Here is a 144,179-nt window from a genome sequence, read left to right as displayed (position 1 = left end):
AGACAAACATTATTCTAAAAGAGGTTCAGCTCAGTATTTAAAAGGTGGTGTTACTATTTTGTACACTGTGTACACAGTTTTGTGTTTGTCTTCGCTGTGGTCAGGGCTGCATGTGTACGTCAAGGAGGAAGAATAAAGCAGCAGAGTAAACAGGGAGGTGCATGAGGCTGGATACGGCTTTTGACAGGGGGATGGGAAATACCGCGGCTGGTGCCGTGAATTAGATGAATTCCTGACTGCTGGCATTTATGGCGCAGACAGGAGTGGGCAGGGCAGCAAGGGAGGGGAAGTAAAGCTGACGTTGACATGGCAAACAAAAGCAAAGAATGCACGAACACGCGCATGAACATTCTTAGTGATGTGATTATTGCTTGTGTGTTTTTGAGTGTCCTCTCACTTGGCAAAGAGCCAACAGCAGCTTCAGAATTGTTCGGCTGCTTTCAGAGCGGCTGAATGACAGAAGTGTTTCCGACCCCGTCTCTCCCTGAACTCTCTGCAGACCGAGTGGCAGACGAACAGTGCCTAAAAATGTGAACAATGCCAGTGAGCTCAGCACTGGTCGAGGTAGTTCAAATTAAAGGCCTGAGTCTTATTCACAGTTTGATACGACACAATAGGACAACAGTGATTAGGGTTTTGTTACCAGTTGAAATTATGTTTGAAATACCTGCTAAACTGCAGGGAATACAGTTTAATTTTGGGTTGTGTCTCTCTGAGAAAGCTCTGAAAACTTCACTTTAATATCACGGATTCATTTGGGCGGATGTGTCTATTGTGAGGACGAGAGAAGGTATGTTGTTTGACGAAAACAGTAATGAGCATTTACTGGGCCTGTAAAAACACACGCCGGTGTGGCTGGTGGGAGGACAAAAAGAGTGCTGTTTACAGTGACAATGAGATGACTAATAAACAGGGTTACAGAGCTACACACACTCACACACACACACACACACACTACACCCCCGTTGCTGTCCCAGAAGATTCAGGCCTGTGCGGAGGCCCGCCTGGCATCGATGCTGGTGATGGATGGTGCAAGTTTGGCAAGGCTGGCAGAGGCTCGTCAGAGTGGAGCGATATGCCAGCCGACCCGCTGCCAACAGAGGCAGCGTTACAAATACCTCACATTAGGGGAATTATGTCTTCATCCACCATCCAAACGGACGCAGGGGCGAAACAATGGTGTGAGGGAGATGGTGTTTCTGTTACAATTAGCTGCATTTTAATCAGTTTCCCCCCCATATCCTTCTTCTCTCTTTCTTTGTGGCTTATGGGCCTCAGTGCACAAAAACAAGAACAGTACGGGACAGTGCAACTGCAAAAAAACAAGACCAAGGCAATGATCTGAAAAACAAAAAGGCTCTGTAAAATAACATAAATCTGTGTTACAGAATGACTTCGGGGGAGAGATGAGCAGATACTGAACTGTGTGTCTGTGCACAGAGTATCTGTAACATCCCCTCGGTATTACAAATGTCTGGCGATGTTATCTTTTTTCAAATGTCTCAAACTCGCTCTTTCATAAGCTTTAAAAAAAAAGAAAAAACTAGGATGTGCTGTAACAACATACATGTATACTGACACACAGGATATTCCCAAACAAACAAGTGAAGGTTTTTCGCCCCTCACTTGAGTGCAAGAAAGACCTGCTGCCCTTTAAAATGCAATTTCCTGAAACAAGACACATGGACCAAATTGGGCCGTGTTTTTTCCCTCCTCTGCTCGCCTATTAATGCTCGTAGAGCTCTGTGAAAGCCCCGGCCAGGCTATCCGCAGGCACTTTGGCAAGCATGAGCATCCAGTCTATTTTTCTCGGATAAGAGGGGGGAGTGGGGTGGAGATGAGGTGGTGGCGGGGAGTTTGTGTCTGCCCATGTGAGAGGGAACGAGGAGGAGGAGAGAAAGGAGAGGAGGGGTGGATAGAGAAAAAGAGGGAGGTGTGTTTGGTGGGGGGGGGGAGAAGATGATGCAGCAATGTTGGAGTGTGTGTGTGTGGGGGGGGGGGGATTGTAGGAGAAAGAGGCGTAAACAGCTAATCAATCAGCATATAAAAGAGACGGAGACACAGACAGCGGAGCAGAGATGGAAACGCAGACATACTGACAGATGGGGACAGGGGGGCGGCGGGCCTCTTCTTCCTCCCTCTGCACAGCTGGCTGTGGCTGGCAGGACGCCTGCTATCCGTGAGCACCGCTGTCCTCTCCCTCTGGGCATCTTATCCGCCTATCTGCCTGCCTGGGCCTTGGCGGGGGATCTAGGTGGTGCTGGAACATGAGCTCAAACATACTCTGTGTGGTCGGACTGCCAACCCCCCCCCTCTTATCCTGCAATTTGAACTCCCTCTGGAGTCTAGATGTGGTTATGTTTTGTTTTTTAGGCTAGGGGTCTCGGAGAAGAGAAGGTCAAGGGAGAAGAAATTAACTCAGGTGCTCCACACTGGCAGAAAAACACTCCTACATTTCTCTTTCTTTTTATTACCAGTGACTTGACACTGTCTTCATGATTTGGAAATTTTTCTAAATAAAATATCATATATAAGACCTCTTCCAAATAAATCCTGATCCATGACCTTTAACACGTCTGCATCCTTTCCTGCTGCTCTCAGAGAGCACAGACTGAAAGCCCAGTGGACTTTTATAGCCTGAAGAGTTTCTATTTTTGCAAGGTCACTAGCTTAGGGCCCCACCTCGGCGATTTGGCCGGCTGGAGAGTTTTAGGGATGGTTGGTGGAGGGTAGCCTGAGCGAAGCGGTTTGGGGAAAGGCTAGTTTGAGGGTCCACTGTGGCTCCCGGGCCTTGCAGACCCCCCCCCCCCCCCCCCCCCGGTCCATGTGGGACAGTAGTGGCTGTGGAGGCAGGTGGCCTTCCAGGAGTGGTTTTAAAGAGGGGCGGGAGGGTGGGGTGCGAAAGGCGTAGCAGGCTGAGCTATGGTGGCCGTGGGTATTTGTAGGGTGTGGCCGGAAGTGGCCCCGTGGAGGTGTGGCCCTGCTCCTGAAATTCAGCTAAGGTTTATCTCCAATTTACTAGCTTAGGGCCCCACCTCGGCGATTTGGCCGGCTGGAGAGTTTTAGGGATGGTTGGTGGAGGGTAGCCTGAGCGAAGCGGTTTGGGGAAAGGCTAGTTTGAGGGTCCACTGCGGCTCCCGGGCCTTGCAGACCCCCAAAAGCCTGCCTACGGGAGCAGTGCCGCCTGCCCGTTGCGCATGTCGGTGGCGCTGTTTGGCGAGTGTAGAGTTGGTAGGCGTGGGAGGGCCAGCGGCCCAGGCTTTGATGGTGGTCTGGGACTCCTCTGCTCGCTGCGGTGGTGGTGGCTCCTACGCGGGAGGAGTGGCCAGAGAAGGAGCCGGGATTGATCCCGGAGATGGTTAGGATTCCCCTGAAGTGCAAGAGGAACCAGGATCGGTCGGCGATGCGGCCAGTCTCTGTGGTGAACAGTGGTTCGTGGGGGGCGGTTTGCTGTGTTTTCCTGGTTTGTAGTTAGCGCATGAGGGGTTCGTAGGGGCTCAGGTGTGAGTTGAATTTGAAATATAGTACGGGGACCGGCTCTTCTCTTCTCTTTCTTCGAGGCTGGTCTCCGGCAATGTCGTCTGTCGTGAAAACCCCCCAAAAGACGGCAGAGGGAGCGGCATCGTTGTTGGCCAATTGTGTGAGTTCATCGCTGGAAGTGGGCGGGGTGGGGGCACTGGCATCCCGGTGCCAGATGTCCCGGTTATGGTCACTTGCTGTGTTTTCTGAAGTAGGCGGCGGGGGCACTGGCATCCTGCGTTCCGTTGTTGCTATGCGTTCCGTGCTTGCTGCGTCTCGTTGCCTGCTGCGTTGCGTGGCTGCGTCATGCGTCGTTCCGTTGCTGCGTTCCGTTGTTGCTTGATGTGATCCGTTGTTGCTTGCTGCATTGCTGCGTCGTTACTTGCTGCGTTGTTACGTTGCTGCGGTCCGTTGCACTGTGTTGCTGCATCCCGTTGTTGCTTGCTGCGTCGTTGCGTTGCTGCGTTACGTTGCTGGGGTACGTTGTTGCGCTGCATTTCTGTGTTCCGTCGTTGCAATGCGTGGCTGCTGCGTTCTGCCGTTGCTGCATTCCGTTCCGGCGTTGCTGCGTTCCATTCCGGCGTTGCTGCGTTACGTGGCATGGCTGAGTCATTCCGTGGCTGCATCATTGCACTCCGTGGCTGCGTTGCTGCGGTCCGTTGCGGTCCGTTGCTGCGTTGTTGCGTTGCTGCGATTCGTTGCTGCGTTCTGGTCCTAATAATAATAATAATAATGTATTTTATTTGTAACGCACTTTTCATTTTTTTTTTAAATCTCAGAGTGCCACAGAGCCAGTACATAGTAAAACATGGTAAAAAGCATAGTTAAAACATAAAAAAAACTATAATAAAATAAAAACCAGTGAATGAACGGAAACACAAAAGAAATATCTGACAGTGACTTAGGTTAGAAAGGCTTTCCTGAATAAAAAGGTTTTTAGGCCAGTCTTAAAAGAGACCAGTGTCTGTGTTGCCCTTAGGTGGTCAGGGAGACTGTTCCATAGGCGTGGAGCTGCCGAGCCAAAGGCCCGGTCGCCCATGGTGCGGAGCTTGGTGCTGGGGACCCGGAGAAGCGAGCTGCTTGATGATCTGAGGGTGCGGGTGGAGATTTGGGGAGTGATGAGATCTTGTAGGTAGGGAGGTGCATGTCCATTTATGCATTTATGTGTGAGTAGTAGGACTTTGTAATCAATCCGGAATGAGACAGGGAGCCAGTGTAGGGAGTGCAGGATGGGTGTTATGTGCTCATACTTCCGGACTCTCATCAGGATCCTGGCAGCGCTGTTTTGGATGTATTGCAGCTTCTGGATGTTCTTGGCAGTGATCCCAGTGAATAGTGCGTTGCAGTAGTCCAGTCTTGAGGATATAAAGGCGTGGACGAGCTTCTCTGCATCTGACAGGGTTAAAGTGGGGCGGAGTTTGGAGATGTTTTTGAGATGATAAAACAAGGTTTTGCACAGGTGGTCATTAAAGGACAGGTGTGGGTCAAACTTAACTCCCAGATTAGTGACTGTGGAGGCGAGGGGGATGACCTGACCGTCGAAGGTGAGATGAGTTATGGAGGATGACTGAACCTGGTGTGGAGTGCCAACAAGGAGGGCTTCGGTTTTGCTGCTGTTTAACTGGAGAAAGTTGTTGCTCATCCACGCCTTTATCTCCCCAAGACAGGAGGTGAGACATGACATGGCTGCAGAGGGGCTTGGGGCAGTTTTGATGTAGAGCTGTGTATCATCAGCATAACAGTGGAAAGACATCCTATGTCTGCTGATGACACGACCGAGGGGGAGCATGTAAATAATGAAGAGGATGGGGCCGAGGACCGACCCTTGCGGAACACCACAGGAGACAGGGAGCAGTCTGGACTTGTATCTTCCCAGTGACACATATTCAGTTCTGCCTGAAAGGTAGGACTGAAACCACTTGAGTGCAGAGTCTGATAGTCCAATGGTGGTATGTCCTGTTGCTGCGTCCCGTTGCCTGCTGCGTTCGGTTGCTGCATTGTTGTGTGGCTGCGGTCAGTGGCTGCGATGCGTGGCTGCTGCGTTCTAGCGTTGCGTAGCATGGCTGAGTCGTTGAGTGGCTGCGTCATTGCACTCCGTGGCTGCGTTGCTGCGTTTCGTTGTTGCTTGGTATCTGCATGGTGGAAAAGCGGAATGGGGGAGGGGGACACAGGAGAGGGAACCTGGCAACCCGGTGCCAGGACTTAGGGGGGGACAGAGGCAAGAAGACCTGGCAACCCGGTGCCAGGAATCCGCCCGGTGGGAAGAGTATGCGAAGTAGGAAAGCGGCATTAGGGGACAGAGGAAAGGGAACCTGGCAACCCGGTGCCAGGACTTAAAGAGGGGGACGGGGCCAGAAGACCTGGCAGCCCGGTGCCAGGAATCGCCTGGTGGGCAGAGTATGCGTAGTAGGAAAGCGGCATTAGGGGACAGAGGAAAGGGAACCTGGCAACCCGGTGCCCGGACTTAAAGAGGGGGACGGAGGAGAGGGAACCTGGCAACCCGGTGCCAGGACTTACCTGGTGCCTGACGTGATAGTGGGAAGGTTTGGAGGAGTTGGCACGGTGTGCTTTGTTGCGTAGACTCTCTTTTCCCTTTCTTCTCTCTTTCCTTGTGGTGGTGGAGGGGGACGCTGTGAACCTGGAACGTCGAGGCCGGCGGGGCGGGGCTTGGTGGTGCGTGATTGCGTCACTGACGGCGCGCCCGTGTGTTGTTGCTGGAAAGTCCGTCGCTGCGTGGCGAGGTGTCATGGCGGCTGCGAGGAGTTGGCGCAGTGTCGCTTTCTTGTCCTCTCCTGCAGCTCCGTTAACAGGCGCGCTACGGTCCAGGCGGCGATCCTGGGCGGGTCGGTTCCGCTGGGAGATGCGGTCAGGGCGCGAGCGCCGTGGCGGTGGCTTCGAACGCGGCGTACTGGGAGGCTGGAGTCGCCGGAAGCCGGGCTGTCGGAGGTTTGTCCCCGAGCGCTGCGTCCGGAGCGAGCGGAGGAGGAAGGGGGAGACTTCCGCGTCCGTTGCCCGCGTTCGGGGGCAGCGGAACACCGTCTGCTACGGAGGCGTGCCGGGGTGGGACTTGGTTCGCTGGAAGATGACGGTCAGTCTGGGTCCCCGTACTGGCGGATTGCCCGGAGGGAGGGATTCCGGTCGATGGATGTGGCTGGTCGGCGGGTTCGGCTGCGTTGGGCCGCCGGGGCGCTCTCGGAGGCGATCGGTGGCGTCTGGAAACCCTGCCTCGGTGGAGTGAGGCCCCGGGCTGTGCGGGTGGCGGCTGGGGAGGCGAACGGTTCGTCGTCATCGGGAGGCCCGGTTAGTAGCAGGTCCATGCTGGCGAGGTAAGGGGTTTATTTTCCTTTTCTGTTCGTTGTTTTGCGGTGCTGCGGGGCGTTCTTGCGGTTTGGTGCGAAAGGCGTAGCAGGCTGAGCTATGGTGGCCGTGGGTATTTGTAGGGTGTGGCCGGAAGTGGCCCCGTGGAGGTGTGGCCCTGCTCCTGAAATTCAGCTAAGGTTTATCTCCAATTAAATTAGGAAGCCCAAAATGGCACGAGGGGCTGTATTATTGTCCCATTTTTCCTATGATGATGTTTCTTCTTTGGCCTTTCCAATTGTCCTTTATCCATTCATTAATCTCTAAGTGCACGAAACATGAGTCAGAATGTACCTGACATTTCACAACAGGACAATTACTTCACTTGACAAGAGAAACAATTCTGACCCGGAAGAGGACAAACGCTGCTCTTTGAGACTGTGAGATAATTCTGTACACGGTACATAGTGTACAAAGTGTACAAATGTACAAAGTGTACAAGTGTAAGTGATACCTCAGACGGTGCCACAACCAGTGACTCAACAGGTATTATTGTTGTGGTCCAAGTTTGGAAATACGCTAAACCCTGTGAGAGAACACGCCTGTGAAAATACAGTCTGCCACAAGCTGCTGCAGACATATACAAGATATGATAATGAAAGGTATTTGCTGAGATTCCTCATGCCAACAACTTAACACAGTTCAATTTCTTACATCCTTTGTTCCTGTAATTGGACCTTTAGGACAAATAAGCAAAGAATTGCATTAAAATACTTAACTAAATGTAAAAGGTGTGCTAACATGCAGATATTTTTGGTTTAACTTGTAACTGACAAGATAAATTCTCATTCAAGGATATTTGATACGGTTTCTCCAAATACTTTCATTAAATGCAAATCATTTAAAATCATCTATAGTTGTATTACAACTGCAATACACATTATTTAAAAGAGGCAAATAACATTGGCAGGTTCAATTCTACTTAAATACAGCATGAAAGCAACCTGTACAAAAATAGGTGAGCCATGCTTTGGTCCTCTTAATAAGTAGTCAGAGGAAATTGTAAGGTTTAGATGGAAATTGTAATATAACTGGAAAGGCCACATGGGTGATCTAATTTAATAAGCTTTCTATCTCCTTTAAAGCCTTGAGTGGACTTCAATCTAAAATCAACCTGAACTCCATAAAGCTGGAGGGGCATTAATCCCTTCTGGAAATGTCCATTGAGAAAAGCTTGAATCGACGTTAAGTCATGGACGGGAACCTTTTTCCTTGTGTGTGCACCAAATGAAGTCCGAGGTTATGAGGAAATGAATAGAAAAAAGCTTCAAGTGCCTGACTCTGTCAGGAGGAACTATTCTTCTGAATATCAAAATGACAAAGATACTGGAAATTAATTCAGTTAATCCATATTGAAGGGTAAAACCACCTTAACCCAGTTTACCCACAGAGATAATCTATTCTCTGGCTGACGTTTGGGGAATGCCTTTGTCATTTAGTGGTTCATAATGTGGGCGCTCTGAAGCCTTTTGAGACTGTAACTGTGAATACAAGCTATTGAAATACAACATGACTTCATTCCAAGTCTCAAGGACTCTGATATACAGAAGCACAAGTCTAAATGTAACTGTTCAGTCTGCCAAGCTTCCATACTGGAGGTCAGGGTTCATCCACCTCTTTATCTGCTACTGCATTGCTGCACAAGAAGCAGATTTACAACAGGTGGAGCGGCTCGTCTCGACGCCTGATCAGGTTGACGGCACATGTGACAAAGCGGAGTGCGGCTGCCTCTCGGTCAAGTTTCCTACACCACGTTTCAGTTTGCACCGATAGACAAAACAAACTTCTTCTCCCCGATAATGTGCCTCTACATAAAAATGAGCCATCATGCTGCCCTGTAGCTGCTACAGCCTTTTTCTAAATCAGTCATTTACTTATATGCTGGTGCAGAGGCCACGCTTATTTCTGTTTATTTTTCACATTTCCACTCCAGGAGAGATTTAATGTGTCTCATCTCCTAAAAGGGAAAAATAGGATGTGATTGCCGGCACCATTTTAGGAGCAGCTCTCATCTGTCATGCAGTGAAAGGACAAAGGGAAGCCCTTCACTATCTGTCCCATTGTGCTTTACACTGCTGCTATGATGGCATTTACATGTCAGCCAAATAAACAGGCTATTTACATGTGAGCGCTGGTGACATAATGTCCTGTGGCAGATGCCTTTATAGGCACAGAGATTTATTGACTATGCCTTGAGAGGCAGCACATTCAAATCTTTATTTCATGTCGGATAACTTAAACAGTCTTATTTTTTAACAGCTTCAACATCCAAACAAATGCAGCTGAATTGTTCCATCACCAAAATGCATCTTTTATAAAAGCATGCAGCCTTTTATGAAGATTGGAGACTTAACCTCCCATCACTGCTATTCTGTCAGATAACTTTAATACGGTCACTGTTATTATAAATAAGATATTTAAAAGCTGGAATATTCTGAAAGAACTGCCCAATAGTCATATTATCAGCTAGCATCAATTTAGTCAGAAATCAACGGGACAGCCACCAACCTATACTGCTCAACCTATACTGCTCCATGAATAAAGAGCCAATATTACTGCCTGCTAATACATTAAACCCAGATTATTGGAGGTTTTTCACAAATAACTCTAAAATCATAAATGTTTTTTTGTGTTTCCGATTTAGAGATTTCAAATGTGTATTTGTATATTTTTCCAGTAGTGGAAACATGGCCACATAACAAACAGCACAGCCACAACAACAACAACAAAAAAGATGTGAAATATTCAGAGTAATGATATGCTACGAAAGAGCGGGCACACTTTCAAATGGATTAGCTGACAGCTTCAAAGATGACCCACGCAGTAGACACAGACACAGTTTTTCTGTGAGTCCCTTGCGAGTGTGTTTGCATGTGTGTATTGAGAACGTCATGTCGATAGACGTTCTTGTTTGAAGGCGTGGGATGCAAAGTGAGCAGGAAAATACATCAGAGATAAAAAAAGAAAAAAAAGATGATGAGGAGATCAGATGGGATGGAGAAAAGGGAAGAGAGAAAGGGAAAGGGAGGGATGGTGGCTTTTCTTTTGTCTTGAGCTGCAGCCTGTTTCATTAGCACAGCAGCCAGCTCTCCTCCTCCTCCTCCTCCTCCTCCTCCTCCTCCTCCTCCTCCTCGCTGGATCCCCAGCCCCAGACGGAGAGCCCGGTTACTGTCCTAATGGCACCTCTGTATTCATTATCACCTCCGCATACGCCTCCACCCCCCCACTCTGCCGGGGTAGGGGGGCCGCTGTAATTGATAATTAAAGAGCAATAACACAGCGGTCAATGCAATCTCACCGCAGGAGCGCCTGAGACCCCCACCTCACACACAGACACCACACACACACACACACACACACACACACACACACACACACACACACACACACACACACACACACACACACACACACACACACACACACACACACACACACACACACACACGTGGAACACAAGAAAGACGTTGCACTGATCCTTACAGCTTATGACCTGTATACACTCAAAGAAACACAGACACAGAACTATGTCTATTTCAAAATATGTGTTTGCATGTAAATGCAAATAAGCACACGCCCACCCACACCCCTCATAGCCATATCCAAACCCATGATCACACACACACACGCGCACGCTGAGGAGCAGAGCCTTAGGAGAAACAAAACGAAACAAAACAAAGAGACACACATGTTAAATTAGCAGTGCAGACAGATCAATACATAGACATGGAAGCGAGGCCAGAGCCCCATTGATTATGAATGGGAACTATTCTCCTCCACTGGCGGTGCCAGTGCCTGTGAGGAGCTAATTAACATCTCGTTAGTCAGCATATTTCATGAGCCCAGAAATACCTCAAACTAATCAAAGCGTTGCTCACTTTCATTCAGGAGGCAACAAAACATTGAAACTGGATTTTCGTCAAAGGTAATAGAAACACACAAGCGACAATGTTGTGATCAAACACACTCTGTGTATATGGGGTGTCTGGGTGTGAGTGTATGTTTCAGTGCGTGTGTGTTTGTTTGATCAAGCCATCATATATGAACCCCATTCTGTCACACACAGTGACAGAGAGAAGTCGGGGATGAGAGACAGACAGAATTCATTAAAGAGGATGAGGTCCCTCTCTCAATGTCTCACTCTCAATCTCTCCTCTTGAAACTCGTTTGGAGCAGCGATGAGGATTCAATCTGCCGCTTGATGCGATATGTGGGATGTAATTACAGAAAGAAAGAACGAGGCAGAGCTTCTACTGATTAGAGAGAGAGAGAACTAATGATTATGTATGTGCTGTATGTGTCTGTGTGGGAGAGAAACAGGTGACACTTCCTCCGTCTCTGTATGTCTGCTAAATAAAACATATTTCTCACCACCTTATGTTTTTGATGATGTGCTCAATCTCATTTGATTTTGGATATTTCTGTTAAGAAACAATAATCATATCAACCTCTTTTCAGGAAAATCTCCACCCATCAGTCAATTGGGAGCTTTTAGCTGGCGCCACAACAGAAAGAAAAAATAGATTTTGAGCAAACGGTTACGATTCAAGCTTTTAGATTAAGGTGCAGGAAAATGAACTGTTTCGACAAAAAGCACCTCATCATCAGAGTAAGAAGAGGATAGACATGTGAATACACAGTATGATATAAAAAATAAACCAATATTAGAGAAAACAAGATGAATTGATATTTAGTATGCGATTGCTTTCCCTGCCGAAGACTTCATGAAGAATATTGCAAAGGGACAAAGGTACACTTAAATACCCCAGAATATGAGGACAGAGAAAGATCCATGATTTGCATTAATATAATGACGGGCCTTTGTATTTTCTAGTTTCCTGGTGTGAAAAGCTGTCTAAGAAGTGAGGGGCTAAGTGGTTTATATTGTACACTGTATTCTTATCACACCTCCAGCTGTTAATTCTGAATAATTTCTTTCCATTAGCATTCCTTGTATTACACCGGCACTATACATTTTTTACTTATACATGTACTACCTAGTGTAATTGCTGCACATGCTTCATACTGTTCATACTGTATTTTAATGTATTCATATCTTCCCTTTGCTGTTTATTCTATATATTACTGTTCATTCTGGTTAAAGTGTACTTTATTTTGCACTTTTGGTTACATGCTAACCTGCAATTATTTGTCTCAGTTGCTGCACTCTGTGCAACGACAACGTTGAATCTAATCTAATAAAGAATATATATGCTGTACCGATTGAACTGTAAATTGTCGTTCGTTTAAAGGTACATGCGATTTCTTCCCTTTGCATGGGTGCAAGAATTCCTTAGCTTTAATAAAGATAAGCTGTTTGTCCAAACATTACAGTACTTACTGCACCGTATTACATTCTTTATTTATAACTGTGAGCTCCAGATATCATCCCTCCAGGTCTCATTTTATTAATCCTTTTTTTTTCTGGATTAAAACATTAATAATCCTATTCTGTGGAGAAAAAGACCACAATTATCCTTTGCCTACACTTTTAACCTTAATTTACTCAGTAATGACTGACGCCTGAAACATGCAGTCAGTATGGGTTGACTGCAGGCACAACGTTTAACTGTCTCTGTGATGTGGATTACACATGTTTCAAATCATAAAATATGCACATCAGCTGCTTGGTGAGCAAACATACAAGCAACCCAGGTGCGCGAGTTGCTAGATGTTACAACAATGTAGAACAGAGAACCTAAGCATAAACATTTAACATTATTATTATTACATATACTATGTACAATATAAATATATATCGAAGAATATATATGAGCATAAAGAACAACAACAACAATGGAAAATGGATTCAAGATAGTAGTGCAGAAGGTGGTAATAGTGCAAATAGTACAAATGAAGATGCAATATGTCTGATTAATTGTTCAGCAAAGTGACGGCCAGTGGAAAGAAGCTGTTCCTGTGTCTGGTGGTTTTGGCGTACAGTGCTCTGTAGCGCCTACCAGCGGGGAGGAGTTGGAACAGGTCGTGTCCAGGGTGTAATGGGTCTGCAGTGATCTTTCCAGCCCGTTTCCTGACTCTGGAGGTGTACAAGTCCAGGATGGGGGGGCAGGCTGGAACCAATGATTCTCTCTGCAAACCTGACAATCCGTTGTAGTCTGTTTCTGTCCTGTTTGGTGGCCGATCCAAACCACACAGTTATAGAGGAACAGAGCACAGACTGGATGATGGTGGAGTAGAAAAGAATCAGCAGCTCCTGAGGCAGGTTCAACTTCCTGAGCTGGCGCAGGAAGTACAACCTCTGCTGGGCCTTTTTCCTGATGGTGTCGATGTTGGGGGCCCACTTTAGGTCCTGGGAGATTGTGGATCCCAGAAACCTGAAGGTCTCCATAGACACAGTGTTGTTGAGTATGGTGTTGGGGGACTCCTCCTGAAGTCCACTATCATCTCCACAGTTTTGAACTTGTGTAGCTACAGGTTGTTCTGATCACACCAGAGGACCAGCTGTTCAACCTCCCGTCTTTACGCAGACTCATCACCGTCCCTGATGGCGCTGATGACCGTTGTGTCGTCTGTGAACTTCAGGAATTTAACAGATGGGTCCTCTGAGGTGCAGTCATTTGTGTAGAGGGAGAAGAGCAGTGGGGAGAGCACACATCCCTGGGGGGCGCCAGTGCTGATAGTCCGGGTGCTGGATGTGATTTTTCCCAGCCTCATCTGCTGCGTCCTGTCTGTCAGGAAGTCTGTGATCCACTGACAGGTGGATGCTGAGACAGTGAGCTGGGAGAGTTTGGGATGAAGTATTTCCGGGATGATGGTGTTGAACGCTGAGGTGAAGTCCACAAACAGAACCCTTGCATATGTCCCTGGGGAGTCGAGGTGTTGCAGCATGTGGTGCAGTCCCATGTTGACTGCATCATCCACCGACCTGTTTGCACGGTTGGCAAACTGTAGGGGGTCCAGCAGGGGCCCTGTGATGTTCCTCAGATGGGTCAACACCAGTCTCTCAAAGGATTTCATGACCACAGACGTCATGGCAACGGGCCAGTAGTCATTTAATCCTGTGATGGAGGATTTCTTGGGGACCGGGATGATCGTGGAGCATTTGAAGCAGGAGGGGACTTCACATAGCTCCAGTGATCGGTTGAAGATCTCCGTGAAGATAGGGGCCAGCTGGTCAGCACAGACTTTCAGGCAGGAGGGGGACACACCGTATGGGCCCGGAGCCTTCCTGATCTTCTCTCTGTGAAAGAGCCGACCCACATCCTCTTCACAGATCCTCAGTGCCGGTGGGGGGTCGTTTGGGAGAGGTGAGGAGGCAGGGAGTGTAGATGGTTGTTTGATGATGGGGCAGGTGGGGGGTGTGAGAGTAGGCTTATCAAACCTGCAGTAGAACACATTCAGGTCGTCAGCCAGTTGGTGATTGGTGATTGTCCTCAGTGTGGGGGGGGGGGGGGGTGGTCTCCTGTAGTTCGTGAGTACTTACAGGCCTCTCCACACTGACGAGGGGTCGTTGACTGAAAACATTTTTTACAGATTTTCATGCCATGTCCTCACTACTCCGTGTCTAGTTGGATGCAGAGTTGTCAAATAGAAACGCTCTCCGTCCACACGGGAGTTTCAGCATTATTCTCTAGTTCAGCGGTTCCCAAACTTTTTAGGCCGCGCACCCCCTTCTACATCCCGACCGGGTTCGCGCACCCCACCCCCCCCCCCCCCCCCCTTAATAAAAAAAAAAAAAAAAGAAGCAACAGAGCCTTTTAAGCCTTCATAGCCGCATAAGAATCGGACCAATGAGAGAACAGTTTGCTCGCGCGTGGCATTTGTTTACAAGATTTAGTCCACTGTTAAATGTTGCAGTGTGAACACAAACCGAACAAAGGAGCAACTGCAACATTGTATCATATTAATCCCTGAATCAGAACAAAGCAAACAAACTGAAGGTGTGAAAACGCCCTGAAACACTGCAACAAAGTTTCAATAACTTTCAGTGACACAAGGCGTCACTTTTAAAGAGCAATACGGATGGCGAGCACACACGCACAGGCTCAGAGGCAGATTATCACATTTAATTTACAATTAATGACCGACTAATGTAGCCAGGATGTCTTCGGACAAAGCATCGATGCGGCGCGACACAGTGTTGTTGGACACCGGGATCATGTCCAACTTTTTTGCTTCTTTCCCCCCAATCATACATTCCACCATCTCTCTGGCAGCTGGAAAGCTCACGTCTTCGGCGATTGTGTGCGGTAGCCCCTTTCTCGCTATTCTGTAACCAGATATGAAGCCCGTAGTGCGTCATTTATAGACCCAACACATGAATGAGACTCCAGTTGTTTTTGGCTGTTTTGTAACTCCTCCAATTTCTATATAAACAATGTAAGGGGCTTTTGACTTGCACTGGCATGCTTGGTGTTCAGGTGGCGACGTAAATAAGAGCTTCAGACTGTTAGCCAGAACCTCACTGCACACCACGCACTGTGGCTTTGGGGAATCTGCGTTGCCAATCCAAGTGAAGCCCAGACACAGATACTTTTCATCATATTTCCTCTTTTTTTCCCAGTCTGATGCTCACTCTCGTTTCCTCTTTTTTCACCTTGACTCGATGGGCCGATGTGCTCCCGATTTGTCTGTGCTATCCCTTCCTCCTTTTCGGTCTCCTCCGTCTCATCTTCCTCTGACTCTGGCTCGATTTCTTCTCCCGGTCTCTCCCCAACGCACCTCTCCGTTCCCCTCGCCTCCGATTCCTCTCTCTCTCTCTGTCCCTCTCCTCTTTTACGACTGATAGCTTCAGATGTCCCACCTGACAGTTTTTAAATTAAAATTACATTTTTTTTTTATATTTAATATTATTACACCATCAGACCGCCATTACACTTTTCCTCTCGCGCACCCCCTAGAGGCAGCTCGCGCACCCCCAGAGAATCCCTGCTCTAGTTGATCTGCATCCACACGGCAGCCTTCGAAGGCGGGCAGCACGTGACCATTAACGTACACTGGGCATGCGCGTGATGGTGTAAACAGGAAGTGGATTACTCGCTTAGTTAAAAAAAATACCAAAGTAGTCTTTAATAATGAAAGGTTGTATTTGATCTTCCTCTAAAATCTTCCTCTTTAAACTCAAACAGACATAGTTCGTGGAAAGTTTTAGAAGTTTTATTTTTCAGATGTAGTTACAGCGCTGCGGGTCTCTCTCTCTAGCTCTCTCTCTCTCTCTCTCTCTCTCTCACATCAACTTTACTTGAAAATCAACACTTACACGTAAACGTTTACTAGATTATGGTCCATAAATGTGGTCAACACACGTCGATCACTCGCTTCCTTTGTGTTGTTGTCTGTTTGTAGCTCTGAATAGCAGTTATTGCTAACTGTAGCTTCAGACAGCCGCTCCGTGGGGGCTGATCGCCGATGGTCAAGCAGCTCGCTAATCGCTAGAATAACAGCTGCTTCCTCCACATAAATGCAGACTTTTTACTGCACAACAGCTGCTAGTACGCAACAGGTAATACAGCATGCACAAAACCGGCGCTCCATGTACGGCTGATAGCGTCTCTGGACTCGGGAATTGTCGCTCATCGCTCGACGAATAGCTCGCCTCGCCTCCTCCGCCTGTAGGCAATAGCAGCATTGTAAAATGACGAATTTAACTCCACAATAGCTGCTAGTACAGACAACAAAGCAAGCACGGCTTGCCATTCGTTATCCATGTTGAAATGAATCGCTGCTGGTTGCCCGGCTGTTTTGTTTTCTTCCGGGTACGGGTCACGTGATAGTGAGTGTGACGAATCAGGGACGGAGACGTCATGGCTGGTAATAACCAATCCACTAGCGAGCACGGGTGTGGGCTCATTTTTTCGAACACACATCCGTGTCCGATCGTCTACACTCAACCAAAACCCCGGAGTTTTCAAATACCTCCAACCTCGGCGGAGTTTTCAGGCTCCTCCGTTTAGGGTGCTCCAAAACTCCGGCGTAGTGTGGCTGCTCAGTGTAAACGTAGTAAAGATGGAGTAGTGTGGACTAGGCCTCAGTGTAGCTTCTCTTTGCTACCCTGATCTCCCTCGTCAGTGTGTTTCTGGCCTGGTTTTACAGGATCCTGTCCCCACTTCTGTAGGCCTCCTCCTTAGCTCGACGAAGCTGCCTGAGTCTTGCAGTAAACCAGGGTTTATTGTTGTTGTATGTGCATACACACAGGTGTAGTTATGGATTCAGACCTCAACCTGAACAGCCATATCAAGACAATTACAAAATCAGCCTACTATCACCTGAAGAATATATCAAGGATTAGAGGACTTATGTCTCACTCAACAGGATTTGGAAAAACATGCATTTATCTTCAGTAGACTCGACTACTGTAACGGTGTGTTTACAGGTCTCTGTAAAAAGTCAATCAGAACGCTGCAGCTCGAGTCCTCACTAAGACCAAGAGGGTGGATCACATCACTCTAGTTCTGAGGTCTTTGCACTGGCTTCCTGTCCAACAAAGAATTGACTTTAAAATCCTGCTGTTGGTTTATAAAGCACTGAATGGTTAAGGGCCAAAATACATCTCTGATCTGCTGCTACCTTATGAACCATCCCGACCCCTTAGGTCGTCTGGGACCGGTCTACTTTCTGTTCCCAGAGTCAGAACTAAACATGGAGAAGCAGCGTTCATATTTTTCTTCTCCACATATCTGGAACAAAGTCCAGAAAGCTGCAGGTCTGCCACACATGGCATGACACACAGGGAAGGAATATGAGCAAATAAACAGGAGAAGAGAGGTGCATGTGAGGGTGTATGAGCAAACGCATATGGCAGCGAATGTGTGAGCACTTGTGTGAGAGAGCAATATGCTGCAAAATGGCAGCCCAGAGGGGGTGAGAGTCTGATAAAGATAGAGTGAGAACTGGAAAGAGAGGCAAGGACAGCGAGACAGAAGAGTGTGTTCATGAAAAGAGAAAGAGAGGACAACGAGGGGAGAGAAAAAGTGTGTGTGAGCAGGGGAGAGATAGTTTTGAGACTAGATTGAGTGTAGCAGAGCTGTCAGAGCGCTGTGTGTCACACGGGGCAGATGAAACCTGACATACTCCGGCTATCGCCCACTCCTCCCTCCCATCAGTCCATCAGCTCTGCGGCGGTGAGCATCCCTCTCGGCCCTTTTCTGGAGAATGGTATTGACTGTGTCGATTCAATGTTGGCTATTACCATTTTCTCTTGCGGGGAAAGAGGAGACAAAGCAACAGCAAGGCAAGGCAAGGCAAGGCAAGTTTATTTGTATAGCACATTTCAACAACAAGGTAATTCAAAGTGCTTCACATAAAACCATTAAAAGCATCAAAACATAAGGTAAAAGAAAAGGAGATTTAAAAACAATTAAGAACATTCATTGCATTAAAACATTAAAAACATTTTTAAAAAAACAGTGTCAGAAATTGATTAATATATTAATTGAATGTGGTTCAATTAAAGGCAGCAGCAAACAGAAGTCTTCAATCTTGATTTAAATGAGCTGAGGGTCTCAGCAGACCTGCAGCTTTCTGCGACTTTGTTCCAGATATGTGGAGCAGAAAAACTGAACGCTGCTTCTCCATGTTTAGTTCTGACTCTGGGAACAGAAAGTAGACCGGTCCCAGACGACCTAAGGGGTCGGGATGATTCATAAGGTAGCAGCAGATCAGAGATGTATTTTGGCCCTAAACCATTCAGTGCTTTGTAAACCAACAGCAGGATTTTAAAGTAAATTATTTGTTGGACAGGAAGCCAGTGCAAAGACATCAGAACTGGAGTGATGTGATCCACCCTCCTGGTCTTAGTGAGGACTCGAGCTGCAGCATTGTGAATCAGCTGCAGCTTTCTCACGGACTTTTTACAGAGACCTGTAAACACACCGTTACAGTAGTCCAGTCTGCTGAAGATAAATGCGTGGACAAGTTTTTCCAAATCCTGTTGAGACATAAGTCCTCTAATCCTTGATATATTCTTCAGGTGATAGTAGGCTGATTTTGTAATTGTCTTGATATGGCTGTTCAGGTTGAGGTCTGAATCCATAACTACACATAGAGTTCTGGCTTGGTTTGTGGGTTTTAACATCAGTGATTGAAGATGAGCGGTGATTTTCAATTGTTCGTCCTTGGTACCAAAAACAATTACTTCTGTTTTATCTTTGTTTAATTGAAGAAAATTCTGGCACATCCAGTTGTTGATTTGTTCAATGCAGTTACCCAGCCCTTGTATGGGATTATAGTCCCCTGGTGACATAGTTATGTAGATTTGTGTGTCGTCTGCATAATTATGATAACACACTTTGTTGTTTTCCATAATCTGAGCTCGTGGAAGCATGTAGATGTTGAACAGAAGAGGCCCCAGTATTGAACCTTGGGGAACACCACATGTCATTTTAGTCAGCTCTGATGTGTAATCAGCTACAGACACAAAGTATTCTCGGTCCTTCAAGTAGGATTCAAACCAGTTAAGTGCTGTGCCAGAGAGTCCCACCCAGATTTTTAGTCTTTCTAGGAGTATGGCATGGTCGACCGTGTCGAATGCAGCACTGAGATCCAGTAACACTAAGACTGAACTTCTGCCATTGTCTATGTTTAAGTGGATGTCGTTGAAGACCTTAACAAGAGCAGTTTCAGTACTGTGGTGCTGTCGAAAGCCTGACTGGAAAACATCAAAGCAGTTATTTATGGCCAAGAAGTTGGCCTATAATTTTTCATCGTTGCGGAGTCTAAACTAGCCTTCTTTCGGAGTGGTTTAATAACTGCAGTTTTTAGGGCTTGTGGGAAGACACCTGAGAGAAGGGATGTGTTTACAATTTGTAAAAGATCAGTGGTCATGCAGTTTGAAATATCTTTGAAAAAGTGTGTTGGTAGAATATCCAAGCAGCAAGAGGATGACTTCAGATGTTGCATAATGTCTTCTAGGCTTCTACGGTCAATTGAATGAAATTGTGTCATGATATTTGAATGGATGTTATTCAGAGATCGGGACAACACATATCCTGTGGTTGGTGTGGAGGCACTGACTGGTTGTCTAATTTTCTGAATTTTGTCAGTAAAAAAGGAGGCAAATTGATTGCATGGCCAGGTGGATTGGAGCTCAGCAGCTACCGACACTGGAGGGTTTGTTAGCCTGTCGACGGTAGCAAATGGATTTCACTTTCACTGTGGCCGAGGCTGAAACCAAAAACTAAATCAGTCACTGTGACACCTTCTGTCTTTTCACTTTCACCATGCTCTTATAGAGACAGAGCCTTTTTTTAATACACACTTGAAACAGCTTCCAACACACACAAACACATACACACACCTCAAAAAGAGGCACAAAGCACTGCAGTGCTCTCTGTAGTTCATTCCCAGGAGGAGCTGAGATTGGAAGAGCGCATAAACAAAACCAGGTACAGCATCCATCTTTACCGACACACACACACACACACACACCTACACACACACACACACACACATATATGCACACACTCACACATGCACTGTATGCACACATTCACAGACATTTACATATATTAATTTACATGTGACAGATATATACTGACAGATAAACACAAAGGTTTACAGAGGGAGAACACACACACACAGACGCGCACACACCTCTGAGCTCAGCTGTGTGGAATGAGGCCACTTTGAAGTGCTTAAAAAAAACATGCTCCCTCCATCTTCACCACTATCCACTCCCTGCGGGATGTCTGCTCTGGCAACAGACACTACACACACACACACACACACACACACACACACACACACACACACCACTTACGATACATGCATGGATGTAATCACACATCAACTCAAAAAACAGCATTAGCGTGACCACGGCACTGATATAACCTTGTTCTGATCCTGTAGCACCTGAAGGAAAAACACACACTAACAAAAATCAAACCTCATATTTTAGAGAGAAGTCTAAAAACAGATATTTTGTCCACTAACTGCAAACAAAATTGCTAACATGTTTTCACAAAAACACAGTTAAATTTAGCTCTATTTGAATGTTGCCATGCTTAGGATCATTACATTTGTTTTGAGGTATGTGTTTCCATTCTTCACATCACTGTTACTACAGACAATCCCAACAACAGGTTGTGAACACTGTTCATAGAGACGATGAACATAAACAGATACAACCATTACTATTGACAGCTAGAGGTAAATAAGAATACATGTTTTTTTCTAATTTAGGTGAGCAGACACTTAAATTCAAAACACAATGGCTTATTCTGTATTTTAATTATTATGCTTTAAATACTCTCAGCTTCGGGTAAATAGCAGTGTTTCCATTCAATTGTCAAGCGACTTTTCAGCAAACTTTGTAGCAGAGAGAAGAAGATGTAGAGGTTGGAAAAATGGAAGGAGAGCCTCAGGAATTTGTTTCAATTGAACAAGTTTTAATTGTTCTTTTATGTCCGCTAGTATTGGCCATGTTTCATGTTGTCTGGAGACAAGCATTTGCACATTTTGGGAATATCTAGGAAGATGAATTCAGGTACAGCTGATCAGTCATGCAAGTTACATTTTCTATACGTCAGAATTTATTCGCCAAAGGCATTTCCATCATCCTTTAACGCAGCGGTTCCCAAACTTTTTAGGCCACGCACCCCCTTCTACATCCCGACCGGGTTCACGCACCCCCAACCCCCCCCCCCCCCCCCACACACACACACACCTTAAAAAAAAAAAAGCAACAGAGCCGCATAAAAATCGGACAAATGAGAGAACAGTTTGCTCGCGCGTGGCGTTTGTTTACAAGATAAAAAAGACAAAAACTCTTCCTGCACCGTGCCTTCGAAAAGGTAACGGACGTAACGTTACGAAGGTAACGGACGATTGGCCAGATTGGCCACATCTGTAGGCTCGTCTACTTGCAGAGAGTGAAACTCACTCTTCTTCACGCGACCAACTAATGTAGCCAGGATGTCTTCGGACAAAGCATCGATGCGCGCGACAGTGTTGTTGGACACAGGGATCACGTCCAACTTTTTCGCTTCTCTCTCTCCAATCATACATTCCACCATCTCTGTAACATTTTTCCCTCTCCACCACCGCCTCTCCTTCTCCCTATTACGCGGTCAGCACACTACCACAACACACCGAGTTGTAATATATACCTCCATAACACCCCGCCACTCTCGGCTCATACCTCCCAAGCAACGAATCACATCACCCGGTCACAATACCTCCAGAATATCCCCCGGGTGAAATCCGGGACTTGGTTTTGTGGTTCCGAGTGGCGGGCGCTCACTCGTTGGCGCTGGGACGCGAGGTCTCCAGCCGTCCCCGCCGTGAGGCACCCGATCGTCGGGTCTGTCAGCCCTCGGAACAGGCCGCGGGTCAATAACTTGTGGGTGGCGGGGTAGATCACAGAAAAATAATAAAGACTAGAGTATGGCAAAGATATGTTGATGAGAAACGTATTTGTACGTCAAACACAAACGTAATCAGGGAGAAAATATGTTCGTGGTAAAACGTAATTGAGAATGCATTTTAGTTTTGGGGGAACGTAATTTTTAGGAGACAAAACTGCACCGCCATTACATTTTTCCTCTAGCGCACCCCCTAGAGGCAGCTCGCGCAACCCCAGGGGTGCGCGCACCCCACTTTGGGAATCCCTGCTTTAACGCATCAACTATTTTTCAAAAAATAATCACCTTAAGTGAGCTTATTTTTTCTCAACTGAGGAAGTTTTATCGAGTTTTCCATACAGCTTTTCTAATGAGATACTTCAAAATGTACGTAAGTATGTGGAATCACGGCTATAGAAGCCATTGAATCTTTACTATTTTATACTTGGAGATAAATCAGAATTAAGATTCAGAAACTCAGCTGTCATCTCATAAAATGTTGATTGTGTCCATGTTAGGATGATTTGTAATTTTATTCGTTATCTTTCTCTCTATTTAGGCCACCCAGTTCTTTTAAATGAATTAATATAAAAAATGCACTGACAAAGTCAACTTGACATTGATTACATTTTTTTAATGGTGGTTTTTTTCATGGCAATTAATCACAATCACAGTCATAAATACCTTTTTTGCACAGTATGTTTACATATTTGTCATTTAGCAGATTTGATCCAACAACTGTTATCCATCAGGACACATGGCCACTGATGGTGACATTCAGAGTACAGGACTTCACTAACCACCTCACCACTGTGCGGTTCTAGTTCAGCTATCAGAATGTCACTTGGTCTTAAATCGCACAGCACTGCCCTGGTTTTGATCTCTGCCATTTACACTGTGATCAACCCTCATGCCCCCATATACACATTCCTTCCTAACAAGTAAGTGGATGTCAATACTACATCCTCTTATTCTGGCCCACAGGCAGATGCTACACCCGGCCCCAAATCCAATTTTGCCCCGGGCTTTTTTGGGGACCAGGTCTGTCAGAGCAGGCAGCTAGTCACCTCTATTTCACAGGTAATCTCTCCTGTATTGACTTAATGGGTTCAGGCTCTGTAATAGAGGTCATTTAGTGCAATGGTTTAGTGCTGTGGAAAGATTATGGGCGAGAGTGGGGCTTACCAATCCTAATGTTACATTTTAGCTGCAATTTGGGGATATTTACGCCTTTCCTTCAATCCCTGAATCCCCATGGTCACCCCCTCCCAAAAACCCCTGGAGTAGCACTCAAACAGCCCCTCGAGGCCACAGATTTACAGGATCATCTTCCTGTGTGTGTGTATGTGTGAGTAGAGCGGTTCGTAGGGGGCTGAGGGGTATAGATTGATTTGGTTTTGTTAGGCAGATGGGATTTGCACCACAGCGAAGCTTGAGCTCTTTTAAAGTCTCGGCCTCTCTCTCGCTCTTTATTTCTCTCCCGCTCTTTTCAATAGGAACGGGGAAGTAATTAACAGCTACTTAAATTCCCTTGATGGATTTTGTGGACAGAGGAGAGAGGGGAAGGGGGCATTGTCGTGAGAGACGTGCTCTATCCTCTTTACGCTGCCATTTGCAGAGAGGAACTCTGTCCTAGAGATGTTTTTTTAAGAATGGTTCGGAAAAAAAAGAACTGTTTCCTGATGTAGCATCATTCAGTAATTAAGCAGAATAATACAAGAAGCTGCTAATGCATTATGAAAACCTCTTTGCATTTATGCGCATTGGGTCTTTGCATTTGATTGCATCAACATTTAAACTGCCCCTCCTGTCCAGTAGTGTATCAGCATAGCGCAGCCTTGTCTCACACAATAATCAATCTCCTCCCAGCATATTCTGTAAGACAACTCTATTTCCTGTTCTCTATTTTTCTACTCTCCAACCTGCTACCCAATGAAGGCTTAACTGACTGACTCTCTTCCCTGTTACAAAGTCAAATCAATTGCCAACATGCTGAATCGTAAATCAACTTACTGTCCTCACTTGTCAACATGAAGCCAATTAAGTCTTCATCACTGTCCCCCACTTTTATAACAAGTAAGGTCAATCACAAGCTCATTTCACTCCTCCGATCAAACAGAAGTCCCAAGATGGACACGGCAGCACTTCTTGTCAACATGGTTCAGCTTCCTCTCCGCCCTCCCTGTGCTAACGTCTGAGTCATGTGTGCCAGGCCTGCCAGATCAGATGTCCCGTGTCCTGCGCGGATATCAAACCAGACAATGGACCTCCTGCTGCAGGCAGAGAGAACGCCGTCTACCCAGAAAGCATTCATTTCCCTTCTCGGGCTAATCCTCCATCCCAGGAGAGACGAGCTGTAGGCTAATGAATAAAGAGGAGGAAATGTGAGTCTGCAAGGCGCTGCTTGCTCCGCGCCACTAAATGCACACAGTCTTTAAACACACGTACACATTGTGTGGATGGATGCATGGATGCATCAACACATACACTCTCTCTCTTTCAGTATTCTGTTCCGCTCAACTGTTGGTTAGCAGTATAAATATTCAGTGCGATGTAAGGGGAAACGCTCGCATGAGCAGAGCCACACACACACACACTTTATTTGTTTTATAAAAACCTATCCAAGACAGAATCAGCCGTTAGATAAGTCCCATTATGAAAGAGTGTGATTATGGAACTAACATGGCCTAGTTACCACACAGGTATAGGTGTGTGTGTGTGTGTGTGTGTGTGTGTGTGTGTGTGTGTGTGTGTGTGTGTGTGTGTGTGTGTGTGTGTGTGTGTGTGTGTGTGTGTGTGTGTGTGGGTAAGTTGCATAACTGTGCTAATAAAACATTCACTGACCCCCAACCTCAGCTCACCTCATGCTGTTATGCAGGCCGGAGCTCAAACACACTGAGCTGTCCACCATTATACTTCATGTTGTTTGTCCTGCTTTGTTTACAAATTATTTATTAAAAGTGTCTAATTACTTAAATTGTATGAATCCAGCAAACTACTTCATAACATTACGATTATGCACTTTACATTTTTACTTTTTTTTTCAAAGACAGAAGGTGAACAGGTAGAACATGTACTTATTAAATTTAGTAAAAACTGACTAAAAACAAAAAAAGAAACATACATTTACTTATACAGCTAAAATTACATATGTAAATTGAACTATCATAAATAATGGCAGACATGTATACATCTGTAACAATGGCTGAGACAGATATATTTCAACTATCATGGAAACACACTAATCTTTTTCCTTTTAATTAAGTTAATGCCATTGTTACTTTTTTCCACATCTAAGTTTATCTATTCAGTGTCAAAATGTCTCCCCGGGTGTGACACCAATTGTTTCTGTGATTTTCCATCTCTCTGAGCCTGCCTTTGACACAACACACTGTATTGATTTAATTTTATCTCTTACCCTCGCACCTCACTAGTGATATCATGATGTTAGCTGTAATGTGAGGTGGCAGAAAAAGGAAAGAGTCTTGCCTCTGTAAAAGTGAGGCTGTCACCTCTATAACTACTTGACCAGCCACTAGCCTGTAATCTGCCTCCATCAGGTGTCTGATGGCTCTACATATAAATACCCACCATTACTGAGAGCCTGGCAGGAGAGCGATCGAACAGACTGGAGCTGTGGCCCTCCTTACAGCACGCACGCACGCACGCACGCGCACAAAAACATCACCCTTGAAATCACAAGCAAATGTTCTCAAAATAGAAGTGATACTTAAAGCCAATATATAGATCTAGTGAAGTGTAAAAAGGCCTTGGTAATGCTTTTAGTCCTGAACTGAGGAGGTGTGTGTGTTGGGGAGGGGGTGGTGCCAGGGCCACGTCAAGCTGAGGGACAGATGCCTACCTACTGCCCTTCCTCTGGATCAATAGCCCTCGCTCTAGGTTTTAATTAGCTAATCAGTAGTACATGGGCTTTTAAGCGCGGTGGGAGAACCTGCCGTCAATACCTATTAAAATGGCCGCCTCAGCTGTGGCTGCTCAGGCAAGGCCATTGACTCACAGCCATTGTCTTTTATGGCATTCGAAACCAGCTTAATGTAGTAATGAAACACAATGAATAGCAGGAAGGGCAGAGTGATTTAAACAGCAGAGAATGGACACACAACAGTACAGAGCTATCTGCTCATCGGTGTGTCATAAACTTGCATTATTCTCATCACAGTCATTACAGTTATAGAGCCAGAATAATATGATTCTGTTATTCAGCAGGACACGGACTGAGAAAGAAATATCTTTCATATTTTGCACAAAAGTTAATCCAAGCATCATTTTGGCACCTTTAAGCTTGCTGTTGACATTTATTTCCATCAGGTTGACACAGTTATGTTGACATACATGTAGCGACAACCGGTGGACTAGGAAAAACAACGTTACCCACTAAAATCACTAATGCAATTGTACGCAAGGAGGATATTGCTGGCTTTGAAAAAGAAAAACCATGGTCTGTGAATCCTGGCTGAATGTGACTGCCGGCTGTGTGCACTTGTCACATGCTGGAAATACCGGAGGGATTAAGACAGAGTGACACACCACCAAGAGACAGGCCAAGTATTCAGCAGTGACTATAAACTGTTTTGATTCTGTGTGTGAGTGTAGGCGTCAGAGGTCATGTTGCGGATGTGTGTGTATGTGTGTGTGCGTGTTAATACATTTGGATGACATGTTTGCTGTATGGCGTTATGCACACGTCTGCATGACAATGCATTTCAATGCCTGTGTCAGAAGCCTAAATGAATGATCTTACTGGGCATGTCGGCAGACCCACAGTGCGCGACTATGTGCTATTTGTACATGCGTGCGTGTGTTTTGTGTGTTCTGTAGACATTCGTGTTTACCTTGAGCTCAAGCCTGGAGGCGGTGTCTGAATTTTGGTGACAACATAGCGGTGGTTTCTCAGAGCTGTGCCATCACCTGTGGTCACCAGTCAACCTCTAGGACAGTACAGGGGTCTCCGGATAAAAAACACACCGCTTGGAGGGCGAGAGAAAGAGACATAAGTTGTTAGTAGATCCTCTAAAACAGGAGCTGTTAATTGCGACGGATGCATGTAAAACAAATAAAAATGAAACGAAACACGAGGAAAGGTCTACAAAATCGAGGGCTGAAAAAAACAACCAGGCTTTGTTACCTGTGTGACACTTTCAGTTTCCTCTCCGTTTCCACACTAACCACTGACTACCTCTGGGACAACTCCCTCGCAGCGATCAGTGGCCTGTAATTAGGGCTTAAGTTTGATTTAGCTCCACTGTGATGATATGGCGCAGAGTTAGAAAAACACAACTGATGAAACTCTGAGAAACTGTTTAGTCTGTCACAGTTCAGACACCATCTGCATTCCCATGTGTACGTATACAGCACTTTTCTGGTACCTCTACTGGAGAAGAATAGTCTACAAGAAGCATAAGAGGATGTGCCTTTGACAGCCTATAGAATAGAATAGTAAATGCTCATTGAAATAACAATGACTGCATAAACAAAGTCTCCCGTACACTGACTCTTTTCATTGAGTGCACTGAAGAAGTGAGTCCAGTTTCAAGCCATTCTTCCTTATTGATTTCCATTTATAACCACCACAAAAGAGGAGATGCAGATAAGAGGAAAAGGCAGCCAAGTGTAAAAGATAAGGGTTGGAGACATCAGAGATTGTTTAATATTCAATGCACATCCTTTGTTTTATTACAGTGAGGTAATTCTCACACACATACACAAACAAACTGGTCTTCTGTTTATATTCAAATGTTTCCACATGGCAGGGTGTTACTATGTGAGTACAACATCAGTTTAAGGCCATCATCATTGCTGTCAAAAGCACAAAGATGCACTTTGGAAATCCTAGTTTTATTACAAGCTTTCAAACAATCAAGCCACTATCACCGAGACTTGGATGAAAAATGAAACCTTCGGACTTGGTCAGCCGTCACAACCCATACCGAAGTAGAATCCAGCACTCGGCACATTTGAAGGTTGCTTGGTTAGCAGAAATATTTTAAGATACATTTGAAGGTCTTGTCTTACCAGGCTAATTATTAATTACAATATTAATTACAATGTTCCCAAAGAAGCAACAGATAAAGCGGTTCAAGGCGGTTTTGCTAAAAGCCTTATGCTGCGTTCACACCGGTCGCGTTGATTTTTTGACGCGCGTCGAGATTACATACAAAGTCTATGCACAGACGCGATGAGACTGGCGCGCCGCGATTTTGCGATGGCGCGGCGCGTTGGACGCGTTATTGCAGTGCGGTGGACGCCGCAAAATCGCCAACGCGCGCGTTGAAATTTTTCAACTTCAGCGACATAATCGCGTGACGCTGTGGCGCGATAGCCTATCAGCGTTGCGTTGCTCCCCCTGTCATCACTGGCTTTCTGCCGTTGTTGAATCAGGAAATAAATCCTGTAGCCGTCTGTGTTCACCCAGAGCGCTACGATACCTCATATCAACAGAGACCTGACCAAACTATGTGTATGCATGTGTGTGTAAGCCATACGGTACAAACAATGAATAGACGCTGCCGTATTTACGTCTACGTGACGTTATTGAGTGCTGGTGGAGCTGCTACGATGTTAGCATAGCCTAGCACCGATCCATCAGAGCTCCATTGAGAAGACAAGTAACCTACAAATCGGCGGCATCATTACGTAGTTATTTCGGAGTCCCTTTTTGTCGGAGAAGACAAGTACAAATCGGCATCATTATGTAGTTATTTCGGAGTCCCTTTTTGTCGGTTTATTGCCGTTGAATCACAGCCAAATCAGTTTATTTTGTGTTTCTACAGCTGTAGTAAACAGCGACCGGTGGCTTGCTAGACACAGTGAATACAGCTCGATACAATCCACGGAGCTCCTCTGAACAATATTATGAACCAGACATGACGGCGTTTGGCATTCCGATGTTTGAGGGACTTCCACAACACGTACAAAGCAGCAATTGTCCTTATTCCTTTCACGGTTGACAGCGGAAATAAATGGCGGCCATGTGAACGGCTTCCAGGACGATAAACCACGCCCCCTCTCCGGCGCTACGAGATTTTGCGGCGTTTGGTGTGAACACGACCGGCGGCGCGTTGAACGCGATTGTGCAGTGCGTTGGACGCTTTTTTTGCAGTGCGTCAAAAAAGCAACGCGACCGGTGTGAACGCAGCATAAGACTGCCTTTCGTGGCCTGAGACAAAATGATTCTCATCTGACAAATCCGCTTTCCTGTCATGAAGACGACTGACCTTCAAAGGTTATGATTTTAATCACTTTCAGATAAGATCTACTTTATAGAGTCCATGCAGACAAAAGTACCCACAGTTCTTTGTTATCAGTAACAGCTATACAGATCACAGGAATGTTGTTTATTTAACCACAAAAAAAATGGAAAGGGAATTTTCTGAAAACACAGCATGTTGTCATTATTTTAGTTATGATTAAATGCAAAAGACAAAGACTAAAACCTTTTGTCTTTGTCATAGTACCACACACCGAGACATGAGCATGCACAGAACATGATCACACTAAAGAGAACATTTTTTAATTGTTGTATTTACTCATTTTCTATGTATTGAAAAACTAGCACTCAATTACAGTACAGCTTTTTCCACATGAAGTAAAATATTAATAACAAATACCGAATTAAAAAAATGAATTCAATTCCATTTCTATCACTATACTGTGCAGGCATACACACTGTTTGCTCTGCCACATCGTCCACCTGCCACGGTGCATGAGATCACCAGCACATTACGGCTTTACAAATCCACAGCTGCTTTTATGAGGTGCGATTGTTTGGCCCTGAGAACTCTGGGGAATTCAATATTTTTTCAAAAGGTATAATACACACTGGCATCGAGCAATAAAAGAAGGAACAACAAAAGTGTCCATTTTCACTAGAAAAGAGCAAAGCAGGAAGAATATGAGCGAATCGGTCTGAGAGGGAATGAGTGTGTGGGATCTTTGCTGCTTTAATATAATGACACTAGACCGAACAGCGCCATTATCAGCCTTGTAGACTGCTCTCAACACAGGCAGAGACAGAAAGAAAGAGCACCCCCACTTTAATAAAAGGGGCCCTTTGTTGTTGTCTGATTAAAAATATCATTTCCTGATGCCCGTCTTTTTCCCTCCATTAAATTGGTCGGAGCTGAGCAGGGATAGACTGTATATAATAAGCTAGGAAGGAGGACTGTAAAATAACTGAGGTGATGGACAGGGAACGGCTGCAGTGCATTCTGCCTCACACAGGCCAACACACACACACACAAACACACGTCTACACACCGCCACGCACTTGCTAAACCTGGCGAGGTGCAGGCGCTTTAATCTAAATCGTCTGCCTCTGCTTTGATTTGCTTCCATGAGTTTAATCTCCTGCCTCTTCAGCCTGTCCCTCAAAGAAAACACAGGCATAAATAAACCAGCAGCTTTCAGCGGGACGACACACACACAGTTGGCCACACACACACACAGACACACACACACACCAGGTGACCTACATAACAATCCTGATCACCATCATTAACTGCAGTATCTTCTGGTTTTGTGCCTCAATGTAAATCACAACATTCTTTACACTGTTAATGAGACAATTGTCTTTTCCAGTGTGACATCGAGCAGTTTTCATTCATTGCCATTAGTATGAATATTACTATCAATCAGTACCATCATCATTATTATTATTCTCATGATTATTCACAAGGCAAATTATCATGTCATTTTTCCACATGTGTATGTTAGCATCACTGCCACAGTAAACAATTACTATTATTAAACGGTTTGTCTCCGTATATGTGTGTGTGTGTGTGTGTGTGTGTGTGTCTTAGCCTGAATACATTATCATCACAAGGAGAAATGGTCGTTTTGGAATGAAACAGACACTCCTTCCCAGCTGAGTGGGGGAGATGGCCTGATAAGTGGGGAGGTAATAAATAGCCCGATCCTGCCGAGAACAGCATGCAGACCGCTGCCCCCCCCCCCCCCCACACACACACACACACTTTCTCTCTCTCGTTTTGTTCGGTCCCTGTGGCCAAAAAGGCATCTGCTGCTCATGCTGATGTCATCTGGAGATAATAACCAGGCCCAGTGTGGCACCGGGCCACAGCCAGCATCTCAGAGCCCCTCCACACTGCATGGGCTTACTACGATCTGGCAACCCGCATCTTTGGGGTGGGAGGGTGGGGTCGATGAGCTGCTGGGCTGGAGGGCACTCTGAGTTACTCTGGGTGGGTTCAGAGTCACAACTGGAGCAGACATACAGTTTTCTCCCCCGCTACGAGCTCGAAAGCCTCAGTAACTGTACAGCTGAGGGAACAGCACCGCCTGCAGCCGAGGGGGATACTTTACAAACAACGACTGCAAACTGTTGACAAAGCCAGCATGGAGACAAAGTGTTCCAATGAACACAACGTGGATTTCATACACTGCCAATGATAACAAAATGTCACAATCAATGTGGAATATCAAAAATATTAACAAGTCAAAGTGCTGCAGGAATGAGTCCTATAACTCTGAAAAGAGGTTGGGGTTTTTACACTTCCGGTTCCTTTGTCTCAAAGTCAATCAAAAAGTTAATTATTAGCTGTCTAGATAAGGAAGTCATATTAAGTTTTGATTGTTCCTTATTGACAGAAATATTGTATTTTCATATTGTGTGATAGAAAGGATTCAAGAAGCCGTAAAATGAAATGAATTCGGTGGATGGTAAATAATACAGTCTAGTAAATTTTACATGCAAAAGTCAGACTATCACACAAATAATCACGCTTAAATATTGTCTAAATGTAGAGATATGTGTATCTGTGTGTACATGTGTATGTGCAGATATGACACTGTCCTCCCTAGAAGGGCCGTCTCAGTCGTTTCAGCAAATGGCCGAAAACAAACATATGTTTACTTTTAAGTGCCCTCAAGCGGTCGTCGTTATTATGATGAAAGTTGAGTTACGTTATTAGGTTGATGTTAGAGCCAAATATCCATCAAAATATTGGACTTTAACAGAGGACATGTATATTTTCCCTCCCCTAACAACAGCAAACGTTGCTTTCTGCTAAGCATGACTGCGGTCGTTGCCTAACTTTATTCAAGTGTTTATTACAGTAACCCCTGCGACAAAGGTCTCCTAACCTTGAAGTGATAAACCTGAGTCAGAAACAATCCTACGCAGTCACTACTAGAATCTAATTCTACAAATAGTGTAATGCTAGTTACATAAGTGTAGCTTGATCTTTATCTGCAACTCTGCAGAAATACTGGGTTTAATCAAAGAGAATAATATTTTAAAAAAGCGTGCAACATTTGAATGGATTTGGAAGCTTACTTGGCAACTCAAATTCTCAGCTCCCTACACTGATTTTCTATGGGATTAAGGTCCGGAGTCTGGCTTCTTTGTTCGTGGCCACTTACAAAATCGGCAAGGGGTCACATAATGATATCCTTTGCTCTATGTAGCATTGTTGCAAATAGAGCACACGTGACTAAAACCATTTGGAAAAAGCTTATAATAATATATTATTATATACAATTATTTCTATAGCTGTAACGACAGCCAGAGCTGCACTTCTCACCGGGAGGCTGCCTTTCAGAAACTGTTAATCACGAATGCCCACGCCAGAAACGGAACACTCTCAATGCGTCCTACTGTGCAAGTTATTACTTGCAGACTTTCTGATAATTCACGTTACTTTTTTTCCTAAATTGCGATAATAACGAAAGTTAACAGTCGACAAAGTTTTGCATGCAGTGTACGTTATCCTTAACCCAGCAAGTCTGAACTGTAATGGTACAGAATGTAATTTAAACTTTAACGTAGGGAAATGAAGACGCTGTAGACATCTTAATGCTTTTTGGCCAAGACTCGACACATCAAAGATGTTCTATTGCGAAGATCACAACATCACCTTTTCTCCTCATCTCACTCCAATCTGAGAAACGCTGGCTGGCCAGTTGACCCCCCCCAAAAAAATCTCTACGGATCTACATGATTCACGTGGATGATATATTTTGATTCAAAATGGCGAATTTCGCCGAAAAGTGACAAGTTTGCAGGTATGCAAATAATAACCGTAGCTGTGTTTCAGCTGCAGGACAGCAGTGAAGGCCCAGGTATAAAATGCACGGCCCGCCACTGCGTAACACAATGGTGATGGTGAGCTGATGGCCCACTGATGAAAGCCCTTGCATTCGCAGTACTACAAACTGGGTGACATGAGCTCTCTTTTCTTGGTCTTAGGTTGGCTGACGTGATCATTATTTACCAACATGGCCCCAGAGAGAAAAGCATCACACAGACAGCTGGGTCAGGGTGACATCTCCTACGACTAACAGAGAGAATCTGTGTAACAAAGCCTGGTGCTGGGAGACCTTGGAAGGCGGCTCCCAGCTCCTATCAGTAGGCCAATGCTCACACTTACATAAGCTAAGCTATCTCGCACTAACCAGGTGTTTTCTGTGCAGAAAACCAACCAAACATTAACAACAGCAATGTCACATCATATAACTGATTTATTAATCACTGATTTGTCATGGTCTTTGGGAGGCACAAAAACAAAACATGTCACCCTGCTGATGATTTCAGATCAGAAAACTATGTTGTTCTTTTCCCCCAAGAAAAAAAAAGTATCTTTATATGAAAAGATTTTATGCATGATTTAATACCTATCTCTCCCAATTCTTTGGAAACATTGTAAATTTCCACTAGAATTTAGAAAACGTTCTGTAGGTTTGAATGATGTTCGGCTGCAGAGCACATGTTTGTAATGACTGTGGTATAAGGTTTCAGTATGTGCATTCTACTAATATAAATTAGGCTGGTGGCAGTATGAGTAGACGTATTGTGGAAGCTTGTGTCTGCTCCACAGAGAGGAGGCCAGAGCACATGTCCGACTGCTGTTCACAGTGGACACGCTGCGATAATAACTCTACCAAAACTGGTTTACAATTAAAAGGAATTTAATCCCACTGATGCAAGTACGATTACAGTGAAGTACATACTCCAATGAAATATTACACTATTTAACCCACATTTGCAAAAAACTGCCTCTGGTCCCAGGCGACACATCCGTTCCCTGGGAGCGACACTAACAGAGGCAGAAAAAGTATTTTCTAGATCCCGCCCTCATATCCGTTCGAAACCCCTCCCCTTCCGTATATCCCAATTCCTATTGGCTAACTTCTGTCCGTCTGTCCGTCTGTCTCTCTGTCCCTGAGTTCTTTAACACATTCAATGACTGTCAGTTATTGTTTAATCCCTCTATGATAAACATTCCATAAGACTTTGCAACTTTGGCAAAAGCTACATGTCTCAAATTCTACTTCTAGCTACTAATCCTAAAACACTTAATGCTTATCTTAATTATGCATTTCCAAAACACTTATGATTATGACTAATTATGAATTCTTAAATATGAATCATTAAACACTTTTATTATAACTTCTAAACACACAGTTCTACGCTCAAATTTCTTACAGTATCGAGATTCCCAAATATAATATTCGAAAAGGTTTTTCTTGCAGAGGATTAGGAGCCTCGGTCAAATTTCGTCCTGCCTCCAGCTCTTCAGAAAAGTCAAAGGCAGCTATATTACGCCAATGTGGTGGAACTGTATTAAATAGGCCTAATTTAAATTAGTCATCAAAATAATTTATTAAAAAGACGATAGCCTGTCTTATAAAAGAGTTGCTTAAAATACAGTTATCTTTTAAATTAAATTTTAGAATGCTTCAAATTTGTGTAAAAAAATGTTGACAGTCACAAATTGTTTTTCAAGATATTTAGTGAATAAATATTTGTATATAGAATCAAATATTACTGGAGCCACAACAGAAACTTGCCGTTGAACATGTAATATCCAGGGATTCACATTACAGACACCACTGACTATCTCTGTAACAATTGGTCCACAATGTGGCACACTGACCGTACACGTTCCAGGACCGTGCACGAGTACGTGTGTGTACATTACCAGGATGGTACCACCTCCGCCTCTATTTGAGCCAGAATTTTAAAAACGTTATAGCTACATCTACATTTCTCTCTTTCTTATTCCCCTGTAGCAAAGCACAGCACACAAACACACGTTAAAGGACCCACAGCATCGTGTGTACACTGTACACAAACACACATGGACCGTCACAAAAGCAGACATGCACAAAGGCACATAAACACACACACACACAAACACACAAAATACACATCTACAGTATGTGGTCATCATGCACATAATGTACAAGACCCACAGACGCACACACAACTCAAACTGACATCACGTTACGCCAAGGTCGGCCACTCTCGCCATAATTCACCTTGCCAGAGTCCTCTGTGGGTTAGTAAATCTATCTGTGTACTTGATCACAGAGGTAAGAGCACAGGATCTGTTCTCCGCCCTGATGTGCTCAAAGAGACTGAAACCAGAGAACAGAACCGAGCACCTAAACTGGTGTCCATTATAGGAGCTCTTAAAGGACCTAACATGCGTCAATCTGCCCATTTGGACAGCAGCGAGTGGGTGGACTATTAAGTGGCAGCCTGGATGGCCTCTCTCCTATTGTCTTCCTCCTTTTCTCTCCCACTGACGCACTCAACCTTTCCCCTGCACAGCTTTCTTCCTCTCTGGAAAAAAAAGCTGTTTTCTGGTTTTCATTATTATTCCTATTTTTGCGTCAATCTTAATTACCTGCCCCTTCATTTCTTATGTGTTTCAAAATGCCCTATTTAATTCTACCTCTGTCTTGCACCTCCAATTATATTCTGTCTTTATCACTCTTCAGCTTCATCCACTTCTCTCGCCATCTGTTTCTATCCGTGTCTCCTTCTCCTCTCACACTTGCTTGTCTGCTATATGTGAGCATCAAACCCTCTGTGCTGCCTGTGTCCGATGAGCAGGAAGCCTTGAAGACGAAGAAATCAAATTGTCTGCCAGCGTCTAATTCCCCCCGACATCCACTTCAGCGTGGCTGCCTTTTACCCCATCCTAGAGGGAGGAGAAGGGAGGGGATGGGTGGAGGAAGCAGGTGGAGGCTTTGGATGTACAGTAAAACAGGGAGTAGGGGTGAATGTGTGTATGTGTGCGTGTAAAAGAGTGTGTGTGGGGGGCGGCTGGCTGGAGGTAGATTCTGACCGCCTGTGCTTCTTGTCAAATCGACCGTGGATCACCCTGAGGCTCAGACCTCACCTCAGCATGAATTTACAACACATGCATACACACACAGGCATACACCTGCACACAGACACACGTACACTATGTACACCACCCATGCACACAGTACTACATTTCCTCATGACTAGATCTGGACAGCCTTATAAACAAGCACTCAAAGTAAAACATATATATCATGAAATCATATCATGATCATCACACACAATGCTGTTGTCTGTACTGATAATAACAAGCACATACTAACTCAAAACTCTCAGAAAATCTGATGTGAAATAGATTTAGGGAATATAATTTGAAGATTGCAGTTCAGTACCACTCAATTCCATATGATTAATTATGCAATTATTTATTTATTTTATAATTTCACTTGAAACTGTTGTGCTCATTTTGCACACAATGCCCTAAGCTAGACTGATATATTAGAGGGTAGGGATGCAACGATACTGACCCCAGTATTGACCTATACTGTGCTCATGGACTCATACTTAAAACTACTCTGATACAATTGCACCCGAACAGACTGTATGGCAACATGGCGTCTTGTCAATTGAGCCTAATAAGGCTCCCAACAGCAACCACTCACCGATGCACTAACAGGTTGAATCCATAAGTAACCACCAGCTGCAGTATATGTGCGAAACAGGCAAGTGAATCTCCAGTTCACCTGTTCAGGAGAGTTAGCAGCCACAATGTTGCGTCCACTTTCACAGGAACCATCCATTGCATAAATTAGTTTAACTGCGAGGTTGTCAGCTGTGTGTCTGCCTGGCATGGCAGGGTCAACGTTTTGGTTTTGGTTCATATTGATTTTAAAAATATTCGTGTGACTATCGTCAAGATTCAAAACTAAACGCCCCTTCATGTTTATATAATAGAAATCCGTTTGGTTGAGTTCATAAAAAACAATGCATACTAAAACACATCTCAAAATATTAATTGAAAGCACAAAGTAATATAATATAATATAATATAAATGTCTTAAATCAGTTTAGCTAGAAAAGTTTTGGAAGATAGAAGTATTTATGAACCTAGAAGAATACAATGTTGAACAGGAACAAAAAAAACGACCCTTTGGTTTATTATTTAAAAGACATGCTTTGAGTGTCCCGGCAGCCCACCTGGTAGAGCAGGGCCCCATTTACAAAGGCTGAGTTCTGACCTCAACGGCCCAGCCGATACCGAGTATCGATCGGATACCAGTGTTTAATTAATAAGCTGAATGCCTCACTGTGTGGCGGTAAATGGGATCATTCTTTTATGTGTGACGAAACATCAGGCTTGTCTTAAACATTGCTTTTCTAACTCTGCAATGGACGGGAAAGTTACAGAGGCCCTTCTACAATTCCCTTCTTGAATGACTTAAATGTTAACAATAGTGCGTTCTTGTGTGTGAAATGTATCTCTCTATGATTACCACATCCCCCTTAATTTATTCTTTCAAATTGTATGCTTATTTTTATTATATATAGTTAAGTAAGTACATTTACTTGCAACAACATAATTATTCATGTGAAAATATAATAAAATTGTATTACCAAAAAAACAATTCCAGCATGATAATGTATATACAAACATGTAACTGAACTAATAGATAGGCCCCATCGTCACAGATATCCAATTCAACTATTTCAGCATCCCTAATCTTAATGAGCCTTACTGTACTTAGATCATTGAATTCATCAACACTCATCAATTCGATACTTCCACCTGCTACACACACACACGTCTTTGTCAGAAAGGTTCTTCCTCTACACGTTCATGAGAGGCTTTGTGTCGCAGTTGATTCCTGCATTGAGATAAAACCCATGAAATGAGGTAATAACAGGAGACCTCCAGTCTCGTCATTATCTGAGGTTTACTGTGAGTAAATTACATCATTATCAGAGGGTATTGATTGTCTGCTGGCTGGGCGACAGCGGGTCAGCTAATAGATGGTGGTTATTCAGCCGAGGTTACGTTTATAGACTAGAGGGAGCTCAAGACCAACACATTAGCGCTTCAGTGCAGGTGTGCAGTAAACTATAAAATGAGATTATTGAACGTAACACTATGTCTCATATTTATATAAAAAAAATGACTTTCTGAAAAAATGACAACATCTCTGTCTGCATCACAGAGAGCTCTTTCTGGAACAGCCGCAGCTTCCCTGTGCTCACAAACAAAGACACACTTGTCCTCGTGCACACACAGACATATTGTACATACCACACACACACACACACACACACCACATTTAAACGTGGGCCCTCTCTACCATACATCAGGCTGCTCTAACACAACTTGCCATCCTGTGGCTTTGTTTGGGTTTTATTCCATCAAAAACAACATTTTCTAAGTCACACAGCCATTTTTATATTCCATGAATTTTGCACGTATTGCATGACCAGCGGATGCATTCTTCTCAACTGTCCCTCTGTTATGATATTCCAGTGCTACATACATTATTCTAAACCTTTCGGCACCTCCTGTCTCATTGTACCTTTATTTAGAAGAGACTTACACTGAAATTGTATTCCTGCACAACTTCTGTTTTGGTTTGCTTTCTTCTCCCAACTGTGGTTTGTCTGGCTGAGTAGGACAGTGCTGCCAAGTGGTCGGGCCATCATCACCACAGTGACTCTGACTCTGGCATTGTGTATCTCTGACTCTGTCTGACCTCTGGGCACAATGGCTCCACTCACTGCCTTCCAGCCAGCCTCACCCCTCACTGTCAGCCAGAGAATAGAGGGGGAGAAAAGAGCGGGTGATGGAGGGGGGAGGAGGGGAGAGCGGGACTGACAGTATGTGACTGTGCGTTTGTGTGAACATTTTTGATAAGTCAACGAGCTTTGGTGGAAGCAGTTCTAATGCTTCTGTTGTAAAATGTACATCCTGTATCTGCCTGTTCTCATTCTGTCATTTTCTCTTTTATATTATATTGACCTTTCATTCTAAAACCCCAATGGGATTAACGAGAGTTGTGTTCCTTCCAAACACAACACAATTACTACTTTGGTTTGTAACTAAGAAAAGCTGATGGGCTTGTAATGGCATATCCGAGGTGAAGATCCCAACAAAGTATTAACCGCAGGTGCAACACAAGCCTGCCGTCTTTGCTGCCAACTTCTCACCACAGATGGTGACCTGCTGAAAGTTGCAGCTTTCACTTTTAATGTACTCTAATATATATGCCTGGTTTTTTAATGGTATATTATTTAAATAGGTGCATTACCAGCTTCGTCTTTTTATACCAGTAAGCTGAAACAACGTGTATTGGCTCTGTGTTTCTGCTTAAGTTTATAAAACATATTCTGCATATTTCTAGTTGAGGATTTGTGCACTTGCCAGATTTTGAATGCTACCATGGGAGTACATTCAACCTGAAACACTGGCTGTATTTACATAAATGATACAATAATCACGTTATACACAAAATTACCTGAAGTATGCAGCATGTTTATGCTTTTGACCTTAGACGCCACCATACTACATTAATCGTATTCATGTTTTACATACATGTGACTGGTTTCCTAATACACTAACTATAGTGTCAGTTATTGTGAAAACCTTATCTCTGTAGAATACATGTAATGCACTGCAGAAGGATTTATGTTTTGATTTTGTAATGTACTGAGGTGAGTCACAATACTAGTATTTTAAATGTAGCTTTTTCTATTATAACTGTTTGTTTAAATTGATGTGCAGTAATATCGAAAATTGAGGATTCAATACATTGACATGCATCAAGAATAGTTGGGCATTTAAAATCGCCAAAAGGTGAATTGTAATCGAATTGAATCGTGAGGCCAGTGATGATTTACACTGGATTGAGTCAGTTATTGGTCACAGTAATATTACATTTGACTTTCTGATCATATATTATTCATTGTTCATATTGTATCATATGTTGCAAAATGAGATGCTATTTATCTCATTTATAGCATGTATGTACTGTGAGGAGAGTTGTCCTCAGGGTTGATAGCTGTGGGTTATGCAGTCGTGCTGTAAGAACTGTTAAGGTGTTGACATAGCAGAGTTCCCATGAGAACTTTAATCCATGCTGGTACACAGAGAGGCAGGGCTGCCCTCAAGGTGAGCTCTGAGTCTGAGTGTGTGTGGGAGACGCATGACTGCCTGGACAGACTCACACATGGGTTTGCAGCTTCTCCTATGGAGTGGTCTCGTGTGACGTCACAGTTTAGCTGTCGGCCATGTTGGAGTACATGTTGGAGTACACACAGCCACTGGCATGCACGGCTGAGTCGCATAACCTATCGGTGGTGAACTTTTGTGCTGTCTTTGGTTGTGGCAGCAGAGCTGATAGAGACAAGAAATCATTCTTTGGTTTGCCAGCGGTTATTACACATCAAGGAAATGACACGAAGGAGCTATCCAAGCGACGTCGCCAGAAATGGCTGTCGCGCATCTCTCGGGATATAAAGGAATCGAATTTGGGGTACACTCGAGTATGTGCGGATCACTTTATAAGTGGTCAGTGATTTTATTTGCAAATTCGTTTGTGAACAGTATTTAATAAAGGAAATATAAATTAAACATGGACATGAGAAGGTTACCGAAGCTTCATCGGCCCGTGACAGCAGTCGGTGCCAGAGACGTGTCGAGCGTGTACAACAGGCGAAACACAGAGATGCAGCCTCAGCTTTGCTTGATATGAGTTTAACGTCGTATCATGTATATATATATATATGTGTATATATATATATATATGTGTGGCGGGGGGATGAAGTTAGGAGTTAGTTGAAAGTGAATTCCTACACACACGCACACAATGACATGCACGTACAATGTAAACAAACACACGTGTCTGTTTGCGCTGAGTAAACATTGAATATTGCTAAATATCGGACCAGATCTGTATATATTTACCCTTCCAATGACGAGATGAGAATTCTCGACGACCGTTGCTTTGACGTCTCGGACCCATCCACTGACAAACTGATTATAAGCGTCGAGCCCTTTGTAGCACTCCAGCTCGTCTTTCGTGTAAGGACTGGGGGTGTTCACGAGATACGTGTAGATGTTGGCGTAGTTTACCGATGGAAGGTAAGTAGGATCGGCACTGAAACGATCTGCACTCATCGTATAAGGATCCAAGTTACCAATAACCTTCAATTTGGCAAGGTAGCGAACCTTTGATGCACTATCCAGTGATTCAAAGTATGGTATTTTCGCCGCACTTCCTTGTTTACTCGCCGCCATGGAGGATCTGTATGTACTCCAACATGGCCGACCGACCTGGTAACTAAGGAGATCGTGACGTCAGTGAGACCACTCCATAGTGGTGTGTTCGCAACAGGCTGGGTCATCAGAGGGTCAGCACTCTGCAAGGGCAGAGACAGAGAGATACAAACACATTTGTGTTCAAATTGTAAATATTATCCTAAGCAACATCAACCACAAAATTCAACAAAGAGTTTGATATAATTTGCGTTGGTTGCCACTAAATCAGAACATAAATATCAGCTGCAGGGTCATAAATGGCCTTCTGAGTGAAGTTGCTTCAACAAAACCTGTAAAAAACGGTCTAATTTATACTTTCAACAATTGATCAAGTTAATTGGTGGTCTTAGTGAAAACCCCTAGCATTCCTACAAACTCTGCAGTCGCACTCAAACCTTCTGGTGTTTTGCCTCCATTAAATCATTGTTTTGGGTCTTCAGCTGATGACCCCTCAATCATCAACAGTGTTTCTGCACTCAGCTGTTTTCAGGACTTTTGTCAGGTGGACAGAAACATAACTTTGTTCTTTGTAGGCTGGATGTGCAAATAGGCAACCGTAAAAACGTGACCCATTTATCAGAAAATTACAATATATGAGCTTGTACCCTATGATATAAATTGTAGCTTCACCCCCAGGTCTGAGCCTAAGAGCATGTCCACACTACTCCGTTTCCATTTGAAAACACACATGTTTTGCTACGTTTACACTGAGCGTCCACACCGGTGTTTTCAAGAGGATGTGTCTGGCGATGCTGACCTTGTTGTCTTTACTAGCAGCTGTTGTTCAGTGAAAGTCTGCATTATTACGGAGGAAGAGGCTGATAATGCAGCGATCAGTGACCAGCGTGACCAGCGCCGTTGTCAGCCCTACGGAACGGACGTCTGAAGTCACGGTTAGCAGTAAATGCTATTCAGTAGGACAGATAGTTAAGCCACCAGCAGAGCTACAAGTGAGAACAGACAACAACGAGTGAGAGACGTGCGTTGACCACATTTATGGACCCATAATCTAGTAAACGGTTACGTGTAAGTGTTGATTTTAAAGTAAATATATTTGCTATGTGTGAGAGAGAGAGATATAGAGCAAGACCTGCAGAGCTGTAACTAAGTCTGAAAAATAAAACTTTCCACGAACTGTCTGTTTGAGTTTATAGAGGAAGATTTTAGAGAAGATCTTAAGTGTCAAACACAACTTTATTGCTCTGTCGTATTTTTTTAAACTAAGCAACCAATCTACTTCCTGTTCAAATCAACACCCACACGCATGCCCAGTGTATGTGAAGAGTCACATAATATTTGTTTGCAGGCGTGTTAGTATGGACGGAGATTAATTCGAAAACGATACTAAAACGCCGTGTGGACGGAGTAGTATGGATGTAGCCTAAGTATACCCACTGCATAATTTGGAAAAATGCAAAAAGAAAACTGGTCAAGGGACTATGAAATGAAACCACGCCCACTGCTGTATGACCGAAGCCTGGATCCAGGGCCAACAAATATGACAGCCAGAGTTGTTGTCGGCTAGCTACCACAGCTTGGAAAATTGCGATTTGGCATGGGGCTCTGAATTTGATGGATTTACCGTTTATCAGACCACAAATGAGACGACAATTACACCCCATGGTCCCTTGAGCTCATCCCCCACCTACTTTGTCGGGAGGAGAGCGGGCGGCAGCTTCGGCAAGAATCTGTCGCGGCTGTAGCAACTCGATTTCGGCCAGCGCAAACCCTGGTGCCTCCGTCTCCGGAGCGGCCGCCTGCTCCCCTACCGGCTGTAGTGTCCTAGCGGCAAGGAGGAGCGGGGTTTGGCCCTTTAGGATTAGGACTGATTTCAAACAGTAGATGACTTTTTCAGCCATTTTCAACCATAAAATGTTGATTTCTATAAATTTGGTATGAAATGTCGACTTCTATAACACTAGCGTTGATGCGTTTCATTGTGACTGATTAGACCTCTGCTCAGGTTGATGTTCGGTGGGGCTATGTTTGTACTGGGAATTACATCACCTCAATGTACCAATAACAATGACAGGTGTTTTGCCTGTGAGATTTCACACACTTATAAACCACCATTTTATGTCATCATTGCCTGGGCGTAGACTTGCACAACTGTCATTTTCGCATTTATAAATTGCATGGTTAGATTGTTCGAAGAAAGACATACATTTACAGACAATGTTTGAGAAAAAGGGAGGGACAGGAACAAAGCCAGGGGCATGTCTCTCAAGCTGAGTCTGCAGATAATTAGGCTTAATAAGTGAACACACCTGCGTAGGTTGACTTTGTGTGTGTGTGTTTAATTAGCATGCACTTTGTCCGCATAATTGCAGCACATTCACTCACTTGCAGGTTCATTAAGGATAAAATGTTCTGGTTTAGATGAAAAGGTTTTAGGGAGGTGTCACGTTATAAAATCCATTTTTTGGTATATTTAAAACTCTCCCCCAATTAAGGCACTGTACTATAGAGCAGAGTCTATCTATTGTTTTTAATTAATGTGACAGTGTTACTCTCAAATTAAGGAGGGAGGAATTTGGCAGCGAAAGGCGTTTCTGACCGTTGTATGAAATCGTTCACAATTACAGTAAACAAAGACACGGCTCCTGGCTCACAGACACGTACATCAAAAACACACAAACACACATATGGACATTGACAGATATGCACACGCCCACACAGTAATTTAGGGTAATTGCAAATAACAAGCCTTCTGCTCTGACATCCAACCTCTATCAATTAAACATCAAATATTCTCCCAAACAGTTTTGCTGCCAAACACATTCTTCATTCCTTTCATCCCAAAAGCTGAAACTCAACCCAGTTAACATGCTAGTGGAGCGAGCAAGCGAGAGGGAGAGAGCGAGACAGGGGAATCAAAGCATGTTAATCAAGCCCTAGAGTGCAGTATGCCGTATGTATGCGTGTGTGTGTGTGTGTGTGTGGGGGGGGGGGGGGGGGTTTAAGAGAGACAGTATACAAGGAAGCAAAAGAGATCCGGAGTAGATGTGCATGTAATAATTTTTATTCTTGAACCTCCAGCTTGTGATTTGCCCCTTTCTTCAGCCAAGGTTTCTCCCTCTCCATGTCAGTGTCTATAATGCACTCTGACAACACACAAATCACTGGAGAGGTTTCCCAGCAACAGGAGGGAGGGTTTTAGGGTTTTGGACCCTGATGGAACCAAAAACATCTTCCAGGAGCGGAAATTGATTCAGTGGAAGTCTTAAAAGAAATCCTTCGGATCTCGTCAATAATCACCACCAGTCTGATTAAAGACAGTGGTGCTTTAGGCTTGTGGTCAGAAATCAAAGTGCCCCCTCTCATCTACCCCTACTCTTCCCTCTCCCAGTAGGAACCATGTTTTCCTCCCCCAACCACTCCCTCCAACACTCATTCATTTCTCTCTACCTCCCCCATGTGGCCGATAATGGCCATGGTAGCTCTTATAGCTGTAAAATAATTCTCAATCGGTAAATGTGAACCATAACAGACTACAACTATCCATGAGGTACCGCTTTACAATAAGGCATACTTACAGGGTTTATTGATTGAAGTAATGACTTGCTGCTAGTTAGTATTCATCATTTGCAAACTTGTAATAATCATTTTATGGTGTAAAATATGGTGTTGGCACATCGTGAACACAATGGTTAATAAACATAACACACAATTATGTGCCTCATAAACTGGCAACCTTTTAGTTCATTCGTGCCTTACTGTCAACTGGTAGGGCTCCACCAAAGTTAAATATGACCTGATCTTACATCGTGTAAAAATAGTGTTCTGTCTAAAGCTATTCAACAAATATGAACAGGATTTCATATCAAGAAGAACTGTTAGAAGCCGACATTCAGACCGTCCTGATACTGAACTACATGTAAATACAGTAGGCTATAATTCAGATGTGCTTCAGTTAATTTGACATGCAACATTGCTATTATAAGCTTCCAACTGCAGCAAACATAATGTGTGAGCCTGTAGTTACTCACAAGTTGAACTACATAGATGGGAATTACGTGCCTCCCGTTGTAAGGCAGACATGTTTGCACACTAGGCCTGAGGATAAAATGTCAATCACCCGTAGAGCTGTAGGCGAAACTAAAGAGTGAAAACGCACGCACGCATGCAACAGAACAAACACACCAGTTAAATTAGCAGCAGCTAATGTACTTTTTCTCTACCGCTCTTTCTTGGGCCACGAAGCTCCAGCTGCAGCTCCAGTCAGGTGAAACCCCCCAAAGTGTCACAGTGTTTGTATGCACTTTATAATGTTGTCAATGAACAAACCAACCCCCTGTTTAGACATATTGAAAATGGCCTTGTACCCAGTAATGGGACCCGTCACCTTAAACTCTCGTGAGACAGGAGGGGCGCCTCCACAGCTATCGCGCGAGTTTCAAGCACGCGCCGACGTGCAGACTCTCGTCATTAAAAATTACATTTTCTGCGTAAAATATAAGAACATTGGACCTTTTTCAGCCAAAGAAGCATTTACATGACCAGTATGTGTTTAATAACTGGAATTCATAATTATCAATCTGGGTTTTGGAAACACGTTTTTCATCAATAAGTAAGATTATTGATTTTTAATTATTATTTTAGGCCTATGTTTTGGAAGCATTTTTCCCCCTAGGATGGCAAAGTCATAAGCCACCTTACACTGCCTCTGATTGGCTACTCGTAGCCTTCGTTGTTTGGGTTGACTAGGTAATGAGATAGGTTCAGAATATCAGGGTGAGGCAATCAGAGGCAGAGGAAGGCAGGTCAAGCCTTCGCCATCCGAAAAAAACATTGGTGTTGAGGAGACACAAATGCCTACATCCATGGATTAGGCCCGCAATGACAGGCTTCACATCGTTCAACACAAACAAATGAACATGGCACAAGTTTTCTCATGTCTTGTTAAAAATCTTGTTTTGTAACTTAACTCCTCAACACTGTTGGAATATAGTCTACATAATTCATACAAAGTTGTGTCTTTCTAAAGGCCTGCTTAATATGCCTCTTTAAGGTTACAAGCAAAAACATGTACGTTGTTTTTCAAATTCACATATATGCATTCATGTGTATTTTCCTTATTCTCCCCTGTACTAATATTGATGATGAATTAATCAACTCTTTTGGTGATGCACCTGGCATTACAGAAATTCTCCCTTTACATCTCCGATCTGCTACTACCTTATGAACCATCCCGACCCCTCAGCTCGTCTGGGACCGGTCTACTTTCTGTTCCCAGAGTCAGAACTAAACATGGAGAAGCAGCGTTCAGTTTTTCTGCTCCACATATCTGGAACAAAGTCCCAGAAAGCTGCAGGTCTGCTGAGACCCTCAGCTCATTTAAATCAAGCTTGAAGACCTTTCTGTTTGCTGCTGCCTTTAATTGAACCACGTTCAATTAATATATTAATCAATTTCCTGCATTTTACTACTGCATTTTATTTCTTACACTGTTTTTTAATTGTTTTTGAAATCTCCTTTTCTTTTGCCTTGTGTTTTGATGCTTTTAATGGTTTTATGTGAAGCACTTTGAATTACCTTGTTGTTGAAATGTGCTATACAAATAAACTTGCCTTGCCTTGCTTTTGTACATGGAGTGTCCTGAAAGCTTTATACTTTTGGATTTGTCAAACTGAACCTTTCCAACTTCCACTGCTTTAGACTTCATGCTCTAGTTTGTGAAAGCAGACATTGTAAAAGATCATCTGGTTTAAGAGAACGTACGTATGTGTGAAAAAATATTTTAAAAGTATGTCAAAAGGATGAGGAAACGCAAAATCAACTTTAAGTAAATTGAACTTGAAAAAAAAGTTGAATTAACTTATTAACTTCCAGTGAGTTTGATCAATTACGATAATGCAGTGGCAGGCCATGCATTTTATACTTGGGCCTTTAGGTAGAGCATTTAGTAAATGCAAAAGCCTAAATTCAGGAAAATATAATTTTCTCAGCTGGTCTGGTTGTGCGATCCACTGTCATTCCTTAACGACAAGCCGTGACCCAAAGACATTATCATAGAATTTTACTTTTACAACTTAAACATTGAAAGTACTGCTCTGCAATGTCTTTCTTCGGCTCAGTCTCCTGTGTCATGGTGCATCGCACTCAGTCAGAATGCCCATATTTGATTGGCTGAGCTGCATCACAGGTTCACAGGTTCACAGGTAGCTTACCTAGAGACACAGAGGCTCTACTTAAAACAAGCTGCACTGGAAGCAGAGCAACTGAGGAAGACAGTTGATGTGCAATGAGAAAATAAGATAATGGGAAAAATATTTTTATAAATTATAATACATGTAGTGTATTTAACAAAAATTATTAAATTATAAAATAGATATAGCTTTGTGATTCTGTTTAGGCCAGCAGAGAAGGCCTTGCAGGCCCTGACGGCCCACCAGTGCGATAATGTATATGAGGCAAGTGACTCAATTAAATACGAACTAAACTCATTGTAGAGAGTATTGTTTTCATTATTAACTCAAAAGACTTAAATACATTCCTAAAAAATATTTATTGTGTACAATGAGACATATTAGAAACAAACAAACAAAAAATAAAGAAAACGAACCGTTACATAATCTGCCAACAAAACGTCCATAGAAATTCAGACAGATGTCATTAACAGTTTTTGAAAAGCTGACTTTGGCAGCACCTTGAAGAACAAAACGAGGACAAAGAATAACTGCAGTAACATCTCTGTCATGAACCCGACACACGCAATACAGACCTCTAGACTCTCAACTGACCATAATCAAAAGCCCTGCAGATGAGTTAAACTCTGTGATGGTGCAAACTATTGTGCAAGAACAGATATGGAGACTGATTTGTTGACCAGTGTGTTACAATACAACTTATTTTCCTCCTCATAAGAATGAATCCTGTCTCATACTAAATATAATAACATAAAAGCATTCTGATCAAGCACAAGAGATGACAAATCCAGAGCTTTAAAAGAAAATCCCTCATAGTGGGAAATAATCTACAACAAATTGTAGATGTACAGACAAGTCATTGCAGTATAAATGCTTGTGTTTCTAGGGCACACCTCACACCAGTGTTTGCTTTAAACAAATGCCTCAAAAAGGGAGGCAACACAGAGAAGAACATGTTTTCATGATCAGGTTACAGTCAATAATGCCACATCTTCATACACTTTAAAATCACAATATACAGTACTTTCTAAGAGCCTATCACCCAGTTACTTATAGGTATCATATATACATACTTATGTTTGCAAAAATATGAATCAAAATCATGTTATAAAAAAGCCCTTTTAGCAGTTCCTATTATTTTAATATTTGATGCGTTTCCTCTCTGCTCTATCCTCTGCTTTACCACAGGTCAGGCTCCACCCAGACAATCTTCTTCTGCTCCCGCCAGATGACGGTGCGCAGGTTGGTCAGCAGGGAGGTCTGGTCACACCAGGAGTCCTGAGCCACGTTGTGATACAGACAGGGCAGCTTGTCCAGCAGCGGCTCCTCGCTCCTCGAGCACGCCAACAGCTGCTCCTCCGACTGGCTGTGGCGCTGCAGCTTTGACCTGGGAATGTAGGAGGAATGAACGAAATACATAAAGATGAGATAAAGATAATTTCTCATCTATTTTTACAATGTGACAATATATTACTTTCAAGCTACAATTGAGTTAAGCTATTCCGTTCTCTAAAACGTCAGCATTGAACAGCAGGTTATGATGTCAGTCCTTGAGAACATGAGCTGTGCACATAGTTTGAGTTGTCAACTACGGGGTTTGAAGAGGTAGACATATCAGTTATTCCAGAGACAGAACACATTGTAGCCACAGGAGGACACACAACTATTTGTAACTATTTTGTTTGCTTCAGTGGAAAGACTGAAGGCTGGTCACAAGACGTTTAAGCTTGTATGTTCAGGAAGTTAAATATCATCAAGGAAACGTAGGATGGAAGTAAATGACAATGTCACTACTGGAAGACCCTGATGATATCTCACAGTGCATTCCAAGGCTATGGCAGATGTAAGTGAGTTCATCAAATTTCACCCAAGTCAACATTTACGTGCTTATAGTGATCATCTGAATGTGATATAAGAGTCATGAGCAACAAGGTGAGCCCTGTCAGCATTTGTAAAAAGAAGAAGAAGAAGAAGAAGAAGAAGAAGAAGAAGAAGAAGAAGAAGAAGAAGAAGAAGAAGAAGAAGAAGAAGAAGGATGGTTTACCTCAGTTTCCGTGCACTACGTGCAGACTGGCCAATGAAGATGATGATAGGGAAGATCTTGGCCCGGTGCAGCCGACGCACACAGTCCAGCCCCAATGGCAGCACACAGTGAATCCCCTGTAGGGTGAGGAGACGAATACATGCAATATGAATTTACTAAATAAACAACATGCTGTACTGCAGAAGAGGGCCGTGCCTTATGAGCTTGTTGCTGCAGATTTATGAAAGTCATGGATTACAGTCTGGACTAAATTGGTGAAACAAACAAGCATTCAACACTTACATCCCTTGAGCCCCACCACTAGTGTTGCAAAAACATTTTTTGTTTGCTTAAAATGGCTTGAAACTAAACTCCCCGTCAACCCCATTCTTCACTTTTTGAGGTCCCAACCTCGAATGAAACTATCCAAATATAAGATCACTTCTGTGTTTTCAATGTTCTGACCTTCTCCATGACTCTCTCGACACTCTGCAGGGTGTAGCAGCAGCTTCTTCCCTGCTCACACTCCTCCAGGATCTCAGACCTCTGCAGCTGGGCTGCATGCTCGCTGGAGCTCAGCACCTCTATAAAGTAGGTATGTGGGGAGGGAGGGAGAGGGGGAGTCAAAAAAGTAAGGCATGAAGTGATGATATATGTCATCTGATAAGATCATGAAAGAAATATTTATATTTTCATCACTATAGATCAAACTTTACATGAAGACATGGCGTCTTTACCTTTAGTAGTGAGATTATCTTTAATTCATATTGTACATTATCTGAAACCTTTATCATTTTCTGCAGCATGCCGTGTCTTTTTGTTCTTTAAATACACTAGTCCTTGCAATGATTAAAAACTTCCCACAAAGATCATTACATTTTCATTTCACCTTATCATTGCAGGAAATACTGGCAAACATGTACTGTCTTCATAGCCTCTGTTATTCTTATCACTATTTATTCACAACGTTTATTTCCTTCCTGGTTTGCAGCAACAGACAAACATGTGATCTGTCAAGTCAAACAGACCTATCTGTCAGCACAGGAAAAGTGCTTCCCTCCTCTGTATCTAAAATCTTCAATGACAAATGCTCCAGCGGAAACAGATAATGAAATATAAATGCAATGCATACGACAACACTGTATTTCTCACCAGGCTCACAGAGCTGGAAGCCCTGCCAGTCTGCCATCTTCTTGTTCAGGATGTGTCCCAGGATGGTGGGCAGCAGCAGGACAGGCCTGCAGACGGGTGGGAAGTGCGGTGTGACCGGGCTGTAGGGCATGAGGGTTAGACAACTTCTGGGTGCAGATGTATCCCCTATATACGAAAGAATATAAAGAAAAAGGTTAAATGTTTTCATTCAAAAACATCCAGAAATGTTCAGCAAACCGCAGATTCAAGAAGCAATAAAGCAAGATATTGTACTTTTGTGTCTTTGCTGCTGCTGAAGGCTATTGTACCTGATTCTGCGCTCTTGGTATTTTCCTCCTCCACACTGACCCAAAGTGGGTTCCTGCCCTGGCGCCCTGTGCCGACAATCCTCACTGCCTTCTGCTTCTTCCGGGCCACCAAACGCCCAGCCTGGTGAGTGAGAGGAATATTCCCAAAAGTAAGTACACTGTGAAATTTTGGATAGGAACGCTGGGTGACAGTATTTGAGATAATTCTTACCTTTTGAGACTTCTTTGTCTGAAAGCTCATGTCTTCAATTGCTCTAATCAGAAGTCGCTGTGCCCTGTGCCATCAGAAAATCATTCAAATTAACATTGAAAGCACTGTGAGCGGTAAGTATTCTGGGGATTCTGACTCTCTACCTCCTGTATGGTGGCTGACAAAAAACTGATCTGATACCGCACCTCTCATTCCTATATTCCATATCAGCGTACCAACCTGTAATAGTTGGGTACGCTTCCACTCTGGAGGTCCAGCAGCTGACAGGGGTGAACTTGGCTGGCGTGCCATGAGTCCTCAGCGCCAGCAGGGCGCGTGTTGGTTACATGAAGAATGTCGTTGCAGGACACAGCCAGGGTCCAGTTAGGGCCAGCAGGGAGAGACAAGTTAACACGTACGTAGAAGGAGTCTCCGGATGATGTCGCACTGCTCTGCAGCTGCTGCAGCAGCGCCTCATAGTCTAAACAGGAAGAAGGATATTGTATACATTATTTACGTATTATGTAATCTATAAAGTCTTCAATTGTACACTGTGACTTTGCGTGTAGTGATATTAGCTCCACTGTCCAATTCAGGTTTAATAATTGAACATGCTGTAACTACCAGCCAAAGAGTTAAAGGAAGAGTTGACCATCTTATGTTCATGTATTAGTTTCCTCATGTGGCAGCTGGCCATCCCTTTAATCTCAAGAGAAACAATCTACTTCCTGAAGGCCTCATAACAGCTGAAGCCATAAACTTGTATTGCCAGCTGATCCCAATATACAGTCACTGTGATTTGTTATCAAACAGTCCTGCCTTATCACTGTGCTCTCGCATGTGTGTGTGTGTTTACATATGTTTGTGTGCAAAAACTTTTTTTATTGAAAATGAAAAGTGAAGAAATGCATTCTTTTGTTGCTGTTTTTCTTTTCCATTATTATGTAATTTCATGATCCTGGAATCACAGCATGAACACTAATTGTCACAAAGCAAAATGCCAATTTTGCTCATTGAGGATAACATGAATTTATCTGAAGAAAGTCTTGGGTCATGTGAAGTCATGGGAAATGTAGTCTGATATGAATTATTTTATGATAAAAAGGTACTATTTGGGCTTCAAGAACGGATATTTATGACGGGGTCGGATGCAACAAAATCAACAAAATGTCTAGAAATCATTCATGATGATACATACAATCGTGTTTACAAGGGGCTAACAGGGTTTTATGTACATGCTGTGGGACATACCATCTTGCCTAGGCCGGAGGGAGAGGTGACAGAGGCCTGTGACCTGGCCAAGAGCCCACATAGCTTCCTCTAAAGTGGAATCTTCCAGCACCATTCTCAGAGCCTTCTGGTTCTGCTCGTACTTCACCTGCAGACCAGCAATATTATGAGAAACGCCTTCACAGTAGGCAGAATGATGAGAATTAGTGTTCAGAAACACACTTCAACCCACCTCCACTATCTGTGCCCCAGGGCTGATGCCAACAGTATGGGCAGCTGTGCCTTCTGTCACCTGGTGCACAAACACTCCGGTCTTATTGCCTCCCACCACTGCCAGCTGTCCGAGCAGTGCTTCCCCCTGGAGGGAAATGCTGAGGACACGGCCGTTGACACGAATTGCTTTCTGACGACAACGCATCAGGAATGGAGGGACTGAGGTTCTTGACAGGCTGGTGAGAGAGAAATGAAGAGATGAGAAAAGGATCAAACATTTTGATTCAAAGGATTCAAGGTCTGATTCACAAAAGATATTCCCCTCATGATATTACAATGAAAACAATGTTTTGCAGATGAGTGGAATTAGCCATTTTATTTGCATCTGTTTGTAATTATACATGTGGCAAGGTACAAGGGGTGAGAGTCATCTAACTTTTCTCTGTTCATACATTATTTGATTGATACATTACAGAGTTTTTTGAGATCCCACCGCAGCAGAAATGAGAAGTGTGTCTATAATAAGTGTTGCACTTTGAGCAATTATGCAGAGCAGCGTAACTTTATTATCTAAATCATATCTTTTCAAAACTCACATTTTTTTAATGAGATGTCATTGCATCTTGTCAGTGACTGCATCCCACAATAGATGATTCAATCTAAGTTTGTAAACGGGCATGTTGTGTTTAATAAACCAGTGCTGATTAATCATTTATTCATCTCCTATATCTTTACACTCTACACAAAAATGCCATAATGTCATAGGTCATATTTATAGTGTTGTGGATTGTCTCACCCATCCATGCTGGAGTCATTAGAAGGGGAAAGCCTGGGCTTGTGCTTGTCGTCACTCTCCGCTAAACAAAAGAGAGGCAGTTTAATGATTTGGCATCAGGGCTGTGTGTGTGTGTGAGAGTTAATGTGTCACCTTACAGCCCTGGCAAAGGTTCAACATTGAACAATAGTAAGTGAAAGTCCAGCCAAACTACAGCAAACCACCAACCCGTCCACCCAAAAATACTCTGTATCTTTTCTATACACACCACTGGGGATAAGCACAAAGTCGTCCAATAGAGATTCAGTCTCCACTGCTTCCAAGCTGCAAGAGAACAAAAAAGACAAAAGATACATGAACTCCACTATCAGATTTCTCTCAGTCTGTTACTGTCTTTCACATACAAACATGTACACTAATGCTGACAATGTTGACATATGTACTGCATACAGAGCTTACTTTAATACTAATGTGAGATACTCATCTGCCATGCTTCGACCCAGAGACATTGGTTGGCAGGAATAATTAGGAATAATTATAAAGGAAAAGCTACATTTTCTGGCAGCACTTTGAACACGGAAATAATAAAGTTCTTGAGCAGAAATACAATAATTGAGGAATGTGAGTCTGTACAAAAAACGACGAACTCTATTCACAGTGTGTTCTTACTGTGCACCCAACACCCTCTGCCTGCTTTTGTTTTTTCCTAGTTAAACCCCTCATATTCCTGTTAATTGATAATCCACCCCAAGCTGGATGCCTTGACGTTAACAGAAAGGAATGCAGCGCTCAATAACACCTTAAAGTTATCCTTCCTGGTAGGTGTCCTGCCAACAGCCTCGACAGTTGGAACTAATGATGTAAAAAGCATGAACACAAACTCACAGTAACATGTGGATGAACCTGGAAACACACACCTGCTGTCTGCATACAGAGCTTCCTCCCTTCGGAGGAGAGACTCTCGACTGGGGGGCTCCACGTTTCGGGATCGGACACTATTTGCATCTTCGCACTGTACACATACACACAAATTGATACACATGACATATGTACACAGAAATATGAATTCTTAAATATATAAAAATGTGTAATAATCAAGATTATTTTGAAATCAATAAAAATTAGTAAAAAATGTCAATACAGGCGCCAACAATATATATCCCAAAATATTTGTTCAATGCCTTACTTTGAGAAATACAAACTTTTTTTTCATTTTGAAAAATATGTCCAAATTGTTAATATATTACCAATTAATATTGCTTTAAAGGATTAGGCAGACTTTATTCCATATTCTTCTTATTCTCAACAAATCTAAAACAGCTAGGCATTATAGCGACTGTCCGTCAAACAGGTGTAAATAGTGTACTTGTTGGGGAACGATTATTATTCATCATAAATTACAGTTCACCATCATCATACAGATCATCATAATGGAGGACCATGTCACACAGTGCAACCGTGTGGAAAAGATGGAGCTCTAAGATTATCAGACTTAGGCTGTGAACAATTAGAAAAGTATGCACTATTACCACCCTTATTCTTTAACAAATGCACCTGTACAAGAACTTGAACTAAATAGTAAATTAAACAAAAGCAAAATACGTGACACTCGATCATTGATCAAAAATAATTGTTCAATACCCAGTCCTAATAAAATAATTGTGGATAATCTCAATTACACACACACACACACACACACACACACACACACACACACACACACACACACACACACACACACACACACACACACACACACACACACACACACACACACACACACCTCTGAATTGAAGGCACATGGATTGATTGCATCCATGCGGCAAAGTCTTTTTCTATTGGGGATTCTGGGTGGGGATATTGGGGATTCTTCAAAGCTGGATCTCGGGCTCTCCCAGTCCTCCTCCGTCTCCTTTGACAAAAACACAAAATAACATGATTATTTCTGTACGTGTTGTGTTGATGTGTATGCGGATATGTCTTGTCTGACTCACCACATCACAACTCCGCCATTGTTGTTCTCTGGGGCTGCGTTGGGCCTGCACGCTGAAGACTTGCTCTTGGAGCTCAACCAGCTGACACCTCAGGGTGTCCTTCTCAGCCAAGATGCGGGCAATCATGGTCTGGGCCTCGTCTCTGGACAGGTACGCCTAGAAGCATTGGGAATCGTTCATAATTAGTTTACAAACCTTTTGTTACACAAAAAGAACTGTGCACAGGCACGCCTTGTAAACACAAGGCGTGTTTAAGCCTCATGGAGCCTCACGCGCCACCTGTAACTCAGAATGTGGATATGCACATGTCTCATGAAGAATAATTAATGTGTGTCCCAGCTTCGCTGCCACAGAGACGTGTGGTATGCAGGATGTTGTCGACGTGGCGTCTGTGGCTGGGTTTCTATCTTTTCATACATTCTTGTGAAGACAAAAACTCAGGAACAATACATGATAGAAACCATGAAGCAGCAACCATGTCTCACTGTCTTGTGTTGTTGGTTACTGACAAGGGATCAAGTGTGAGCTAAAATACTCAGGTGCAAGACAAAAAGTACTTGACTGCAGGGCACAAAGGAGGTCTGCATACTGGTACGCTCAAAATACAAAGTTTGTGTGTAAGAGAAAAACTGGCATTTCTTATAGAGGCAGTAATCAACTCGGATCACCTGCTGGCCAGCAAACAGCAGGGAAAAAGAAAACCACATCAAAAGGCAATCACAGTAATCCAGAAAATAGAAATCCAGAAAAGAATATCTAAAATACAATGTTAAAGGAGCAGTGTATATCTAGTGGTAAGGTTGCAGATTGCAACCAACCGAACCCTCCTCCGCTCAACCCTCCCTTCCCAAGCGTATCAAAGAACTACGGTGGCCTTGAGGTGTTGTAAAAAAACGTGAAATGCCATCACTAGAGCCAGTGTTGTTTTGTCTGTTCTGGGCTGATGTAGAAACATGGTGGTGTAACATGGCAGACACTGTGAAGAGGACAAGCTCCATATTTAGATATAAACAGCTCATTCTAAGGTAAGGAAAACACAAAGACTCAGGTGATTATACACTAATACAATTATTATATTCCATTTCTGCTAATGGAGCCCCCTAACTCCTACAAACTGATGCTTTAATGTGACAGAACCTGAAGGTAATCATTTGGTACAAAGAAAGTGATACACAAATGTGTCTAGTTCTCAATACATTTACAGATTGATGCAGACATGTTGTTGTTGGTTACTGCACAGCTCCAGTGGAGCAGCTGGCAGCTGAGTGACCACCTGACAGTTGTCAGGGTGTGGGTGGATTGTGGATTTCATTCCTCTCAGAGGAAAATCCTCAACAATGTTTAGAAGAGACAAGTACGAAACCTGCTTTAAGATGAATCATTGCTTCGTGGTATCATCGACAGGTGAAATGTAGCAAACCACTATGTTTATGTCAGTGTAAATGTTGTTTACATTTACTTTAATACTGTGTGATGACAGGAAGAATACTAATTTGAGTAAAGGAGAGCTTAATCAATGTGCCATAAGAGATATAAATAACTACACACCTACACACAGGGAGTTACAGACAGTAAGAGCCAAGAGAACTGGTTGAATTTTGACGCTCTCCACAACAACAATGCTGACACCTGACTCCTTGACATTTCAACAGAAAACACAAAAAGCATGATGTGATGGATGCTCAGTTACAAAACAAGCCATACAAATAGAATCTAAAACAGAAATACTGCCTGGTAAACTGAAATAATGTTTTACGGCAGACAGAAAGGTTTGAGTGGCAAGACTGTTCCTTACTTGGTCTCTCTCTGCCTGCAGCTCTTTCATCTGGTTCTGGATCACAGTGCTCTTCTGCTGGTGCATGTTACAGTCCAGGGTCAGCTGCTGCACCTGGAGGCTCAGACACTCCTTTTGATCCAAGAGCTGAATGCAAAATACACACGTTAGACAAATGTAGCCTCAAATGATTTATGGATATATAATAGATGTACACAGAAACATCTGTGTTGTCTGAAATAGATAATGGTGCCTCCTAGTATTATCATTTATCAATTTCTCATTGAGTGTATAAATGTTTATTTCCTATTTTTTTTCCTTCATAAGTATGAGACGTACTCAGATTCTTATTTAATTTGAGGTTGTCCTCTGTCTAAAGGCGTTTGTGCGTCATTTGTAGCAGTGGGATAAACAAAATGTCACTTTTCATATTCCAGTAGAAGTTTCCTGAATAAGTGTGACATTTCCTGATCCATGATGACACAGGAACCCCCCCCCCCCCCCGCCCACACGCACACACACACACACACACACCACTTGTTTCTCTCTCAGCAGCTGTTCATTCTCCTCTCTGTAACACCTGAGCTGCTCTGCAAGCTCCACCTGGCTGTCTATGGCCTCAGCCAGGTCCTGGGCCAGGATGTCCTGACGAGCCTGGCAGAGACACAACAGCGACAGCAGATTAGATACAAACAGGAAGACACAACTGGCTGTTGACTCTTTCACTATTTATGTGTGGTTATGTGTTAAAGCTGTTACTATCAGCGAATACCAGAGAATGATTAAGGGAATATTCTCACTGGGTCCAGTTTTTCCGCCTTCACCAGCTGGCAGCGCAGACTTCTGACTTCTTCTTGCAGCTGTGGAGTCTCAGCAGGGGCACACCTGAGCGAGCGTCGCTTCTGGAACTCATTCTCCGTTTGTGCCTTCTGCAGCTCAGTCTGCAGCTGGTACATCTGCCACCACACAAGAACAAGAATGTCGATGGGGCTGCAACTATGATTATTTCTATACAACAATCCTCTTGTTTTTCTGAATTTATCAGTTGACAAATACAGTTTTGTCTATAAAATGTTCAAATAATTGTGACCAAACCCCAAGATATTGGACAAAAATGTTGTCTATTGTCTCACGAACAGTCCCACCATCCCCAAAGATATTTAAATGAAGACAATTATATATATATATATATATATATATATACACACACAGCAACAAATGCACACATTTGAGAAGTTATATATAACTTTTCTCTGCTTGATAAATAACTTTTAGTTTCGATAATTTAAACCTCAATTTACATCAAGCTATGATGTTCACATTTCAGTTCTTTAAGCCTTGAGATCACAGCTTTGTGTTTCAGGAAAGTGACACTCATTCCATGTATTTCTGAGTTTTTGAGTGACAAGGGTCACTGACCTGCAGGTTGAGGTCATGGAGACGTATGTTCACAGCTGATTTCTCCTCGATGGCTGCTGTGTAGCGCATGTACAAGTCACACTTCTCATCCTTCAGCTTGGTGACGTCACGTTGCAAAGAACACAAGTGTCTACGCATGTGTTCATTTTCAGACTGAAGACATCTGGACTTCTCCGCCAGCTCCATTATCTGCCTAATCTCCAACTCCAGCGAGGCACAGCTTGCGCTCTTTCTGCTAGCTTCACAACGCGCCTCCTGGAGCTCTTTCTGCATCCCTGTTACTGCTCTGACCAGATACTCTGTCAGCTCTGAGTACTTTATCAGGCCTGCGAGGAGAGCAATGCAAATAAGACGTGAAGCGAGTTACACAAACACACAATTATTCACTTAAAATACCTTATTAAAGCCACTGACCACTAAATCTAGAAGGTTCAGTGCTGGGTTTGCGTCCTGTGACTTGGGTGTACAAGTGGGAGTAGTGGATCATCAGGCTCTCCACCAAGGCCACAGCACCATTCCTCCCCTGGGTCCTCAGCAGATCCAGCATATGGCCTGTAAATGGAAGATGATAATGTAATGTTGTCATATACTTCAACCCTAACCGTTGAATCATCCAAAATGCATATGTATATATATAGCAGGCCAATACACTCTCAAACTCTTTTAGGTAGCATAACATGTTTGTTTTCTAATAACTATTAGTTTTTAGGACTGCAGTGTGGCTGGAATTTCCTCCGTCTCTTGGCAATACACTCAACAGTCAGTGTAAATAAATCCGGTGCAATAAAAGAGGAGGCAGACTATATCCTCCACAACACCATGGAAATCCAAAAAGCAACAAGTCAAGTCAGAAATCTCACTGGTTCTCATGCTGCGGTTGGTGAAGTTGTGGCAGGAGAGGATCTCATCCTCGTCCATCTCGGTGAGCACCCTGGCCTGCCTCAGGTACGGGATCAAGATGCCTGGCTGCACCCCCAAGGAGATCCGGTGGCGGTTGTCGTTTATCAGGTCCCACAATTCCTCCTCTCCCATCTCTCCAAGATCTGGACTCTCAGGAACACACTCCCCTGCCATCCTGAGTGTGTAACGTGGGTTTAAAAGAGAGATGGGTGTACGGCTAGACCAAACGGAGCAGGCACGCACCCTTTGCCGCGAAGAAAACTTCTCACTGACTCATCCCTGGAAGCACACAGAACAGCAGTCCGACTGGAAGCGCATAAGAGCCAGGCTTTCCACGCCCATTTGTTATGTCAAAACATGTGTGTGTGTTTATGTGTGGGTGTGTAGGAAAACCTGTAAGACAAGACTTCTGTGATGCGGTGCAACAAGGGACTGATTCGATGAGTGTTGGAACACACAGAGCTGAAAGCTCTCACACACATTCACATTTCAGACACAAACACTAAAAAAACATGAGTCAAGTGAGCCACACATATGTCTATTCCATTCACACTCTTGGTGGCTTCCTCAGGTTTGTTTGCTTCGAACAAATAACACAATAAACCTCTGCCTCATTTTATCAATGAGCAAAGCCAGATTTGTTTGTTGAATGGAGTCAACATTCTATGGTCTAAATGAACAAAGCCGCTGGCCAACCCAGAAACATGAGATGACATGGGAGGTTGCCTTAATAATTGCTAATCACAGTAAAGTAAACACACATACCTCACTGCTGACACGAACACTGAGCTATGAAGTGCAAAGTCCTCCGTTAAACAAGGAAATAAGGTTGGAGGGCGTAGCTGGCAGGGATCTCAGCACAAGTTCAAAGGCTTTCTCATACTGTTAGCTAATTTACAGCTAACTGTTTACTGTACAGTAAAGGGTATATGCAAACAAATGGAAGCTATTAAGGCAACATACTGTAAATTATATAACGTTACTGGTACACAGGATGTGTGTTGGAGGATGTAGGTAATCGAATAGATACAGGGAATATGGAAATTTAAAGAAATTGCTTAAAAAAATATGTTTTAACTATAGAAATTAAATTAAATAATACATTTTAGACTATAACATTTGTGTAGAGCTCAAAGGATACAAACACTGTCTCACAGTCACAGAGCTATTCCTGTATTTCTAACTAAGGATGTGGTTTAAGATCAAAGGAGGTTATTAAAAGGAATTAAGATGCATGTTCCAGTAAACTGCAATAGTGTAACTCAGAAAATTATGAATGAATAATGCATGAGCTCATCGAAACTTGACAAATGACAGATTGTCAATTCATGAAATCTACAAACAGTAGATTTTACTGTGATGGAAACTGATGATGTGTTACTAACATTAAGTATTTAGTTGCTACATATTGATCTGAGAGCATTTCGACGTTGAAAAGACGGTTAAAAGTGGTTCAAAAGTGAAAATTATTTCGCCGACTATTTGTAGACGTTGATTAAACGTTCATGTTTCGACCAGATTTCAACGGGATTTGCAATACTGGCTTTCAACTGATAAATGTGGATGTGGTTTCTTAGTAAGCCTCTAAAATGATGACATATTATTATTAGCACAATGTAGAGGACGGAAAATTGTAGTGTTGCAAATCCCGTTGAAATCTGGTCTAAGCGTGAACGTTTAATCAACATCTATAGTCGGTGAAAAAACTTTCATTACTGCTAATGGGTGGTAATGTGTGGAGTTATGTGAAAACTGTGCCATGGAAAACATGGTGAACGCTGGACTAGCAAATAGTGAATTCATAAAAGAAGACATTATCTGCCCTTGAGAATAGAATAGACTGCTGGATGGAACACGTATGTTCCCTGACTTGAATAAATTAGAATGTTGAGGTGTCATCTTGTGTATAAAGCACAAATATTGTGCAAATTAACCTCAGTATCTTCAAAAGGTAGTTGCCCTGTTCTTCTCGGAGCCAATGTTGACGGTGGGTGTTTGGACTGTGGGGAAGACTCAGTCACGCTCGCCCTGCATGGTGATAGGTGTCGCGGTGTGGGGCAAGCCATCGCGGCCCGGAGGACGTGTTCCTCTGGAGCTTGAGTGGCTGCCAACAGCAGAGTGTAAAGATGGTCGGCCTACCTGGGGGCAGGTAGTCTGCGTGCCAGTCTGCCTCAGAGCTCACTTCAGGCTTCCGGTGTGTCCGATGTAAGATGCTGTGGTAAGATACTTGCACCAAACTCCTGTCGTGTAAACCAGTAGCATATCTGACCTGTAACTTTGGATTCAGAATAGACTTTGACTGCTACCACTTCTAGTAATTTGGCTCAGGATGTTTGGTTCCACCTCAATGATAGGATGACCAAATCCCTCCTTGAATATCAAATTATTAACATTGATTATTTACTAAGAGTAAAGTACAGTAAAAGCTTTGCGTGATATTTTGCGTGATATTTTTGATAATCATACAGTTGTATATTTAATATACTATATTAATTAACTAACAATGTAAAATTTTGGGATTTACTCCAACTGTCATGGGGTGTGGTGTTGGACCCAAAAGCAGACATGACCAGGGATTTTGAGAGAAAACAAAAGGGTTTAATTCAGGGTAGACACAAAGCGGTAGACACAAAGGGGAAACTGTCAGGGAACAATGGGGAGGTTGCTGCAGCCCAGCAAGACTGCAAAAAGGGCAGCCAGAGGCCAGCCCGAGATTGTTGCCACTGCCCAGCAAGACCACAAAAAGGGCTGCCGGAGGCCAGCCCGAGGTTGTTGCTGCGGCCCAGCAAGACCACAAAAAGGGCGGCCTTCGGCCAGCCCGCAATTTTTGCTGCGGCCCAGCAAGACCACAAAAACGGTGGATGGAAGGACAATCATGATTTAAGAGTCTGCTTTTGAACAGCAACCTCCTGGTTTCCGTGTAGTATAACTCAACCTATCCACAAACATTTAATTAAACGTTGGAACACCTCACCTCTACTGCAATGAGCTTGGTTCCATTGTGCTCCGGCAGCCCCGTTGGTCAAGTTAAGTTTACTGTATGCTTTGCCAGAGCGGCACGACCATGAGATATCCACCCTGGCTTCTCTGTACTAACAATAAATTGAAGCTTTGCAAAGGTCACCACGAATCACTTATGACACTATCATGTTGTTGTAGTGGACTGGGAGGAAGTAATGCAGAATACCTCAAAATACAAAATACCCTTGCTGAGCATGTTCGGAAATTCACTGCAAATGGTGCAGTTGCCCCAACAATAACTATAAACACACAAACCCTGGCATGCACACCTTAAACGACACAGAAGTCACTACTGAGATGCAGTGCAGATAGGCTCACCCAGTCCTTTGTGTATGTTTCAACAGTATAATGTACATGCCAATTACATTTTATCAATAGGTGTCACTTCAACACTGTCAGGTGAGACAACTTGCAGTTGGTGTAAGCCCCGGTTAGAAAAATGCTTAATAGTGCACAATGGAAAAACCAACAGCATCAACATTGTTTAGCTGGGTCCCAATTTTATACAATATATTAATTGTCACCCGTTCTGAATGTTATCAGCTGGTAAAATGTATATTGAACGATATTATTGTATGATATGGGGAAAAAAATGCAGGATAAAAGTGGAGGATACCGATAAATACACTGATAGATGTATTCAAAAACGAATAAACTTAAGAGAAAAAACACAACAGATCTTATATCTTTGTTGGTTTGTAAGATCTTGCTGGGGCTGCCACACGACCATCCTCATTATATTTTAATGTAATGCAGCTCTTTCCTTTGTGCATTGCATTTTGGGAAATTGGTGTGGCAAATGGTACTTTTTTGGACCATAACAAATTGTATAAAGTATGTTTGTATGTCATGAGGAATCTGTTTTACAAAACAAGAGTGCATTTTAAGTAGTTGTGTGGAATGTCTGCACACATGGGGAGCTTTACCTGGAATCAAGAAGAAAGTAGAGGAAAAGAAAATAAGTAATTATGTGATGGAGATCACACATTGTTTGGCTACAATATATTGTAGAAAAAGGTGCCGTTTCAGCAACCATGGCTGTTTATGTGATTATGCAGGCGAGATGCTTTAAAGAGTTTAATGGGAGTGAAACCTCACAGACCTCAACTGTTCTAAATTGCAAAATGAGGTAGTGGCAAGGGAATAACATCATCTGAAATATGATCACATTGACCTGGCACAAGATATGAACAGCTCAAACGTGCTGCTGTTTGCCCTTTTTTCAGTAACTGAACAAACAAAAGGTGGATGAGTTAGAGTGAATACATGATTATACTGAATGATTAAGAAATGACTATTTTTGTCTTTGCTGCATTAATTGTTGGGACAATGTCACGAGAAACAACGTTTATTGATGTTACTAACCTTTCATCATTCAAATAGTACCAATGAACCACATATCAGTTAGATTCCATACTGGCAACATGGATTTAAAAAAGCACTCAAAAGGATTGAGTTATTTGTATTATTAAGTCTTTATTTTATAACATTAACACATCACACTCAATTATTATTGTATTTCATTCAAAACATATAAGAATGCAAACATTAAAACATAAGAATGCAAACATTAAAACATAAGAATAGAAACATTAAAACATAAGAATGCAAACATTAAAGCATATAATAATGCAAACATTAAAATAAAATGAGCTCTCATGTTTCTCCGGTCGTCACTTATCTAATCTTTCTTCTCAGGACGTCTCCTGCTATGGTTCTTGTGTGCGTGCTTCAAGCACTTGCGACAGCCTGTGCAGCGCCCTCTGGTGCTGAGGGAACTCCTCACACACACGGTGCACGATGGTGTTGACGGTGTGCACACGCTCCATCTGGCTCTGCAGAGCGGCGACAACAGATCCGCTGGTGGACGAAGCCTTGTAGCTGCCCTCACACACGCCCTGCAGCTTCTTGGCACGGCTCTGTAGAGCAACTAGGTGGACTAGGTTCTAGAGGATGGGGAAAACCCATGAGTAGTTATTTCAGGTATTCTTGGTGTGTGGGAGTGGATTCTGTAAGTGGAAAGTGTGACGCTCAAATCGGTCGATCCCCAGCCATGTCTACATGGCCCGGTGCCTGTACATGTTTCAATTCTGAATTGACACATGCACCAGCATTTTAGATAAAGATTAGATTAGATTTAAAGACAGTGAAGAGTAAATCACACACACACACACACACACACACACACCAGTGTAATCTACAAAGATTATGAAATTGAAAAGCTAATTTACAGTATATTTAGCATGTGTTGCAAGGCAGTACATGTGCCCCTTACCCTATCTTTTGTGTCTTGGAGATTTCCAAATTCAGGATCAAGGATGCAACTGGTGCCGCAGAGATCTATCAGCTGCTGCTTCTGCTGTGTGAGCCTGTTGCTCAGACTCTCTTGGCTCTTCTGCAGCTCCCCGATCACCTGCTCACGCTCTGCCACATGCTAAAGACGTACATACTGCATATAAGACAATTGTGCAACATGCTTCAGGCTTGTATGCAGATATGGAAAAGATCCACATCCCCTACCTTTTGTGTGTCCCGGAGCTTGCGCTGCAGGCGCTGTGTGATGCGGTTCAGCTCGCCCTTACTAGTTTGTCTGCGGTGGGCAGAGTGGTGGGCGATGGCCTCGCTGCGCAGGACAATGGTCTCCCTTCGCGCCACGGTTGCTTCACTCTCCCTCAACAGTCGCTCCTGCTGCTTCATCAGCTGGTTGAGTCGCACCTGCACAGACACGGACGTTTAATGAACTGAGTCCAGAGGTATTAAAACATTGTTAAAAACATGAATAGAAGCATAACAATCACTATCAAGGCCAAGGCCAAGGCCAGTAATTTTTTGCTCACCTTAAATGTTTGCTTCACTCAAACCACATACTATGGTATTGTTTGGGATGCTGTTTTACTGTAAAGATATTTTAATACCTCAGATGAGGAAGGTCCTAAAAATGATGATGAATGAAATAAAAAAGCTGAATTTATTTAGACATATTTGATATGTTTGCTGTGATTCTACAGTCAGCATTACATAATTCAAAATATGTGCTGTAGATTAAAATGGAATACTAACATTACAACCGAACTCTTCTTCACTTCCCTGGAGTCAACGAGCGATTATTGAGACTTCTGGGTCCGAACGGCCTCACGCCTTCAGACAACGGTGCAACGAGCAATACTGGGAGCTCAGGGATTGGCCTGTTCCTTTCGAATGGCCACACCCCAAATGGGCAGTGCACTAGTGTAGAACAATAGTTCCCAAGCCCCCAGATCATCTCCCTCCAGGGCCATAAAGGCTAAAATGTTGAATTATTATATTTCCATGACGTTTTTTTTTAGGTAATAACATTGATTTTGACATCTCTTCTATACCTTTCCTCATCACTTCCAAACCCAACAAAAACAGGCTGATTTATATCTAAAGCATGTCATTAGTACAGGAAGTAATCAATCTGTAACTTAGCTACTTGATCTGTGTGCTGTGTTCCTATTGCTGTTGCAACTAACTAGCAAAGATACATAATTGAGAAAAAAAACACGAAGATTTTGAGAGTCTTTTTTTGTTTGAAAGGTGTAGCATGTGTGGTATAATATCCAAATGTCTCCCCTAAAGCATGGGGCCTTTTTCTTTCGGTCAAGATACCCCCTTCGTCAATGAGTCGTCACATGTTACTGCCCTAATGTACGTACAATACCTATATGCACATACAAAGGCAAACAGCAGAGGACAACTTAATATGTCTGTTTACCTTCTCTTTGTATAATCATATTGTGTGCAATGTGTTTACCTCCATACGGTGTATCTCAGCCTTCATCATATGAACGTCTCCCACCCCGTCCAAAGCTGAATGAGTCTCTTTTATAAGCTGGGTCTTCTTCTCCCATAACATAATCTGCCGCCTGCCACACACACACACACACACACACACACACACACACACACACACACACACACACACACACACACACACACACACACACACACACACACACACACACACACACACACACACACACACACACACACACAACAAAAGACGCATGTAAAGGCCAGTACCCAATATGTGTGTTTGAATTTGTTAAGTGCAGTTGTATGAGCTACTTATCCATACTCTGTGTATTACCAACAGGAAATGGCAGTCGGCACGTTCCCGAGTTTGTAAAAGCAGGGAGGAGGACCAGCAGGGAAGCTAAGCAAAGCAACGTACTGCTGTGGACGGGGGCAGCAGCAAAACATATTTTGGACACCAAGAAGAAAGGCACACCTACAAAAATCTATATCAGTTTCAAGTGTATGCTGCATGTAGAAGATTTTCACTGCTTTCCCAGGGTAAACTGAAGCCATTATATCTATCTACGCTCTCCTCAAAGCCACCACTCTCCATTGACATAAACACTTATTTTACCTCGCAGAACACAGGAGTTGCTGGTCTACCGCTGCCTCAATCAGTTAGTTTGTTTGTGTTCGTGTGAGACTAATGTGAATCTGAAGTAACCCTTTAAAACACCAAACTGAAATAGATTTTTTAGGAGTGCCTCTCTTTTAGGTGTCTAAAAGACATCTTGCTGCTGCCCCCTCCCACAGCAGTACATTGCTTTGCTCCTGTGCCAGTACGTCTGTCTGCTTCTTCAAACTGGGGGCGTGCTGACAGTCATCTACTGTAGGTATATAGTATATAATATACATATATATATATATATAATACACTGACTATGGATAAGTACCTCATACAACCATTCAGTCCGTCCCTTTAATGTATAGTTGAAAAATTACAAAACCAGACTCATGTGAAACGTCATTAAATGAGTAATTTCATTCCAATACATATTAGGTATTAATTATTGGAAAACAATTGTCTTGATATTCATGAATATACTAAAATACCCTCGAGGTTACTGTTTGCTAAGCAGTAATCATAACAGTACACTATCATAATGTTCTCTTGCCTGAAGGCAGCAGATTTATAAGAGTACGAATATATATTTTTGTCCAATAAAACATAAGGGAATAAAATTCATCAAGCTGTTTGCTATACAGACGTAAAAATACAAACTCATCTTAAACAAAGTGACTGACTTCGCCTCCACCAGAGTGTTGAGGAGTCTCTCCTTTTCCTCCTGGGTGTTCTCATGTTTCATACGCATCTTGATAGCCTCTCGCTCTGCCTCCTAAACACATGATATCACGGTTAGTTATCCTTTACTCATACAAATGGAGGAAAAGAGGAATCAAAGAATCGATGGCGTGCCTTAAGACTGTGGAGCCCATCTGCCTCCATCAATGCATGCTGCTGCTGTAGCGCCTGGCTGAGCTCTCTGTTCATGCTCAGCAGGGTCTTGAGCTTCAGCAGGTCTCCCTTCAGGATCTTCACGTTCTTGTCCAGCTCCGTCCCCTCACGGTGCTCTACTTTAATCTGACCTGGTGGGGTTTGCAGTTTGTTCAATAGCAGCTCACGTAATAGTGCACAGGGAAGCTTTCAACACACGCTGTGGATTGTTTTACTATAAAGGTATAGTTAGAGATGTCCCACTGATGTTGTTATACACAGAAAACCTACAGTATTTCCTGACAACTGACTATGACTGACTGACATGGACCTGTGTACCTATTTGTTCATGTATGTGCTTCTTTATAACTACATTACATACTCTCCAAGCATATTTTCTTCTGCTGCATGGTAGTGTACTCTATCTGCAGTTTGAGCATGTCCTTGCTGTTGGCCTGCATCTCCTGGCTCAGTCCTACTAGAGTCCTCTGCCGTTTCATCCAGAGCTGCTGGTCACTCTTGATATTCGCTGCCAGCTCCTCGATCTGAGTCATCAATGCCGCCATCTTGATTTGCAGAGGACTCAGGTCCTCAGTCTGGGAATGGAGACACACAAATCACAAAGGCAGCATGTTGAGATAGTTTCTGATGAACTTATATTTCACATAAACAACAGACAGCCAGGCTTCACTGCTTCCCCCAAAAGCTCTCACCCCAGTTTTTTCTGCGATTTGATGGATCTTGTTGTTATATCTGGAGATGGTAGCCTGCTTCTGCCCGATGAGTGTACCAAAGGAAGAGCTCTTAGCCTGGTTGATTGTCAGTGACTCGGTGTACTTAGCGATCTCCTCATCCAGGCCCTCCTGGGTGAGTGTCAGGCTGTCCAGATATTGGCCGACCTCGCTGCTCTCCAGTCCCATCTTCACTACATCGTTCTCCAAATGCCACAACTGAGAGAGCTAAAAGGGAGGAAAAGACGACGAGCAGATCAAATATGTAATATCTTTATCCTTTATCCATATTTCATGAAATGTAATATTACAATTGTCTATCTTCAGCACTGCATACTTTTTGCATTTTTGGCATCTTCTTTGCCATTCACACTAGGTCCTTAACTGCGTGGAAGTCCTTTAACAAAGACAAGCCCCGTTTGAAAATGAAGATGTAAAATATGCTGTAGATATTAAATGATATGATAATGTTACTGAAAACATGATTGCTTATGTGTATATGCAAAGACTCTCTGGAAAGGGACTTTGGTGGAAAGATCTTTGCTATCAGAGTGTTATGCACCTTTGGACTCAACGATGGTCAACCTTCTTACTAAGCTTTCCCATGGCCTGAAACCATCGGGGGTCTGCAACCTTTGATGATGCATCACCGCATCAAAAGGCAATGTGCATAGCAACATTTTCTAAAAATCCATTTTCTCGGATAATCAGGATGTTGTGATTATATATGAGAGCACTTTACACTTTATGAAAGCGTCCACATCCAAGTTGAGATCATTAACCCTGCCAGCTTCCAATCTAGTTCATCAGTAATACACTTCTCATCTTCACCTTCTGCTTCTTGAGAGTGGCTATCTTGCCGGTGAGCCGTTGCGAGTACTTGGCAACGTTGTTGTAGGTGAGCTCCTGCTGGATGTGGGTCATGATCTTTTCCTCTGACTCCAGACGCAAAGCGCTCTCTTTCTCCAACTGCCTCCTCTGATCGTTCACCTCAACATGGTGGGCGCCGATGTCCTAGATGCAGGAAAATAAATGGCGAGCCGATACGGTTTCAGAAGGAGGAAACAGAATAATAATAATAATAATAAATCAATTTTCTATCGCGCTTTTCAAGATACCCAAAGACGCTTTACAGGGCTGAGACATTTGAACAAACAAACAAACAAACAAACACAAAAAAACAAAAGAAAACAAAAAAAACAAAAAAAAGAATAACTGGAGAAGCTGCGCTGAATGGGTCATGTAGAGGAGGGTAGGGTGCAGGGGTTAGCAGGTGAAGGCGAGGTTGAAGAAGTGGGTTTTGAGGGCTTGTTTGAATGATGGTAGGGAGGGAGCCTCATGGATGAGGATGGGGAGGGCGTTCCAGAGGGGAGGTGCAGCGGCTGAGAAGGCCCTGTCACCCCAGTTCCGGCGCTTGGTCCTGATGGTCTTCAGAGTGTTTGCACCGGCGGACCTGAGGCAACGGGTTGGGGCGTGGAGGGGGAGGTCTGACAGGTAGGGAGGGGCCAGGTTGTTTAGGGCTTTTTAGGTGGTGAGTAGTATTTTGAAGTCTATTCTGTATTTGACCGGGAGCCAGTGGAGGTTGTGAAGGACCGGGGTGATGTGATCATAGCGGTGGGTGGAAGTGAGCAGTCGAGCGGCGGAGTTCTGAACATATTGGAGTTTATTGATGATTTTGTTGGGAGAACCGTAGAGGATGCTGTTGCAGTGGTAGGAAGGTAGGAAGACATTGTGACGAGACACCTCTGTGAAAACAGCCAGGTGCAGTGCTGTGAAAAGAGGAGACTTTGTCCTCTAGCTACCTTAGAGAGCCTGGCGAGGGTGAGCTCCGTCTCCCTCAGTGTGCGGAGGCTGGTGCTGTAGTGGGCCTGCAGAGCCTCTTGCTGGGCCTGCTTCTGAGTGATCAGCTTTGTGGATGTGGCCCCGTCCGTCTGGGACCCCTTCAGCTGCATAGTTAGTGTCTCACTTCGCTCTTGCTCTTCAATGATGGATCTCTTGCAATCTTCAATCTCTCTGTCCATCAAAATCACCTGGTGCTCAACGGTGCTGATGGAAAGAAGGGCAGCAGTAAAGAATGAATAGATGCAGATTTCATTTTAATCTCAGGTTAATAATGTGTGTCCTACTAATATTGATCCTCATGCAGGAAGTGATATGAGAACAAATGTCCTCTTATTGTTGTTCGTATCCATGACTTGTTCTTATTTCGTTACCCATTGATTTCTGGAATCCATCAACGTTTTCTTATTTTTTGCTCTTCTCTTACGTAAGAGAACATTTTATGGCAGCATACTGAAAGAGATAAGACTTCTTTTCACAGTCCGCAAATTGTTTGTCCAACAAAAGGAAACCCGTGGATGATATTGCATCCGAATGGCTTACGGGCTGCTCTCCTGTAACACCAGTACTGACACTCTTTAAAATCATGTTTACGTTCAGTGTTTGTAAGATTTGAAGTTTCTATATTTAACTATTGCTGAGTTACAACCATTTTTTTGGCTGCATCGCGCCAATTCTTGGGCATGCCCTCTTATTGTTCAGCCGGTGTTACCTCTGCTGATAAAAGACAGACGCCTCCAATTTATGATCAAGTGGGATTCATCATTCAGCACACCTGGGTAAGAGCAGGTTTGGATGGTTCAGAAAATGTGGTGCATTTGGAGTTGACTTTTCTTATTCTTTTCTCTTAACCCAAAATTAAGAGAAAACATTAAAAAAATTAGAGAGGATGTTTGCAGCATGGGGCCCATTGTGTTTGATTTAGCCTGAAAAGCAGAGGCTGAGGCAAACCAACAATCTATCACTGCAGACTGACCACAATGCTGTCCATGAATCATGTCTCCTGTAGGGACACGTTGTTACTCACATGTAAGTTGGGAATGCATCAGGACATTTGAAGTGTATCAGTAGCCTATTCACATTCAGCCTTTCCTTGGCCTCATTCTCACCGCATGGCCTCTTGCATGGCGCTGAAGGCCTCGTCTCGTTTCCTCATGCCCACGAGGCAGCTGCTCCACTGCTGCAGCAGCTGTTTATGCGCTATCACCAGAGACTCCATCTCCATCTCAGCCTGCACACACACATGAATGCACGTGTCGTGACTAATATTGTATATATACATATACATCAACAACACTCATAGAATATCTATATAGTAAATATGACATTTTCAACCATGACATCCCAATTTTTATAAATTTGGTAAGAAATATCAATATTAACAGCAGCATTGATGCGTTTCATATCCTTTAGTTTATATACCTTATGCTATAATATAGTTACCTCAGAGTGAGCCTCTTTGGCTGCCTGTGTCTCCTCTGCTTGAGCGTTGGCCTGGGCCTCATACAAGGCTATCTGCTGCGTCTGCCTCTCCTTCTCCTTTGTTAGACGCTCCACATATAAATCCTGATGGCACAGGAGTGTTTTCAATCAATAACATTTCAATGCATCATGGACAGTTCCTAATACAGTCAAGACTTTGAAAGATCTGCAGGAGCCTGCCCACCTGCTTCAACTTCTGATCTTCAGCTTGGTTCTTCACAGCTCTCGCTTTGCTTCTGGCATTCTTCGTGGCTTTGACATTTGAGCGCAGATCTTGACTGACTCCTCGTGTGAAGGCGAGCTGCAGCATCAGGTCGTCTGTCTTCGCTTGTAACTGGGACACTATGGAGAAGATATACAGGAGTCAACAAGGACACAACGGACACATGGACTGAGACTGGTCCTGAAACAATAACTGTACAGCTCTACCACTTTAAAAACTGATGTATTTTCAGGATTTCATATTTTCTATTGTAAATTTGACTGTTATTATGTCACTTTGAATGTTGCACCGTTGATTGTTATGCACCATATCGCCAAGACAAATTCCTTGTATGTGCGAACCTACCTGGTAATAAAACTGTTTCTGATTCTGAAATAATTGGACTGTGCTATAACAAGGATGAAGCTTCAATTCAAATAACAATAGGTTTAACCTAATGTAAACCTGAAACCTAATTTGATTTAAGATAGTTTATAGTTTAAGAATGTAATCAAGCTTTCAACTGAGGAAAAGTGTAATGATGATAGATCAAAATCCAGACCCCATGGTTTCTACAAAGACAATCAATTTCTGCAGCTGTATCCCTTTTCAGAGATTGAGTTACCATCATGAGCAAAGCAAGTGAGGTTACAATAGACTCAAACTCTATACTCTTGAGTGTGTCTATACTTCTGTGCATGAACAATGCCGCACAGACAAATGCCTATTGACGACTCTTTTCAGACCAAATGGCAAATCAGTCTCACCATTCTCTTTGGCTTTGTCGTTTTGGCTGGTAATCCTGGAATGCTGGCCCTTCATTGCCTCCACCTGATCTTGTGTCTGTTGATGTTTGGCTTCAGCCTGTGCCTTAGCATGATGACGGTCATCCAGTCTGGTCCGGAGTCTGGCCAGCTTCTCCTGAACCCTGAACGTCTCAACACCTAGCTCCAGTTGGTGTTTGGCATCTGCCGTCACCATTGCATGCTGAAGCAGTGGGAGAGAGTACGGACTCTGTTTCCTTTAGTCACACACACACACACTCTGGGTCAAATACATTTTGCTCCAATTATTGATATTTGGTGATTTCATCGGGCTATTATTAGCCATCATTTTTAAGTCAACTGCACCATCTTCTAGACATATTGAGATCCTATAGATGTTAAGTCAGGTAAACTTTACCTGTTTGTGTTTATGAACCACATGTTCAATACCAGCCGCCACAGCAATGCGGGCATTGTTTTTTTGTGTTATTGTTGAGTGTGTCATGACAGCAAGAATGCCCTGAAGACACCTCCTGTAGCGGGAACTACCACAGAAGAGGTTTTGAGTACTTTGCCAGACATTTATATTTCTGCACACAGATTTTGTCACAGTGATAGCGTAACGACGGTGCAAGATGCAGTCACAACCTTTACAGATGTGTAATTGAGATCCAAATAAAGGCTGGGTTTGAAGATGGGTGTGGTCCGAGCAAGGGGGCCAGAAGTATTGGGGGGGTGGGAAGTAACTTTAAAGTAGCCAACCTTTTGGTTCAGTTCCAGGTTGATCCTTTCCAGCTGCTTTCTGAGCTGAATGTTGAGAGCAGTTTGATGCCTTTTGACCAGGGGCTGCCAAAAGATTACATATTACAACATTAACATAGCTTTAGAGGGCCGTGCTGCTGACACGTGAGCACACTGTGTATTTATTGGAAAGCACAACCTATCTTATAAGTGGTACCAATGTACTGAATTCACACACGGTGAGACACCATTGAGGCACCATTATTCTCTTTTAGGAGCAATGAGGCAAAATCTATTCATTTAATAAATACTGATTGAATAAATATGGAAGGAGAAGCAACAGACATGTTCAGGGTCAAGAACAATTAACTCGTGGTCCTCTCTCTCCTCTTCCTCCGGCAGCGTCTCTCGATCCTTCATGTCTTCTGATATGTTAAGGTTTGAGAGGTGAAGTGTTAACGGTGCTTGAGCTGCATTTCCTTGCACTAAAACACAGAAAAGACATTCTTTAAAGTTCATTAAAACTTTTACAGACATTTATTTTAATGAAAATCTTTGAGATTATTACTTTAACCAAATGAGAAATTCATGTGAAAATATATAAATATTGCTCAATAATATAGAACATGTAAATACGTTTTTGGAACTATTTTTTGTCTGTCTTCAACTGTCTTCTAAATATTATTTCTGTTTCTCTCTCTCCATGTACTCACTCATGCCCTTGTTATTCTTTTTTTATTGCAAATGTGTTTAGAGACAAGGAAGTTAATGAAGGCGATGTAATCTTACGGCACAGTATCTTGCCCATGGACAATAAAGTTTTGTGTATTCAATTAAAATGTATTCCAAGATAGTGATGGTTCTGTGGACTCAGGAATCCTAAACAAGTTATGCCAAGTTAATTCCCCTCAGGATGATAAATTATATTGTATTGAACAGTGCTATGCTGCGTCATATCGTGTTGCTTTGGACTCAATAGTAACTTACAAACAGGTAAAGTGACAGACCTGAATGTGTGGATGCAGGTGAGTAGTCATCTGCACCATTGTGGTCAGGGTGAGGCTGGAGGGACGGGTCCTCAGGCTCTGGTCCTGGCTGATTCTGTGAGCCACAGATAGAAAGCACATATAAAGGTCTTTGACACTGAGGATTTAAACACACATTACATGGACACATTTTTGACTTTTACAGGAACTGGCCATCGCTGTCCTATAGGACTAACATTTTACAGTATAATGGGCTTGATCTCATTGTTAACTTATGTGCACCCAAAAACAAAGACTACAAGTGCAACATCACACCTGTGGACAAAAGATGAAATACATATCCCCATGTCTCTACAATAAGTTGATAAAGTGAAAAATGAAACGCTAGAGCATAGCTCGACTCTTGTTTATTCCTGACACATATCATACCGCTTGAGCAGGTGGAGCGGTCGCCTCACAGTGCTCTGCTGCTTTGTCATTTCCATCCTCAGTTTGTCTGGAGCTTCCTTCACTCACCTCCTTACCTCCTCCCTCACCTTCAGCGCTCTGCATTGGACCTGTGATGACGAAAAAGAGGTCTGACGCTAATGTTAGCTGTTTGTGCGAGCTATTTTTTCTTCTTCTCCAACTGTTACAACTTAACGTATTACGTCTATTAACGTCTTCTATTTTTGTTTTATATTTTCACTTGAACACAGTAGACAACCCGCCTTCCACATCTATGTGGTACAGAACAATTGAAAAACCTCAAAGCGAATAACTCACATTAAGTTAACCAACGGTAGCCCAACGGTAACTTGTAGCTAGTTAAGTTAGCTAATAGTCAAACCTTGAAACAATGTCGCGTGAGCTAACGCTCGAAGTGTAGCGTTAACTCAGTTACAACAGTCGACAGTTAACCGTAGCTACTTAAATGAAAGAAATACTACTTATATCTGAATCCAATCTAACCAATACTTTCCCTTTAATTTTGACAATACTTACCACCTAACAGTATCACTGATAAACCAGCGCGCTGGCAACCGTTGCTTGGCAACCGTAAACATCCGTAGGAGGAGTAGAAGCAGTGCTCATCATCCCGCGTGCATTACAGTTACCTCCATTGTAATGGCCAATTGTGTGCATTTGATATCAACCTTTCTGGTTGAATCTAGTGCAACGTTACCAAGTGATTTTGGGTTCCTAGTGTTTGCTAAACTCCAAAAGCATTTAAGACAGAACTGGAAGGCAGAGTTTTATAGTAGTCTAAATAGTTAGTACTTTACCCCACGAAGTACACGTAGTGTACTACACCACGTTGTGCCACTTTCAAATTACAGAGATAGTTATAAGGAACTCTAAATCCAGTTTTTAAAGAGAAAACCCATGATGAGTTTTCTATATTTGATGGGTTGTTATAACTTTAGCTACCGAACACTGTATTATGTATGTATTAGTAATCACAATACAACAATGCATGAAAATGACACTGACAGGGGAAATTCTCCTGCCTAATGAAGTATTTTCCTTTTAACACACTAGAAAAAGTTTTTGACTCTGTAATAGTACAAAGTAAGCCAGATTCGCATCTCAGAATGAAAAAAACAAAAACAAAAACGAAACAAAAAGGCTTTCATCGACTTTTGCTTTTATTTTGCTGTATAAATAAGGCAGATACACATTGGCTAATCACTGAATTTGGCCTTACAATTTCATAATCTCAAAAAGTAATTAATTCACAGATACAAATCCTGACATTATCTTCATACATCCTCAACAACCTTATTTCATTTAGTTTATTCCAAAGATGTAGACAAAAAAATACAACCATGACCCACCTTGTGTAGTGATTAAAAAACAAATACTTAACAAAAAGTTGACAAAGCATAGAGGAAAAGACAATCATACAGAAACAAATCCATCTCATGTTACAGTGCTTTAGTATCCTTAGAGAGCAAAAGATGACAACAAGAATTTCTGTAAACAATGTGAATGCAGGTATTGCAGCGCATTTGTAAATATTGCCTCACAATGCAATATCACTACAGGGTGTGTACCTTTGAGCAGAGAGAAATCTGGCACTTTAGGCCTAATCAAAGGACTTTGGTATATTTAGAACTACGACACTGTTAAAAAGGTACATCAGAAAGGGAACCTGCAGAGAAGGCTACATTCTTGGCAATAGATGGTCTACTATACAGTACGTACCCTCACTTCATCAAATTGTTGTACATACAGTATAGCTGGTAGAGGCTTTTTAAAGCACTGTTACATATCAAAGTTGGTCATTTAAATGAACTTCCAACAATATCATTAACACAATTAAGTAGAAATGATGTATAAATAAATACACCACTTGGTACTTTATACGATTGAATGACACATCTGGAAAAAGATATGAAAGATGATATAGTGTACATCATAAGAAAACAAAAAGATTTTGTGCAATAATCTGCATACCACAGTCAAAATGTGACTGGGTAAACACTATTGTCATACAATAACAATAGGAACCAAAACTATCCACACATACATTCAATAGACATGTTAGAGGTCCTATCAGACATTTGCTTTTATATAATATTTACAGGATACACGACCCTACTATATAGCGATTTTATCATTGCATTTATTTTGTATGTGTATTTGTAATTAGTATGGAATTTACACAGTGCATGACACTTCTCCTAGATAATGTATATTTACTGCTCTTGAGCATTATTTCCATATAGACATGGATAAGGACATCATTGGCATAACAAATGGCGTCTTGGCAAATGAAGCGAGGTGTTCAGGATGTGGTCACAGCACAAATTAATACTGTCAACTGTTAACACCTCATGAAAAACTGCTGACATAAAGCCACTTAAAGGTGTAATGTTTATATGGTAAACAAATCTATCAAGTATTTGAGCTTTTCTAATATACTTTTCTTAACCTGCTTACACTTTGTTGTTTTCATTCTCATCAATGGAAATGACAACATCACACCATAATCATTCAAAATGAAACCCTTCTAATTTCAACATACTATCATATCGTAAAACTCCACTTACTATAACAAAGGGGCTACCAGGCTCTATCTCACTCCCTAGCCCTAGCAGAAATTATGTATCCCTATATACTCCCCTTATTAACTTTTACCAACCCAAATTCTGAGCCAAACGTGACTCTTCACATATCAGTCCCTAGTCAATAGAGTTTCTTCCAGTTGTATAAATCCTTCAAGGTCAAATCACCTTTTTCTCAGGCAGCAAGCAAGTTTGTCTTTAGTGTTTCCTCGGTCGTCTCTACCTTGTTCTTCTTAAATTCATAGGGTTTCCTCTACGGTAATGGTTTGAATTAGCGTCTGATATTTTGACTTTGGCTCTAGTCCCAGACTTCACAAACAGGAAATATTGTAAACAATCTTCATGGCTGGCTGGTGCCGTCCTTCTCTGGAGGGGCAGGCTCTGGGTCCACTGTGAGGCCAACTAAGGGTCCGCCGGCTGTGCGTGGGTCCATTGCAGAATGCATGACAGTCAACCATACATCGTCCATGTTTGGCATTACAAAGATTTTCTAAAAGAGGAGAGTGAATGATGGAAGGATAGTGGGTGGTCTTTCAATTTTTACTATTCGTAACACATGGGATGTCTTAGAATTTGAACCACAAATAGTGAGCACATAATAAATAGGTTATGTGCAACTGTTTATATAAAATGTCTAAAAAGGGACAGTGTGTAGGATTTGGCCGCATCTAGTGGTGATGTTGCAGATTGAAACCAACTGAATACCCCACTGCTCACTCCTCTCGTTCCAAAACTACGGTAGCATGAGCCGGCGGTACAAAACCGTGGTTTTCCGTTGGCCTCGCTCAGAGGCCATCCTTACACTAATAACACTACTTTGATCTAGGAGTTGAATATAATTTCAAAATATGACAGCATTTCAGATCAAATGCAATTCATTTCAATGGAATGGATGCAGGGAATCACATGGTGACTTCAACTTTGGCAAACTTTAAAATTTTTCTATCCCTAACCCTGTTGTCGGTGTTCAAGTGTCTAAAAATCTAAATGTAGTGTTCATCAATACCTGGAATTCCTGGTCCAGTTTTTTCTCGATCCAGTCTGTAACGTGAGCCAGAGTCACTTCTCTTTCCCCCAGTTTAGGTCGCGCTTTCAGTTCCAGGTGAGGCGGTTTCCTGAAGCCATACCTGCAACAGAAAGGTCAAAACACTCAAGGATTACCTTATAAACATTAGTAAAAGATGAAAAATTAACAAATGGACATGTTTCACACCACACATTTTGGCCTGTGCTAGCAGGAAAAGCACAGGTGTAATTGATAACATTTGAAACCACTGCATTCCATCAGGTGAGGTTAAGGCATTTTGTGTTAAGTATGTTTTTCACAAGATAAAATTAGCATCCAATTAATATCACAGTGAACGTGAATTACGGATTCACCTTGCTAACCAAGCTGGCTAGCTAGCACTGGCGTTAGCTTGTAACTCAGCAATTGCTATGCTACACAGTACATGGCCCCGCCAGGCAAAGCGCTTCCCCAGCTCCACCCTCTTGTCCAAATGTCATCACTTTAGCCTTCAAAACACCAAGATGGCAACAGATAAAATATCAATCTCAAGGCTTTAAAACTGTAGACTACAAACCAATTGGTGACATCACGGTGGCTCCGTTCACATCTTGTATACAGTCTATGGTCCTGGTAATGTGCATGCTGGCTCGTTGTCATTGCTTACTGTGATACTGGATGGAAATGGGTCATTGCTAATGAAATTTGTTTCACCTTTGCTTTTTCTGTTATGACAAGTCAAAATGACTGCTTTGAAAAAGTCTATTGATGGTCACCACCAGCAGAGGGCATTGACGTTTTAAACAAAGAATTAAATTTTTCAAATAAAACATACAGGTGTGGAGTAGACTGAATTTCATTTGTTCTGATAACAGATATCCTCCCTGTGTATGTTGGACATTAATCATTCCACTCTTTAGAAATACAAGTATGTAAATGTTGACACGAGGGAGGAAATCAGCTAATTAAGAGTCACCTGAAAGCCATTTTAATCAGCAAGAGTCAGTTGTGTTTTCCTTCGGTGGGAAAGTGCTATCTTTGAGAAAGGTGTGATTATTTGTCGGTCTGACCAACAGCATTTCACAAATGAGTTAGTAGAAAAACATCCCTCCCTTTACGTACCATATCCTGTCAGTGGGTGGAGGCGGTATGTTGACAGCCAGCATTCCTCTGAGTTCCTGCACCTCCACTGTAAGCAGGAGCGGCGTGTTAGACACTTCCTCCATCTTCTTTTTGATGAACTCTGTTTCTGTGGCCTTCTGGAAGTATTTGGACTTGGTGATCTTGTCCACGAAGCGCATGATCTTGCTGGGTTTGTGGCCTCCAACGAAACTGTATTCAATAAAGGGTCAGGGTTAAATTCACATATTGAATTTAGTATGGCTGGGCGTCAATGAAATCTAATGATACAATTTTTTGACAACTGATATTTAATATTTTTGATGAATTCCAAGCCATGCCTGGCAACACATTGTTGGAGGACAGTTATGTCTTTTGTCCCAATTTAAGTCATTCTCAGTCTCAGTCTTTTCACCTCCCTCAAGTTTAGAACAATAAATATTTTGTCTCCATTTTTTTCCTTAAATGACTACTACATACATGTAATATAATTTTGTGATTATGGAATTTGATTAAGTGAGCACAGAGAATGTATATAAATTCTATCTCACCCCTCTGCTGCAGCCGAGTCATTTGAGAGATCTGAGGAATCTTCCTCATCGGATGAGCCTGCGCTGGACGACTCTTCATCACTATCAGCCAGGCAGTAAGTCCGTGGCCTGTAACTGGAAACACATAAACAAACAAAAATGGATTAGGGTGGGCACACATGCACACACATTTGCATGCATGCGGCAAAACATGCAAATGCTGTGTTTCATTGTGCTTCTATTGTACAGTACCAACAAAACAATGAACAGATGAGGTATGGAAACAAGGTGACACAAGTGTACATGACCCATGTGCACAACCTAAACTTCTGGAAACATAACAGTTTAGAGATAATTCAGTAAGTTTCCACCGGGTTAGGTTTTTTTTTGTTTTTACTTTCAGGAGTCATTTGATGTGAAACTGAAACTTGACTTGTTTCCTCAGCACTAGCAAAAAAGACCTCAGTTCTCATTTCCTGGCAATAAATCTAGCCCTGAGAGGTACATACTTTACATGCATGCACACTGTATTTTATGGATGAACCAATTCAATATACCAGATAGCTATTGGTAGCGGGAGGGAAAAAGTTTGATTGGTGCATCTTGCAAATTTACCCTGACAAATATGAACCTTTTCTGTTTGTTGCTGAGAATGAATTTGGGGGTTGTACATGGTGTGTTCAGTGCCTTCATTTGTGTTTGTGACTGAGAAAATGAATACTGAATGAGATGAAGAATTGGGTGGTAACATGAAATGAGACAACCCCAAAACTAGAGAATGAGAGTTGAACAGAAAGATCATGGTTGAAAGTCAAGCAGCACTCACCAAGAGCAGAAACACATCCGATTAACAAGGTGGAATCCAGAAGGTAGAGAGAGAATATCAGAGAAAAGAAAGGAGAAGATATAAAAGACAGTAAAGATATAGAATACTGAGTGAGAGCCAGACAGAATGTGGCAGACACCTGACAGAGACACATATACCTTTTAGTGTCTAGTGTCTTGAAGCTTTTCTCAAATCTGTGTTTTTAACTGTCTCACCCGTCTTTGCCAAATTCCCCAGAGCGGACACTTTCTCCCTCCTTGCCCAGACGAATGAGGTTCATCTTGGTTTCCAGGGTCATCAGAAAGGAGCCACTGTAGGAAATCTCCAGGTCAAACCACAGACCTAAATGGACACAGTGGTTATTAGAAATGCTGATGGGAGACAAATTTGAAAATGTGAAACTGTAAAAGTGGAAGATTGGGTGATGCATATGCAGTAAAATAGATGAATTTACTGTCATGTTACTATAGATACACACAAGCATCGTCATGTTAAAAAAAAAGTACCTGTTGACAAATATCTGTTTTGATCTCATCGTATTGTCCAACCCTGTTAACAAGTTAAATCAAGGTAGTTTTAAGGCCAGTCTGCTCGACACAGACAGCACCTAAGGCCACAGTCCTTCTCCCTGCCTATTAAATCTCTCCATCTTTCCCTTACTCCTTGGTTTCCCTACCTCTAAGCCCCCCCCCTTCATTACAGAAGTGGGGAACACAGCAGATTTGATTTTCTTGATCCCTAAGCCTCGACGAGAAAGACATGATCACACGTTCCTGTGTACAGAGAGCCACATCCAATCCTGAAATTTGGTGTGGTTTCTCTTTGCACCAGTGGGAGGCAGCAAAGTATGAACATTGACACAGGAAATCTGAATGAGGTGAGGAGTGAGTGAGTCAGAGGATGACAGCCATTCTAAACCTAACTAAGACTACATGAATTCAATGCAAATACATGGTGCTACATTTAGTGCACAGCTGCCAGTCTTTTTCAAATCAGATTTCAAATCGCTTTACTGACAAACGCATACATGGCCCACAAGTCGTCAGATAGGATCAAGAAATGTAATACTGGAAGGCAAAAAGAAGAAAAACAGCAGAGACTGGGTGTCCTCTCCTCACTGCTCTAGTGACACCCGAACACCAGCTGGTTGTGCCAAATTATGCGATAATGTAATGAGTCTGTTGTGCCAGAAAGAAAAACATTCAGAGTGAGAGTGAGTCAAACAAAGTGGAGGAGAAATCAAAGCAGAAGACATTCAGAGAAGGCTTGAGGAAGCCCTCAGAGAAAAATAGAGTCAGACAGGGTGATCAGGCTGGGTCTGCTGAACCCAGTAGGCCTTACCCGCCTGTCCTGGGGGGGCATGATGGATAATAACACCATGTCTGGCTGGTTCTAGGTTTATGCAGGGCACTGCGGTTTGTTAGTTTGGCAAGAGGAGAGCCTCAGTGCAAGCTGCTGGACACAAGGAAGTGCTTCCTTAATTGGCGTAAAGCTGTACGAAGAGTGAAGGAGTGTGTGTTACACATAATGCCAAGAATTGCCTTCAATGCAGAGTAAGTGCAAACACAAATAAGCATTGAACACAACTGCACAGGCATGCAGAGACAATTTCTTGTGGAGATATGTGCACATGCACAGCTGGAAAGGTTCATTGATCCATTGCACTCAGCAAAGGAAGGAGCTGGGTCAGACAAGGTAAAGGCAGAACTTGAGACAAAGGAGGATACAGCCACTGCAACACCCGTGGACATCTCCAAAGGGAAAATAAACTGACTGGTTCTACTCAGTTTTATATCTACCACTTCAAGGTAAAAGGCTATTGATCATAGAAACACACTGCAGAGAAACTCAATGTTTCATTCCTCATTTCTGCTGAGGTGTGAGCTGTAGGAACATGCACCTGTACCTCTTTCCTGCTTTCTTTCACTTCCAAGAAACAGTCTAAAAATGAAGCACTCTTATGTTTAAGATTGATTTGGAAACCAATTGCAGTTTTTTAATGAAAGTGCAATCGAAGCGGATGACCGATCCACAACATTTACAAAATTATGGCCTTTATACACGACTGTGTTTGAAGTGGCAGTTGGTGTGTTTTGGGCTTCCACACCATTGCCTTGTCAGTGGGAAATACAATCAATTGTTGCTCTCATTATCGGGTTATTATGGAAGTACTGCAGTGATAAAAATGAGGCAGTGACTCATGACAGGAGGGAGGAAGAGAGAATGTGAAACTAAAGTGTGAGTAAGGACACAAAGAGGAATGCAAGGGAATGCAAGAGGACGGGAACTATTTGGAGACTGTACATGTGAAATAGCCGAAGAGACAGATTTGTCACTGAATGTAAAGGAGATGAGAGAGGCAATGTGGGACAGCGTGATGGAAAGCTCAATGCTGAAGCATGTCAAAAAAACAAACATGGGAAGCTCCTGATCAAAACTAGAAAACAGTCAGCTGAAAACCTATGGGCTACTTGAGTCAACATAGTTGCGCAATTGCAACAGGCAAATAATGTATAGTCCCTCACAAAGTTAAGACCTCACATAGCTAAGGCTCCATTTATCCGATCCACAGATGCCCGGACCAGAAGACCTGCTAAAGTGCTTAGGGCCTCACTCTATTGTACTCAGCTAAGATGTCACTAACCAATCAAATTCTATTCTGGAAGCAAAGCCTTCAATTATGAAGTGTTTCCCAGGAACTATAGTGCACAACACCAGATTTCTTCATATCAATTGAGCATGCATGCCTTTTTGTAACACTTGCAACTTTTCCAGTACACAACAATACCCTATTGAACTCTGAGCAGTGTTACTGCTGGTCAGACCGATAGGCAGCAGCTGTAGAGCAGAGGAAAAGTTTGTATTTTGACCCCGACTGCTGCGTTATTATTATTATTGTTAGCATTGCATTCTAATTGATTGTTAGCAATGTGCGATAGTCACTATTGTAAGCATCGAACAGTGTTGTTTTCAATGGAGCTTTAGGATGGAGAGCATGTCATCCAGACACAGCCCCCTCAGCACTGTGATCTCATTAGTCACAGCAGGAGGAAGAATGAAGCAGTGGCCAGTCATGAGACAAGATGTCACTTCTGTCCTTGTGTGTAGGCATGCAGTAGATCTTCACCTCATTTGACATTTCACACTACTTCTTTCTTGTACTGCAAGACTTTGAAAATTAAATAATTTGGATTTTTGGAAAGATTGTGACAAAGCTCAAATTTGTGTTATGAATTTGAGTATTATGAGTACTATGGGTTAGTGATAATACACTGTTGGTTTGGATAAGACCTACAGAGGCCAGTTTAAAACACATGCGGTCCAATACATACTGAAATAACACACTAAGAACTTATTCATCACAGAAGCATTATGTATAATTACTCATCATAACCCATTTGAAGATAGTTGAAATTAATTGAACGAACTAGTTTACCTTTGTTTACTCCTCAGAGCATGGCATTGTGCACTAACAGATGGAAATTGTGAAATTAGGCATGAGGCACAATTCTTCTTATAGTCTACTCCACATATATTTATATTGTAAGTTCCAGTCAAGCTGCCGTTAGCCACTTTCTCCTGTGTGTGTTTGTATGACACAGCTGGTGTTCAAACTTTATTTTTACCCTCCAAAATGCTATAGTGATGAGTTGAGATGGACTGACATAACAACATACAGTGTAAAGAGAACCAGTAGAGATTTAAACCTGCAGGAACTGTCCACACCTCTGTGATCAGAAGAACTTGCATACAGTTACCAAATATTGATACTGTGAATATCGCTTTCTATAATCTAGGTAGTGGTAATAAATAAGCCTTCCATGGGCCTTCATTGTCCTTCTGCATAATAAATTATTTGTTATTTTGATGTCCTTTGTTTGATCTTTGGAAATTAAACTCAAAATCCTTGGATCTTTTCATTAATTTTGGTATTTGTTTTGATAGCGGATCAGCTTCAAAAATTGCATGATTATTGGAAAGAGAAGAAGTGAGCACAGTGAGCTGTTAAATGAAGAGCTGCCTCGTGTCGTGTGCAGCATAGAAGATCACACAGGATGATAGAAAAAGGCCGGCCTTCCATAATAAAACAGTAGTTTGTTTTATAGCACCTGTAGTATTAAATTGCATTTGCTGTTATCACCAGTAAATAGGGTGTCGCTAAATAAACCAGGAATGAAATCTTAAGGATTGCCACTTTAAAGTTAACAATGAAAACAACAGACTAGACTGTCTGAAATGTTCAATATAATCTGATGACTAAAACTATATATCGGAATGAAATTACTTTTAATCAACTAAAACTTGACTAAAGAAACAGGATGAGGTTGAATAAAACTAACAAGGACATTTGACAAAGGACTAAATAGTTGACAAAATGAATACTAGTCTGCACAATGCATGAAGTCATCCCAGAATACAGTGCACAGAGCTCAGTGTACCACACAGCCAGTATCCCTTTACAGAAACTACTGAATGTGAGTGTTTGTGTGTGTTTGACATGGATTTCTCTCTTGCCTCTGTAGTCAATGGAGGGTTTGGATGCCCCAAGGATTCTGGGAGTGGCCGAGCCCATGTCCAGTTCTGTCAGGGTTAGCTCATTCATGAAGTAAGGCAACTGGAAAAGATAAAAGCATGCAACTGAGCCGAGCAAACCGTACATGAATAATTGATTTGCAGAATATGACGTAATCAAATTGGGGGGGAAAAACACTGCAACGCCTGATTTGGTGTGAATGCAGCGTTATGCATGGATGACGCACACTGCCTTCCGCCACACCTTATAAATAACTTTCTCTACGTGTCAATCCATTTTTGGACTGAATTGTGCTCAGTCGCTTTTCACCAAAACTACACTATTACCTGTAGCTATTGTCAGAGGACATTGTGGATAGTCATACAAACCAAAACACATATACGAGTTAGCAAAGTAGGTTTTTCCTGGGGGGCAGGATCAGAAAGAGACATTAGAACAAAGGGATGGAAGTGAAGGATGAGGTGTTTCCGTCTTTCTGCCTCTGCTTCCAAACCCAGTGTGGCGCTGCTCGGGGATTTAAAGAGGTGCACAGAGATACATTTGGAGAACTTAAATGTGTATGCTCTGTGGGCTTGATGGTTCCATTATGATGGTGAGCATGACTCCTTTTATTTTTGAATCATCGCTACTCTTTCTGTTGTCCGTCTGTTTAAATTTCAAGGATTTAGGGTGTTAGGACTGGCCTTGCTCCACTCACCCGTATCTTGCTGAGTTTCATCTGAATCTTCTTGGAGACCAGTTCAGCCCAGTAGGGCTCGCCCAAGAAGTCCCAGAAGACCCGGCCAAGAGCCGCATTAACCCAGGCAAAAGTATTCTTCTCCTCCTCCTCTTCATCCCTGGGTTGTACCTGAGCTAGAGTTGTGCTTTGAAGCTTAAGACACAGCAGGCAAATGAACAAGGAGGGGAAAAGAAAATTAATCTCCTGTCTCTGTATAGGACTTTAAAACATTAACCCCCTACTATAACACTTATTCTACTCCTGTGAGGATAAGCCACAATGTTAGATGCTTGTTGTTTGTAATTACACATTTTGTAAAACTGTAAGGTTAAATTGCAATTGGCATGGCATGTTTGTTCCCCAAGAAAGCAAAAGGTGTTAATAGTATAAATGGAAGATAAATATATGTGCTACCTTCTTATCAGCCCCGGGGCTACTCTGAGGACTCTGAAGAGCAGGGCTGGCAGCTGCAGGGCTGACTACCGTCTGTTTTGGCAGTAAGGAGGCAATGTATACATTGTAGTCTAATAGCGGTTTGGTTTTGGCACTGCCTGCTGGCACTGAGGCGTCCTTTGATCTGGGCTGAGATGCCAGCGCCTCATCTAGACTGCCACGGCTGCTGCTGCGACTGTGAGAGCTCAGAGCTGTGGGCCACGGCAAATAAAAGGAAACGGTGAGGAATTACATGACAAAATCTCTCAAATTGACTTCTTCTGTTGCAGAGGGAGACAAATGACTTGCAGTAACAGAACATCAGTTTTGCTCACCAGTCTTAGTCCCAGCAGAACTTGAAGATTTCCTCAAGTCCGCCTTTAGCTTGGAAGCTGAAAGAAACCGCTGGAACCATTCCTCCTTCTCCCTCCCAGTCCTTCCAAACAGATAGAGGGTCAGGTCTCTACTGGACGAAGACGACCACCCTCGCTCCTGTCCTCCTCCTGTCCCCTCTCCTCGTTCCCTCGTGTTAAAGCTCTCACTGGCCTCCCACTGGTCCCCCTCAGCCTTTGACATGAAGTCATCCTGTTTGCCAAGTTCAATACATATGGGGTATTTTTTATTCCACACACGTTTCCTGGCCAGGCTCTGAGGCGCTAGATATACCTGGGGGAGGGTTACAGAAGACAGACCCGAGTCAAACACGGTTGGGTTTCAACAAATCTCCAGCAAAATGTCATAACTTTTAAAAGATAATTAGAGGGACATTTTCCGTGTTGTAGTATTTGTCATTATCTATCTAAAATCCAACATTGTTTAAGTAATAGCCTATTGTAATGAACTAGCCTGGGACTAAACTTACATATTTGTAAACTGACTTGTGTTACAGAACTAGTTCAACAGGTAACTACAGTTGACCTTAAACTCAATTACAGGAACATTTGGGAAAACATAAAAAAAGAGAAAAAAAACTATAACATCTAATTATGCCAGCAACATACTTTGCAGTTGGTGAGGTCATAGATCTTCTGACTGATGTAGGTGACTTCGGCTTTTGTTTCATTGTGTGTGGCACGGCGAGCGACATTATGGTTGGGTTTACTCAAACGAATGATGGAGCCCTCCAACCGGACATACACAGAGTGTGTCAGTGTGGCATGGTACGTCTCTGGGTCATAGTTCGATATATCGTTCATCCAGCCCTGGGGGGGTGGGGGGGGGGGGGGGGGGGGGGGGGAGACATTATACATGTTGATTACTTTTCAAGGCTTGAGTTCCAAAACTGTCATACTAGAAAACATGTGTATGCTTTTCTGCATTTATAGAGAGCTTTTGGACACCTGCAAACATAGAAGACATAACAATCGAAAACTGTGCATGGAAAATTAGGACAACCATGTCTCTGTGAGCTTCACACTGATAGAGTATCTTGTAACCGCGGTCATAAGCAGTTTGTTGTCATCTGCTTTCTGTGATCGACTCTGAAGTTCGTCTGGCTAAATTCAGCCCAGGAGCCACATTTAGTTTGTTTGTTACGTGACACTTCAATGCAAAAATAGAAATATGCATCTTAAATTGCATGTTTGTCTATATTCGCGGAACCCCATAGATATACTATGAAGACAAATTCTCTTTCATTATAAAAGTTTATGTAATGCCTTTTTATGGGCTCAACATGCTTTTGGCCATAACTCTAGAATGAATCACTCTCATAAGAATGCATATGCTATTTAAGATATGCATGTAAACTGCAACATGACTGGTTGGCGGAGGCATACAACTGGAAAGCAGTGATTCAATTTTTTTCATTTTATTACAATTTCGCAATATGTGGCCTTAATGTATAAATGTGGGGTGGTACAGTAGAGCAGAATGGAAGAAGAAACATGTCCACTAACTGACATGATAATAATAATAATAATAAGTCAATTATTAGTCTGATTTAGTTTCCAAAAGAAATACTTTTGGCTCACATAAGTACTAAAAAACATGATTTAATGGCATCAAAACATACAATCTAAGAACCCATCAGCTATCGGTCAGGGGGATTGAGCCTCTAGCGGGCCAGCTTTTTTGGCTAATAAAAAGCTAAATCGACGTGAGACGATAGCAAATGTGTTCCAAGGCCTTTGCAGCATACAAAACAAATTCAACTAATTTGGAAATGTTCACTGACCTTATGGATTTCTGGTTCCTTAATGTCCAACCTGGTCAGGTTCCACAGCTTCCCATGTTGTCTGGACTGTCTAAAAGTACTGCCAGAAGGTTTTGGTCCTGTCAGCCACACAACACCAATGGCTAAAAGAAATCCCAGTCCAATCCCAAGCAGCATTCCTCCGATGTAACTCGGTAGAGGTAAAACAAAATACCCATAGACCAGAACAGTAAGGATGATGAGAGTATAGTGTGGAATACTAGGTGCTGGCTCTATACTCTCTGATTCATCTTCATTGAATGGTTCCGTACCACCACTTAGTGGCACTTTAGTTTGACTCCCAGTTCCAGTATCATCAGTTCTATTGCCACCATCGCCGTCTGTGTCAGTACAAGTCTCAAAGTCCTCACTGTACAGGATGCAAAAGTCGTCATACTCTTGTTTAGCAAGAGCGGACATAGAGCATTTGTCTAGTGACATGGAAAGTAAAGATTTGTTGGGGCTCTTAGTGTCAACAGAGGCGATAACGGGTGACTCAGCAGTACCAGAAGCCCTGCTGTTGGGGCTCTCAGCCTCTAGGTCACCTTCTTCCTCCTTGATGCAGTAATTGTTGTTGCTTTCCAGGTGACCATTGACAGAAGTAATGTTGGAGAGTTCTGAGGCACTTGCAGAGAGGGACTTGGGCCGGTAAATACTGCTGCCACTCTTTTCATCTATCATCTTACTCAGCAGTTGGAGCGGCTCGGAGATCGCCTCAGAGAAACGCCGCTTAGTGTCTTCAATCCTTGCCTCAACTTCTGAGACTTTGAAGAAGCTGCGGCTATCTTGTGAAGTTAACGGCGAGGAAGGGGCGGTTTTAGAATCACCGGTTGACGACGTGGTAGCAGACGGCATCCTGGACTGTGTGAATTGCTTGAAGAGTTGCAGGTTGAGGCGGGATTCTGGAAGACGGTAGGGTGTGGAGGAAGAGGACGAGTCCTGGGATGTATCTGAAGATAGAGATTTGACAAGACTCTTCATCAGGTGCCTGTGCCTTACTGTTGGAGCAGCAACAGCAGGGATCCCATCCCGAGACTCTAAGTCAGAGGAGAGAGACTTCAGCAAGCTGAGGAAGGGTTTGTCACTGGAGGGAAAGCTCGAAGATTTAGTGGGAGAGGAGTTAGACGTTGAGCCTTTTTGCTCAGCATTTTGAGATGACGAACGGTTAGTGTGATGTCTAGAAACCGGAGACAGTCCGGATGCATCCTTGGCTGCAGATGTCGAGGACACGTCTTCAAACATCTCCTCACTTGCTTCTAAGGCCGTCACAATGTTTGAGTCATCCTGATCAGCTGAGGTAGTGGGGACACATGTCCAATACAGCTCTTCTTCTTCCTCCTCCTCCTTCCCAAGAGCTGAGAAGTGGATGGTGATGGTGTCCTTTGATGGCGATCGCTGGACATGGAGCTTGGGGGACGAGGCAGGTGGCTGTTTTTCTTTGGAGTGAGCGCTCTCTGCATGGCTGGGATGCTGGCTAGTCATTGCAGTCACACTGAGTCAGTCGGCAAGGAAGGAAAACAGAAGGCACGACATTAATTAACTCACTACAGTCAAAAATAATCTGCTATTGACTATTTTGATATTAAAATAAACGTTGTCGATTTTCAAACAAAAATGCCAAAAGATTCACTGGTTCCAGCTTCTCCGAAGGTGGATTTGCTGCAGTTCTTCATCTCGTTTGATGGTAAAATTTATATTTTGGGGTTTTGGACCTCAGTATAATGGGCATTTGACTATTTTACTTTTTCAAGACAAAGCGATTCATCGATTACTGGAGAGGATAATTGGCAACTTAATTGCAGCCCAATGCTAAGTTCAGTATACCATCGACTGTAGTATCTACAATTCAAAACTTTCTGATCTGAGACATGATTTACTATTCACGAAAACATGATTTGTTAAAAGTACTACAAATGCTTTTGTCATACATTTCCAAAATATAAGGAATAATCTCATTACTTAAATTAAAAGAAAAAAATCAAACACTTTACACATTCAGAGAGAATATAGAGTTAAATTGTTTGGAGGTGCTAAATGTTAAGCAAGTGATGGAGGCAAATTCAGCTTTTTGTTTTTCGTGTTACAAGCTTATTACAAGGCAACTAGCCCGCATGCAAGAGTTGGGGATACAGTTTTAGCCAGTGAGATGCTTTTGAAAGTAGACATTTGAACCAAGATTCACTAGTCCTCTGAAAAGTCCCTCTCATTGAAAAGGATTGCAACCAACATTAACTATCCAAGCAAAAGGTTTTGACTGTTTGTTAAGGAAGTCATCCCTTCAAATTGCCTGAATTGTTTCTCATATTCAAAAATATCTCAACATGTACTGTACTATGTGAAAGCCGTTGCTTAATTTGGGGTGACTTGGACGTTTGTGTATTTTGTAACTTATAGACTCAAAATGTGGGAGACAGGACGACCAGACAGCCGAAGGGCTTGGGCGCATTCCAGATGGGCTCAAAGAAGCGAGTCCCAGGTTAGATTCCAGCCTTCAATTTCCCTACTCTCTTAATAAAAGGCATGCCCAAAAATAATGTGGGAGACACGGCTGCTCATAGTATTTGAGCCGACTCTAAACAACAGTTACCCATCTCTACATCATGAAAAACAGGAACAAGTCAAAAGGACACACACAAACAGTTGTAGCATTCAAAAGGTTAAAAAAATAGGGGCGGGCCACACCATGTATCTTAGCGTAAGCAGATTGCTGTCTGCCCCAGGCAGTGACAACAGGACTGCGAGCACAATTAATTAATTAAATCAAATTAAAAAAATGGAGATAATGTATCATATTCATAAAAGACAACCTTTGATGACCATCTATCTATGAAGGCCAACAACGGTAAAGTAGGTTAGTGACGCAATTTCCAGACAAAAATGTGTATTTGTCTATGTACCTGTGTGGTACAGTGTTGTATCTCTAAACCAGTTTGGTTGTGTTAGAATTCAGTTCAGCAACAATAACGAATCTTAAATCATCACACACACACACACACACACACACACACACACACACACACACACACACACACACACACACACACACACACACACACACACACACACACACACACACACACACACACACACACACACACACACACACACACACACACACACACAGTGTTTTTGAAAAAGATTACCAAAATATGGGGGTTTGGCGTTGGAAAAAAGAAAGGAGTGAGCTACAGAGGTCTGGTAAGCGCACTCTTCCTCTTTGTTTGAGGTTAGCAGCTCGAGGATACATTTGACGCCATTAGCACAGCGCCAGAATCTCTAACCATTTTTGGTTGAGTTGCACTGTGGGTAATGTAGACACAAGGTTTTGACAAGAAACAACAATGTGTGGAATACAAGACGATACTGTGTTGATTGCATTGATTTTGACAACATTGTCAAACATAGTCAATGATAACTAGGTGGAGTACTCAGAGTAATTACACTTCCAGTTCATTCTACAAGCTTATGGCTGTCACTAGTGTGACTGTCACACTAGTGACAGCTTTATTATGCTGAGAAAGTTTACGACCAAACCATTGGAAACATTATAAAAGGTCTTCACATAATGCTCTTTAAGAAACAAACACATTTCAGCAGAAGGCATAGCTTCTGTTAGGGTATTTTGAAAAGATCAGCTCAGCCCAAGAAAAGGGATGGGTTAAATACACAAGGAAGTAGGTGCACTATTTGTAGTCTGGCATTGTTATTGTTAGGCATTTGTGAATGAGTGTTTAGAATTCAGACTCCCAGATCTCCGAATATAGATGCATATAGCTGTAGTGTGCTTGTAAGCTGCCCAGTGTAATGCAGAGCAATGAGCTTATGGAAAGGAATTAATTATTAATCTGTTTTTTCCCCCACAAAAACTTGGTATGTGACATTTAGTAAAAACCAATCATAAACAACACACACAACAAAACAAATGTTTGCTGTATTTCATGTTTGGAATGACATTGCTGCATCCGGTTAAATTTGCTGTATATGAAAACACAATAAGATCAAACGGCTGCCTTCATTTACATCTTTATTACATCCTTTGGCAGTGAAAACACAATTATGGCATTATTGACATTTGGCAATAGCTTTCTCGTGTCTTGTCCGTGGCCTGAGATCATGCTGGCTCACTCACCCAGACACAACTTAGTCACTCATTGTCACATTGGTCACGAGTGAGCATGTTACCCAGCCAGGCAGTCTGCCAGCCACCTCTGTCCCTATCCAGCAGCAAAACAATGAGGCCATTCTAATGGATCCCCAGTTGGACATGGATTTTATTTCAACATGTAGGCCTCAAAGGATCTAGCAGTATTTGCCAACAGCATATTAGGATTAGTGAGTAAGTGGGGAAGTATGTATGTATGTATGTATGTGTTGTCTGGAAGCTGATTCTATCTCCTAGTTTAACACGATGCAAAAGGAAACTAACTGAGCAAAAGACTGGGCATGTACAGTACGTCGGCATGTATTTGGCTGTCCATCCAAGTGTGTATGTAGACTGTCAATTAAGTGCTAATTTGTCTTGTGTTCCCGGTGCCTTTCCCTGAGCCAATGAACAGCCTAAGAGGACAGTGAAGAACGAAATCTTGTCATTCATTGGGATGAAGCCAATTACAGAAGGAGGCCAGCCTCATTAACCCTCGTGTTTTTGCACTAATTAGAGACATGTTCACACACAGGTCACTTCTTCTGTAACAAGCAGCTACACACTAGTAATGAGAAAAGACTCAGACCGATAAACATATTGAATGTATCCATGCAAATTAAGTGAGTAGTTGTACATGGCTGTGTGTTTAGCTACTGAATGTATTCTTCAAATGAACCTGAGATTGACATGCTAGTGAGGTGAGAAGATAGCAGTTGCAATAAAAAAAAAACTGTAATTTGCTATTTTAACACAGGGATGTCTTATAATGTGAATTAGCCTAAACAAGATTCATCCAATGTGTGAAGGTGTAAATTCAATCTCTAAACGTAATCTTACATGCATTTATGAAATCAAATATGTTGCATTTTAAAAAGGAGTGCCACAGAAAACAAACTAATGTTATTCAGTGTTCACCAAAATCCATTGTGTGTATCCTTGAGGTTTAACTAATGTGTTGAATGCATTTCCTTCTACATAGAACAGGGGTGCCAAACTCATTTTCACCCTGGGCCACGTCAGCATCACGGCCGCCCACAAAGGGCCGGTTGTAAATGTAAGACGGTGTAAATGTAACTACTCCTAACATATTGGTAAATAACTGTCTCTGCATTTGATTATTGTTTATTAAAGTGTTAAAATATTGTACATGCAGTTATATAAATGTAAAAATATATGTAAGCACATCTGATATAACTTAAATCCTTTTAATTTAGAGTTAAGAAACCCACATTACTCTATCAAAGATCAAACACAATTATTACAATAACTTTGTTCAAAGTTTAAAATCCTTTCAAGGGTGCGTTTGCACAATCCCACATGAAGCATTTCATGTGTTGTAAAGCCACGTTTAAAGTAGTCTTCAATGTACTCACAATACATTTATATGTCAAGTGTACAGTAACCAGCCAAAGAGCTGATTCTGTGACTGTGTGTTTAAGTATCTCATTATTATGACTTTTTATCTCATAATTTCAACTATGGGGGTATTTTTATGATCAAATCTAACTTTAAATTTTATTTTATTTTTTACTTTTTTTATCTGGCGGATTCACGGGCCACATAAAATGACGTGGCAGGCCGGATCCGGCCCGCATGTTTGACACACCCCTGACAGAACATTCGCAGAGCAGATTGTATTTTAAATCCAGCATTGTTTATGTCCATGTTTACTTGCTAGCAGTCTTCAAAACTCCCATAAGCAATAAAGAGCAGAAAAAAATATAAGATGGACGTTGCAACCTTATTAGTGAACATGTTTATAAAACAATGTCAAAAAAAAAAAAAAAATGACGTTAAGTGTGACGAATACACATTATGTGTTAGAACCTTTAAAAATCAAGGGCAGGATCTGAACCAATAGTCTCGGTTGGCTTCCCAACGGTCATGCTGCAACCAATTAAACAACGAGAGCTCAGCAGACTGGCTTCATCTGCTGACCCCATGTTCTCTCAGTATTGTTTCCCGAGAACATGACCCCTGACCTCTGTGGTCCTGACAACAAAACACATCAGAATGTACACAGAAGTCTTCTACTTATTAGTCTCAGACTGCCGCGTTAACAGAATAGTTACTAAAGTTAAGAGATTACAAGACTACTCAGCACAGTATTAGGAACTTTGGATATGTGGTAATTTACATTCTGTGTTCTGTAGTTAGATTACCGGTTACCATGCTAAAACATTTTAACCGGCAAGTATTTACGCTCCTGCAATTTCTTTTAAATTAGAGGTGTAATTTTACTATTCCTTTCAGACATCTTGCCCAAAATAAATAGTTAAAAAGAAATGTAAAAATGGCCAAAGTTTCATAAACATCCTTAATAATCATCATGTGTGGCAAACTTATCGATCTAATCCATTGAACAAATAAAGGGTCAGACATTATTTGTTGTGGTGTAGTGCAATGAAACTGAAAGGCTGGATAAACTACCTAACATGCTTTCATTTAAGAGTAGTTTGAGAGAAATGTTAGTGTTCTGCCATTTGTGATTTAATGCTGATGAATCCTTGATGTTAAATGTATCATAGTTCAACAATAATAAAATTAATTATTTGTGGAGGTCATCTTTTGACAGTGCCATATTTGAAAATGATCAATGTAGCCACGAGACATGTTGCCTGATCAGTGACACAGTCATTTTCACAATGTAATAATAGGAAATGGAGGAAGTCCCTAACTGACGCAAACACAGCTAAATGTAGTCAGATGAGGAAAAGTGGATCCACCAAAAGAAGAAACGGGAATTTACAACATAGATAAATGGAAGACTTTTACCATCATTGACTGATGACCTACTTTCTTTAAATGAGACGTCAAGTTTGAGAAACTTTAGGTTCCCTAAATAACCACAGCTGTATGGGTTGCATGGGACTGCTTACTGACTCCTGCAGAACCTCCACATCACACTAAGGACATGACTGTCAGGAACCAAGGCAAGGCAAGTTTATTTGTATAGCACATTTCAACAACAAGGTAATTCAAAGTGCTTCACATCAAACCATTAAAAGCATCAAAACATGAGGCAAAATAAAAGGAGATTTAAAAACAATTAAAGAAAGAGTGTAAGAAATAAAATTCAGTGGTAAAATGCAGAAATGCAGGCAATTGATCAATATATTAATTGAATGTGGTTCAATTAAAGGCAGCAGCAAACAGAAAGGTCTTCCATCTTGATTTAAATGAGCTGAGGGTCTCAGCTGACCTGCAGCTTTCTGGGACTTTGTTCCAGATATGTAGAGCAGAAAAACTGAACGCTGCTTCTCCATGTTTAGTTCTGACTCTGGGAACAGAAAGTAGACCGGTCCCAGACGACCTGAGGGGTCGGGATGGTTCATAAGGTAGCAGCAGATCGGAGATGTATTTTGGCCCTAAACCATTCAGTGCTTTGTAAACCAACAGCAGGATTTTAAAGTCAATTCTTTGCTGGACAGGAAGCCAGTGCAAATACCTCAGAACTGGGGTGATGTGATCCACCCTCCTGGTCTTAGTGAGGACTCGAGCTGCAGCGTTCTGAATCAGCTGCAGCTTTCTGACAGACTTTTTACAGAGACCTGTAAACACACCGTTACAGTAGTCCAGTCTGCTGAAGATAAATGCATGGACAAGTTTTTCCAAATCCTGTTGAGACATAAATCCTCTAATCCTTGATATATTCTTCAGGTGATAGTAGGCTGATTTTGTAATTGTCTTGATATGGCTGTTCAGGTTGAGGTCTGAATCCATAACTACACCTAGATTTCTGGCTTGGTTTGTGGGTTTTAACATCAGTGACTGAAGCTGAGCGGTGATTTTCAATTGTTCGTCCTTGGTACCAAAAACAATTACTTCTGTTTTATCTTTGTTTAATTGAAGAAAATTCTGGCACATCCAGATGTTGATTTGTTCAATGCAGTTACCCAGCCCTTGTATGGGATTATAGTCCCCTGGTGACATAGTTATGTAGATTTGTGTGTCGTCTGCATAATTATGATAACACACTTTGTTGTTTTCCATAATCTGAGCTCGTGGAAGCATGTAGATGTTGAACAGAAAACCAAAGAAAGCCTCTCGCATGGAGAGGCCATGGCTGGTGTGGCTGGTGCCCTTTTTATTTATTTTCACCCCTGCCCCTCACACAGCCAGAGTCTGCCACTGCTTGATATTTTGTCCAAGACACAAATAATTGGTCACTTTTCCAAAACCCCATAAGTCTGTCCAACTATATGCACTGATCAGTAAGGAAGCAAATATCAGTCAACAACTCTTTCAAGCTTACTTAAGAGTGAATCTGAATCATAATGAACAAGACTGAAATTGCTAATTTGGGGCAGAGATAGATAGACAGATATACTTTCTTGTCCCCATGGGAAAAAAACATTGCATTTGGGAAACACAACTAGGCTTCACAGTCAACCCCTAAATACATGCCGGCCGAAAAAAATAAATAAAAATTCAGTAGAATTGGCTGACAGCGTTTCCTCTTCTGTGTAAAGCTCAGTAACCGCACTGCAAGGGTATTTTTGCAAGTCATCCTGCCTGTTGCTTTCTGCCATTACAACACCACATGTCATACATCACTGTTTCAGATGATATCAGTGGCGTTAAGAGGTTTGCCAAGGGACAGAGATTAAACTACAAGAGGAAAAAAATACCTTGTAAAAGACTTGAAAACACACTCACACATTCCCCGTGGAAGACTTAATGAAATCCCAGATCACCAGGTTGCCTAGGAGGGGATTAGAAGAAGTCCCACTTCAAATCCTGCTGTGTATTTGCAGTAGTGATGGTTTTCCCTGTGCTTACACTGTCAGTCTAGCTAATGACTTGCATAGTGTCTCCCAGCCCAGTGCTCCCATTAATATGACTGCCAACAGTTCAGCTACAGTGGCTAACAGTAGGCAGTTTACAGATTGGAGGGAGGATTATATGCCCCATTGTAGTTGTTTTTTTATTCAAAAGAAAATGTTGAGGTGGGAGAAAGCTTAACATGACTTTGGACTCATTATGTGAACATGTCAAGGACCCTAATGTGGTTAAACTATGAAAGAGAGGGCGGTAACTTTGATTGGTTATGTGGATGCATGTAACGCGCCTTTGTGTTTCTCATTGTTGGATATATTTTTGTTTCCGTCAGTGTAGAAATATACACAGTGTGGACAGATGAGTAAGTCGAGCAGTATGTTCACGCTTAATATGGCTGACTGCATTAGTTGAGACAAAGGTGTGTGTGTCCTGGTATGTTCTAGTAACTGGGTGATTAAGAGGCAAGAGGTAAACTGGTTAATGCATTTCAGTTTCATTTCAGATTACAGGTTCTGGAGACAAACAGAACTGGAACTGTTCTCAAGAATGCCGACAAACTGGTGAGGCAGGAAGGGATTGAAATGTTAGGCAGTGAGAACACTACGCCTCTCCGCCTTCCTCTGCCAACTAAAAGCACATTTTGTCCATTGAAACATGATAAACCAACATGGTGAATGTATTGGGACAGACGAGCGAAGTGCACCGTTGGTCCATAAAAATAAGTTGGTCAAACAACTAAAGTTACTTGTTGGATTCAGGTGGTATCCTCTTTTTTGCTAAAATCACACTCGAACACTCTGATGACAAAGCCTTTATGACTGTTGGCAGGGTTTGTTTTACAGAACAAGCCTTGTGTTACTAAAGGCAGTCAATACCCAGATTCAGACTGTTTGAAACCATGTCGGTTCACTGACCCAGGTGTTGTTCGTGTTAAAGAATTCACTCCACACTTAACCGCTGAAGCTCGTCAACAAGCCCTCATTACTTTTAAATGAACTCCTTGGCTGCAGCGGCGACTAAACTGTGCCATGGTTCAAGAGATCTGTCCCTCTGCTCCGGTTACAGATACTGCCTCAGTCAGCCATGACTCCCACAAGAGATGCATCTCTTTTCATTTTTGACTAAAGAATTGCTTGGATTCTTTTTAACAGCACTTTAACAAGTTTTCAAAGAAGACATTTTTAGCCTTTTGTGTTTTTTCTTTACATTCTTTTAATTAGAACGTTTTTGCATTGCTATTTGAACTACCAGCCTCTCACTTAGATTACTATTCCATAACAGTCAGCTGGTCACATGTATCATTTAAAAAACAAGGCACTCATTAAAAAGAAAACACTAGTTAAAGGAACAAAGAAGAGTTAAGATCACTGTTTTAATTAAGTGCAACCGTGCAATCATATTTAGCAGAGAGGTGATCAAGATGACCCAGTGCTCTTTCCCTGAGGCCTTAGTCTACTGCTCAACTTTAGTCATGGTTTACATTTCTGAGAAAACTCATGGAGTGATTATGGGATAAAACAGTTAGTTACAGCACAAGTTGAAATCGTTAAAAAAAAAAAAAAAGGCTGTCAGTCTAACAGGTTTATCGTTACCAGCTGATATTCATCCAAAGTTTCATCCAAAAGTCACTGCCTTCCAGCAAACACAAGAACACTGATGGTGCAGTAAGCCAAGGCCCAGTCTGCATCCAGGCCTCTGGGGCAGCCATCTACCCAGCTGGCCACATCTGGGTAAACTCAGGAGAGGACTGGACCAAGCTTTGTCTCCACAAATATTCTTCTGTTTCCCTAAACAGTTCCCAGCACATACTGAATGTCAACATACTAGAGTCAATCATTTCCCAAAATACAGAAAACCCTCCAGTTTATGAGACTATGCTCAGTTTAGTTTAGGCTGGGTGTTTTTTCTGATGTCACTCACCACACCTGTGACTGGCTGCCTGCATCCATCTAGGGTAATTGAACTTTCCTGCAACCCGATGCAGTTTCACGACAGCAGGCTTTGAGGCACATACGAAATCAAACACCGATAAGAATAACAGATTTTGTGTTGCACATTCAATCATTACAATAAAGCAAATAACTTTACATTACTAAAAATTACTAAACTGAATTTACATGATCTGATGTAAAATATTCCTCATATGAATCTCTTAAAAAAAACAACACAATCAGGAATCTCATTTAGCAATAATTGTGCCCTCCTGACCAACAAACAAAGTAGAAACTTAAGAGTGTAGAATGCAGCAATCGTACATTTATTGTCATGACAGTTGGACAAAGTGAAAGGAACTGGGGAAAGCATTCGTCAGCCAAACTGTAATAACAATAGACTACATTGTCATGAGACTGAAAGGGTCTGTGCTATGTCAATGTATCCCAGACTAATCTGTAGATCATGGGGAATGACTTTTGATCTTATGAAAAAGATAGATGTACTATTCCTCAGGGCTCAAAGTAAAACGGCAAATTAATTCAATGATGCTCAGGCATCTCAATTTCTTTCCTAGCCTTTTGCTCTAACACAAAATACTCCATGTGAACGTACTGCAGCTTTGTGAATAATGTCTCGGTTTCTAGTGAGAAATTAAAGCAGTATTTATAGACGGGCTATATTTATACATCTTCCCACCTCGCCTCTGTCCTCTGGTAATAAGTGATTAAAATGACGGCAGCGCGATGAATGGTGCCGTCAGCGTGCAATGAAACCAGCCCGTAAACGTTGCTGGCTGGCAAGTTGACACATTCCCCTGATGTCTCAGTAATGGTCATTATTTCACCGGTTGGGTAGGTAAGAGAGAAGCACCTGCGTGAATACATAACAGAAGGCTGACAAGTATCTTCAACGTCAGAATGTCAGACTGTATTTTCCCTACAGAAAAAGGAAAACAAATAATGTCAACACAAATGTGTACGACAAGTATATTACTGATAAAGATCTGCGAAGTGTTCTACAGAAAACAACAAAGACAGGTTTATATGGAATTCTGGAAATATAACATGTCCAACAAAGCCCTGGACATTACTCCGAAAGAAACTAAGGTGCCCGCCCACACACACACACACACGTTACAATAGGCTAGGCCAGAGGTCGGCAACCTTTACTATCCAAAGAGCCATTTTGCTCTATTTTCCACCAAATAAAATTTGTCTGGAGCCGCAAAAGCTATTCAATATCACAGCTTATAAAGTTTTGTATATAGTTGTATTATATATACAAAAACAATAGTTTGTTGTATTTATGAAATTATAGAACAAGAATAAAGACAATTCTTGACATTTTTATTGCTATTTTATGCAAATGCTGTGCGTTTGTTCTGGAATTGTCATTCAACATTACATTGTTTGCACATATCAAACATACAGGTAAGCAAGCATCGTTGGCAGTGAAAGTAAATGAATATGTCCACGCAGAATTAAACTCTATGACTTTTTGTTTTTGGATTTATCCATTGATAGTTTGAGGGCGGGGTCTGAAAATCATGATTAGCCACCTGCAGGGAAAGGCTCTTGGCAGGTGTAATAGGATGTGACGCACATTTTAGTTGACAAAATAGTAAAGCATTTTTATTGAGCAACCTATCCACTTCCTGTTTACACCGAGTAACTAACAACAACAACAACAACAACAACAACAACAACAACAACAACAACAACAAGAAGAAGAAGAAGAAGAAGAAGAAGAAGAAGAAGAAGAAGAAGAAGAAGAAGAAGAAGAAGAAGAAGAAGAGAAGAAGAAGAAGAAGAAGAAGAAGAAGAAGAAGAAGAAGAAGAAGAAGAAGAAGAAGAAGAAGAAGAAGAAGAAGAAGAAGAAGAAGAAGAAGAAGAAGAAGAAGAAGAAGAAGAAGAAGAAGAAGAAGAAGAAGAAGAAGAGAAGAAGAAGAAGAAGAAGAAGAAGAAGAAGAAGAAGAAGAAGAAGAAGAAGAAGAAGAAGAAGAAGAAGAAGAAGAAGAAGAAGAAGAAGAAGAAGAAGAAGAAGAAGAAGAAGAAGAAGAAGAAGAAGAAGAAGAAGAAGAAGAAGAAGAAGAAGAAGAAGAAGAAGAAGAAGAAGAAGAAGAAGAAGAAGAAGAAGAAGAAGAAGAAGAAGAAGAAGAAGAAGAAGAAGAAGAAGAAGAAGAAGAAGAAGAAGAAGAAGAAGAAGAAGAAGAAGAAGAAGAAGAAGAAGAAGAAGAAGAAGAAGAAGAAGAAGAAGAAGAAGAAGAAGAAGAAGAAGAAGAAGAAGAAGAAGAAGAAGAAGACTCGGGACCACTTATTTAGAAAACGATGCTGAAATGCCATGTGGGCGGAGATCTTTTAAAACAAAAACGTATTAGTCTGGAGGTGCATGCGGCTCCCGAGCCGCAGTTTGCCGACCCCTGGGCTAGGCTGATTGTTAAGATTGCTAAATGATAACCAGTGTTGGGCCAGTGTTTATGGACAATGCATTCGCAGTAAAAATACTGAAGGACTACTTGCTGTAGACTAGGAAAGTGAGCATAACAAGATGGTTGAAAAAGCAGTGACTGAGAAACCCTGAAGCAAGACACTAACCACCCCTTATTAATTAAATCAGAATGTTAGAAGAGGCTTGTTTTGTTTAATTTTTACCAAATAAGCCTCAAGTCAGGAGCCTGAAAATTGTGACATGTTTAAGAGCCAAAAGTCAAATAAGGCTTGCAAACGAGAGAAAGCAAACTGAGCTACAGTTGCCGAAAAGTTTATTATCTTGATCAGTGGTAAAAAGAAGATCACAATATTGTATAATTCTTGAGCAATATCTACAAGACTTCTTGTCTACTACGTAGACAAATGGTCTCATGTTGTAAACTGAAATCCTAGTCTATTGTAAGGGGCCAATAAACTGTGATGTAATGGGCTATTGTGAAGGGAAGAGAGGTGTGAACATACTCTAAGGGTAGTCCAATTGTAATAGTCACTATACAGGTACAAGATCTCCTATTTCTTTGTTTTCCATTCATACTGAATAAAATGACATATACACACACACACACACACACAGTTTTACAACAATAGGTCGGACCTGGTGACAACTTGGACAGCCACAATGTGAGTCAAAGCTACGAGCAGGTGCACAGTCAACAGGGGTGCCCAGTTCCTACGCAGGGTATGATAAGCAGTCCTCCTCTCAGTGTGAAAGATGAATATGGCAGACTCTATTTTAGGAAAATAGGACTGGTGAAAGGTCACCGCACCTGCTGCTCAAACCCTAAGCCTCCTCCTGTTTCTCACAGGTGTTTTTTTTTTTTCCCCCCTTTCTCTGACAAACTGACACCTTGCTCTGTAACTCACCCTTTCCAACAGGACAGCTAAGCACACAGTGTACTGGTGCCGTGTCCCATCTGTGACAGATGTCAGGAAACGGATAACCGCGGCATTATTCTATGTTTTTATTATCAACACATATCCCACCAACAAGTGATGTGTGATGCAGTATATGCTTGAAAGCGTATTTTGCTCAATGCTAGTTGCTTCCTCTCAACTCATTACGGTTGTTTTTCTTCCATCTCAAATGGCATTGCGCACATGGGTTCCCCATATCAAACCCTTTTTTAGACACCGATTAAAGTATTAAAACAATTCTGGTGTTGGACTCAGTTATTTGGACAGATATTCGTAGACAGATTTTACTATAAATATCAGCATACATGGTATAAATTAGACTACTATGTTATTGGAATTTTATGTCAGCCTTAATATCTGCAATTCATTGCAGACCGAAATGCCTCTCTCCCAAAAACAAACAAAGTGAAATGCTGTAGTATCTCCACCCTAAAAACCCTGTACAAAGGCTTTTAAAATAGTTACTCAGACAAAAGGTATGAAGGTATTGTGTTGAAGAAAGTTGTCAGTATGGACAGTAGTCTGTTCACTCTATACAAGATCTAATAACTTCATGCAAATTTGAAAGTCAAACCATCATTTACTGTGAATAATTGACTCAACAATACAGCTGTTCTGAGCTAAGCAAGATTTTACAATCTACCATAAGCCTAAACAAAGAAATTAGGGAATATTGAAGGACGGTTACAAAGAGAACACTGAAGGAGTGCAAGGGTCAGTATCATAAAAGTGTAACAATATACTGGAGACATGAAAAATAGCATGTGATAACTTACAATGAGGATAAGGAGATAATTAAAAGGGAATTTTAGAAACCAAATAGCACCAAAATAAGTGTGGTGTGGTGTGTAGGGCTGGGCCATGGCCTCGAGATATGTTTGTGCAGATCCCTTCAGCAGGTTTTGGGATGAATAAATCATCACTACATGACTTTGGCTGCAAGGTAACAAAGGCTGTTCATAGGTCCAAAAACAACTGGCTCAATATAAGCATTCTGGGGGCAGCAGTTGTAGTCTTATCACCTGTAACATTAATGTGACATGTTGAAATTCCCTCAGGAGACACTGGAATCCAACCAGCACGCCAGCTTTGATGTCCTTCTATAGAAGAGCAGCAGCTACATGCCACAACTAAGATAAAAAGAACTACAGAGACACTGTCAGTTAGTAAACTGGTTAAATGGGAGGAGGTCATTATGCATAGGAACCTTGTAGAGCAAGTTACTTAACATTTCAAGTATACCTCGAGGTCACTCTGTGCAAAGAAACCTGTGAGACACCTTGCAGCTATTGACTTTAACGATCCATATTTCAGGGCCTTTAGTTGTAGGGCATGGACATCTGTGGTGTTTCTAAAAAAAGTTGTAAGACAGTCAATTATATTTATTGAGAGATAATCATCCAAACACATTTTCAAATGTTTTTTTAACCAGCATCCCTAATCCCAGGTGATTAACAAAGATGCTCTTTGCAGTTATTATTCCCACAACAAACATAATATTTCATAATCTCCATGTCTCAGGTTAGGAATATCACATGCCATGGACTTTGTATTTCCCCAGAGTTTCCTTTGATCTAGGGATGCACCAATGCATCAGTCGCAAAACCAATTCCTGGGCTTTATTAAAACAATGGTATCCAATACCATATCGGCCCACTGTCACAAATACCCAATCCAGCTATGGAGTGGTCTCGTGTGACGTCACAGTTTAGTTGTCGGCCATGTTGGAGTACACACAAAGCCACTGGCATGCACGGCTGAGTCGCATAACCTATCGGTGGTGAACTTTTGTGCTGTCTTGGGTTGTGGCAGCAGAGCTGATAGACAAGAAATCATTCTTTCGTTTGCCAGCGGTCATTACACATCAAGGAAATGACACGAAGGAGCTATCCAAGCGACGTCGCGAGAAATGGCTGTCACGCATCTCTCGAGATATAAAGGAATGGAATTTGGCATACACTAGAGTATGTGCGGATCACTTTATAAGTGGTCAGTGATTTTATTTACTAATTCGTTTGTGAACAGTATTTAATAAAGGAAATATAAATTAAACTTGGACATGAGAAGGTTACCGAAGCTTCATCGGCCCGTGACAGCAGTCGGTGCCAGAGATGTGTCGAGCGTGTACAACAGGCGAAACACATAGATGCAGCCTCAGCATTGCTTGATATGAGTTTAACGTCAGATCATATATATATATATATATATATATATATATATATATATATGAAGTTATGAGTTAGTTGAAAGTGAATTCCTACACACACGCACACAATGACATGCACGTACAATGTAAACAAACACACGTGTCTGTTTGCGCTGAGTAAACATTGAATATTGCTAAATATCGGACCAGATCTGTATATATTTACCCTCCCAATGACGAGATGAGAATTCTCGACGACCGTTGCTTTGACGTCTGGGACCCATCCACTGACAAACTGATTATAAGCGTCGAGCCCTTTGTAGCACTCCAACTCGTCTTTTGTGTAAGGACTGGGGGTGTTCACGAGATACGTGTAGATGTTGGCGTAGTTTACCGATGGAAGATAAGTAGGATCGGCACTGAAACGATCTGCACTCATCGTATAGGGATCCAAGTTACCAATAACCTTCAATTTGGCCAGGTAGCGAACCTTTGATGCACTATCCAGTGATTCAAAGTATTGTATTTTCGCCGCACTTCCTTGTTTACGCGCCGCCATGTAGGATCTGTATGTACTCCAACATGGCCGACCGACCTCGTAACTAAGGAGATCGTGACGTCGGTGAGACCACTCCATTTGAGTCAGTATCAGACCGATATCCAGTATCAGTAAATCTCTACTTTGATCCCTGAGTGTAGCATTGATTACACAGACTTCAGTGTATTCCTATTCCGCTCTTCATTCTCTTAACTAAGTTTGTTCTTCCTCTCTCTCTCTCTTCTCTCCCCGTCTATCTCTAGACTTAGCCCTCACTGAGGTCATTTGTAGCTCAACAAACAGATCAATAATGAGTTCAAATTTACTGGCAAAGTGCTTACCTTGTATCCTCGGTGCCTGGGGCTTGCATCTGCCTACTGCAGAGTCATGTTTCACATGTCCATGATGCTCAGGGGGCTCCTGAGAAACACATTATCAGTCAAGAGAAATGCTCAATCATTACAGATGCAGGTTGAAAACACAAAATCATAAAGAGTGGCAATATAAAGTGGGTGTTCATGCTTCTTGGTGAGTAAGTATTGGTAGCCTTTGTGTGCAATGTTTGTATACTGTGCCATAACCATATGGCAAACAAATATAATTCAAAGTGGCATTTGACATATGGGTGTTGCTGGAAGAAGTTAATTCGGCTAATACACGTGCTAACGTGGTCTAAATAGAAACTTCTCGAGCTTTAATATAGCAAACGATGACGAGTAGAGAAAGCAGCCTACCTTATGATACATGTAAGATAACAGGCTAACGACTATTTCAACAGACAGACTTGTTTTGTCTATATTAGAATGAAACCCTAAAGCTTGCTACAAACTGAATCAATAAATAGTTTAAAAGTCCTTTTTACCCGAGGTCACCTCACCAAACTCGCAGAATGTGGACAAAAACAGAGAGCAATCACGGACAGCTTACCGTGTCGAGGGGATTTCATTTTTATCTGGAAACAACGAACCAAATGAACTTCCAAAATGAGGCTTTTCTCAACACGGCACCGTTAACGTACTAAGTTGCATCAACGGCTCGTTTTCTCCCTCAGCCTGTTGACAACTGACTAGCTGACTGGACTCAGTTCCTTAAAGGAAACACGCACGCGGCAGTTTATCAAGGCCAGAGTAATCGAGACCGAGCTGTGGGATAATAACTGGCTCGCTGTGCGGGTCAGTTGCCAATCGATTGGTCGACAGAGCGTCTTTCAGGCCTAGAGCAGATGACGCAGATGTGAGAAGGTAAAAAACTGTGTGAAACGTAAACAAGTTATTAAAATGTTGCACAGTGCTTTCTGGCTTATCAATGCAGGAAACAAGAACAATACAAAACGGTTAAGCAATTATAAAATGTAGAGGATCTCATAATTAAACGAGATTGCTAGCCCTTGTAAAATGAATAGTTTTTTTCTAAGTGTATAGCCTATAGGCAAATCGATTAATTAATTAAAAACCCTCACAATAAAAACATTGTTGAGACAAATGTATTTCTGCGTTTAAGTTCCTCTTTAAGTCCAGCCCTGTGATTTAAATGGGCGTTCATGCTAATTCAGTGTTGGCGTACATGATAATGCAGTGTTGCCACCCAGTGTTAGTGAATTGCAACTGTTCTCATTAAATTGAGGCTAATGTAAAGCTTGATTTGTGGGGTTTAACGTGTGTCTAATCTGTTTAGTCTGTGCCTTCTGGTGTCACTTTTCAGTTTTGAAGAAAAAAAACGTTTAAATGTCCACAGTCAACAGCTTTTATTTTAAGCATCAGTGGTGACTGCTGTTCAGCTGCCACTATATACCAGGCAGTATAATAAAATATGTTGTGTCCTTATAGGTGTCACATAACCTGTCACATAACCCAGGTTTAGTTGATGTACAGTGAGTGGGTCAGTAAACTGCACCATAAAAGGCACATTACTCTTTCACATGTCAGTTAAATTATATTGATGGATCAGTTTCATACATTTGATTAATTTGAGTACACAGCAATGATTAAAACATCCACTCAGTTTGACTTTTACACACACTTACCAGAGACACAATTTTCTCCGAAACATTTCAGGACTATGATGAACTTCACATGCAATACATGTCATTTATTAATTCATGTGTGACTCCTGTCACACAACAGTTTGATGGAGAAGGCAAGGTCCACTGTATAAGCCAACAGTGTAATACTGGCAACCACTGTTTCCATGATGACCAGTTCTGCACTTTTGTTGGGGATTCTTTGTCCGAGGTCTCTCAGATGCAGTATCTTGATAAAAGAAATCACTGTGGCCACCATGAAGAGCAACACCCCAATCAGACTGAAGCCAGCCAATAACTTGTCAAAAGGTAGAAAACATCGCCCAGCAAAGTCTCCTAATATTACCACAAGTGTGACTAGAGACATGAGGACACAGACACCGTATGACACGCCGGAGACCCACAGCTGCCAGCTGTGTGCAAAAGTAGGGAGTCCACAGATCTCCACAACCAGGGGTATCATATGACAACCTCCCCAGACTTGGAGTATCTTGAGGAGACCAGGCATGCTGCCCATGTAGCCTCTTTGTTCTTGGGCTTGGGTGCGAAGAACGTAGGACTCTGAGGTGTAGCCAAGGAAGGTGATGCAGGAGGCCACAACAGCCGCCACCAGGCGCGGAGTTGCCCGTTGATGATCCATGACGATCCAAGGGAAAACCACAGAGGCACTAAGACACATCAGTGCCCCTAAAACTGCCGCTGTCATAGTCAGGTTCTTCCAGGATATTGGGATAAGGCTGTGAAACTGGATGATGCTGAGAATGTGGATAAGGAGTGTAAGTGTGAAGAAGAAGCACCAGGAAAACATGCAGAAAATCCTCAATGTGTGGAGGTGTTGGTGGTTGGATGAATTTTTGTTTAACTCTGAAGGTTCCAGCGAGGCCACAAGGCTGAAGGTGGTGCAACCGGATAAGACTTCCCATGTCCGCACCAAGAAAAGAGGACTTGTGAAGTCTTTGGCCTCCAATACAATCACAGGCATTCTCACAATGTTGAATCTGAGTGATCTCGTATCCAAGAGACAAGATATCCAAGAGGCGTGTCAAATGATACTTCAGTCTCAGTTCCACCAGATTGATTTTTTTTTTTTAAATGTAATTTAAAAGCTTCGTCAATCAGCTAATTGCATTCCCAAAACATCGGCCTGATGTTGACTTCTGAAGAGTAGTCCAGTACAGTCAATGGAAACAGTCACCTCCAACAAATCTTCACTTGAGCCGCAGGTATCATACAAAAAACAACCTTCTTTCTGTTCTGTTCACCAGTGCTTAATCCTTTTCACATACCAAGTCAAACTTCAAAATATTATCTCTTGGAACACTGTCTCTGTAAAAATATGCCTCGCCTACTTCCTTTTTGAGGTTGCAGCAGTACTTTCAGTCTCACTGGAGGTAGGTGCAAATGACCACAATAAAAAAAACATGCAAACAAGGTTACCTTCCTCTCACTCTTGATTCTCATGAAATGCAGTTCCCTTTTTTTTTAGATAATAAACTACGGCGTGTACAGGTTCTCCTGACTCAATTGGCATTCATTTGCCACCACTTTGACCTCACTGTTGGAGGCATGAAATATGGCCACAGGTAGCTCTCTGAATAATTGTTTGCATGATGTTTGTAGCTGCCTGTGGGGCATTTGTATTAAGTCAAGATGAGTTTATTTGTTGAGTGCTGTGGATCATTTGAGTGAAGTGTTGCTCAGAGGATCTGGTGTGTGTGTGTGGATCTGCTCTATATCCTCAGGGGAGAAGAAGCTAATATTGTGACAAGCATCTTGTCTGTCTTTTAATTTCACAACACCTGGAAATATGTTTGAGTTGCTTGGATTGAAATGAGTGTTTGGATGGCCGTGAGGGTGGCAGCAAGCTGCAAATGTTTTCGTGTATGAATGTATGCATGTATGCATGCATTAATGGGAGTGCCTTTGTCTTGAATAGGCTACATATGGGCATGCATGTGTGCAACTATGCTGTAAAAATGTTTCATATCGACCAATGTATTTGTGTATGTTTTCATGCATATGTTACTCGTGTGTGTGAGTGTATTTAATCAAGCACAAAGAGTCCTCTGATGATCCCAAGCAATCACTTTGCCTCTGTGTATCGGCACACTGTGTTATAAATAGATGGAGGATACATAAATTCCCTCGTGTCACACAGCTCAAGTTCAGAAACTTGTGTTTAGACAGAATGGAGAAGAAACTCCACAAAGACAGACGATAGCTGATGAACAGCGCTAACTACAGAATCCTGGCTGTGTGTATTTGTCTTCATTTGTCAACTGCTTTATAAAAGTTAAGATGTCACTTCATCAGTTTATGGTTCAGGCTCAGTTGTGCAGTTTATTTTAAAAAAAATCACATTTGAATATAACTAGAAAATGTGTATGCATTCCTTTGAACAGAAAGGTATTTTACTCTACCAAAAATGTTTAATAAAAAAATGTTAAACAACATTGTGGTTACAGATTCCTCATGATGGCTAGAAGGCATCTCTCTGAGCTTTCGAGCATTTAAGATTTGTTCTGTTGGTTATTATAATTCTTTAAAGAGAAACACAGAAGGTTTCTGTTATTTATCATAAGCTTGAAGATGTGATGGAACAAGCTGTTGTAAATATTGCACATTTCTAGTAGTTTCTGCATGGAACTAGTGCCCCTCTATGGTAATAAAATAGATTCCAGATTAATAGAGTAGAGATTGGAGGCTGCCTGTAGTACTGCATAAGCAGCGGCAGAGGGTGAACATCTTCATCTTATCAACAAAGATGCAGTGGGAGGAAACCCTGTCTGTACTACGCCTACCTCATGCAGAACACTATGTAGCAACCTTCCAATCCTGACAAAAATCCTCATCATAATGCAGAAGAATATGCATACTTAGTGTGTGTGTGTGTGTGTGTGTGTGTGTGTGTGTGTGTGTGTGTGTGTGTGTGTGTGTGTGTGTAAGTTATTATCAGTAAGGCAAGGCAAGGCAAGGCAAGTTTATTTGTATAGCACATTTCAACAACAAGGTAATTCACATAAGTGCAAAAGTGCTTCACATAAAGCCATTAAAAGCATCAAAACATAAGGCAAAAGAAAAGGAGATTTAAAAACAATTAAGAACATTCATTAAAACATTAAAAAACAGTGTAAGAAATAAAATGCAGTAGTAAAATGCAGAAATGCAGGAAATTGATTAATATATTCATTGAATGTGGTTCAAGTAAAGGCAGCAGCAAACAGAAAAGTCTTCAATCTTTCCTCGCTCCTCGATACTCGCTTGAAACGGAAGTTGTTTCTGCGCCGCCATATTAACGGCCGACACGCCCCCTCATTGTTCATTAGTTATGTGATTGGACGCTGCAGCCGATCGGACTGACTGACTGGAGTTTCATAGGCTAGGCTAGGCTAGGCTAGGCTAGGCTAGGCTAGGCAAGGCAAGGCAAGGCAAGGCAAACAGAAAGGTCTTCAATCTTGATTTAAATGAGCTGAGGGTCTCAGCAGACCTGCAGCTTTCTGGGACTTTGTTCCAGATATGTGGACCAGAAAAACTGAACGCTGCTTCTCCATGTTTAGTTCTGACTCCGGGAACAGAAAGTAGACCGGTCCCAGACGACCTGAGGGGTCGGGATGGTTCATAAGGTAGCAGCAGATCAGAGATGTATTTTGGCCCTAAACCATTCAGTGCTTTGTAAACCAACAGCAGGATTTTAAAGTAAATTCTTTGTTGGACAGGAAGCCAGTGCAAAGACATTAGAACTGGGGTGATGTGATCCACCCTCCTGGTCTTAGTGAGGACTCGAGCTGCAGCGTTCTGACGGATTTTTTACAGAGACCTGTAAACACACCGTTACAGTAGTCCAGTCTGCTGAAGATAAATGCGTGGACAAGTTTTTCCAAATCCTGTTGAGACATAAGTCCTCTAATCCTTGATATATTCTTCAGGTGATAGTAGGCTGATTTTGTAATTGTCTTGATATGGCTGTTCAGGTTGAGGTCTGAATCCATAACTACACATAGATTTCTGGCTTGGTTTGTGGGTTTTAACATCAGTGATTGAAGATGAGCGGTGATTTTCAATTGTTCGTCCTTGGTACCAAAAACAATTACTTCTGTTTTATCTTTGTTTAATTGAAGAAAATTCTGGCACATCCAGTTGTTGATTTGTTCAATGCAGTTACCCAGCCCTTGTATGGGATTATAGTCCCCTGGTGACATAGTTATGTCGATTTGTGTGTCATCTGCATAATTATGATAACACACTTTGTTGTTTTCCATAATCTGAGCTAGTGGAAGCATGTAGATGTTGAACAGAAGAGGCCCCAGTATTGAACCTTGGGGAACACCACATGTCATTTTAGTCAGCTCTGATGTGTAATCAGCTACAGACACAAAGTATTCTCTGTCCTTCAAGTTGGATGCAAACCAGTTAAGTGCTGTGCCAGAGAGTCCCACCCAGATTTTTAGTCTTTCTAGGAGTATGGCATGGTCGACCGTGTCGAATGCAGCACTGAGATCCAGTAACACTAAGACTGAACTTCTGCCATTGTCTATGTTTAAGTGGATGTCGTTGAAAACCTTAACAAGAGCAGTTTCAGTCCTGTGGTGCTGTCGAAAGCCTGACTGGAAAACATCAAAGCAGTTATTTATGGCCAAGAAGTTGGTCAGCTGTTGGAAAACCGCTTTTTCAATTATTTTACTTAAAAATGGGAGGTTTGATATTGGCCTATAATTTTTCATTGTTGCGGAGTCTAAACTAGCCTTCTTTAGGAGTGGTTTAATGACTGCAGTTTGTAGGGCTTGTGGGAAGACACCTGAGAGAAGGGATGTGTTTACAATTTGTAAAAGAGCAGTGGTCATGCAGTTTGAAATATTTTTGAAAAAGTGTGTTGATAGAATATCCAAGCAGCAGGAGGATGACTTCAGATGTTGTATAATGTCTTCTAAACTTCTACGGTCGATTGAATGAAATTGTGTCATGATATTTGAATGGATGTTATTCAGAGATCGGGACAACACATATCCTGTGGTTGGTGTGGAGGCACTGACTGCTTGTCTAATTTTCTGAATTTTGTCAGTAAAAAAGGAGGCAAATTGATTGCATGCCCAAGTGGATTGGAGCTCAGCAGCTACCGACACTGGAGGGTTTGTTAGCCTGTCGACGGTAGCAAATAAGGCGTGTGTATTGTTCTTGTTTTTGGTTATGATGTCAGAGAAGAATGACTGCCTTGCATTTCTAAGTTCCAAATTATAATTGCGAAGTCTCTCTTTATAGATGTCACAGTGAACCTGGAGATTAGTTTTTCGCCACCTGCGCTCAGCTTTCCGACACTCTCGTTTCTCTATTTTGACCAGCGTAGCATTTCTCCAAGGAGATCTTTGCTTACCCGAGACAACCTTCACTTTAGTGGGTGCAATGGCATCAATAATATTTTTAACTTTAAAATTGAAGCCATCTACAAGCTCATTGACTGAGAGGCAAGAGAGGGCTGGTGTGGAGGAGAACTTTTGAATAAATAGTTCACTGGTGTTTTCAGAGATGTAATGCTGCGTTCACACCGGTCGCGTTGATTTTTTGACGCGCGTCGAGATTACATACAAAGTCTATGCACAGACGCGATGAGACTGGCGCGCTGCGATTTTGCGATGGCGCGGCGCGTTGGACGCGTTATTGCAGTGCGGTGGACGCGGTGGACGCGTTGGATGCCACAAAATCGCCAACGCCCGAGTTGAAATTTTTCAACTTCAGCGACATAATCGCGTGACGCTGTGGCGCGATAGCCTATCAGCGTTGAGTTGCTCCCCCTGTCATCACTGGCTTCCTGCCGTTGTTGAATCAGGAAATAAATCCTGTAGCCGTCTGTGTTCACCCAGAGCGCTACGATACCTCATATCAATAGAGACCGGACCAAACTATGTGTATACATGTGTGTGTGTAAACCATACGGTACAAACAATGAATAGACGCTGCCGTATTTACGTCTACGTGACGTTATTGAGTGCTGGTGGAGCTGCTACGATGTTAGCATAGCCTAGCACCGATCCATCAGAGCTCCATTGAGAAGACAAGTAGCCTACAAATCGGGATCATTACGTAGTTATTTCGGAGTCCCTTTTTGTCGGAGAAGACAAGTACAAATCGGCATCATTACGGAGTTATTTCTGAGTCCCTTTTTGTCGGTTTATTGCCGTTGAATCACAGCCGAATCAGTTTATTTAGGGTTCCTACAGCTGTAGTAAACAGCGACCGGTGGCTTGCTAGACAGTGAATACAGCTCGATACAATCCACGGAGCTCCTCTGAACAATATTATGAACCAGACATGACGGCGTTTGGCATTCCGATGTTTGAGGGACTTCCACAACACGTACAAAGCAGCAATTGTCCTTATTTCTTTCACGGTTGACAGCGGAAATAAATGGCGGCCAGGTGAACGGCTTCCAGGACGATAAACCACGCCCCCTCTCCGGCGCTACGAGATTTTGCGGTGTTTGGTGTGAACACGACCGGCGGCGCGTTGGACGCGATTGTGCAGTGCGTTGGACGCTTTTTTGCAGTGCGTCAAAAAATCAACGCGACCGGTGTGAACGCAGCATAACGCTTTGTCACAACCTTGGTTTGGACATTTGTGTGCAAGGAGATTGCACTCTCAAAGAAAACACAGAAATGATCAGAGAGTGCAACATCAGTCACAGCAACCTTGGAAATGTTTACATCTTTGGTGATGATTAGGTCCAGAGTGTACCCCCTGTTGTGGGTGGGTCGTGTCACATGCTGAGTCAGATCATAGTTATCAAGGACACCACATAGTTCTATAGACTCTCTGTCCTGGGGATTATCAACATGGATATTAAAATCACCAACAATAACAACACAGTCAAAATCAATACAGATTACAGACGGCAGTTCAGTAAACTCATCAAAGAAGGTTGCACAGTATTTAGGCGGTCTATAAATGTTTAGGAATAAAGCTTGAGTGGAATTCAGAGCCACATATTCAAAAGAACCAAAATGACCAAAGGACATCTGCTTGCATTGAAGAGAATCATTAAATAAAACAGCAACTCCACCTCCTTTCTTATGCGCTCTTGTTTCACTCATGAAACTGAAGTTGTGAGGTGTTGATTCAATAAGAACAGCTGCACTGTTATCTTGATTTAACCAAGTTTCAGTTAAAAACAAAATGTCCAGTTTGTGCCTAACAATAAAATCATTGATACAGTAGTGGAAAGTCACTAAGTACATTAACTCAAGTACTGTACCTAAGTATTATCCTCAGGTACTTCATCTTTTCTTGAGTATTTCCATTGTATACTTACAATGGAAATTGTCCTCTACTCCACTACAGTTCAGAGGGGAATATGATAATCTTTACTTTGCTATATTTATTTGATAAGTATACGTTTCAGATACAGATTATTAATTCAATATGTAATCAAATAATTCATTCTGATGTGTGATAGGTTAAGATAAAGCTGTATTGATTACCAGGGAGAAATTCACAAGCCACCCAGCAGTATATAAAGAAATTAAATTTAGCTCCACCTTTGTCAGCTGTAACATTAAGTAAATTAACACATTAATGCATTACTTATTATAATACAAAAATATAATATATATTACACTTTTGTGCTTTTACTTAAGTAACATTTTGAATGCAGGACTTTTACCTGTAACTTGCAGTATTTCTACACTGTGGTATTGCTACTTTTCCTATTATCTAAATTATCTGATGATTATTATAAATTATCTGAGTACTTCTTCCACCACTGGTAATAGATATGATTGCTGACTGTTGACAATCACATCCTTTTAAATGAACGAAAAGGGTTTTAAAAGAGCTACAATGTGTGCTTATGGGGTTTTTAATCACCACATTTACTTACTGTACTTTAAATACTTAGTTGTTCTCTGCATCATAATGTGTTCGAATTTGTATCTAAAATGTCATACTACTACAAATAGTAATACAAATTAGAAATGATTCAGTTATATAACACCCTCCAAAAACAAGCCAGCAGATGCACAGAGACAAAAAACACAAACAATTCAGATTAAAATCAGAAGAAATGTAATCTAAAAAAACAACAATTTGCAGTAATTTTATTTTTCAAGGCTGCTGTTATTTAGTTTTTAAACCTGTCATTACTGAGATGTTCAAAGTCTAATAATAGATTGCAATATAATCCTTTTGTGTGTTGAGTGCTACTTAACCTCCTAAGAAATCCAATTGAGAAGTATAGGCTTCCTCATCATATCAGTAAAATACTGCAACCACACGAGTACTCGAGTATAAAGTGTGAAACACGTCAGATGGGCAAAAAACCGTATGACATTTTTGTTCATGTTGTACAGTTTGGCTGCTGTGATTGAGTTCTGTACATTTATTAAAAGGAGGAATTGTCTTTTAAGTAAGGCTATAGCGATTTGATTAATCCTACAAAAAGCAGTCGAAAAACTTTTTAAAGCAAGAATTTGTCATCATTTCACACATCAGCCAATATGTCCTTTCAGAGATTGCTTTGTTGTGTTTTAAGGTGGGATGCATCTGCAAACTTGCAGCACTGACAGAGAGCATAGTGTTGTTGTGTTACACAGGAAGTGTTGTATGCATCTCTCGAGATGACTGTCACTGTTTTAAAGTTACAACTTAGATTTTCACTCTAAATGCTAAATGCAATACTTAGTGACATTTATTCAACCACCATGTAGTGAACTGCTCTTGGAATTTTAAATGTTCAAAGGTTCTCTTTAAAATACTCAGAGCATTAATATAGCAGCAAACAACTATTTGCTATGTAAAGATAAAGTGGAGTAATGGCTACCTGAGCAGAGAATCAAGTCACTCTCCCTCTGTGTGTGTTGTAATCTGAGCATAGCATCCACCCTCCTGTTAGCTCTGTCAGCACTCTTGCCGTTGGTTGCACCTTTAGCCCAATAAATATGCACTGAATTTCGAATGTAGCACCTTTAATTGTTTTACACTGAATCAGTGGATATGATGAACAGAAACGGACTGCTCAAAGGAAAACATATTCACCACATAATCATCACTGGTGGAGCACTTTTTTTTTAGATGTCACATATTGACTAATCAAGATGTTGAAGGTCCAATGTCCAACAGCAAATATGTTAAAGTATACATAGTTTGTAGTTAAAGAGTTGAACCTCCAAAGATGGTATGGTTCTTTACAGTAACTTGATGACTGACTTATCTAAATACAGAGACGGCCTATCAAATATGGTTCCACTTTTATTCTTATTTCAAGCTCCATATACGACAATGCTACTTTTACCGCAGCTTCTACATTTGAGGAATTGAGCTCGATCACTGGAGACAGAGTGAGAAATGTGTCAGATAAACAAAACTGAACCAACACCAAATGTGTGACATTGTGGTTTGCATTGTATGGGAACAGGACACGCACTTGTGCTGCGATGGTGAACCATTCAAACAGTAAAAAGAAATAGTTGTATGCATCTAACACATTTAGCATCTTTTAATGTTTTTTGTGATCACAGTTCATGATTGCACGTATAATGTCACTGCTTTTTTTTTTGTTTCTTTAAACATTTTATAAATTTGTCAGTTGCTATTGCACTGAACAAAATCCACAACAAAACATCACATCATTAATGACAAAAATAAAAATTAAATTCTCATTACAACCTTTGATCCGTTCTTTTCAGGCCAGTTGAGAACACTACTCATCTTTTCTCTTGTATGCAGTCCATTTTCTCCAGCGTTGATCATGGGTCCCTGCTTTAATCCTTTGATAGTGAGTCAGTTTTTCCATGGAATATATTTCCTCTACAATGTCCAGCCACTGTCCTGGTTTTGGAGGGTCACATTTCAACCAGCTCCTTGTGATTGCCTTTTTACATGCGAGTGTCAGGACTTTAAAGAGGTAGATGGCCTTCTTTTGAATTATCGCCGGGTATCAATCCCAGGTACACAATCTACACTATCTCCAGCATTGCTGCTCTTTACCCAATTGTTTATGTTTTATGTGGGGTGTAATAAAAAAGCGGATTAAGTTCTTCCAACTAAATTCCCTCCATCTTCTAGAGGTAGTGGAAGTTTGTTGTGTTCTACACATGGAATGCCAATCACTCTTCGACAGTTTAATGTTCAATTCCAGTTCCGATTTCAGTTTTACATATAGTGTGTTTCTTCCGTTTTGTTTTTGTAAACTCCTGTACAGTTTGGAAACAATCGTTGAGGGGGTTTGTTTGTATGCACCTATCAGCACTTCAATCACTTCATTCCCTTCTGCTGAAATTTCTTTTTTAATTTCTGTATCATAGAAATGTCTTAGCTGTAAATATCTGAACAGGTCCCCATTTTCTAATTTAAATTTTCCTTCGAGTTTTCCAAAAGTTTTAAAAGTCTTTCCCTCTATGAGTGTACATACAGCTGTTATTCCTTTTTTCTCTCCACCGTACAAATGTATTATCTATCTCTCCAGGTCTAAACCTGGGGGTTTGAGAAGGCCAAATCAGAAGTTTACTGTCTCCTTCCAGTTTGTAATTTTTGACTATCTCGTTCCAAATTTTCAGTGGTTCTTCTAAGATGGAATTTTCTCCCTTTTGGTCAGTATATTCTTTTCCACCGAGCCAGGCCTGAGGTTGAGATTGACCCAGATTTAGCTTAATGTGTTTCCATCTAGTTTGATACTCCGGGGAGCACCAATAGACAATGTATCTCAATTGAGCCGCATAGTAGTATTCTCTAAGATTTGACAGTGCTCGGCTTCCGTTTCCCTTGTGTCAAGAAGAGTTGACCCCTAAGAGCTGCCTCGGTAACATGTGAGCACATTCAAGGGAGAGTCAGGATATAAGAGCACAAAGCATATACTCAGAATAAAGTGTAATCAAAAGATAAAGTGTATGAATTATATAACGAAATGTTTAATCAATATGTAACGAATGTTTAAATGCATAGAGTGATTTAACAAATGTAATGAGTGTTTAACAAATGTTCTGTGTAACCAGGAGCTGAGATAGAAATGAATAGTCAGAATGACTTGCGGTAAAAGTACTAGTCAGAATGACTTTGCAGAAATCAGAGGCAGATGTTATGGGTGGAGTTAGGAGGAGACTGTTGCAAGAGATGAGTCATAGAGGCAGGAAGCTTGGACTTGTCCGGACTTGTTCAAGAACCCAACGCCCTCTCCAGAGGGAGGGGGGATGAGATCATGTATTGAACAAGGGGGGCTGATTAAGCCCGAATGAGAAATAAAAGGAGACGGTTGCAGGCAGCACACCGGGATTTCAACACGAGTGCTGTCCAAATGCACCAGAGAAGATACGGACGATTGCAACGGATGTATTGGCACCTTTGAAAATCCAGCTCCAACCGAGCCGTCTCGGCAACTAAAACTAATGAGTATAATCAGAGAAGAAAATTAACGTAACGAATCAAGTGTAGTGACATTTTATGTGAGCTGTAGCTTTAACCCTTGCAAACTAACCAAATATAACCTGCAATAAATATCTAATCTGCATTTAAAGTAAATTTCTCAAGTGCATTCATTTGCTCAAGTAGTAAAAAATTCCTCGTGGTAGTAAAAAGTTAAAGCCATTGTATGTCTAACAACTGAGTTCTGAAAGGTTATCCTAGAGACCGAATCCACTGAACAACCCCTTACGGTTTTAGAAAGAATTAATCCTAGCCGTTAAAACCTAACCTGGCATTTACCAAGAGCACGGATCCATAAGAGGGAAGCTGCCATAACCGACGCGACTGGTGGGAGCGCCCGGGGCCAGGACTGGTCTCTCGGCCGAGCGCGCTCCGACCGGAGGAAGCAGGGTAGACGTTGGGAGTAACGGCAGTTAGCGGAGCCAGGCGAGTTCCCTCGCCAGAACACCAGCTCGACAATCTTTTAATAGAGAGCTGAGTCAGTAAGTAGCCCCGTATCGGGCCAGAAGTACCCCAGGATCTAACACATGTCAATTTGGAATGTCTTAAATTTGACCCTTGGCCTTGCCCCTGCCCAGATCAACCGGGATATCTGTTTGTCCCATGCTGTAAACTGAGATTCTGTGATTCTGACTGGTAGTGATAAGAAGAGGTACAGCAACCTTGGCAGTATTCATTTTCACCACCTCAATTCTTGAACTAAAATCATACTAGTGTTGACCATTTTGTTATATCTTTCTATATCCTATCATTTATTATATTGTAGTTTGTTTCATATATTTTCTTCAATTCCTGAGTGATTAGCACTCCCAGGTATTTTATTGATTTTGCTTCCCACTTCAATTTATATTTCTGCCTGATTGCCTTACTTGGTATGTAGTTAAGAGAGAGTACCTGTGTTTTTGTGATGTTCAATTTATAGCCCGACTCAGCCATAATTGTCATAAGTTTGGGAATTGTTGAGTTGGGATTCTGGAGATAAGTAATAATATCATCTGCAAAAAGTCCTATTATATGTTCCTCCTTTGCTATATTGATCCCTTTCAGCTCTTTGCTTTGTCTGATAGCTTGAGCCAGAAACTCTATGAATATTGAAAAAAGGGGAGGGGCTAAGGCAGCAGCCCTGGCGAGTGCCTCTAAACAGCTTAAAACTACCTGTCAGATGGCCATTGATCTTTATTCCAGTGGTCTCTATATAAAGATTGTATGCACCTAATGAATTGGTCATTAAAACCCAGCCTCTCTAGCACTCTGTACAGAAAAGACCAGCTGACTCTATCAAATGCCTTTGATACTTGATCGATACTGACCAGAGCTGCACTTAGATGTTGTTTATTAGCCTGTTCTATAAGGTATAGGGTTCGTCTGATGTTATCCTATGCTTGTCGACCTTTTATAAACCCTGTCTGATCTTCATTTATTAAATCAGGGAAAAATTGTTTGAGTCTTTTTGAGATTATAGATGTAAACAGTTTATAATCTACATTCAATTTAGAAATTGGACGATAGGATTCACAACATTCTTTATTTTTACCTTTTTTGGGATATCACAGCTTTGCTGAGTGTCCAATTTAAGGAATCTAGCAATACAGGGGTGAGGTCTTCTTTAAAGATTTTGTACCATTCATTCGGAAAACCGTCACTCCCTGGGCATTTATTTGTTTTCAATTTACTAATCGCTATGTCCAATTCTTTTTTGTGATGGGGCAGTTAGTTCGTCGTTTTGTATTTTTCCTACTGAAGGAAGATCTGAAGTATTCTTTGTTATCTTCATTGACAATCTTTGGCTGGGAGTATAAGGTTTCGTAGTAATCTTTGAAGATTTTATGAATTTCATCTGGTTCGTAGGCTATTGTTTTAGTTAAAGGGTCTCTGATCTTGTGTATTGAACTTTTAATTTGTTGTGACCTGAGGCTTCTTGCCAAAATTAAAAGAAAAGTAAAAGTAAAAAGAAAGAATTGTGTACAGCTAACACATTTAGCATCTAATGTTTTTGTAATCCCAGTTCATGATTGCACATATAATGTAATAGATTTAGAGATGGTTTTGTAGTGTTTTAAATAGGATTCATCTTCAAGCTTGCAGCCCCAGAGATCACGGTGTTGTTGTGTGAAGTTTGTATGCATGTCTGGAGATGTCACTGTTCTTTATTCATCACAAGTATTTCTACTGCATGTTCAAGTGCTTAATCGCTACCATCCAACAGGATTTTTGTCCAATCACTGGGTATTTATTGTGCCAATAGAACTCATTCACTCCCCATAGATTTCATGTTTTGTGATTTTGCAGTGAATCAGTGGACAAAATCAGAAAAAGACTAAATTAAAACAAATATAATACACAGCTTTCGTATAATGACACATAAATGGTGCAGCCAATTGTTTTTGGAAGTTACAAAATAATTTGAATGTAGTGTGTGATCAAGGTTAAAAGACAACAGCTGGTTTGTCAACTTCCTACTTTACTGGCAAAATCACACACATAACTCAACACACATGAGAGCGAAGAGTGTTCAGAATCAGAATCAGAATCGTTCATTGCCATGTATGTTACACATACAAGACATTTGACTTGGTGAATGGTGCATAACAATATGCACAGTGCAATAATCAAGACATCATTTGAAAAAAGAAAAATATTAAAATGTACAATAAAACAGATAACAGTACTTGTCAACTTGTCAAGTTAAATGTGTCTCTTTATCACAGCAGTCTGGTACAAAGCCTGCATCACTACCAATGTCTCATCAATCTGCTTGGTGAACATGACACCAAAGTACTTAAACTCCTGCATCTGACTCACTCCAACCCAAAAGGGAGACATTCACAGTACAAAACACAGTAGGCCTCAGACTTGGAGGTGCTGACTCTTATCCCGGACTCTTGGGGTATCCCGGACTCACTATCGGGAGAAGGGTGGGCCACAGCTCCGGGAGACTAACCTTCAGTTTCGGGTTAGCAGTCGAGATTAGAATGCAGGCAGCACAAAACCCCAGCTGGTGTAGCTCTGGGTCTAACCTGTGTAATGGCAGCTACAGAAAGTTTGCTAATCCAGCAGGTATTGGAGCAGTCCCCTGGAATCACCTCCCTCGCGTGCGGTTTACGATAGCTGAATTTGAGTAGCTGCAGCTCCGCTAACTGAAAGTCCGTATCCCGGAGCTAATGCATATTTTCCTCCTGGCGATCTGGTCTCCTGGTGGCAGGAAGGACAAAACTAAAATATGAATCTTTTTCTTGTTTCTGCCACATTGGTTTTAATCGAACAGACACACTATCAAAACAAACATGGACCACACAGCCCCTAATTGGACTCACAGTAAACACAAAGATGGTTAACGTAAACTAAAGGCTGATGCCTCACATGAGATTATATGGTAGCAATGTTACTCTGACCAGGTGTCAGTGTTTCTGAAAATTTGTTGAATTTTGCACGTTCTTACTAGCAGTTGGGTTTTTACATTTTTTTAAATTTCTTTATAACAGACTGTAATTGCTACTTGCAGAAACTGAGAGCTACTTCAAGGGTACCGAGTAGTACGAAGGGCTACTTGTTTGATACAAACTTCCTGAATAACAAAGATGCACAGATCACCTTTTAATAATAATAATAATAATAATATGTGTGAAGACACTGTCTGATCACATGTCAATGTTAATTATTCCTCACAATAATTATTAACAACGATTTCGACAACGATGATGGTAGGAAACACAGATATATTTAAACATTTATTTCTGTTCTGTTTCAACATTTGAAAGTCAGAGGTAATGTAATGTATCAAAAACAGAACTAACAACACTGCCAACCACCTACAGTGCAAACAAACAATGACAAACCACATTCACATGCAGATAGCGAAAAAAAATTATACGTGTGAATCACATGCAAAGGCAATCAAGACTCCACCTCTACATCAATACTATAACATGGATCAGATATTGTAAGTTACTGAACAGAGCTTGCTGTCAACAGTCTAGGTGAGACCTCAGAGTTTTGAGTTGAGTTATCTGGCACATTAAAATTAACAATAATTAACTAAGTCTGTGTCCATGCCCTTTACCTTCTGTCACTTTTTATTGATTCCATACAGATGGCAAGGCTGTGGCATCTCATGCTCCTGAGCTGGGCATGGAGTCCTCTGTGTCTGTCAGCCAGTGTGGGCTTCATGGGTTCACCACAAGAGTGTGAAAAGGCTCACTTTGTCCCAGGTTACAACCTGGGTGGAGAAGGCTTCGACATCGTCACAATGCAGCGGAAAGGTGCCTATGTCATCGACATGGAAACATGGAAGCTCGGCAACAACACTTGCAGGATGTTCAGAAACAACTACATGAACAGAGTTAGTCAGAAGGTCCCAGCTGCTGTGGTGGACTGGGGAATTCTCCCAAAGTGCAGTTTAAAGGTCTCCAGTATAGTCTACAATTCTGTTGAAACTCTTGTCAATGACTCCACCTCAGCTGTGTCCAACAATTGGAAAATTGGCCTCGAAATCCCTGCAGACCCGTCTGTTACTCTTAGTGTTGGCTTTGGAGGTTCCCACTCCAAAGAATCTCAATTTGCCATGAGAAAGTCCAAACAAGACTGCTACAACTTCTTTCGCCATTCTGTCGACTGCAGCTTCTATCGGTGAGAATGTGGACAGATATTTGTCTTCTTGGCATTAATTCTGCTTTTATTTGGTCAGTTCACTGAGAAATACTTTGTTTCACAGTGTCCTGGATAGACAGCAATTTCGCAAACAACATTAAGAGTGAATAAAATGGGATTGTGATAGACTGTAACTGATTAATATACTTCCTGTGCTTCACAGCTACAGATTGGCAACAAATCCTCCACTGAGTCCTGACTTTCAATCAGCCGTGACCTCCCTTCCAGCCTATTCATATAAAACGTTGTCATTATATCGCAGACTGATCGAAACATATGGTACACATTACATAACGCAAGTGTCTCTAGGTGGGCAAATAAAAGCAATCACTTCTGTCAAGATCTGTGAGGCCACCATGAGTGGACTGTCGGCAACAGAAGTCAATGATGTTTGTCAGTCGAGGCTTCTGCTAACTTTGCAAGCACTGCGAGCATTAGGGCAGAGTACGAACGCTGTCAGGCAGAGAAGGAGAAGTTAGCCTCCGGCCAAAGTTTCAGCAGCAAGTTTAATGAGCGCAGCACAGACGTCATCGGTGGAAACATTGATGGCACTGACATCCTCTTTCAAAGCCAATCAAACCACTATGTCTATAACAACTGGCTTAACTCACTGAAGCCCTCACCTGACATCATAAACCCCCTGCACACCATACTGCCAAGCAATCATCGTGCCAGAGACGGACTGAAGCATGAGGTGGAGAAGTACATCAGCCAAAACGCAGTGTTGAAACAATGTTCAGAATCCTGTCAGGTTGGTCACAGATCCAGCACAAGGGATCTTGGATGTGCTTGTGTTTGCAACAGTAATCAGAATATCAAGTCAAACTGCTGTCCTGCTGGGAAAGGTCTTGCAACATTAAAGGTTTTCCGGCTCTATGCAGAAGGGTTGTATGGTGGTAGGTGGACTAAGACAGATGGTTCAGTGGAGGTGAGCTATGGCGATCAGAAGAAACAAACTATCGTCATTAATAACGATGACAATCCTAGATGGCCGGAGACTTTGGACTTTGGACACATCGTCATTAACGAAAAAAACAAACTCAAGTTCACTGTTTATGATGCGGACCTTTACTGGAATAGTGATCTGTTAGGCGAGTGCTCATTTTTTCCACATAGCGGGACAGTGAGCAACTCTTGCATGATGAATCATGGCACCCTCTTATTCTCATATACAATCGAGTGTGAGCCAAGTCTCGGCGGTGACCAATGTCAAGAATACATACCATCCCCCATGAGTCCCTCTCTGGCCAAGGTCTTCCACACCAGAAACGGGGTCCTTCTTGGGATGGGGGAGGGGTATGCTAAACCGGCCAGTCAGGTTGAGGTCAGCGGTTGACATTAAGAGTGACGAGAGTACCACTATTTGATGATCATGAATATAGTTAAGAGCATATTTCACTCTGTTACTCTTTGTTTGTTTGATTTGTGTTTGCAAAACACAAAGTGTAATCCAAAAATGTCTGTGAAAAATTGTGTTTTATAATCCACCTTTCCTGTTACTTACAAATTCTGCCAATAAAGCATCCGCAAAGACAACACCAGTGTCCGTCTGATTTTATGTCTTAAAAAGTATGTTGATCTTGTGGTTTACATGTAATATTGAAATGCATACTCATAAATGCAGAAGATAGAGACCTTTTAAACTTTTCAGGCCAGAGTGCTCAAGCTTATCAAATATATAAACCATTAAAGTAATTTAGTTGAATAATAACTTTTACACCATGTACCTCCAAATGAGGGGTCTTGAGTTGGATTTTGAGATTCGATTTTTCTTCTTCAGAAACATTTGTCACTATTTACCGACTACAATTTAATCTGAGAGTCTTTCCTGTTGAAGGCTGAGAGAATGTAAAACAAATATAAGTGTAAATTGCTCACTTAAACTTTACCCATACTCACTGATAGCTGTTACTCCATCCGTTTATCCTGGCAATTGTGTGGTATGAATGACAAATGTACATGGCTCTGTTATCATCATATCACAGCTGTTTTAATTAAATAAGATTTAAATACGTCAAATATAATGTACATAAGGCTATATATGGGCATGCATGTATGCAACTATGCTGTCAAAATGTTTCATATAGATCACTGTATGTATGTATGTTTTTATGTTTGCATGTGTAATATCTTCCTCATGTGTGAGTGTATTTAATCAAGCACAAAAAGTCCTCTGATGATCCCAACCAATCACTTTGACTCTGTGTATCGGCACACCTGTGCTCTCTGTTATAAATAGATGGAGGATACATCAATTCCCTTGTGTCACACAGCTCAAATTCAGAAACTTGTGTTTAGACAGAATGGAGAAGAATCTCCGCAAAGACAGACGATAGCTGATGAACAGTACTAACCACATAATCCTGGCTGTGTGTATTTGTCTTCATTTGTCAACTGCTTTATAAAAGTTAAGATGTCACTTCATTAGTTAAGACTTAGTTGTGCCATAAACGGTTTTTTTTATCTTATATTGAAATATAATAATTTCACCACTAGGAAATAAGAGTGACACAAGTTAATTAGAACTTTTTTCACATCAAAATTGTATCTGAAAATATACCCATTAAGGTTTTCTAAATCATATGTCAGTAAATTTGTATTATGGGATAATAGAGTGCTGATCGTCTCAACAGCAGTTGTCACATTTATAGTCAAGTCTGGATGGATAGTGCCCCGCTGTGGTAACTATATGAAATGTAACAACTTGGAGGTCCAAGATGATCAGAGTGAGGAGAGGGAGGCTGCCTGTAGTACTGGATGAGCAGCAGCAGAGGGTGAACATTTTCATGTTATGAATACAAGCAAGTGCAAAGACACCATATCTGTTTTAATTGATACTTTATACAATTTCCCCCTCAAAACGCTTCATAATGTAAATGAATAACACATATACAGTAGCACTTATGTGCATCATTAACTGTACTATTTTATCTCATACTTTCTGTTGTTTTATTGCCTTGCCTTTGCTGCGTTGTCTGTCAGTTTGTAAACTCTGCTTTTAAAGGTGCTATATAAATAAAGTTATTATTGTTATTATAATACGTGCAGTGGTGGAAGAAGTATTCAGCATTACAGTGTAAACAACTATAGAAGTGTCACCAGGAAAATGTACTTCCTCTTAAGTGAATTAATCAATTCATGTCTAATACTTATTGGTGATTCATTAACAGCAGCAATTTAACATTATAACTTGTTGAGGTTTCGTGTATTGTTCAAATTTCATATGTAGGGCAGTTTTATCTATGAAACCCTGATCATATGTTATGTATTTAAAACCTTAATCTGCAGAGCAAGAATAAAAAAATGTTGTGGATTAAAAAGTACAATATCTTCCTCTCACATGTAATAAAGTAGAAGTAGCATATAATGGAAATATAAAGTACATCATAATTGTACTTAAATACAGTACCTCCTCAGTATTTACTTTTTACCACCAAATACAATGTAGTCTGTACTAATACTATGTTAGATAGAACATATCTGATATAATATTATGTTACGGCTGGTTATACTGGACCCATAAGCTGACACAGAGACGGCAGAGTAGGCGAAGGAATGGGTTTTAATAGGTTACTCATAGAGCAGGGGGAGAATGCAGGTAGGGTGGTGAGGCGGCGTGATTGGCGGCAGCGTAGACGCGGAGATCTTGAGACACAGGAAAAAGAGGTTAATCGTGATTTCAAACATAGAGAGCACAAGAAAACACTCTCGTCGAGAAACAGACACAGAGCGGCCAAAGTTCTGGCTCCACTGAGCTGACGAAACAATCTGGCGATGAGAGGGAAGGAAGCCGGGGTACTTAAACTGCATGAGCTTGATGGTCTGATTGCAGGCATGAGAGGTGCCGGGTGATAGAGGCCGCGCCCATGCCACACACGCACGCACGCAGGCACGCACACACACACACACACACACACAGAGAACAGAGGGGAGACACCAGGCAAGGCAGGAGTCACAGCAGAGCCGTGACAATATATTAACAAAGCTTCGCTGTCACTAGAATATCTGCAAATCATAGTTTTGATGATTTTCAGGTTAGAGCCTCGGTATAACAGAGAATTATGAAACCATGGGGATCAACTTAAAACTTGACTGTCAAGCTAAAGACCACACCGTTTACTTCCTGATGATTAATCACGTTGTGATTGTGAAGGCCGTTCTAGTAGGAGAAATGAAGATTCCCTGATAGCAGTGAAGTTATTATGCTGACTATTTTAGCCAACAGCAGGCCTGTTTATGTACTTATACTAGGAGATAAAAATATTGTATTTTAGACTATAAAAGCAAAGACTACTAAAGTGACAATGTAGTCAAGTCCTACAAAGAACTTAATCATATTTTATCATGAAACACTGAATCCCAGTGGATGTAATTCGAGGTTTTGAATGCACAAAAATACTCTCTTAAAAATAATTCTCTACAAAATGGTTTACATGAAGGCAAAAACACAACACAAAAGTCAATCATTTATGTGACAAGTGTTCTGGAGACAGCCCTGCTGCTGGTTCATGTACTTTACCAGCCTAACCACAACAGCTTATGGATACAGTTTTAATGGAATAAAGCTAGCTGTTGAAGTTCAATAGGATAGAGATATAAAGACCCTGAATTTACCTCGAAGTTTACTCATGTTTCGGGCAGCAGCTCAAGTAACATAGCTGTTAACTGAAATGTAAAGAATTTTGTAAAGCTGTGAATCTGTAAAGCTGTGAGTGGGACACTAAAGAGGAACACCACTAAGACCTATGGCCACTTTGAAGAGGTACTGTACATATAACGTGCATGTTATTTGTCTGGGTACTTCATGGTACCCAGGTGTGTACCCAATGTGCAAGAAAACGTGATAAAGTGCCATAGGTGCACTTCCAGTGGAGAAAACGCATGAGGACTGAGGGAGGGAACAAGACCCTTTTGCTGCGAACACATTTTTGTTAATTATTAGAATTTCAATAATAATGGTTAAAGCAAAATCAATGGATCCTACATTTAACAAAGTGCTAAACCCAATAGTGCCCTCCAATTCACAATATATATAATATAATAATAATGCATACAATAGATATCATCTATATGAGCATGAACAGAGAGAGACAGAGGGTCCCAGCTGCCGTGGTGGACTGGTGAACCCTCCCCAAGTGCAGTTCAAAGATCTCCCCAGTACTCCACTGGTGATGGATGATGATTTGAACGATGCTTATCTTTATGACAGTAAAGTGGTCCCAGATTGATACTGTGATACAGTGATGCAGTTTATGCATGCAGTTTACAGTAGATATATACTGTAAACAGATCTTCATACTAATCCACTGTGATGCATAATAACGGAAAGCAGAAGGAGTCACATCAAAGTACTGAGATTCACCCCTTTATCCTCACTTTCCTCTCGCTATCAAACAATGACCCCTTTACCAGTACCCATTATTCAGTCTCACTCGCTCTTCCAAAACAGGTCATCGTAGTTCTTCAACTTGACAATCTCCTGCTGGCCTGGCTTATCCACACCCCATTCCTTTCTCCTTGCCTCGCTCCTAGAAGAAAAGAGACAGAGGCGAGGGGATTTGCCTCACGGTAGGTAGCTGTTTTATGTGAAGCATATGAGAGAAAAGAGAAGAAAGGAGAGAGGTTTTTTGGCGAGGCTTGGTAAAGAGAGCCAGGAGCCCACTTGAGGAGCAGTGGGTCTTATGGCTGGATGATTTGTTTGGAGAAGCCCTCTCCAGCCAAAAGGAGGATTAGCTGTACACAGGTTCCCATGAAACCAAGGCGAGGTGGGGAGGGCTTTTAGAGGTTACCACACCCCTGCATGACTGCACATGCATGCATGCATGTAGACACACACACACATGCGCATCAACATCTATATGCTCATCTGATCTACTCCACAAGTGGACCCAAGTGAGTGTTTTGTCAAATGTGGTGCAATTTGGCACGTGCCAAAAAATTCTGAGCTTCGCAGTCCAGCATGTCGTCTGCAGCGGGCAGTTCGCAACTCGTGGACTGCACTTCATTTTGGCTGCGGGATGCTGGATATAGCCTGCTAATGCTGTAATGCTTGATGATGTTACAACCAAACGTTTTCTTACTTCCCTGGAGTTAACCAGTTGCAAAGGAACAGCTCTGCTCTGCCATGGCTTCCAAATTGAAGTTTTTGCCTTTCGAATAAAATCTTTTGCAAGGTATTTCAGAGACCTGTTCAGGGCATTTTTAGGTTGGGCCCCAGGCCCAGGTTGCATATCTTGCCTGACGGTAATGTTTGCAGACAAATTCTGACAAATTTCTTTAACTGGGAAAGTTGGAATTTGCAGAAAAAGTACTTAAAACCTTCTACCTGAAGTAAAACTATTAACCATAAATAGTAAATCTTAATACTGCACAGCAAAAGTCTTGCATTAAAATGTTTACTAAATGGTAAGATTGAAAGAATTACCAGCACAATGTACATTTAACATCTGTTCAAGGTTGACCTTGAATTCTAATATGACGCTGGATAAATAATAACGCATCCTAATTCAATTTTCGTAGTTTGTGAGTCAAATCTGAATCTGCAACGTAACGTGATTTTCCCTGACCAGGGACCTTTGATACATGTCATACCCCTTTGTCTCTCACTGTCTCTCTCGCTCTCTCTCTCTCTCGCTCTCTCTCTCTCTCTCTCTCTCGCTCTCTCTCTCCCCATGTGTCCTGTCTGAATCTCCACTGCACCTTCACTCACTTGCCGGTTTATTACGTACACCTAAACAAAATGACTGCAGTCTACTATAGCATTCCTGTAATAAATCCTCCTTTCATGAAGGTCACAATGTTCTGCTTTTAGTTCATTTTCAAGGTTCTCGGCTTCCAAATTGTATTGCATGTTGGATGTTTCCATTATTTTGTCCACCTCGTATATACAGTATCAATGAGGACAGGCTAAATAACAGAAACAACTGTATAATGCAACACAGTTCAAGGCATTATGGGGAATGTCACATCTAAAATCTTGGCTGAATGGGCCATGCCTACAAGCATCATGAGTCTTGTCGAACATTCCACAGCTCTACGTTTTCAGAATGTGTTCACAGTGAGAGGATGAAGAAGACGCTGATGGTCCATGAAGTGTGTCTGCTGCCATCTGCTGGACCTGCCAAAGAATTACGAAACCAGCCAAGTTAGAGCAATTCACAATGAGTTCACTACAGTCTCATTAGAGACAGTTCTTATGTTGGATCACTTAACAAACTAGAAAAAGCATTTCCTGCTGAAAATGCGTTGGAATGCTGAAAGCTGAAATTAATTGTGAAACAATTGCTGAAAATTAAGAAATGGGAGACTATCTGTCTGAAAAATGTTGAAGCCCGAAAGCATTTAAACTGCACTGCTGAAAAACCTTCTAGTTGAAATGTCTAACTATGGTGTCTGTAGCTGAAAGTATGAGGAAGAAGAAGGCTTTGAAAGTTGAAGAAGTATAACAGGATTTGAAGATTTTCTCCATAGAGATCCCATTCAAAAGAAAATTGCAAAAAGCTTAATTCAAAAAGTTTAAAGATTACAAAAATGAAAAGTCAAAGCACCCCTCTCCTGAAAGAGCTGAACATTTTGATATTTGAACAATTTCTGTAGCTTAAACAAATTTCAGAAGTAGTGACATTTGTAGTAATAGGAGTAGAAGTTGTAGTTGAAGTAGAAGTATTATTAGGAGTAGAAGTATTAGTAGCATTAGAATAAGTAGTAGTAGTAGCAGTAGTGATATTTGTAAGCGTAGTAGTAGAAGTCGTAGTTGTAGTAGAAGTATCATTAGGAGTAGAAGTATTAGTATTAAGAAGAAGTATTAGTATTTAGAAGAAGTAGCAGCCTAGTATCAGTAGTAGTCGTAATAGCTGTAGTAGTGGTCGTAGTATTTAATATAACAGTAGTAGTAGTAGTAGTAGTAGTAGTAGTAAAAGTAATGGCAGTATTTGAAGTAGCAGTAGTAGTAGTACTAGTAGCAGTTGTTCTAATAGCTGTAGTAGTATTAGTACTGGTAGTAGCATGAATAGCAGTAGTAGCAGTTGTAGTATAAGTAATAGTAGTAGTGGTAGTAATAGCAGTAGTGGTAGTAATAATATTGATGGTAGCAGTAATAGCACTAGTAATAGTAGCAACAGCAAAAGTTGTAGTAGAAGTAGTAGCAGTAGTAGTAGTAATACTCGAAATATTAGCAGCAGTAGTAGTTGTCGCAGTATTTGTAAGAGCATTCATTATTTCAACAAAAAAGCCCAATTTTGAGCTTAATGTTTTCATACAGTGAATCCATGGGGCTTTTATTTGAAAAGGGTGGGGCTGGGTGGGGGAGGGAGGGGAGAGGAGACATAATCATAATGTTTGACACACATAAACAGAGGTTATTAAATGACAGGCTTCATCACAAGCAGTTCAGTTAGAATTCACTCTCCTGTTTCTTTATTCAACTTCTTCTATTTCTTCCGTGCCCCTCTTCTCCTCCTTCATTTTTTAAGCTACAGAAACCGTTCAACTATTAAAATGTTCAGCTCTTTCACCCAGAGGTGTGCTATGACTTTTTATATTTCTAACCTTTAAACTTTTTGAATTATTAAGCTTTTTATATTTTCAATAGGATCTCTATGGAGAATATTTTCAAATGGCTTCAGGCACACAGGTGTTCGCGATTGAGCCAATTAGTGATGTTTATAAACACAGACTCACAGACAAACGTGCACATACACTCCTCTCTGTGTGTCTCTCTCTCATACAGTCACTTATGAGACTTATGAAACTTCTTCAACTTTCAAATCCTTCAACTTCCTCATACTTTCAGCTAAAGACACCATTTCAAATTTCAAATGTTGAGAAAACCCTGAACTATTCAGCATAACATAATTCAGCAATTTAACTTATGATTTTTCAGCCCTTTTCTGACTTTATAATGGGTGTGTATTGCGCAGCTTAGAGTGCGTGAATTCCGGGTACCCTTAAACGCCTCATCTTAACTCCACTACGGAAGAAACCAGGCCTTCGACATTGTTCTCTGAGTCATTGACTGGTAAGTAGCACAGTGTTTCTATACTCAACTTTAAAAATAAAGCTTCCACATTTTACAATGGCATTACAAGTGATTTCTAACTCAAACAGGGTTCAAAATAAGCAAGAAGAGTAAACATTTTCCCGGTGAACCAAAGAAAAACGTACTAATACTAGCGAAGTGCTAACGTTAGCATAGCTGCTAACGTTCGTCATACGGCATTTTGTTGTCAAACTGTTGAAGTCTACTTAAAAAAGACTGTACTTGCATGAACAACAGGCCTTGCCTGTTCTCTACTTCCCGGCTGATAAGAACAGTAGCAGAATAAAACACATCATGTATGATAAGGTACATGTGTGGATGGATATAACGGAGTTGTACCCCAAACCGGACAGTTTTTAGCTAATGTTTCAATACAATTCACTTACAATGTTGATAAAAATGATCGTGTAATGTTTTCAGTTGATTTAATGGTGTTAAACTGAAGTTAAACTTCGTACCTTTCAAACAAAATGTTGTTGTAATTATTACAGTTAGCTTTGCCTTTACCAGAGTCGTTAAAACGATGCTAACACGGGTGAATTAGCCATGCACTGCTCTTGGCCTAATCCGTACGAACTTCTATCCTCGTTGTAAACACTGGCTGCTGCTGGTTTTTCGGGGATATTAACTTGTTCCAGGGTCGCAAAAATGACCATCAATGCTGTCAACACATCCGGGACCGTAGTTCTGTCCTTCACAATAAGATATCACGCTTCAACAACTCCAAATGATGCAATAAAAGCTCCTTCATTTCCGTTTGAGCCGTATAAGCGTCGCCCGAGCGTTCTTTCTGCTTTCTCTCATCAAAGTCACTTTCCTATAGTATTTAGACATATAAACGTCCATATATATTCATGAAATTTGACACATAGATTATTTGATATGTATGAATTAATATTATTTACGTTTGGTTGGCGATCGCTGAAGAAAATGACAGCGTAATGACCGGAAAGGGCGTCACGACGGAATTGTTCGAGACAGGCCAATAGCAGCTAGCGCCGACCGAGGCAGGCCATCGTTACGTTAGCTAAGTTACCGAGCGAGCTAGCTAGCAAGCCAAGGTAACGGCCGTGCAGCTGACGTGCATTGTACTATATTGATCCCGGTAAGGGGGAAATTTGTCTCTGCATTTGACCCATCCCTGTATATAGGGAGCAGTGGGCTGACTATGACAGGCGCCCGGGGAGCAGTTAGGGGTTCAGTGTATTGCTCAGGGACACTTCGACACATGACACGTCCCAGCCAAGGATCGAACTGTCGAGTTATAAAGTAAAGTCCCACAGGACACTGTAAAGGGCGTTGTTGTGAAAATAAAGCTATCTTTCACACTTAGAGCGGATTTAAGAATGAAACAAAAGCTCTCAAGAGGCGTATAGTTATATCAAAAGCAATAGTTTATTTATCAACAGAGTTATTCAGCCCAGCAATCAAACATGCTTGGGTTAATAAAGCTTCACTCGCATTTGAGATCTGCCATAAGAACGCCTGAACATTGCAGCGTGATAATTCATATAGTCACTTCTTATGGAAGCCCATTGGTCAAATTCAAAGATGCAGGCGTGGCACGTTTGTACGTGTATGACACCTGGGTGGAGGCCTGAACGTCCGTTCACATTGGCCCCTCCCAGAAGGCGTTTCTTCTATCAGTGTGTAGTGAGATTTTGAGGCGAGAGGACCTGGGAAAAAGATGTGAAGAGGGGAGTCTGCTGGGGCGTTGTCCCTGTATCTCACTGTCTATTGTTCCTCCCTTATCTATCTAAAGATGGCGGCCTATTCCTTGTGGCGCAGTTAAATCAGTAGTCTCCCTCCTGCTTCTCCCTGGCCTTGCCCTAGCGTGTACTGTGTGTATTGTATGAGTGGTTAATAGAGCTGCATAAGCTAATGGTTATTAAAACTGCAAATAAGCTAGTGATTAATTAAACTGTATATAAGCTAGTGGCTGATTAAGGCTATATATAAGCTAGTTGCTAATTAAAGCTGCATATAAGCTAATTTTATCAACAAATCCCTCTCTTGACGTCTGAAGGACGTCACTTTCTTAACCTTCCTACCCTGTTCACACGCTTGTGTCTGGCTCTGCCTCACCTGACCCTACCATGCTGGTCTGCTCTTCCCATACTGGGTAAGCTCCATAAGGAGGGGGTGGTGGTGGTTCCTTGGAGAGGGCAGTGGTGATAAGACGGCCAACCAAAGAACGAATACAGGGTATTATACAACATCCACATGACACCAGTATTGCAACGAACACTCCCGCTGACACTGCTATTGACAAGATCAGGTGCTTCCATTTTCCAAACATGTTTTCCATCCAATCTCCAAATGGATTGTTTACACCTGATGCTTCCTGCATTTCTTTTGACAGTGCCTTCAGACTATTCAGTGCTTTTGTGACTGAACCGTCCGGCGCAGTGTTGTTGGGGATGATAGTGCAACACAGGTCTCCAAACATTGAGCAAACACCCCCTTTTTCAGCAAGCAACATGTCCAAAGCCATTCTGTTTTGCATAGCAATCAAAGAAGTTGGGGCCAGCTGCTCAGCCAGACCCTCTATTGCATCCCTAGTATGATTAGCCAAACGAAGAACATTGTAATGCACATCATTGATACGATCAACATTTTTATTCACTGTTATCCATGGAATTATACTCACGATACTCTCAAAACCTGCTGCAATTTGGTCTACCAATTTGTATTCATTAGGCACTCCTCTGGGCACTCCGATTGCATCTATGTAGGTTGGACCTTTGTCCAGACTGAACTCAGTTCCAGCTGCTCTTTTTGCTAAGATATGTCTGCGTCTGCGTTGGGTCAGGCTTTGTACTTTGTTTTGCTCCTGTAGTATTTTGTCTCCCACTAAGGTAAGTGGCATTGCTAGCCTCACCATAGCACACACTCCCATTGTAGATGCTGGTATGTTAGAGAATAAGCGCAGACCCCCACAGTAGTAGAATAGTCCTCCCCTAGCCCACGAACCTATCTCTGAGCCTGGTCGTGTCATATTGCACCAGTCTTCTGGCACTCTGCCTAGGTTGGTTTGAGCTCTATCGTTGGTGAAATGGTAACAGACATATCTGGATCCTAGTCCTTTGTAAGCTTTGAAATAACCTACTGCAGTTTGGTTGTCAATTGGTGGAAATATGGATGCCAGAGTCGTGCAATTTGGTGGAGTAGCCATTTTAGTCATATTTGTCATGCACGCGTATCCTGTTCGGTCAGATTCAGGATATAGTGGTGCTGGTTCGGTGAACATAGCTGGTCTAGCTGCAGCACAAGCTACACAGCCACTCATTTTGTTTTTTATAGCATTATCAACAATCCAATTTAACCAAACATTGTCGTTTCCATGTCCTGTAGCTAATTGGATCACCTGTTGGGGAGTCCATTTAGAGAAATCTTCTGACAAGACAATTGGTGGGTCCGGTGGTGGTGGTTGCTTAAAAGTCAAATTACAAATTACAAAACAAATTACCCTGCATTTTGCGTCAGATCACCTCGGACCTCTGCTAGAGGTCTGGACGGCTCAGGTGCTGGGGCACAATGTGACAGGTGGTGCCAAGGTGCTCCTGCTTTACCTATGACTTGGACCGAGTGTGAAGTAACCTCCTTCACTTCGTACGGCCCTGTCCACCTGGGGTCAGTCCACTTTCTCTTATGAACTTTGACCCTGACCCAGTCACCCACTCGGATGAGATTTTTTACCTCTTCCTGGTCAGCTGCACTGGTTCGCTGGACCTGTTTGGAGAGAGCCTCCGTGAGAATGATTAATGAAGTCATATATGCCTTCATTTCTACTTGCTGCACATCTAAGGCCGGTATATGACTACCGTCTCTTGGAGGACCAGGCATTTGCCTCCCTGTCATTAACTCATGTGGTGAAAGATGCGTCTCATTTCCTTGTGCGCTCCTCATTGCCATTAGAGCTAGTGGTAAAGCTTCAACCCATGTCAGCTTTGATGCTGCACATGTCTTCGCTATTTTTGATTTTAGCGTCTGATTTGCCCTCTCTACCAGTCCTTGTGACTGTGGATGATACACTGATCTATACCTATGTCTGATTCCTAGTCTAGCTTCCACTTCCTGCAAATGCTTATTATTGAAATGTGAACCATTATCGGACCTTATGCATCTAGGAACACCATAGCGAGGTATCAGTTCTGTTTGCAGCCACTTTATTACTGTCTGTGCGTCTTCTCTTTTAGTTGGGATTGCCTCCACCCACTTTGAGAATCTGTCCACCATTACCAAGATGTACCTTTTTCCTTGTACTCTGTTTTCATGTCCCATGTCAGTAAAGTCTATGCTGATGTCCTGGAAGCAGGCTGATGGTACAGGATAAGAGCCCATAGGTGTTTTGTACGGTTTCTTCACATTGTGATCCCCACAGGTGGTGCATTCGTCGCAGAAGAGGGACACCATACTTTCCATGTGTGGGTGCCACCACAGTGCTTGCATCCTTTGCAATGTTCCTTTCTTTCTTTCATGCGTTGGTCCATGTGCCTCTGGTATCAGTGAGACACACAATTCTGCCGGTGCTACCACTCTGCCATCATGGGATCTCCAAAGACCACTTTCTCCTCTTGTTGCTCCTCTTCTTTGCCATTCGGACCATTCGTATGATCCAGCCTTCTTCTGTATGTCAATCAGTGTTTCTTCAGTGATTTCTGGTTCTTGTATGGCTGTTTTCAGAACCATCTGTTTTCGTCTGTATCCTCCTTCTTCTTTAGCAGCTTCATCTGCCATGTCGTTTCCCGCACTTATTCTGGTCCTTGCTTTACCATCATGTCCTTTGCATTTCATGATTGCCACTCTGTTTGGTAGGCTCATAGCCATGATTTCCTTCTTGTGTTTGATGGGTGCGTCCATTGATGTCGTGAATCCTCTTCTTCGCCACATGGGCTCATCAACGTGAGCTGCTCCATGTGCGTAAGCAGAATCTGTGAAGATGTTTTTACTGATTTTCCTTCTGCTATTATCAAGGCTTGTATGAGCGCTTCGACTTCTGCCAGTTGCGCTGATGCTGGTTGAGGTAGGATACCTGATGCTACTATTGAGTGTTCCATATCTTCGAATTGTCTCACCACAGCATAGGATTCTGTGTTTCCTTCATCTCCTTTGTAGCAACATCCGTCCGTGTATAACCACATTTCTGCTCCTAGGATTGGTGTGTTTCCTAGTCTGGCTTTAGTTTGTTTTCAATGATTGCCCTTGCTTCGCAGCTGTGTGGTTGATCTCCCTGTTGTAGTGATGATGCCATATTGATTCCTCCTGTTTCATAGACAATGTGTGCTCTTGTGCATTCTTTTTTGAATTTTCGATTTTCTTGCAGCTCCGAACGTGAATTCTTTGCTTAGGAGGAATGCAGCCACCCCATGATGTGTGTGGATTTTCAGAGGGTGGCACATGACAATGTGGGATGTTTTCTCAATCGCCTTTGCAATTGCCGCCATGTGTCTTGTGCAGGTGGATTGGCCAATTTCAACTGGGTCCAGCTTTGATGAGTGATACATGAGTACCTCTCTTTCGATTTTCTTTTTTCTGATACAAAACTGCATTTACCATCCCTCCTTTTTGTTCAGAAACATCTAGGTGGAAAGGGAGTGAATAGTCAGGAGCTTGAAGTGCCGATGCATGTGACAGAGTCTGCTTGAGAGTGGTGAACGCTTCTTCTGCTTCTTGTGTCCAAACTAGTGGGGCTGAGGTGTTTCTAGTTCCTGGTTCCTTAAGCAGGCTTCTGAGACAGGTGGTGAGGTCCGCGTAGTCCGGAATGTGACTACGAGAGTAGCCTGTTAGACCCAGGAATGACAGCATATGTCCCACGATGCTAGGTCTGTCATGATGGAGGATGCTTTCTCTGTGGGCTGTGGGCTGTGGGCTGTGGGCCGCTTGATGAGAGAGTGCGACCCAGGAAAGTGACTTGTCTCCTACATGTTTGGACCTTGGTTTTCTTTTGAGGCTAATAGTTGCAGCAGTGTCTCTGTTGTTGCCAGGCAGGTGACTGCTGATATCGCTGTTCAGCTTGATTCTGGCTTCTTGGATCCTGATTGCCTCTCCCTCTCTGGTAATTTCCTCTTCTTCCACGTGGTGGGCCTTGTTGTTGTTGCTGGCCACGATAGCGGGAGCGGCAGTCCCGTGCGTAGTGACCTGGTTTTCCACAGTTGTAGCAGTAGAAAGTTCCTCCTTCCTGCTTCTTTTTGTCTTTGTTGATTGGGGCGAACGGATTGTTGTCATATGGGGGAGGGGCTGAGGGTGAGGGTGCTAGGGCCGGAAACATGCCTCTGCTGTGTTTGGCGGCCTCTAGTGGTGAACTTGCTGCTTCAGCTTCCAGCTTCATCTTGTCCCATGCATCTTTGCCAGCCTGCTCCATCCATTCCTTCTGTTTTTCAATGGGAATCGGCTTCCTGTCCATCCTTTTGTTGTCATAGTCGAAGCACCTTTTGATGTATGGCCACACCCCTTTTTCTTCAGCCGCTTGATTCGACGCCTTTCTTTTTCCCATGTTTACACATTTAGGGTTTCTGTCCTCCCAGTCTTTCTTCTTCTCTTCATAGTGTTTCACCACTTCTTTGCTTATCTGTTGCAGCTCCTCTTCCGTGGGAGGACAATTCAGTCGTTCTCCATCCCAAATATCTTTAGCCTTCCATCTTTTTATCATTCTCTTGTACGCTTGTTGTTCCACCGGCCAATGCTTGCTTCTTCCATTCATCCTGCTCTGATCCTGGACATCATTCTCCAAATTGCACAGATAAGTGCTCACTTTTGTTGCCATGACTTCCTCCTCTGCAATGTTTTCACTGATTTGAAATATATGATGTTTAGATGTAGTATTCCCAAATGTCCACCAGATGGAGCCAAAGCTCCTGTCCACTGTTCTTGTTGCAGTTCCTGAAGTGGCCACAGAAAGAGCCAAAACTCCTGTCAAATGTTCTTTTTTTTTTTCTTTTTTTTTTCAGTTCGTGAAGTACCAACAGAGGGAGCCAAAGCTTCTCCCAAATTTTCTTGTGCAGTTCAATTCAAATGGCCTGAAGGAGCTCTGGTCAGCTTCATTCACTCTGGCTCACGTCCGAAACCTGCCTTCTCTGGAACGTCAGTGTGTGTGAAATGTTGATCCACTTTATTATTAACACTTAAGGTGAAGAAAATGAAATGAATACAGTTCTAAACTTATTTCAAAGTCTCTGTGTGAACAGATAAAAAAGAAAACTCTTCTCCTACTTTAAGATGGCAGTTTCTGCCCTAATCTGGTTGTTTAAGCAAGCGTTACTTTCAGGGCCACTGTATCTGTTCCTATCGTACGAACGGGTGACGGAATGCCCCATTCGGCGTTTTTGACCTACTTACAGTGACCTCACAACTCCGCAATATAAGCTTTACAAGTACAGCGCATATTATTTAACAGTGTATGAATATATTTTATTTACAAATCCCCCTTTTCACCCCTGCTAGGTGTGAACTTCTATGTTTTTGGAACTACTCATTCAATGGCTGTAACTCGATGTTTTAGGTCCCTATCATCTGAATCGTCTGGATCAGAAGTTGGTAGGGTGCTTATGTCTAGTTCGGGTGTGTGTCTGATTCGGGGATGGAGAGGGAAGAGGGGCAGTTGAATTAGATAGGTGCTGGTGTGTCTGATACTTGGTTTCGAATTTCTCAGATCAGTAAGGCAACTAGTATGCCCATACCCCCCCCATCATAGTTTTCTTCAGCTCTCTGTCCTTGGAGCCGATACACTCCCTACGGCTGCACCTGTTTTGTTATCAGGAATGCTTTTCCTCCCTAATTTTTCTCAGCGTCTGTCTGACTGAATGAATCCCTGCTCTGTTTTCGCTTTTAACTTTGCTGACGGTCCCTAGGGAACACAATTTTCCAATAAATGTGTAGTCTTTGTAACTACGCCACTAAAACTGACACTTATATTAACCCTCAGCTGTCTCTCAGTCTATCGTAGTGTTTTATGTTTGTGTGTGATTGCAACGTCTGTGTCTAATGCGTGTTTTTCTGCTCAACTGACCGTCAATTTTGAAAGGCACACGAACATGTTGCAACAACTCAGCTCAAGCTCTCAGCTGTCTCTCTCTCATATGTACGCTTCAAACATTCACTCTTATTCAAATTTATGCTGCATGCAAACCCATACACGGCCACTTCTGCAATACTGGTACACAAACCTCTGAATGGATCTTCGTTTTACAGTGTACAACATGGACGAACGTGGTCCCTTTAGGAAATAGCGTTTTTGCAGTCTCCAGACACACTACATTCACATCAGCGTATTTCAACAAGAATTTCTATTTACTCAAACTCAGCAAACCGACTGTTGCATCGCTGGCCTCTTGACCACGACACAAATGACAAACTGCTTTTTCAGCAAACAAATACAGTCAAATAATAATCAATTCTTTCCCTATCCTACACACAAAACAAAACAGCGCTATTTTAATGCATCACAACGACCGCTGCGTATTGTCCAGAGCAGGCCTCTGCTCTGGACTTGTACTCTTGGTTACTTTTATTTTTACACAACGTCCGTTATCAACGACACATCGATTAACTTAAATTCTGCGCTCTCGTACAGAAACTATGTCTAGGATACTCTAAGCAGAGATATCATGTTTTTACACTGCACGCCACTCACGAATTTAGTGTCCTGGGATTTGATGGTCTCAATACGGTAATTTTTCTCTTCGTCAGCTATCAACGATACATCTGTTAACTTAAAAGCTGTGCTCCCGTGCAGAAACTATCTAAAGGTCACTCTACGCAGAGTTAACTTGGTTTTACACCACACGTAACACACGGATTTAGTGTCCTGAGACTTGACGTCTTGATACGGTAATACTTCACGGTCAATTCTCTCAATACAGTTTATCAATGACATCAATGACATATACATATATCCCCGTCATGTTATACAATTTCTTCGTAGCCCAAAACGTCTTATAAATTTCGTTAAAGATTACGCTGTTTGTGACATGAATTCGAGTGCTTCGTGCGAAGCGCGTGACCGCGACAGAAGAGGCGCGCGACACGGCTCACATTACTTCACATCTACGTTGTCACAGGAGTGCAATCCTTCGTCTTTATTTTACGTTTTCTGCTGGACTCATTCACGCATGTGTACAGACCCCCCAAATGGCTGGGCTGAATAACTCCGCCGCAGTGTGATTATTCTTTACCAGTACTCTATGACTATGCCATACTCACAGTTCGGTCAGTCTGATAAAATTTGGATCATGTCTATAAATACAATATGCAGAATTCAGTTAAATAGGCTTCTGCTCACCTTGTTTGTTGTGCCGGCACTATCAGACTGTCCCCCGAACTGCAGGCACGACCTGGTGGCAAATACCAGGGCTCCCAGCCTCAGGGGAGACTCGCATTTTATTTCTGAAATCACAGATAGAGAGGTCGGTTAACATTCCAATCCGATATGCTCTGTATCAAAGTTGCCCGCATTCTCCACCAATTTGTTGTGAAAATAAAGCTATCTTTCACACTTAGAGCGGATTTAAGAATGAAACAAAAGCTCTCAAGAGGCGTATAGTTATATCAAAAGCAATAGTTTATTTATCAACAGAGTTATTCAGCCCAGCAATCAAACATGCTTGGGTTAATAAAGCTTCACTCGCATTTGAGATCTGCCATAAGAACGCCTGAACATTGCAGCGTGATAATTCATATAGTCACTTCTTATGGAAGCCCATTGGTCAAATTCAAAGATGCAGGCGTGGCACGTTTGTACGTGTATGACACCTGGGTGGAGGCCTGAACGTCCGTTCACATTGGCCCCTCCCAGAAGGCGTTTCTTCTATCAGTGTGTAGTGAGATTTTGAGGCGAGAGGACCTGGGAAAAAGATGTGAAGAGGGGAGTCTGCTGGGGCGTTGTCCCTGTATCTCACTGTCTATTGTTCCTCCCTTATCTATCTAAAGATGGCGGCCTATTCCTTGTGGCGCAGTTAAATCAGTAGTCTCCCTCCTGCTTCTCCCTGGCCTTGCCCTAGCGTGTACTGTGTGTATTGTATGAGTGGTTAATAGAGCTGCATAAGCTAATGGTTATTAAAACTGCAAATAAGCTAGTGATTAATTAAACTGTATATAAGCTAGTGGCTGATTAAGGCTATATATAAGCTAGTTGCTAATTAAAGCTGCATATAAGCTAATTTTATCAACAGCGTGACTTCATCTCTCTATTAAACTGACAATAAACCACTAAGCTAATTAACAGGTTATTTCTAATATAAAACTTTTTCATCAAACTATCCTGACAACAATATGTTTGCTGTGGTAACATTACAGTCAGAGTGTTTTATAACTGTTTGTTAGTTTTACCAGCAGCTAAAGCTGTTCAATTATTATTCTGGCCACTTCATGTGTCAATGTGTAAATCTGTAACAGAAAGTGACCAATAGACATGATTATACACAAGCTTTGTGATCTTGAATTAGACCTTAATGTACAAATAACCTTTGTTCATATAATGCTGATAGTATCGTTCTGTAGTAATCCACTAATATAATGCAGGCCCTATAGGAACATGACTTTATATATTCAGTATACAGAGACATTAGATAATCCATTATTAGTCCACAGTGAGCCCTCACATAGAGCTGAGTTGGAGCTGTCATTAGTTGTGGGTGGTCTGTAGTTCTGCTAGTTTTAACCCTTTATTGCTCATACACACAGAAGATAATAATGTGTTTCCTCTCTTAGGCAGAGAGAACATTGATCAACATCTGTGCTTTGGCTGGTAAGTACGGACATGCTGTAACTGAAATTGACAATAGACCACATAACTTGATGTGTTTTAACTGTTAAGTATCTTAAACTAGGGCTGCAACTAACGATTATTTTAATAATCGATTAATTGGGTGATTCTTTTTTCGATTAATCGGATAAAAAAACAAAAGCATTAATTTCCAACCCTTTATTCAAAAACAGAACTGATCTTCAGAAAGTGCACAGGTCGTAACGTTGTTCTGAAACATGGCGGAGGCAGAGGAATCAGTACGAATCAGTCGGCCA

General features: G+C 42.0%; 4 protein-coding genes and 1 pseudogene across 6 annotated transcripts; 1 reads left to right on the top strand and 4 right to left on the bottom strand.

Annotated features, from left to right (window-relative positions):
* Positions 1–48,699: 48,699 nt before the first annotated feature.
* card14 (caspase recruitment domain family, member 14) lies at positions 48,700–59,849 on the bottom strand (the record flags this gene model as incomplete). Its single annotated transcript, XM_079277990.1, has 19 exons — positions 48,700–49,084; positions 49,742–49,857; positions 50,186–50,304; positions 50,873–51,037; positions 51,181–51,301; positions 51,392–51,455; positions 51,611–51,851; positions 52,622–52,748; positions 52,833–53,113; positions 53,857–53,912; positions 54,506–54,600; positions 55,372–55,500; positions 55,583–55,738; positions 57,378–57,503; positions 57,891–58,010; positions 58,157–58,312; positions 58,776–59,101; positions 59,190–59,327; positions 59,636–59,849. The coding sequence occupies 19 exons, from the start codon at positions 59,847–59,849 to the stop codon at positions 48,877–48,879; spliced, it is 2,958 nt and encodes a 985-aa protein (XP_079134116.1). The 3' UTR covers positions 48,700–48,876.
* A 4,505-nt stretch (positions 59,850–64,354) lies between these two features.
* Positions 64,355–75,247, bottom strand: ccdc40 (coiled-coil domain 40 molecular ruler complex subunit; the record flags this gene model as incomplete). The annotated part of the gene is made up of 18 exons (XM_079278631.1): positions 64,355–64,642; positions 64,972–65,130; positions 65,217–65,411; positions 66,472–66,583; positions 67,761–67,852; positions 67,933–68,102; positions 68,333–68,546; positions 68,664–68,909; positions 69,513–69,695; positions 70,484–70,727; positions 71,630–71,751; positions 71,964–72,086; positions 72,187–72,344; positions 72,972–73,191; positions 73,731–73,814; positions 74,055–74,194; positions 74,717–74,810; positions 75,125–75,247. The coding sequence occupies 18 exons, from the start codon at positions 75,245–75,247 to the stop codon at positions 64,406–64,408; spliced, it is 2,916 nt and encodes a 971-aa protein (XP_079134757.1). The 3' UTR covers positions 64,355–64,405.
* A 1,079-nt stretch (positions 75,248–76,326) lies between these two features.
* On the bottom strand, positions 76,327–107,098 carry LOC306784937 (testis-expressed protein 2-like). Of its 2 annotated transcripts, none has more exons than XM_079279135.1 (13): positions 106,981–107,098; positions 106,395–106,473; positions 89,087–90,596; positions 87,912–88,112; positions 87,246–87,576; positions 86,893–87,122; positions 86,458–86,631; positions 85,742–85,841; positions 81,442–81,568; positions 80,422–80,535; positions 79,874–80,083; positions 78,752–78,872; positions 76,327–78,235 (listed from the first exon to the last, which is right to left on the bottom strand). In XM_079279135.1, the coding sequence occupies exons 2-13, from the start codon at positions 106,421–106,423 to the stop codon at positions 78,086–78,088; spliced, it is 3,297 nt and encodes a 1,098-aa protein (XP_079135261.1). In that variant the 5' UTR covers positions 106,424–106,473; positions 106,981–107,098; the 3' UTR covers positions 76,327–78,085. The 2 variants fall into 2 exon arrangements, with proteins under 2 accessions (XP_079135261.1, XP_079135262.1); XM_079279136.1 differs by having other exon boundaries at positions 80,422–80,529.
* Positions 107,099–108,149: 1,051 nt separating this feature from the next.
* Positions 108,150–109,055, bottom strand: LOC306785147 (myeloid-associated differentiation marker homolog; the record flags this gene model as incomplete). The annotated part of the gene is made up of 1 exon (XM_079279377.1): positions 108,150–109,055. The coding sequence occupies one exon, from the start codon at positions 109,053–109,055 to the stop codon at positions 108,150–108,152; it is 906 nt and encodes a 301-aa protein (XP_079135503.1).
* Positions 109,056–123,566: 14,511 nt separating this feature from the next.
* LOC306784602 (perforin-1-like) lies at positions 123,567–125,459 on the top strand (annotated as a pseudogene). The gene is made up of 2 exons: positions 123,567–124,102; positions 124,287–125,459. The product of its transcript is annotated as a perforin-1-like (transcript).
* Positions 125,460–144,179: the final 18,720 nt, after the last annotated feature.

The sequence above is a fragment of the Melanostigma gelatinosum genome, assembly GCF_949748355.1.
Source record: "Melanostigma gelatinosum genome assembly, chromosome: 11".
Taxonomy (NCBI): domain Eukaryota; kingdom Metazoa; phylum Chordata; class Actinopteri; order Perciformes; family Zoarcidae; genus Melanostigma; species Melanostigma gelatinosum.
This window is presented reverse-complemented; position numbering and strand designations above follow the sequence as displayed.

What these genes read in the sequence shown, in the direction of transcription:
- LOC306784937 (XM_079279135.1), bottom strand. Translation starts at nt 106,423, where the DNA reads ATGCAAGCCCCAGGCACCGAGGATACAAG. An exon ending in CCAGGCACCGAGGATACAAG is followed by an intron (nt 90,597 to 106,394) that starts GTAAGCACTTTG and finishes CGACTGACTCAG; the next exon opens with TGTGACTGCAATGACTAGCC. An exon ending in GCCCCGGGGCTGATAAGAAG is followed by an intron (nt 86,632 to 86,892) that starts GTAGCACATATA and finishes CTGTGTCTTAAG; the next exon opens with CTTCAAAGCACAACTCTAGC.